The sequence below is a fragment of the Periplaneta americana genome, chromosome 7 (genome assembly GCF_040183065.1).
Source record: "Periplaneta americana isolate PAMFEO1 chromosome 7, P.americana_PAMFEO1_priV1, whole genome shotgun sequence".
Lineage (NCBI taxonomy): Eukaryota > Metazoa > Arthropoda > Insecta > Blattodea > Blattidae > Periplaneta > Periplaneta americana.
This window is the reverse complement of record NC_091123.1, coordinates 57,940,263-58,069,443: the sequence shown is the minus strand read 5'-3', so window position 1 is coordinate 58,069,443 and position 129,181 is coordinate 57,940,263. Positions and strand designations below refer to the sequence as shown.

Sequence of the window (129,181 nt, the reverse complement as noted above, 5' to 3'; positions counted from 1 at the left end):
GGTCTTTATCGCTCCGGCCTTCCAACTAACACTCCATATGCATTTCTGGATTCGCCCATACGTGCTACATGCCCTGCCCATCTCAAACGTCTGAATTTAATGTTTCTAATTATGTCAGGTGAAGAATACAATGTGTGCAGTTCTGCGTTGTGTAACTTTCTCCATTCTCCTGTAACTTCATCCTTTTTAACAAGAGCCAGAACAGGTCACATTGTCACTCAATTGTACCTACACCGATTTCACATTTCTGATAATCCTACTTGCCTATGGTGTAATAATCATGATGAAGATCTGGAATACATTCTTCAATACTGTCCATCCATAAACCACAAAAGAGGTAAATTAAAATCATCAGTACCAGTTGCAGAAGACACAACCCTGCAGTATATATTGACTACACCCCACCTCTGGCTACTAGCAACAGGCATCTTTAATGAACACAGATCAAAATACCCCTCATTTCACATGAAAAACAACAACTGAATAGACAACAGTGGACTATAGTGAACTTTATGTTGTCGGCAAACAGCTGGATACATTAAGTAACTTCAACCCTCTTAGCCCCAAATATTTTCCTCAGCACCTTATTCTCGAACACTCTTAACCTCTGTTCCTCTCTCAAAGTGAGAGTCCAAGTTTGATACCTACAACTGGTAAACTGTTTTATAAATTCTAACTTTGAGCTTTTTTGAGAGGAGACTGGATGACAAAAGCTTCAAATATGAATAAAAAATTGAAAACAAGTTTCAGAAATTAAACACAATAAAATTATATTTTTTATTAATAATAAATTTAATAATTCATCACTCATATGCTTTCCTTAACACAAACTCCTTTACATCCCCTACTTTCTCGAGATAAAATGAAAGAGTTGCATCTAAGATGTTCCGAAAAAGACGCTGCTGCAAAAGTTCTTCTAGTTTGATCTGCTTTCTCGTAAGTCTCAGGTGCTCCAGCTAAGCGGTCTGTGTAGTTACGAATTTAAAGGTTTTTGATCTTACCCGTTTCACGTGTCTTCCTTTTCTGACTGGACGGTTGGTTGGTACTGAGGGTCCTTGATGTGTGTTACTCTGTTTTAAAGATATTTCACTTATCTTAATCCCCCTGCTAATACCATCGGCCCGTTTTGAGTACAGTTTTTTCATCGTGCTCCAGTTCGAGCAAAACTTTTTCCCATTCCCGCAACTCAATTTTCTTGTTTCCAGTCATATTTTTATATGTTTTTTCCTTCAATTTAGTTTTCATATTGTTTAACAATATATTTAATATCTCAATAGTAATTGACTTCCCTGTAGGAATAACATAGGTCTGTTGAAATTCTGAGGCTGCTAATAAAATTTTGGTTTCATAGAATCACCTGCAGTACATAAGCAGCTTTCCACTCTACTTGAAATGTTAAGCTGGGCAGATTATTAATACAGTACATTTCTAAACAGAATAAAAATGTGTTGGTTATATTTAGAAAATCTTATGTGAAGTTAATTTTGTGTACTCAAAGATTCAAAATTGCATTTAGGGCTTATATAATAGGCATAACTGTGAAGTTCTCGCATATTGGTGTACTCAAGGGGAAAAAATTGCGTTACACTAAAAGCGAATAGAATAGGTGAAAAGCTATGATATGGGAATTTGTGAAAAATTGCATACCACACCTATTCAAGTTGATGACAAACTGAATTTTCCTGATCTATTTATAATAACATATAATCAGGGTATGACACAGATTATTCTATTTTCATGACTGGAGCACAATAGACTGTTGCATTAGCATAACTCCCAAACAGATATCATTCTATAATTACTAGGGTACGGATATTTATTTCGTTAAAATGTAATTTTAGGTGCCTAAAATAAGCTAAAAAGCTGTTGTTGTTGTTTTCTAATGCCAGGCGTTTGACAATAAAGTCATTTGACCTCTTGCACTCCAATATTTTTCAAAGATATTATCATGGCCAGCCACTAAAGCACAGATTTTGAGGTGTTCCGAATCCATTTCTTGGTTTGAGTTGCACAATGGGCAGTTAGGGGACTGATATATTCCAATTTTATGCAGGTGTTTGGCCAAACAATCATGGCCTGTTGCCAATCTAAATGCAGCTACAGACGATTTTCGTGGTAAATCGGGAATTAACTGTGGATTTTGATGCAGAGAGTTCCATTTTTTCCCTTGGGATTGAGTTATCAAATTTTGTTTGTTGAAGTCTAAGTATGTAGATTTAATATATCTTTTCACAGAGTAATACGTAGATTTAGTAACAGGTCTGTAAGTAGCAGTGCTGCCCTTCTTTGCTAAAGCATCCGCATTCTCGTTTCCCAGGATTCCACAATGGGATGATATCCATTGGAATACAATTCTTTTATTGAGTGATATTAATTGAGAGAGCATTTTAGTTATTTCTGCTGTTTGAGATGAAAGTGTGTGTTTAGAGACTATTGATAGAATAGCTGCTTTGGAGTCTGACAATATAACTGCATTTTTAAATTTATTGATGTGGCATAGAAGATTCCTGAGACTTTCACTTATTGCAATGATTTCTCCATCAAAACTTGTTGTTCCATACCCAAGAGATCTACAAATTGAGAAGAGACAGCACGTAACACCTGCACCGGCACCTTGTTCTCTGGAGATCAAGGATCCGTCAGTGTATAAATGAACCCAGTTTTGTGGAGGGTACCTAATATTAATTGTCTCTAAAGACAATTGTTTTAGTATTTAAGTGTTTACTTTTGATTTTAGTATTTCTTGTGTTAAATTTAGATTATATTCTATATTTAATAGAGTTAAAAGGTTTTGTTTAATTTGTAGGTTTTCTTTTCAATTCTGGATATTGATTTTCTGTTTTAATTCTTGAACAATGGATATGAAACTTTTTTGAGTTTTCAATCTACAGAGAGGACTGTATGAATGCCAATTGTTTCCTGGTAATCTGATAAGTTTTTCATATTGAATCAGTGCTTTTTCTTCTATTGTCATTTTGATGCTGTTAATATTAGTGAGGAATCTCATAGAATCTATTGGAGTTGTTTTGATTCCACCAGTAATGAGTCTGAGAGCTTGGTTGTAGGAAATAGTCTGTAAAGAATTGAAAATAGGCTCTAACAAAAAATAATGTTTTCTTTAAAAACATGTTCCACATCGTCAGGAATTCACTTAGTCTAGAACTTAATAATTTTAAATTCTTATACATCGTTACCACCACTACTACTAAAAATACATGAAAAAAATTCTATCTAGTTATACATAAAAGTAAACAATTAAATGTGAAAAATAAGTTTTAGATATAAATTCAGTACACAAACAAGTCAAGTGTAATACATTTTTACCAAGCCTTGTCCGGTTAATGTCCGTAATTAGCTTCACAATAAATTAGTAATACTTTTTCTAAATTTTCAACTAAAAAGCAATGCCGTCCGTCACTCAACACAAATTTGTATGCTGAATATGAACGCTCCACATCCACTGAAGTAACAGGAGTGCATTTCAATTTTGACACTAGTTGGACAGGAATGTTACATTGTAAATCCGTGTTCTTCCCTGTTAGGATATCTGAAGCAGTACGCAGGTTCTTCAGTCCTACATTTCTCTGCAGAAGTTGCTCCATTTTATACCGTACTTTATTTCCAAGAGAACCAGGAACACATTTGGAATTTAAAATAAAAATTTTCGAAATAAGAATGTGTGTTTTGACCTATTAGAGATAAACATACTTAATAGGTCAAAATAGGTTTTGTCGTCAAAATAAGCATTTTTAGGTGCTATTAAAATACCAGTTTTAGGCATAGTTTTATATGAAACGTGTACTTGCAAGTTTTTATGAACTTATCTTCTAAGGATTAAAATATGTTTTTACCTAAAATCCGAAGTCTAATAATTACTGTCCAAATTTCACGAGAGGATCCCTGCGAGGGGAGTATGATCCTTGCGGGATAAGAGGAGAGGGTAAGCCAGTAACTCAGCATTCTTGAAGGAGCAGGTGGATGGGAGTGGTGTAATTCGTCGGCTGGGACAAACAAGGCTCAGCCATTGGCCGGCCGGTTCCATGTTGGGGGATAGGTTATAAGAGTGGGGGAAAAACTCGCATTCCTTGCTCGGATCTTCTCGTGAAATGCAAACTCTATAATAGTAAAAAATGTTGACAAGGAAATGGCCTGTAGTTGCAGTGCGGTATCAACTAGACAGGGCACTGACAGTTATTATCGTGAATAATAATATCAATAGACCGTTTGCATGCTACTTAAAACGTGAGACGAAAATAAAGAAGATTAAGATAAAGTTTAATCAATATTTATTTAACAAGTCAAAGCATATTTTAAACGTTATCGGTTTATGCACTGCTATAAGATAAACTGTGAAGAATAAGGTGTGAGCTATAAATAACAGTAAGCCCTAATTAAGAATGAAACGAGTTGGAGTTGTTTAAAAAAATATTTCAGCTGCACTTTCAATTTTCATATGGTGAGAAGTTAGGCTAGCATAAACACGGATGGTTAGTACCAATCGAAGGCCCTCGCTTCTGACGCCGATCCTCGTTGTAATATCCAGGTTTCTTAAATTGGGCATTTTTCTTTTTGTCAAGAAAGGAAAATAGAGAAACTGTTTTATAAAATATAAGAGGTGTGTGTGCGTGCGTGCTCGCGCACATGTCTTGTATATGTAATATTTCAAATTTTTGTAACCAGCTATTTTCGCATCAGAACTTTTGTCTTTCTTTTGCTCTTCATCTGTTTAACTTTTTCCTTTCCTACCGGCTTACTAGTCAATGCTGTGTAAGGTGGGTATAATAGCGCCAGCGGTTTTGGTGTATGTCCTATAGTATAGTGCCCAGTTTGTGAGCATGTTGTTAGTGCAGGTGAGAATGGTACCACTTCCTATACACGTCACATCAGCCATTTGTCAAACACAGTTGTCAGATTGTCTGCGGCAAAGGTAAAACACTCATATTTAACGTTCCTATTACTTATTTCACACGCCAAAAACGGTGACACGGACTAAGATATGGACTGAAATTTAACGGGTCCATTGCGGACGATCTGGCCACCGCTAAGACAACGGACAAACATCCAGTCCCATGGACGGAAAATAAATCTCTTCCATTGCCCACACCGGGAATCAGGCCACGAACCGTTTGGTTAGGGTAGAGATTATTTACAGTTCACGCCATTGACTTGCCCTAATGTTAACACTCAAATCGCCACCGGCGTAGCTCAGTCGGTTGGGATTTTCAGGTAATCTATGGCGAATCCTCGGCCTCATCTCGCCAAACATCATCTCGCTATCACCAATCTCATTGACGCTAAATAACCTTGTAGTTGATACAGCGTCGTTAAATAACCAAGCAAAAAAAAAACACACTGAAATCACTGAATAAATATTACAACTGCTGTACTTCCCAGCAGGTCAGACTTCGCACGTCTGCTTCTCCCGGTAATGCGAGTTACTGTGTAATCTTCTGTAGTAGGCTGCAAAAGGTATTCGAGAAGTTCATCTTGAAAAGTTGTACTGTTGTCAACCCGGAGATAAACTGTGAAAGGAATGTGCTTACTATTGCGTCATCTATTGGAGCGAAGTAGATTGATAATATTATAGTTATAACGTCAGTTTAAAAATCATGCACTCTCCTGCATATGTTATTTCCTGTATGGAGGGATTAAAAGACCAGGAGATTAACAGTGATCTAATTTTGTAACTAGGGTAGTATAAAAATGTGTAGGCCTATATCAGCGTTATGGTTTGTGCTTTGAGAGAGAGCCAATAGAGATACGAGTACCCACGTGTGTGACCTTACGACATCAACATTCATTCACAGCATCACCCCGCTTCGTCTCATTCCCTGGAGACTTTCTCGTAGTTGGAATACAGTAAAGTCTGGTTGATTTTTGTGTCCCATAATTTAATTAGCGGTCCATGGCTTCAGTAAGGAAGAGTGTAATAAGACGCATTTCCATGAAGGGAATAAGTGCATGTGTAAATTCTGTAGTGGTAGAGCAACTTTATGTGATGTATATCACGTGTTAAGCTGTGCACAAATGACAAAAATTGTTCAGATTTCAGTGCAGATGACAATCCAAAGGCTATTATTTGGACAATTGTGCGACTTGCATTATTATTATTATTATTATTATTATTATTATTATTATTATTATTATTATTATTATTATTATTATTATTATTATTATTTTATTCTCATACCATGAAAGATAATAAATTGGACGGCGGAAGGAGTAGACCACGAGAATGTTGATTGGATAGGTTTTTTAATAATAATAATAATAATAATAATAATAATAATAATAATAATTTGTATTTGAAAGATAATAATAGTATACTTTTGGTTGGCACTCCCGATGAAGCAAAAGCTTGTGGCCGGAAGTAGAATATTACACTGAATAATTAAAAAGTAATAGGGCCTATTACAAGTTTAAGCCTACACTATAATAATTATTTAATTGTTTAATTTAAGTAATCAAATGTAACTAAGCAAAAGTAAAGTGAAAAATACCAAAATAATAATACAAGAAATACAATAAAATTATATCAAATACACAGAAGAGTAGGTTAACTAGAAAGTACTAGGGGCGATGGCCCCTTTAAACAATAATGAAGTAAAATGAAAAAGTATAAATAATACAATTGTAAAATAAATACAAAATATAATGCAATAATGTAGTGGAATAATATATTATATACATAAATGATATTTTATTTATTGGATTTTGGACAATTCATAACATTTTTTTTTTTCAAAATTTAATATAAGAGAGAAAAATTTAAAAAAGAAAAAATATATACAAAATAAAATAAAATTAAAATTTACTAGAATACGAATCAGTATTTTTTATATGATGGTAAAGATATCTGGCTAGAGGCCATTTTCCTAAAGATTGCTGTTTTGCAGGTTTCTGTTTTTCTATTTCTTTTTTCCTAAACTAACACAAACATAACACCCATGCCCGAGGCGGTACTCGAACCCACAACCCTTCGAACCAAGCCGTAGAGTCATTGCGTGCCTCTACGGCTTGCGCCACCCAGGTCGGGAACGTATTTAAAATCAGTTGAAGTGCTTGCTTTTTAAATAATTTATTATTGGAAGATGCTAATTTTGAATGTTTTTAATGAAGTTATTATACAGTCTCGGGCCGAAATTTGAGGCATGCCTTAGTCCTGCTTCAGAATTGCATTTGGGTTCAAAGGACATGATATAATGTATCCTCTTGTACTGTAACCATGATCATAATAGTTATTAAGTTTTTGGTTGTATTTCAATAGAGTATAATATTTATATTTCTTTAATATTTAGTAGGCCTACATTAAATGACTTATATATGAGGCGTGAATGATAATCCATTTTTTTCTTAATACATATTTTTATTATTGTCCTCTGTAATAATATTAATGGCATGAGTAAAGACTTCACAGCTTCACCCTATCCTATAATTCTGTATTGTAGGATGGAATGAATTAAACCCAAATATATTTGTCTTAGTAAACTGACTATATGTTATTTTTTGCATAAAATGTTTTAGTAAAACAAATTTATAATTTTTTTACGTAGTTTAAGACACAGATAGTTTATATGATAATCCCATTGTAAATGTTGATTTATAATAATACCTAGATATTTTACTTATTATTATTATTATTATTATTATTATTACTATTATTATTATTGTTATTATTATTAATTATTTATTTTATTATATTTAAAACTTTCCTCTATATGGGTTGTCAAATGGCAAAGAATAGCGAGGATATATAAGGAAAAGTTTTACAACTTTTTAAAAAAAATATATAGCAATGAAGAAACCATACGCCATTGTTGTTGTTGTTGTTGTTGTTGTTGTTGTTGTTCAGTTTACTGTCCGAAGACAGGTCTGAACCTCACAAGTGATACCACCAAGGCATCACCTATGAGGCAGTTAGGCCAGGAGATAATGGGGTAGGGTGGCCAGTTCCTTTCCCTCTCCATTGCATACATCGCCAACTATCTACATATTACACTAGTCAGATTTCAGATGCATACAAACAAATTGTTCTTCCTCTGACACATATCGTCAACTGAGATGTACTGCCTGATAATAGATGTACTGTACATATCAGCCAGAAGAACCTCAATCAGAGGAATATACACCATTATTGACTAAAACAGGTTTTCAAAACTGTGCTACAATTGTGGCAGACATCATAAGCCGGAACACGTAACTCATCCCCTCCTTTCAACTCTCCCATCATTGGATATGGTAGGGGGAGAAGAGATTTTTGTATTCAATGTGCTTACGAAACGAATTAATGCCCGACGTAATAGCACTTAACGAAACACACTTAGGACAACAAGTCAAATTCAAGCAAAGAGGCTACACGATCTTTCGACGGGATCGGAACAGACGTGGAGGGGGCGTGGCACTGATGTGCCGAGACACGCTACCAGCCTCTCATATTAAACATCCCCCGCAATTCAACCATATAGAACACGTCACCATTAAAATACATATCACCAATTTCCCGCTTTATGTCACCTCAATCTATCTTCCGCCCGACAAAGATTTCCCACGTGACTTTTTCACCCACTTAGACGCCTACCATAAGTCAGTCATTATTGGTGACGTAAACGCCCACCATAAAGACCTTGGTGAGGAGCGTAACAATCGAGCAGGCTCACGCCTACTCAACTTCATAAGAAATTCCAACCATCATCACATACTCACACGTCCCACAAGACTACCAGACTAGTGACAGCAATACAACACTACTAAACCCGACAAAGTACTTGTATCCACCCACATCTCACATAAAATTAACGACATCACAACACTAGCGCCACTCGCAAATTCTGATCATTGCTCCATTTTCGTCAATATAGCCACGCGACATTGGACACCCACATCACAACCGCGACCTAGAACAGTATACAAGTACCAACACGCAGACTGGGAACAATACAGAAACTATATTACTGACAACCTACCACAGCCCCTAAACATTAATAATATGGAATCCCTAATTAGGGCAGACGAGCTACTACTGCAGGTGACGAATGAAGCACGACTACGGGCGGTACCACACAGACAAAAGACCGTAACTAATAAACGTGAACTACCGCCAGACATAATAAGACTAATCAGGACCAAACGACGCGCACATAGACTCTATATGCGTACACGAACAGACGATGACCGACGCCTATACAGAGGACTACAAAACGATGTTAGAAACGCTATAACGGACTTCGAAGCAAACAAACGACTAAGGCTAGTCACCAGCCTAGACAATAACCTACGCCACGATCCTGCCAAATTTTGGAAAATATTTAAGAGACTCAGAGGCAACACCATCCCACAATATCCAATCAAAATTAACAACAACTACGTTTTCAACACGACAGACAAACTAGAAGCATTCCATGACAGACTACAAGAAATACATAACCACCAAGACAGACCGGAATTCGACCACGCCCACTACCAACGCATCACTGACACAGTCCAAGCGAGACCTGACCTACTGTATTTTTCTCTCTCGACGCACCAGCTGTGAACGGGGCAGAGAACCCGCTTACAACAGACTTCACGATAGAAGAAGCACGACAGATTATCCTAAAGACAAATAACAAATCACCTGGACCAGACTGCATACCGAACGTCCTGATAAGACAATATCCCGACCAAGCCATTGAGTTTCTGACAGCGATATATAATGCTAGCTTACGCCTCGGGGCATTGCCGCCGAGGTGGAAGCATGCACATATTTTGCTGTTCCCGAAACCCGGTAAGGATCTGACAGACCCGGGTAATTATCGCCCCATAAGTCTCACAGTTGCAATCTGTAAGATTATGGAACGTATGATTAACCGACGACTACTAAACTATCTAACAGAGAATGACATAATACCAGACACCCAAGCCGGGTTCAGACCGGGAGTAGACATCGTCGACCAAATACTTAAAATTATCACACCAATCGAACTCGGCTGGACACGCGGAATGACATCGATAATGTTGGCATTAGACATGCAACGGGCCTTTGACTCTGTCTGGCTTGACGGGCTCCGTTACAAACTCCACAACACAGGAATGCCGCACATGATGATTAGATGGCTATCGGACTTTATCCGCGACCGCACGGCGCAAGTGCAGATCAACGACTCACTCTCTACGCCCATTACAATACATGGGGGCGTCGCCCAAGGCACGGTATTATCTCCGGTGCTATACAACATCTATGTAGCGGACATCCCACAACCGCAACGACAGACTTTTAAACTAGGACAATTCGCAGACGATACCATACTCACTGCAACAGGACAAGGAATACGGACACTCACTATACAACTGAACCACCCCATAGCTCGACTAGCAGCATGGCTCGATCAATGGAGACTTACAATTAACACTGACAAAACACAAGTCATGCTACTGAAGCCACGACGCTACCCATCACTAGCGGGCAGCCCCTGTAGGGGCTAATACAAACTTCGTTCGATACGTCATTGAAGGCCGAGGATTGTGGACGGGGAACAAACTCTTTCCCCATGTTTCCACCCCTCTCTTCCCCAGTTCTGCTTCCCTGGACTGAAATATTTTGTGTTTTCTCTTGTGACTTGACGATAAGGATTTTATTATTTGATCCTGAGCTGTTGATAAAGCGTCGTAAAATAACCTACTAAAAATACAAAAAAAAAAAAAATTATTTGATAACAGTGATTCCTGTAAATACCTTTGGGGAGGCCGAGACGTAGGTGGGAGGATAATATTAAAATGGATTTGAGGGAGGTGGGATATGATGATAGAGACTGGATTAATCTTGCACAGGATAGGGACCGATGGCGGGCTTATGTGAGGGCGGCAAGGAACCTTCGGGTTCCTTAAAAGCCATTTGTAAGTAAGTAAGTAAGTAAGATCCCGTAAATACGAAATAAGCTGTTAATAGCTACTAAAAGAGTTCTTGTAACTTTGAGAGATCAATTGGAAGTGTTTCCAAATGTTAATAATTACATCTCGCGGGATTGTGCCACGTGCTCCAGTCAAGATTCCAAATACTTATATTTCTTGTAGTTTATATTTTTCGAGATGAAATGGATATGGATCATCTGGCAAGCTGCACAGCCCTTCAGATAGCTCAAGTCATCACAGCGAAATACTGGGAAGCAAGGAGGAGAATGACTTCGTTGTTAAATCAAGAGCATTAGATATATAACATAATATAACATAACATAACATAACATAACATAACATAACATAACATAACATAACATATTTTTCGAGATAGTATGATATGGTGGGTTCGTTACTGTTATTATTATAATTATAGGCCTAATAATTATTATTGCTATTTATACTATTACTATTTTATTATTATTATTACTATTATTATTATTATTATTATTATTACTGTTATTACTACTACTACTATTACTATTGCTACTACTATTACTATTACTCGTGGCGTTGCGGTCTAAGACATCGTGTCCGGAATGCGCTCTGATTCGAGTCGTCATGGTGAAGACGTTTTCTCATGATATTTCGGCCAATATGAGGGACCGGTGCTCACCCAACATTTTGATGAATTTGGGAAGTTACACTAGACAACGAAATCCGATTACTAAAGCCATCTATAACGACTGGGGGGGATCATCGTGATAACCACACGATACCTCCGTTCTGGTTGCATGATCGTTTACCTCTACTGAGGCATATGAACATGAGGCTAGCAGTCGGCTTGTAGGCCGTTGTACCTCGTTCTACCTCCTCCCAACTTCAAGATAAGCGTGGAATATCATCTCTGCCATTGGTCGAATAGCAATTACACCGGGGACAAAACAACTAGAGACTTCAGTGACGTCAATGCAGAGGATATAACACTTGATTTTATTACAGTATTCATAAGAGAGAGGGAATGTGCCTCTCCTACTAATCAACTGTAGCAGAAGCTGTTAAGTTCCCCAAAATAATAATTTATTTCGAGATTGAAAGGAAATGTAGTTAATTTTTTAAATCCATTATTTTATTTATATACTTTTTGCCTTTCGTCAATGGGCCGGATAGAAGTATATTGTGGGCCGTAGTTTGTCGATCCCTGCCTTAAGGGGATATGCATAGCGGAATTTTGGTACGGTGCGTCCTTCGAACATACTTTATTCTAATGCTCAAAGAGTGCTTCAATTTTCTCAAGGCTGGCTCTACACATGACGACTTTGCAGGATCCGTTTTATTACCTGCTGCCTGACGGGATGCCCTTCATCGGTCCACACCTTTCCCGCAAAAACGCAATTCCTCGCTTGGGTCATTGTAAATTTAAGATCCAGCCGATGGTCTATTATTGTAGTCTGACAGCTAGTCATTATAATGTTGTCAAAACTGCAACTCTGTGTGTGAAGCTGCTATAGTTCGCTTACCAATAGAAAGAAAATCTTGGGTTCACTCTTTTTGTGTCAATGAAAGGTAACACCGAAACAAGCTGTAAGCCACACACGCTTACATAATTAACACGAGTAAGATCGCCATTTAATCAATTATTTACATTTAAGTGTTAAAAGTAGTGTACGCAAGATTCAACACTATTTGTTATTCGTGATTAACAAATAAATTTTATTTGTAATCATTATTCATTAATCAAATAAATTTTTCCCCAATACTGGTTACAGGAATACTAAGTTTACTACGAGACGTGTTCTTAAAGTAAGTTCCGTTTTCATAGCCGTCGCATCGCTGCAATCGTTATTTTGCGCATGCGTGTTTTCTTCTACAGTCCTCAGGCAAGCTGTGCATGCAGTTTCAGAGCTTCAGTCTAGAGATGGGAAAAGTTGTTATTGTCTCCTAATAGTTCCATGAAAATACTAGGTTCCAAATAACAGTACCATTTATAACAGAGACGCACAGCGGTATTAGACTTGACTAGTATGTGACAGTGGTTATATTTTGGAACATACGTACGTATTAATATAACAGTGGTATTTCAGAGGCTGTGACAACATACTTCCACAGTCTAGTATATACAGTCGCGAAGGTCAATACGTAGTAAATATGCAAACATTAGATAGTTGCTCACCACTAGGATCGCTAATATCGCCTCATTACAGGCAATGCAAAATAGTACCGTCACAGTCTTTTGTTTCTAGCACCCTCAAAACTCAAGCTTCGTGAATGTGTATAGTAGACTGTGATACTTCCCTGCATAGTGTATCCCATGTGATCCAGTATTACGTTGTAGCCTAATCAGCTGAGTCGAGAGTTTGTGGAAATAAATGTTTTGTAATACCAAACAGAATTCGTATATCAAGTTTGTTCGAAGCACGAAATTCAATGTAATTTTAAATCATTTGTTTCAAAATAAATATTACTTTGTGGATACTAGCATAACTGCTCGAATTCGCCAATGTTGAAAGTACGTAGATAGGCTCACTGAAATTACGAGCACCCATAGTTCCAGAAATTGGCCACGAAATCGAAGTGGATACAAATGCTAAATGAAACAACTAATTTTTCCTCTTCTGGCCAACTCAAGTTTGCAGTAGTGTTTAATTTATCCAAAACTTGATACTAAAACATGGACATTTGTAAATATCATTTTTGTACTGCTAAAGTTTACAGTACTGTCATATGAAGAGTTCGCGGGAAAAACGATGAATGTCACAATTTTGTTAAGGTTGATGTCATTATCTACTTCAATTGATCACTACGAAATTTAACGTTATTCTTATAAAAAATGTTAAAAAGGAGAATTGTCACGACGAATACAGTAATACTTTCCTTTATTCTCTATGGAAACAGCACTACATCTTGCAGTTATAGACTCAATTAGATCATTATCTAATCCTTAACAGAAATGTGACATTCATCGTTTTTCCCGCGAACTCTTCATATGTGAAGAGTGCAGTAAAAAATCCTAAAAGCATTGTAATGAAATAGGAAAAAAAAAACATTTATAAATAAATTAAAGCTGTAACAACCTCTGCTGTTTCACTAAGGTTTACAATGCAATCATGTTTGAACACAGTTTAATTTAATTTCAAGAATTGATAATAGGCCTAAAATGTAACTATATTTCATCTACCCTTGCTAAATTTACAATACAATATTCCCTCTACAATGTATTACAGGTTATAGATTTGTGATTAGATACCCACACAAACACAAAATAAGATTTCTAATATGATTTTAAATGTTAACATAAATTCTTCGAAAAAATAGGTAGTAAAACTACCAAAAGATACAATAAATAACAAGATACATAATAAATTTCAGTTTACAAAGACATGTTTAAAAAATTAGAATAAATGACATAGATTAAAATGAAAACAAGATAATGAGATCACATGAACAAAGTTATCATCTGAGGTGAAATCTTAGGAGAGTGATACTGGTAGTCACATGGGAAGAGGCATATTATACTGTACCGTAACACAGATAATATATTAAATAATTTTGTTTGGTAGAATCTATACTCCGTAACATGTTTCAAGATGATGTGCTAATTTTTCAAACAAGTCCTTAGTAGCCTATATTTACTATTTATATGATACTTTAATTTCCAACCGTTCAGTATGAAGTAAAAATATTATTTTGGTATTTTTTCAGAAAAGGTACACTAAAGGAGGCAGAATTTTCTTTTGCTTCAGTGGCTTTTTTAAGATGTAGCCTAATATAGTGACAACCACATGGTTTCAGTTTGCAGCCACAGATAGGTACTTTAAACATAAAAGTTGTTTGATACTTGTATATTTTAATGCAGTGTTGTAGCCCCTCCCTCACTTGTTACTAATTACCAATATAACATGCGAGAGGTCCAGGACGAATTAAGGTAGGGAGCCCAATTATCGTCCCCCGTTTAGTTTTGTCTCACTATTCATAGACCATTAAATTTGAAGACTTGAATCTAATCTAGTTAAGAACTTTCAACATTTAACTTCAAGGCACAGAATTCGAAATTCATAAATTTGGAAGCAAATAGAATATAAAACATGAAGAATGAAATTGTGCAATTTTTGACATTTCAATAAAGCGGTCTAAATTTCGTCCCCTATACTTTTTAACATATTGAATGACAATTATTTGAATAGTACAATGAAATGAAAATATACAACATCAAGGATGTATATTAATAACTAATATTTATAGAAAGTACGTGGGAGAGAATTTAGAAAATTATTTAAATTACATTTTGTTAAAAAAAATTCTTCCTATGATATTTTCTTAAGTTTCTTAGCAGTTTCAAAACAAAATTACATAGTTTAATACTTTAACCTAAGATGCGTCCAATAGAACTAAAACCATTCAATTTGATGTTTCACCCATTCAGAAACAAGTCACAAATACATTTTTTGCGTTCACAAGATGGACACATTTTGTCAGCATTACGTGCATTTTATCAATTCCTGCCCTTGTTTTTCATACACAATTTTTTTCCCACAAAACGGGCATACTACAAGGCGTGTTTTTAAAGTAATTTCGGTTTTTAATTATAGCCGTTGCATCACTGCAATCGTTATTTGGCGCATGCGTGTTTTCTTCTTCAGTCCTCAGACAAGCTGTGCATGCAGTTTCAGAGCTTCAGTCCGTGTGTGTGGTTAATTGTGATCAGTTTAAATGTTTAAAGTGCTCGAGCACCTCGCCGACTGTGAGATGCGGTCTGTTATCCGTTTCTTGAATGCGAGAAACATCAAACCAGCTGACATTCATCGTTACCTTTGTGAAGTGTATGGTGATGATGCCATTAGTGATGGAATAGTCAGGAGATGGGTTAGGAAGTTCAACGAGGGCCGCGTCTCTGTGCATGACGAGCAGCGTATCGGTCGGCCACCTTTGATCAATGACTTTTGGTGCGTGCCGTTGATGAAAAAATTCATAAGGACAGGAGGTTCACAATTTCTTCGATTTCCTTGAGTTTTCCACAAATGTCGCGAAGTGTTCTCTACAAAATTGTGACAGATCGATTACGATATCGAAAATTGTACTCACGATGGGTACCCAAGATGCTCACCGAGGAACACAAAACCAAACGAGCTTCCAGTGCATTGAGCTTTCTCACACGTTACAGTGAGGAAGGCGATGAGTTTCTTGACTATCGTGACAGGTGACGAGACTTGGGTGTCTCACATGACACCTGAATCGAAGCAGCAGTCCATGGAATGGAGGCACACTGCATCGCCAAGGAAAAAGAAATTCAAACAATCAATGTCAACACGCAAGATCATGTGCACTGTTTTTTGGGACACAAAAGGAGTCCTACTTATAGAATTTTTGCCTCGGGGTGAAACCATTAATAGAGAAACCTATTGTCAGACCTTGAAGAAGCTCCGTCGGGCAATTCAGAACAAGAGACGTGGGATGCTGACCGACAGAGTTGTGTTGCTTCATGACAACGCTCGGCCACACACAGCTCGTGACACCCAAAATCTCATCTCGAAATTTGGCTGGGAACAAATTGACCATTCTCCATCTCCGAGTCTTTTAGATTCCTTCCTACTGTACTGTAGCAGTAGGTAAGCAACGTGAAACAGTTACTGAGAATATGCACTGCACTCCACTAGGTAGCTGAGTGGTCGTTTCCCTCTCCTCTACCTATAGCAAGTCTATGTCATTCTGACGTATCTTCGTCTCCGATTCGGCGAGCGGTAAACACAGCTCTCCCGCTCCGAAGGAGCGCGCGCGCTCGTTGAGCGCTGTTTGTGCAGGTATGGTATAGGCTATCCATGATAATCGCATAGGTCATCCCTGACCAACGTATAGTCTATCCATGATAATCGAATAGGTCATCCATGACAAACGTATAGGCTATCCATGATAATCGTATAGGTCAACCATGACAAACGTATAGTCTATCCATGATAATCGCATAGGTCATCCATGACAAACGTATAGTCTATCCGTGATAATCGTATAGGTTATCCATGACAAACGTATAGACTATCCATGATAATCGTATAGATCATCCAGGATAATCGCATAGGCCATCCATGACAAACGTATAGGTCATCCAGGATAATCGCATAGGCATCCATGAAAAACGTATAGGCTATTCATGATAATCGTATAAGTCATCCAGGATAATCGCACAGGTCATCCTTGACAAACGTATAGTCTATCCATGATAATCGTATAGGTCATCCATGACAAATGTATAGGCTATCCATGATAATCGCATAGGCCATCCATGACAAACGTATAGTCTCTCCATGATAATCGTATAGGTCATCCATGACAAACGTATAGGCTATCCATGATAATCGCATAGGTCATCCATGACAAACGTATAGGCTCTCCAAGATAATCGTATAGGTCATCCATGACAAACGTATAGGCTATCCATGATAATCGTATAGGTCATCCATGACAAACGTATAGGCTATCCATGATAATCGTATAGATCATCCATGACAAACGTATAGGCTATAAATGATAATCGCATAGGTCATCCATGGCAAACGTATAGTCTATCCATGATAATCGTATATGTCATCCATGACAAACGTATAGTCTATCCATGATAATCGTATAGGTCATCCATGACAAACGTATAGGCTATCCATGATAATCGCATAGGTCATCCATGACAAACGTATAGGCTATCCATGATAATCGCATAGGTCATCCATGACAAACGTATAGTCTATCCATGATAATCGTATAGGTCATCCATGACAAACGTATAGGCTATCCATGATAATCGTATAGGTCATCCATGACAAACGTATAGGCTATCCATGATAATCGTATAGGTCATCCATGACAAACGTATAGGCTATCCATGATAATCGCATAGGTCATCCATGACAAACGTATAGGCTATCCATGATACATAGTCTATGAGAATCGTATAGGTCTTCCAGGATAATCGCATAGGCCATCCATGACAAACGTATAGGCTATCCATGATAATCGTATAGGTCATCCAGGATAATCGCGTAGGTCATCCAAGACAAACGTATAGGCTATCCATGATAATCGTATAGGTCATCCAGGATAATCGCATAGGCCATCCATGACAAACGTATAGGCTATCAATGATAATCGTATAGGTCATCCAGGATAATCGCATAGGTCATCCATGACAAACGTATAGGCTATCAATGATAATCGTATAGGTCATCCAGGATAATCGCATAGGCCATCCATGACAAACGTATAGGCTATCAATGATAATCGTATAGGTCATCCAGGATAATCGCATAGGCATCCATGACAAACGTATAGGCTATCAATGATAATCGTATAGGTCATCCAGGATAATCGCATAGGCCATCCATGACAAACGTGTAGGTCATCCAGGATAATCGCATAGGCATCCATGAAAAACGTATAGGCTATCCATGATAATCGTATAGGTCATCCAGGATAATCGCATAGGCCATCCATGACAAACGTGTAGGTCATCCAGGATAATCGCATAGGCATCCATGACAAACGTATAGTCTATCCATGATAATCGTATAGGTCATCCAGGATAATCGCATAGGCCATCCATGACAAACGTGTAGGTCATCCAGGATAATCGCATAGGCATCCATGAAAAACGTATAGGCTATCCATGATAATCGTATAAGCCATCCAGGATAATCGCATAGGCCATCCATGACAAACGTATAGGCTATCAATGATAATCGTATAGGTCATCCAGGATAATCGCATAGGCATCCATGACAAACGTATAGGCTATCCATGATAATCGTATAGGTCATCCAGGATAATCGCATAGGCCATCCATGACAAACGTGTAGGTCATCCAGGATAATCGCATAGGCATCCATGAAAAACGTATAGGCTATCCATGATAATCGTATAAGCCATCCAGGATAATCGCATAGGTCATCCATGACAAACGTATAGTCTATCCATGATAATCGCATAGGTCATCCATGACAAACGTATAGGCTATCCATGATACATAGTCTATGATAATCGTATAGGTCATCCAGGATAATCGCATAGGCTATCCATGATAATCGTATAGGTCACCCAGGATAATCGCATAGGCATCCATGACAAACGTATAGGCTATCCATGATAATTGTATAGGTCATCCAGGATAATCGTATAGGTCATCCATGACAAACGCATAGGCTATCCATGATAATCGTATAGGTCATCAAGGATAATCGCATAGGTCATCCATGACAAACTTATAGGGTATCCATGATAATCGTATAGGACATCCAGGATAATCGCATATGTCGTCCATGACAAACGTATAGGCAATCTATGATAATCGTATAGGTCATCCAGGATAATCGTATAGGTCATCCATGACAAACGCATAGGCTATCCATGATAATCGTATAGGTCATCAAGGATAATCGCATAGGTCATCCATGACAAACTTATAGGGTATCCATGATAATCGTATAGGACATCCAGGATAATCGCATATGTCGTCCATGACAAACGTATAGGCTATCTATGATAATCGTATAGGTCATCCAGGATAATCGTATAGGTCAACCATGACAAACATATAGGCTATCCATGATAATCGTATAGGTCATCCAGGATAATCGCATAGGTCATCCATGACAAACGTATAGGCTGTCCATGATAATCGTATAGGCTATCCATGATAATCTTTTGGTCATCCAAGTTAATCGCATAGATCATCCATAACAAACGTATTGACTGTCCATGATAACCCATTTTCAAATTTCCAATGTTCACTGTCTTCTGGAATTCAGGGTCCTTGTGGCCACCTACATTTTGTAGGCTGATGTTTATTGTTTTGAATAAATAATATATACGTTTTAGAACATTGTTATATGATACTTATTGAAAATGTTGCATCTTGTGTTGTTCCAATAAGTGTTCATAATTAAGTACAAACTCAGTAAGGAAATAAAATAATTACACAAGACAGATTACTAAAATTGCTCTTTTTATGAATTCCATATCGGTCAAGTACTGGTACCGGTTCTTTTCTGACCTTCCAGTTTCGGATAACATCTGGTAAACACGGAAAAACATACAGCTAGAAGGAACTTTTCGATTGGGAAAACGTCGTCTGTATTCCTCAATAGCACCCAATGCATTGCCATCACAAAATCCATAAACAAAAAGCATGTTTGCATACTCATTATGCGAATACATGAATTAAATATCTAGTGAACGTGTATTCAATTGTATGTGTTCCGCTGACATTGCGGTATTCGGATGCTGCCACGTGCAAAAGATTTGGCATAATGCCACAGTTTAGTATAGGGGAGAGTGGTCCACCTTGAGACAGGAAAATTTGTTATTTTTTTTTTTTACATTAATGTTTGCAGCGGATATTGAACAATGTTCGATCATTATTACATTTTATAATTTATCTTAAAAATTGTCCACACGTGTGGAGTAACGATCAGCGCGTCTGGCTGCGAAACCAGGTGGCCCGGGTTCGAATCCCGGTCGGGGCAAGTTACCTGGTTGAGGTTTTTTCCGTGGTTTTCCCTCAACCCAATACGAGCAAATGCTGGGTAACTTTCGGTGTTGGGCCCCGGACTCATTTCACCGGCATTATCACCTTCATATCATTCAGACGCTAAATAACCTAGATGTTGATACAGCGTCGTAAAATTACTCAATAAAAAAAATCTTAAAAATTTGTGCTAATGATAATGATTTTCAGATTACAAGCTGATTTGTACAAAGTGGCAAAATGTCTCGTAGTGGACCATGGTGTTTCACCTTGAGACAGTGACAGTACCACAATGAGACACTATTTTTTTATGGATTAATATAATGATGATATCAAAGAAGTGACTAATATATGACTTCTACAAACATGAGATGAGTATATATATATATATATATATATATATATATATATATAGGCTACATAGTCAGTTTATGTGTGAGGGAGTAATTGAATGTTACCAGCAGACTCGATGCTGCCTTTTTGTCTGACCACGAGTTGGTGGCTTTGGCAAAATCATTGTAATTTCAGTTTTATTAACCAATGCTTCATCTGACACTTCTCAAAAAATGAAACTGTTTCCTATTTTAGCACTTCTCCTTGGAAATGAAACATTGTAATTCTTAGTGCTACGAGAGAGCACTTTTGCAACATAAAATAATTTTTTCTCATTAACTTGAAATTTTACAAGAACAAAGTCATTCACATCTGCTTCTTGGGTTGTTGGTCCATTGGTGATAGAGAATGTTCAACTTCGAAGTCATTTCCAGAAGATGAATGGTCAGAATTTGCTACATTTATCTCTTCAGAGGGATCAGACATCTTCTGTGTAACTTTTTTCTTCTTCATTACATTCTTCTTTTTCTCTTTTAATTCTTTCTCTGTCTTCTTTCCAGCTATTGTTTTTTTGGGAGTTTTCTTGAGATAGCATGCCTGTGTCTGGAATGACAATGACATATAACTGATGCCCTATAAACGCTCATGTTTTTTTCTAGTACAAGTTTTACAGCATATTTCACACTTTCGACTGTCAAGGACCATTTATGTATTTTAATTTTACGATTTTTAGCCGTTTCTGAAACATCAAATACGTAATTATACATAGTTTTACCGTATTAACGTGGTCCACAATGATACAGCAATTTAGTAGTGTCTCACTCTGCCCCACATTACTTCTTACAATGTAACAGGTCGTAGTAAACTTCCTAAGACAGTTAGGTGCTTCTAATTACGGTAATTTATAATAAATGAATATGTACTTGACCTGAAATAAATCACATTTTTCTTATCTGACTGAACCCACAACTAGACACTTCAATTGATTAGGTAAAAAATTTACATACACACTGGGAAATGGCGAAATGTTTACTAAGACGAGTATGTCGAAGGTGATCGATTCGATATCTTGAAAACTACTGCCTAGTAGTTCATGTAGGCTGCCACAAGTATGAGACACTTGTCGGCTAAACCATTCATATTTTATAGGGAATGTGTCATTGTGGAACATGTCTCATTGTGGACCCTATACAGTCACGAAGCTCAATATACAGGGAATATGCATCCATTGTCCCTAGTAACCTCAACAACTCAAGCTTCGAGGCTGTGTATACTAGACTGTGATAATACGTCAAGTACAAGGTGGGCCGCGGGAAATAGTACATTTTTATATTGGTAATCATGCAGTTAATAATGGATTCATCCGTCAATTGTTTTGCCCAAACAAAACAACTATTATTGCTATTTTGTTAACCATAAACCGTTGATCGCAGGAGATCCGTGTCAGGGCAATGGAAGCATAAATTCGTGGAAATAGTCTTATTTTCGCGCAGCGGGAGTTACGACGTGGAGAGAACTGTCATCACCGTATTCCGAAAAGAAAGACAATATCCAGGCGAGCGAATCAGTGGAGAACAATTGATTCAGTCGTGAATACGATACATGAGGGGCCGCAGGAAACAGTTCGTACGCCTGAAAATATCCAACGCTGCAATGAAGTCCGCAGCGATCGCCATACAAGGACATTGTCTCACACTATCCTGAGTAGGATTGTGAAGTCTAACTTGAAGTTCCATCCTTACAAATTACTGTACAGGTGTGTCAAGTACTGCGGCCGGAAGATAAACAGAATAGGCTACAATTCTGCATAACATTTCCTGAAAGATTGCAGCAAGATGAGACTATTTTGTCTGCTCTGGCAATGTCTGACGAAGCGAACTTTCACCTTAGCGGGTTCGTGAATAAGCAAAATCTTCGTTACTATGCAGACAGGAACCCACAACTTCTTCACGAGAAACCTCTACACAGCCAAACAGTCGTAGTCTGGTGCGCTATTGGAGTTTCCATTGGCATTGCCGAACCTTATTTTTTTGAAGACGATGAAGAAAGTCCACTCACAGTCAACGCCGAGCGGTATAAGACCATGACAGTAAACTTTTTTGTTCCAGAACTGTTAACAATGAATAATCTCAACACAACGTTTCTTCAACAAGATGGGGCTACAGCCCACACAGCCCGGAACACGATGGTTACACTGCGCCAGTTGTTTTCAAATCGACTAATCTCGCAATTTGGAGATATCGCGCGGCCTGCGAGGTCTCCAGATCTGACAGCCCCAGACTATTTTCTTTGGGGTTACCTCAAAGAGAGAATTCTCTCCCGGCGGCTACACACTATTCGGGATTTTAAAATGCAATCCGTGAAGAGATTCATGCCATTCCCAATGAAATGATTCAACTTGTCATGAGAAACTTGCGAGACCGCTTGCAGCAGTGCATCAATGCCGATGGAGGCCATTTGCGGGATGTTATATTCAAGCCTTAAGATGGTAATTCATGTACATCTGACTGCTATAAATAAAATTTTTATAGTTATGCATGTGTTCTGATATACTTACTTACAAATGGCTTTTAAGGAACTCGCAGGTTCATTGCCGCCCTCACATAAGCTCGCTATCGGTCCCTATGCTGTGCAAGATTAATCCAGTCTCTATAATCATATCCCACTTTCCTCAAATCCATTTTATTATTGTCCTCCCATCTAAGTCTCGGCCTCCCCAAATGTCATTTTCCCTCCGGCCTCCCAACTAACAATCTATAGATGCATTTCTGGATTCGCCCATACGTGCTGCATACCCTGCTCATCGTTTTTTTTTTATTTTGAATTATTTCCCAAGGTCCACCTTGTATAACACACAGAAACGCAAGGTGTTCCAGTATTTATCCCCAACCGTTAGACTTCGGACATAGATATGTCGTGTTAAATCGATGTAGTTCAACCCAAACTACATTATCCTGAAGTATTTTACATTTCTCCTGAGACACCCTATATATACAAAACCCCTAGCATAAGATTTAATAATAATGCATTATATGTGTAACAGAACCGTGGTTCATTTTTTTTTTTCTTTTGAGGAGGGCGCATGTTATGTTTGTGTCTGGGGGCGTAAAAATATTTTGTGCGAGATCGTGCGTATTTCCTTGGTTCCGCACAAAACCAAACCGAGGAAAGTGTGAAATTCCACATTCAGTATTCCCAACCTAACACACATAACAATTTCGCTCTTCTTACCGCTTAAGTGACATATTGATTTTACTGCTTTAGGCTTTTAACATATTATTTTTAGAGACGTTCAATATAGTAATAATTATAAATTGGAAACTTACCACTGCAATTTCACCTAAATTGCACTGTTAATTATTGTTTTTAAATATTTGCAAAAATTAAGTAAACTCTACAACTACACTAAAGTTACTGCATTCGTGATGCAAGTAACATTAAGGAAGCCGTGAAAAAATCAACAAGATTCCAAATGCCGATGTTATTACTGCAATATGTTATATAAAAAATATTGTTAAAATATTAAAAGGAAAATTAAAAAATTATTACATAACCTTACCGTTTGTTTTAAGTTCGCATTTATAGACGGGGGGAAAAAAAGACAGACGTATATCACGGCCTGCTGGAGTATAGTAAACACAGAACAATTTAAAGCAACAATGTTGAAGATAGATATTTTTGTTTTGCAAATTTGCCGTCTTTGAACAGAAACCAAGATGGAGATTTCATTGCAACTAATTAGAAATACCTCTTTCAGGTATGTAATAAACGATCTTCGCACAAAATAATGTACGATACACGAGCGGTATGTTTTCTTTCAATTCTCGGAAATTAAAAAAGCTCCACTACTTTTCGCTTTTTCAAACTTTTCCTCGAACATGAAAACTTCAACATACCGCTCTTGTATCGCATATTACTAAAATGCGCCACTGACTGCTGAGCATATGCTTTTAAAGAACAACACCACACATATTTCTGGGCATTTGCTTAGCATGATATAAAGCCACTACTAAAAAAAACAGCGAAAAAACAAGACAAGGTACATTAATCTTTTTTAATGGATTTAAATACCATTATAGTCACAATCATGCCATGGTATGAAAGAAAAATTTCACAACCTCGAGCGGGAATCGAACCTGCGACTTCCTGTTCTTTCATACCATGGCATGATTGTGACTATAATAGTATTTAAATTCATTAATATGTCACATCGACGGACGTGTATACGTTACCAAACATCGTAAGATGAAGATTATAATCTTTTTTAGTTCCACTGCCCTGTCAGAAATTGAACACTGGTCCCATGGATTTATCGGAATCTCTCCAATCTCAGTAGTTTGGAATCGTCGAATCGCAGACAGGTCTGCTAGATTTGTTGCCACAGACGCTGCCTCCTAACATAAGAAGTAAAGATTTAAGGTCATTACTGATGAAGCGCTGACGAATCAGAAATCTGCTAACACTCATGCGTGTCTTTTTTTTTTTTTTTGTAGTTGGTTATTTAACGACGCTGTATCAACTACTAGGTTATTTAACGTCGATGAGATTGGTGACAGCGAGATAGTATTTGGCGAGATGAGGTCGAGGATTCGCCATAGATTACCTGGTATTCACCTTTCGGTTGGGGAGAACCTCGGAAAAAACCCAACCAGCTAATCAGCCCAAGCGGGGATCGAACCCGCTCCCGAACGCAACTTCAGAACGGCAAGCAAGCGCCTTAACCGACTGAGCCCCGCTAGTGGCTTTCATGCGTGTCGTAGTACGCATAGCAAAACAAGCGTTCGGTTTGGCCAGTCGCAGCTGTACCTTCCAGTGGTTGGACCAGTGGACTGCAGTAAATATTACGGAGGATCGGAAGGAATATTGCAGATAGTTTGCGACTAACGCTGTGGCTCGCTAGCAACGTGTGGCCGACAATGGCAGAACGTGACAAGAGAGATATTCAGTGTCAAGATCGTCTGGACATCGAATTTGACAACCTTTGTTATTATCCGTCAGGAAAGAAAGGTGAACAACATATTTTTTTTCCATGTGCTATATTGCTATAATAATCCTATAGACCAGCGTTTCTCAAACTTTTTTAAGGTATGTATTAACGTTTTGGAGGAAAATCTACATTTTTTAACCAACCTTTTTAAGATATTTATCAGACAACATATGAAAGTAGACTAACATAACCATATATCAGAAACTTCAATTTAACTTTTTGATTCCTTAAAAAAATAATTAATTAAAAATTATTCTATTTCTTCAAAATGCCATATATTTTCTAAGAATTACTCAATTTTGAAATTTCTTTCACTGAGTTATTGCTGTTTATGCGTACAATGCTCTGTACTAGGATTTTACAGCTAACCTTAGTACAAAGAAAATTTTAGTCAAAAAACGCCATTTCAAACGTTAATACATACCTTAAGTCGGACCACTTTGTTAAGTCGGAACAGTTCCGCGGAACACCTTACTCTTGTTCCCTTCGAAAGTAAATTTATCATTTTTGTAGCATATTTTAATACCAGTATACTTATATTTTAAAATAGAATTAATTAATTAAAATTAATTTATTTCAATTAATTTTATATTAGTATTAACTAAATAAGTTAATGTTAATAGAAGAAAATTCATTTTCTTTTTTTTTTTTTTAATAATTCACGTCTATTCGAGCCTTATTCATAGACATTTTTAGCGCGGGCTTTCGGTGGATTATCAGCGTTTTTCGTATTCATAAACCAGTGTTAGCGATAGGATATGATTTGAATTCTGTACTAGTAACCAGTGGATAGCCGGGGCTAGCTTAGTACGCTCGTAGCGCGTGCTGCGAAATGTCTATGAATAGCACCCTTAGAGTTTGGATAATCTTTAACTTATGAATTAAAAAAATTAATAAATGTTGGTACTCACATTAATACTGTAATTCGACAGGTTTACTTTTTATACGTATGTCTTATCTCTAAGTGTCGTTTCAATTTCACGAGTTTCATACACTCGTTTGAAAGCGCTTCGTAACAAACAACGCACCGAGGTTTTGGTTCACTCTCACTGCCACACCAAGTAAATCCCCTCATTTAATCCATCGATGAATAGTTACATGACATGTGCTATGAAATTACCGTAAATTTTATTATTGAAAATGTATATATTTATGTAATATGACTACCACCCGTCATTTCCGTCGTCTGTGTAAATATGATAAAGAGATAAAAATTTCCGAAGACATATGTCAGAAATTTTTATATTTCTTGATGTGTACTTATATTAACATATTTTTTAAGCACAAACTGAACGCTTCACTTTAAATCCAATCAGACACGCCAATAACAAAATACTTTTATGTAATATTTAAAGAGTCCACTGCAAGAAGGATGGATGTCATTTGGAATACATTTTGCAGGAGAAGCAACATACTTTCAAAATCCGATTGTCAAAAAACTGCTTTCCGTCTCTAGAATATGATCTTTATTCAAGTATTACTTTTGTAGAATATGATTTTTATTTTTCATGTATAAATTTTCTTTCATTATGTTAATCATTAATGTGGTCCAAATTAGCTTACTTGACACAACACAACACAACACAACACAATTTGTAATACATGTATGTAAACACATCTACATTTTGCTCTTAGTATTATTACGATAATAATAATAATAATAATAATAATAATAATAATAATAATAATAATAATAATAATTATTATTATTATTATTAGGCCTATTACTATTATTATTATTATTATTATTATTATTATTATTATTATTATTTAATTTGTTTTTGTATTGCTGTTATTTATAATATTTGCTTTATATTTTTATTCTGGTTGAGTGGAAGAGAAGGCCTTAAGGTCTTAACTATGCCGGTAAAAATAAATAAATCAAATAAATAATTTGAATTTTGTAGTGTCGTTCTTTATCATTAGACTGCATTGTGAATAGCCTCCGGGGTCTAGTTTAGAATCACGAATAGAGCGTCAACTGAACACAAACGAGATGCAAATGTTACCTAACAGTAGGCCTACCTGTGTCGCGCACGAAACATGACGTCACGTAATTATAGTAAGAACTAGTAACCTTATCTCCGTAGGCTCTGGGACATATTACGGTTCCTAATTATGACATTTTAAAAGCAATAATAATTTCTTGACACTCGGGAACAATAGTAAAATGGGTTATAAACAGAGACCGGAACTTCGGCAGAATGCCTTTTTAAATGTGTTAAATCTATCTTCATTTTGAAAGTAAATCTGTTGGAATTATACCTTTGTGATTGAAACGTCACAGATTTACGATGCCCTTTTCTGCCTTTTTAATATTAATGCCTAATTTACAAAATAAATGCTTTTTTTGCCTTTATTTGATTATTTATCTACTATTTATTAATTTGTTATTAAAATTGCCTACAGGTACATTTTAATTTATTTCTATAACCGCTACAATGAAAGTGACTTCACCGAATGTATATTATTGTCTTTCAGTCAGTTCATATTCTCTTTGCAACAATGAGTGCTGCCGTGCAAAAATGTATAACAATAAGCGTTTTAATTATCGCTTGTGTTTATTTGACAAGGCAACAATGAGTGCGAGTCTAACGTTTTTTTTAACGGCTATTTTTCTTTCAGTTTTCATTGAGACGTTGTTGTAGCTATTTTATAGCAGCAAGATGCGGAAATTCAGTGTTCCTTTACGCAGTAAATTGCAAAGTTACGTTAATACTTTTGGATCAGACGTATTTTGTACTGACGGTAAAGTACTTACGAGTACATGCAAAATATGTGAGCAGTCAGTGAACTACGAAAAGAAATATTTCATATCGCAACATATCAGTACAACCAAACACAAAAATGCACTTTCCAAGGCTACTGGGAAGAAGATTTCTTTGCTTCAAACAGTAATTGCAACATCATGTAGAAAATCTCAATTTGGATTCGACTTATGTAAAACTTTTCTTGCTGCCGAAATCCCTTTGTGGAAATTACAGAATCCTACATTAAGACAGATTTTGGAGAAGTATACGAACGAATCTGTGCCTAGCGAGTCAAGTTTGCGAAAATGTTACTTAAGCGAATGTTACGATGATACAATGAAAATAATTAAAGATGAAATTAAAAATAAAAAGATCTGGATTTCTATCGACGAGTCACCTGATCCTACGGGTCGTTTCATTGCCAATGTCATTGTTGGGCCATTAGATCCTTCAGAAGATGAATCAATGAAACCATTCCTGCTTACAACAGAGTTTCTGGAAAAAGTTAACAGTTCAACTATCGCGCAGTTATTCACCAATTCATTACAGTTACTCTGCCCTGAAGAAATTCAGTACAACCTGTTACTTTTCATCAGTGACGCTGCACCATATATGAAAAAGGCTGGAATAACTTTAAAAGTGCTATTCCAAACATGGTTCACGTGACCTGCGTAGCACACGGCTTTCACAGAATGTCAGAAGAGATACGATGCTTGTTTTCGAATGTCGATCATTTGATTTCCAGTATTAAGAAGGTATTTCTGAAAGCCCCACCAAGAATTCTGACATTTAAATCCATTGCACCAAATATACCTCTGGGGGGAGATGGGGGACATGGGTCTCAGCGGCACTTTACTACACTTCAAATTTCCTGGCTATAACTGAGGTGGTGAACGCTCTGGAGGATGAAGCATCTTCAATATTGTAGCAGCCAATAAACTTCTCAATTCTTCGGAAGTGAAAAATGATTTAACTCTCATTGCGGCCGAGTTTGGTTTCCTGCCACAAATGATCTGCAAACTTCAAGAAAGAGGGCAGCCTTTGACGAAGTCAGTGAAAATTGTGGATGATGCAGTGCAAAGAATGGATAGTGTACCAAGGAAACGGGGTTCATTAGTTAGGGAAAAGTGTAAAAATGTGTTTTCGAAAAATTGTGATCTTGATAAACTTAGAAACATTTCAAAAATTCTACAAGGTGACAATTCTATTACAGTTGAAATGGATCCTACAATGATGCTATGTTTTAGATTTGCTCCAATAACCTCTGTCGAAGTTGAGAGGTCATTTTCTCATATAAAATACAGTATGTGTTATCTGACAGGAGAACTTAAAAAAGCATTTGGTTGTCATGTGCAACGAATAAGGCATTGCAATACATAGGCCTTTTAAAAACATTTTCCTTTTTTGTCAAGTACAACACTAGCATTTTGTTTAAAACTTTAAAGTTCTTAAAATATGACGATCGGGTTATTGAATAGTGTACCTAATCTAGTAAATAAATGAGTCTAGTGTAAGGTTTTTGTAATTGCCTTTTATTGCATATTTTAGCTATTTATAATGCCTTTTTGTCTGCCTATTTTAGCTATTTATGATGCCTTTTTGCCTGCCTATTTTAATGATTCATAATGCCTAAACTTCCGGTCTCTGGTTATAAAAAGTTACTGAGATTTAACATAGCCGAGTGCAGTGTTCGCGGTGCTAACAAATATAGCTTCAAAGCCACGTGACGTACATAATAATCCGTGGCGCTACATCCCGTGAAGGGCCTAGACCGACCAGCCGGCTGCTGGCCTCACGTCCACATGCTGAAGCAGAGGTGGACGGTCATCCAGCTCCTCCCAGCCGTTATAGCTGGCTTTCGCAACCGGATTTCGCTACCTATCGTAGCTCCCCAATTGCATCACGATGCTGGGTGGGCACCGGTCCCATACACTGGCTGAAATTTCATGAGAAAATTTCTTCCCCCATGAGGACTCGAACCAGCGCGCATTCCGTAACGCGAGTCCTAGGCAGGATGCCTTAGACCACAAAGCCACGGCGCTGGACTACGTGACGTACATGGTCTGAATTAACTATATTTTTCCTTGTGATTTTCGGGGAGAGTCATTCACATGGAGGAACAGAAGGTAGGTAGACTTAAATGTACATGCTATACTGTGTAATCGTTTTTGTACAGATACTGCGGAGATAGGGAGATTATGGGCGTTCACTGAGCCCTTCCCAGATTAATTTTCCGTAATTTATGTACTCGTATTCACTTTAGGTAGTTAAATATTAAAAGCAATATACAAATAAGCTGATAACGTTGTCATTTCGCCATGATCCCGCTAGCGAATACTTCGTTTTCCTGGACATAGCCTGTCTCGTCCCAGAATCGACCGACTCGTCCCGACGTAATTTTTGGTGCGTTAATGCAATAGTCCAACTCGTCCCCACCTAATTCTCGGTGCGTTAATGCTATAGCCCAACTCGTCACGGGTGTGTAAGAAGAGATGAAACCATGTAAAGACAAAATATTCTCTCCCACTTTAGCTAGATTTGGGACTGCGCAACCATTTTTCAAGTTGGTGTGGTTAAAAATGTTGTCTTTCATGAGTAAACTAGTGTCCATTTTATAAAAAAAAATGCTTGAAATGAAATTACTTAAAAGTAAATAAAAGTCACATATTGAGTCTTCTGTTGATTTTGACGTGAACTGTCTTCCTACGAAGTGGAATAGATCAATCCACCATTATATAGCTTGTTAGGAAGCATTTAATTTTTCCCCTTAAAAATATCACTTATAAATATATACAGGGACATCATTTTATTTTTACTTCAATTTTTATTGTACCTGAGGTTTTTAATGTACTTCACTCCCACCCCTTCTACTAATGAAGTTCCAACTGTCCTTCACACAGAATCAAGGCTGCATATAGTACTGAGTTAGTGAGTATAGTACCTTCCAGAAATATGTTCGCGTTTTCCAGTGACGAAAGAGCTTTTAATATTGAATCATATTTTCGCACAGGTATTGTCCGTTTGCCTACGTGGCATCCCGATTTCCCCAACCTGCTTCTGCTCGCCCCTCTGTAAAAACTGGGCTGTCTTAGCTCTTTTCTGAAAACATTAATTTCTGTTAGGAATTGGACGTCTACGTAATGTTATACAACTGTTTAAAATAACTTTAATAAAAGGGCCTCGTTAAGTAATTAACTGTCACGTGATTTTCCCCCTTTCTACGATCCTGCGACATAACCACTTGGACGGACAGTAGATAGCATGTCTGAGTAATTTTATCTGTACGGGTCGGGCAGAAGTGAAGATTGAATTTGCAGTACTAAGGTACTCTTTTAAAGAGTAGGTACAGAATTATTTCAACATGAGTCACTAGTACGAAGGACTAAACTGGCAATTGGAATTAAATGCAATAGTTTATAGTACGATAATATGCACAAAAGAACTGAAGCCTGTATCGAAATGAACGGCCACCATTTTAAAAAATGTGTTTAAATATTCATATTATGATTATTTTGCAATTTAACTTCTTTCTCTATATTGTACGCTAATGTGTTGTAGACAGTATAATATAGGTACACTGAATAATGAATACGTTCGCATGGATAACTCAGTTCGTGAGTAAAAACACTTATTGTTAAAACTGTACTGTATTTTGATTAAACAAAAACGAAATGAAAATTATCGAACTCAAAATCGCGATATTTCCTAGTTTACCTAAATGGATGAACTACTTTTCTTCCCTCCTATACCTTGCAAAGTGTTTTTGTTTGTGTGTTACGCCAGTATCATCGAACTTCAGTCGTGGAAGGGGGAGCAATCTGTGTTTCCGGTTCTCTAAAGGTATAGCCAGGTTAATATTAAAAATGTTAGTAAAAATAAAATGATGTCCTTGTATAACTTTAACTTGCTTTTTCTACATTAAAGAAAAGTGGCTTAGACCACTGTTGCGCTTACCTCCTCAATTTGAGATAGGAAACCCAACAAAAAATATCTGAGTTATCAGTTGTTGAAGGTGTTTAATTTGATACTCATAATCCAGTATTAAATGGAAATATGGGTATGGAATGGTAACGGGATGGTTTCTAACCTTATCAGGGATTGGATGAAGCCGAAGTGTTAAGAACCGTGTTTTCAAAATTGAGCTTTTACAGACTCTCTAAATTGCAGGTAAATAATGAGACACTGCGCCACTCCACTGCTTAGTTGTTAGCAGAAGAGGAGATGATACTAAGGATGTTGCATTTTAAAAAATTCGTGTGATTTTGTGCAGTAAACCGTTATTGTTTATATTTTAGACGTACAATAAAAAGTAACCAATATTGCCAATGTTGTTAAATAAAATGGAAATTTACCATAAAGTTCTATAAGTTTGTATTTGCTGTTCTTTTCATGTAAACGATGGTCCGCCCCTGGATTAGAACAGAGCATCTGTTTTGTACCGATATATCTGTATGCGCTTGAGCTATACCAGGCATGTCAAAACCCTGCACATTGTGCACTGGTCTGCGTGCAACGTGCAGTTCCTATTCCCTACCTGGAGGGAGTGAATCGGCTTGTAGGGGAACGCGACAGGGCTGTATAGTACCTATAGTAGCAGATCAGCTTTTGTTTCAGTAACACAGATCAGTACGGGTGCTCATTGAGCTGTGATTGTGATTGCGTTATGGAAAATAAAGTGAGGAGTCCACAGATATAACGAAGAAGAGAAATCACGAATCATATAACGTAACTGTTATGATGTTTTCCTCAGCCAACAGTAATTATTTTAAAATGAAAGGCTTTCATCATACCATGTGGACCTAATAGTGATGTGAGAATTTAAATCATATTAGTAAAGTTCTCAAAATATGATATTCGCCTGCTCTTATTACTCTCACGGCAAGGCAAACATGAAAATGATGTTGTTTTGGAGTCTGTACTAACACAGCCACCAATGGTTAGACGACTTGCAACTTTTATTTGATAAGCTGATAAGTGATGAGCAAAGCCCGGGACTTCAGCAGGTAAACAATGCTTACAGGTTAAGTATGAAAGGAGGTTTAATGAACCCTAACGCTCCTTACACACAGTGAGCATACAATACGTACACGGGTATTCCAGTACAGACTACGACAAAAATAACTTCTCGCCCAAACTGTAGCGTAATAATAAAATGATTACGTTACATTCGACAAAGTGAACTGCAAAATAGTACAGAAATATAATATTAATTGCAAAAACAAATCTTACACATTCATATGTTAGGAATTACAGTAGTTATTCCTCATACTATTTTGTTTACAAACACGAATCATATGATTTGTTGCAATGAACCACAACATAAATTCTTAAATTATCAAATGAAAAGCTTCTTCTATTTTCTGACAAACAATTTTTTAACTGAGAAAAGGTTCTTTCAACATCACATGATGTGGTGGTGGCAAACTTAAACCATGCACCACACACTATCACAATCACTGTCAATACTGTTTAAAGCTTTGTGTATTCGATTTGTTGTTTTATTTCGAATTTCACAAAGTTTGGAAAATCCAACGTTTTTCTTGAGAATGTTTTTAAACTTTTGTTGCACCGACACACTTTTTTCATCTTCATTTTGAGGGATTATCTACTACAAACAATCAAAGTAACATGACATTAAATATTCTTTACGTAAAGTTGTTTCAGACGGGGAAATTCTGCCCGTATACTTCTCTATAAAATTCTTGAAGTGGGGGTTTTCCAACTTGTTAAAAGGAATGTTGGAGCTCACCACCATTTCACACAAATCCCAGAAAAAAAACATTGTGTCTATCAGAATTTGAAACAGAAGGCGCGCTTGCTTCCTTCTCGTTACGTATGAATAATTGTAAATGAGCTTCATGTCTCTGAGTTTTGATATGCTGTTCTATGTATTTGGGGCTCTCGCCCTTTATTACAGTGTGGCACACGTTACATGTAATATTAATGCTATCTGTACAAAAGTACTTACTTCCGTATACTTCCACAAGTTTCTTTAATTTATCCTCTTTTTTTTCAGTGAAACTTCCGGCATAGTAATTGAGCACGTAGATTTTACTCGCCTGTACTCTTGGAATGCTAGCTATCAACTATCAGACAACCGATCACTAGTATGAAGTCGAATGGGCAGTCTTTCGGGACTAGGCGAAGGAAGTTTCTTTACAAACAACCAGCAATATATAGTTTGTGTATCATTAACTTGTTTTTAAACTACTGAAGTCCCTAGGCTTGGCGATGAGAATATAGTGAGTAATACATGTGAGGGTCTTGAGGTTGTAAGGGAAGGAAGAAAGCAACTATTTGTAAGGCGGAAAAAATTTTCTGGAAAAATAATACATAATGGCGAATTTTCCACCTTACGTTACTATATTATCTAATATACTTACGTTAATAAATCTTTAAACCTAACACAAAGAAAATGTCCTCGCTTCACAGCTTCTGAAGTACTCTTTTAACTCAATTCAGTAACGCTCCCAACTTGCTAATACTTGCTCTCAACGTTTTCCAAATAAACTATATATAAATTTAAATTCAAGCTTAATTTATTCTATTTATTAATAATAATGTGAATTTATATTAATATACAGCAAGGAAATGATTCCAGTGTAAAAGCCTCACAATGTCCTATTGCATGTAATTGGGAGTAACATATTTTCTTTCTTAGCATTTGTGCACCAATGGTCCCAATAATGCTTGAGGAACAATGAAAGAATATTACTTTAAAACAATCAGTACCTACTGCGTAAAATGAAATATTGTGTTCGTTTTTTGTTGTTTCGAAATTATTGCAATATTTATATTTTCTTCAAATACTGTATACAAATCATGTAAATGAATTATTCTTTACAAACGACTGCATTGTGAATTGTAACTGAGTAAGTCTATTGTTTCTTGTGTTACAATTATTGTCAAATATAGACACTGACAATAATTGTGTTTTTTCCTTCTGCTAAGTATGTTTATAATGTCCAAATGTCAATTTAATTGAACACTAGAAGCGCAGAATAGATTCTTGTACATCCCTCTGGCTAAGAACTGGTAAGAGCAACACGTGAATGACGCAATCTGCACAGACCGGCGTTCCGCGCACATACACTGCACTTTCAGTGTCTGATTTTTGACATGCCTGAGCTATACCATAAACTTGTAAACTCCCTCCTTCCCATCCAGCAACGTTACCGAACGCCTAATATTGTAAACTTTAGTAATTAGTTAAATATTGCAATTGGAAAAAAATTGTGAGGACATTTTTTCTTCCTTATGACATGAACAATCATCAGTTAAAATAATGACACTTATACCCCTTACACCCTGCATATTGTTCTGAATTCTTGCTGCACTTTACATAACCAGAATGTTAACAAACTGAATAAATTAGTTTTTTTATAATATCCCATACCGAAATTTGCCAAATATTTCATGAATGAGGTGATTTTATCAGAATATTTACATAATAATATATTTTTAAAATAATATATTTCTTAATTCTAATTAAGTTAATTGAGATCGAAAATGAAGCCCCAAAAGAAATCCTGTTAACTTAATTGTCTGAACTGAATAATGATTTAAGCCACCTCATCTAAAAGCAGCAGACACAAATTTCCCGGGATATCTTGTTAACATTTTCATGAACAGCTAAATAATTTCTGGAAAATATGACGGATCTATTCTGCAAGGCCATAACAAAATCATTGCTCATTAATTTAGTTTCAAGTGGTAGTATTTTATTGATTCAGCATCAAGAGAAGCACTAATGCCATTTTTCCTTCTCCAGCAACGTTGCAACAAATAGAGTGCCACGCTGTTTTAGTTCTCTGTTTGAAGCTAAATGAGTGGCAATTGTCACCCGAAGTCATTCATTCATAGTGTTCTGCCCAAGGGTAGGTCTTTCACTGCAAACCCAGCATTATCCAGTCTTTCCTATTTTCTGCCTTCCTCTTTGTCTTCGCATAGGCTATGATCAACATATCTTAATGTCGTGTGTCATCTGATATCTTCTTCTGCCCCGAACTCTTCTCCCGTTTGCCATTCCTTCCAGTACATTCTTCAATACGCAGTTTCTTCTTAACCAGTGACCTAGTCAATTCCTTTTCCTCTTCCTCATCAGTTTCAGCATCATTCTTTCTTCACTCACTCTTTCCAACACAGCTTTGTTTCGTATTATGTCTGTCCATTTCACATGCTCCATCCTTCTCCATATCCACATTTCAAATGCTTCTATTCGCTTCTCTTCACTTCATCGTAATGGCCATGTTCCTGCTGCACTCCACACAAAGCACTTCACTAGACTCTTCCTTAATTTTTTTCCAGAGGTCCGCAGAAGATGCTTCTTTTTCTATTAAAAGCTTTCTTTGCCATTGCTATTCTCCTTTTGACTTCTTGGTAGCAGCTCATGTTAATGTTTATACATATATATCCCAAGTATTTGAAGCTGTTCACTTGCTCTACTGCCTCATTTAGAATTTGCAAGTTTACCGTCTTTACTTTCCTTCCTCTGACCATGCTCCTCGTCTTATTTGCATTTATGTTCATTCCATACTGCTCACAGCTGTCATTTAGCTCCAGTAGCATATTCCTTAGTATCATCTCCTCTTCTGCTAACAACGTCATATCATCAGCAAATCTTATGCGCTTTATTCTTCTTCCTCCTACTATCACTCCTCCCATTAATACATACGGAAACTGAAAAGAAAACTAAGGAAATCCTACAGACAGCGCAAGGAAAGCCTTGCAAAACAAACAAAATTCACACAACTATCGAAAGGACTACTTAATGCGAAGAAGATAGCGCAGGAAAATTACCTAAACAAACTTTTCAAAGGTGAACAAAACGGGTGGGGTGAATTTTATAAATATGTGAAGAGACGACGCAAGGAAAATTATTCGAGCCTCCCCCTAAAAAATGACCGCAATCAATTTATCGTACAGGACAGCGAAAAAGCAGAAAAATTAAATTCCTATTATGCCACTGTTTTTGGGATGAGGACAATAGGTCTTGGGTTCGAGATACTGTGAACTTGAGTGACTGAGCTAGAAGAACTAGCCAAGGCAAACGAACTGTGAACTGAGAACTGACAGTTCTGTTTTGTAAATAGTGCTTTGTGAACATTAGTTAAGATTAGCAGTACATTGTTGTTCGCAATAATCCAAGTGAATTGCCATTGTCATCTGTGGAGTGCAGTAACGAATACTGTGTTGCTGTGTGGAGTGCAAATCCCATTGTTGACAGGAGTGTTTGAATTAAATTTTAGAAAGGAATTATTGTTGTAACAATAAAAGCGACATTCTTGTTTTATATTAAAGTTACAATATCTTAAATAATACTGCGATCGGAGGCCTTTGCAATCGATATATTTGCTATGACATTCTCTATTTCGATCTTGGACCGTATGGAAATCCGTTTAGAATTTTCTGGCAAGAAGTCTGATCAGAATCCGGTCATGCGAATAGAGACGAAATGCCCAAGTGAGCGATGCTCCATTTCTTTTAAAATAATACAAAGAATTAAAAATTCGAACGCGCCGTACGGATCCGTTCCGGTAAGTGAGGGCCTACCTTCATACTACCACAGCCGCATCGTTTTTCATTTATCCAGCACTAAATGCGCCGTTCAGAGCAGAAGTGGTGTAAGTCAAAAATGGGTAATGAGGGTAATAAGTAGCGAAGCTTCATAGTAGGCAGGGTAAGCTGAGCTTTCCCAAACTTTAAAAAAAAAGGGACAAGATCAATTTAGAATTTAGTTAATTAAAAACAGGAGAGTTTCCGCGTTTCGTTTACCTTTTAGCGACGTAAAGCACGGCCTAGATCACCATGCCTTCAGCCCAGCTTGCCAAAAAATTTTGTCACGCTTCGCAACTCAAAGTAAACATTCTGTAAAATACAGGGCAAAGTAGCAATTAATATTCAATTTATTTAAACTATTAGTAGTTAGCGGATAGCAAGAAGGACATATTAATTGCTACTTTGCGCTGTATTTTACAGAATTTTTACTTTAAACCTCATTACCCAATTTTGACTTACATCACTTTTGCTCTGAACGGCTCAAATATCATTCCGTCATCATTGTGATTGGAATCCGGTTCCGCAGTCATCATAACCCAGTGCTCTGCCAATTGAATTTCAAAGATGGCTTTTCAATTAACTTAGTACTTCTTTAATTGTTTTTTTTTCTAGCATCTGAATATATTTTTAGTGGCTATTACATCAATATTTTTACAGTGTTTCTTTTTTCTTCTCTCTAGTGAAGTCAACTACACATACGCCAATACTGAGATATGTTAAAGGGAAATTCAATTTTGGACGTCTCACTGCCATCCTTGGACCATCAGGGGCTGGAAAGACTTCTTTACTGAATGTCTTGACGGGATTTAAGTAAATTGATAAGTTACATCTATATTTTGTGTCTATTTATTCTTCCTTTTTGTTCGTATTCTTAATACAGTAGAGGTCACTAATATATACACCGTTTCCCGCTTAGAGGGTTCGAGAAATAAATGCTCACCACTTAAAACCAGATAAAGATATCGTTGAGATTTACATCTGACAATATAGAGAAACTGTCCGAGTTCACGAAACAAAGTCTGAAAACAGCTACATGCGTAATTTTCGTTTGTTTGTTGCTAAAACAAGCCTGGCGCCATTTCGTAGGAGAACACGCCATGGTCAACATGTGGACACCACAACAGAAAGTTCAATGTGTGCTATGGCTAGCAGAAGAAAAATCTGTTACGTCGTGTTCGTCGTACATGGATAAGTGGATCGGAAGACGAGGACCCATTGCCTGGCCAATCAGGTCACCCGATCTGAACCCCTTGGCCTTTTTTTCCTGAGGCTTTGTGAAGGATGCTGTGCACCAAAGACGCAGAGCTAACACTTTGGAGGAACTGAGACAACGCATCACAAAATGCAGCTGCGCTAGTGACTCTACAAATGCTACAAAACACTTGGCGGGAGGTTGAATACCGTCATTTAGGTGTCTGCAGGGCAACTCAAGGTTCACACATCGAGTTGCATTCAGCATTCTCCGAAACTCGGAGAGTTGTTACATCAAGTTATGTAAAAAGTTATGTTAATAAACCTTTATTTACACTTGAAATTATCACTTATTTCTCGATCCCTCTAAGCGGGACACGGTGTATTTTCTGAATTTTTTTAGATAAGTTAAAAATATTTTATAGCATGCTTAATAATTTTAAACTTATTAGCTTGCGTTTTAAGCTCAAAAGGAATAGCTATTGGAGCAGTAAATCTCTTCATTTAGATTTCACATTCATATATTTAGAGATTGTAGTTTAATGATTATTGAAGGGGCTAGAAAATGTATGCCTTCAAGTAAGTATGACCCTTAAAATGTATTTACTATTATTTATATTTCTGTATAAATTAATAAATATTGCGTGTACGATATTTGTGATATTAATATATTCATCTCATTCTTACTGTTAAGAATCGTTCAGGAAATAGCAGTAACATATTCAGCAGATATTAAAAGTGAATTTGTTTCATATCTCTAAACCTTAGTTTCATTTTTATCTAGGTGTAGTACTTTCTCCAATGACCAGGGACGCAGAATCAATGAATTTGATCAATTAATGGTTATGCATAATTAATTTTGTTTTATTTTAATTACGCTATTCTGAGCTAAAGATCTCTGAAGTAATTATTATCATCTGTTTCAGAATAAATGGTGTATCTGGATCTGTTAAAGTAAATGGAAAGGAGCGTAATGTTTCGAAATTCAGGAAGCTTTCATGTTACATAAAGCAGGAGTTTGCGATGTTGGATTTATTAACCACAAAGGAGACCATGATGTTTGCAGCGGATTTGAAGTTGGATTCTAGCGTGTCAAAGGAACAAAAGAAAATAATTGTAAGTTTAAACTAGTAAATGTTATTATAATGACAGGTTTCTCTTGTTGGTTACTACATTGCTTCCATTGATCATCCCTTCAAGTAGTTTGGCTATTTAAAGAAGTGTAGTTGATATGGATTTACCAAGAGAAAGGATTAAAGCAATGGTTCCCAAACTGGCGGTCGCGATCGTGTAAAGAGCTGAGGCAGGTCGCGAGATGATTTACAAAATAAAACAAGGAAATTATTATTTTATTACACTAACATACACTTACTGTGTATTCTGAAACAAACTACATTTAACATAAAAATAAAAAAGTTTCAGTAGTACACTAAAGTAACAAATAATTTTATTAATACGACAGATGTGCCTATTTTTCCGAAAATAGCTCTCAAATTTGGACTCTGTATTGGATACACACACAGTTATAACACTTTAAAGTTCAATGAAACCTATCTCCCGTTCAATAGCGACTCTTTTTGGCAGGAACTAGCTGCAATATTGAATAGAAGCATTATGCCTCAACGATCTTCGTCTCCTTGGGGAAGAATTTCATTCAAAATTTCAAGACTTGAACGTATGGAGTCAGATTTTAAGATTTTCATTGCATAGTGTTGAAAAAAGTCGTTCTCTTTTCGGAATTTTTCCGAGTGCTCCGGTTCCAAGAAAGTATTTATTTTATTTCATTTATTTTGCTAAGAATTGTAACATAAAATATAATATAAGGTCCCTGAGCCAAATAACGCCATGTATACCTTTAACGCCACCCTATTAAAATTTGTTAACGACACAAGTTTTCGGTAAAGCACTACTGTAGCCTGCATTCGCTTGCAATCTAGTGATGAAATGAGTTACTAGCTGTCCGCTGACATTTACGAGTGACATTATATTCCATCATTTTCCTGTTGTGTGTTAATAGTGAATGGCTGTTCTTATATCAAGGTAAGAGGCAATATTTTATTTTGTGTGTTGAGCAAATAATAACTATATTAAACTGTATATTTTCGTGATCCTTAAACATTCTTCTATGTATAGAAAGTATTTGATATCTATAAAATTTGAAAATGTTAGAGAAACAGGGATGTCATGTTATCAAGTACTCAGTAGCGCTTTAACGCCATGTAGCGTTAATGGTCTACAGACAAAATTTTAGGTTATGTTAGTACTAAGGCTGACAGTACAACATCAGTGTGAAAACATCAGGAAAATCACTAAGCTTTCAACTTACAAACGTTCGGAATGTGCAGTGATGATATTGGTTCAATTGCTTATCGAACTCTTATTTTTTTAAATTTTACATAACTTAATTTTTTTGTTTTACTTATTGGAAAACATTCATATTAAACTAAGATAAATGCTTTTGTGTTTAATAACTTTCTACTCTGTCACATTGTCTTTTTTTTAAGTAAAGAGTCACTGGAAAACATATTTTCCTAATCCATCTGGTGTTTCAGTTTCAGATCAAGAATCTTTCATTAGTATTCAGTGATTTTGTATCTTTTATTAACAGAAACTGAAATTTAGTCACTTGTGTCACAGAAACTGAAATTTAGTCACTTGTGTCACTTTAGTCAATTTGTGTTACGGAGAAAAATTCCCTCCGGCGCCAGGATTTGAACCCGGGTTTTCAGCTCTACGTGCTGACGCTTTATCCACTAAGCTACACCGGATACCACCCCGGCGTCGGACAGAATCGTCTCAGATTAAGCTCCAACTCTTGGGTTCCCTCTAGTGGCCGCCCTCTGCACTAAATCATAGATGTCTATGAACTTAGGACCGAAGTCCACACATGTGCTGAGGTGCACTCGTTATGAGTGACTAGTTGGCCGGGATCCGACGGAATAAGCGCCGTCTTAAATCACGAAGTGATTTACGCATATCATATATATTATTTTAATGTACCGAAGTACATATGATATTTCCATGCAGATATTCTGCGTCATCATACGATGAAAGAGTAATGGAAATATCATATGTACTTCGGTACATTAAAATAATAATAATAATAATAATAATAATAATAATAATAATAATAATAATAATATATGATATGCGTAAATCACTTCGTGATTTAAGACGGCGCTTATTCCGTCGGATCCCGGCCAACTAGTCACTCATAACGAGTGCACCTCAGCACATGTGTGGACTTCGGTCCTACGTTCATAGACATCTATAACATAGTGCAGAGGGCGGCCACTAGAGGGAACCCAAGAGTTGGACCTTAATCTGAGACGATTCTGTCCGACTCCGGGGTGGTATCCGGTGTGGCTTAGTGGATAAAGCATCAGCACGTAGAGCTGAAAACCCGGGTTCAAATCCTGACGGCGGAGATAATTTTTCTCCGTTCCATACTCTTTCATCGTATAATGACGCAGAATATCTGCATGGAAATATCATATGTACTTCGGTACATTAAAATAATATATATCAATTTGTGTTGCTTAGGAAAAATAATTAATTAACAATTATAAGCGTATAGGTTACTAGAAAATAGGTGGCGTTAATTGGACAACCTGTTCCTAATAATGCCAGTTTACAAAGTTTTCCTATTTGAGTTCTAATTCTTGTTCGTTATATAATATATCCATTTTCATTGTGCTATTTTGTAAAGATAGGCTTACAGTTTCTATTTCATAATTTTCGTGTTTGTACATAACTTGTTTCCAGAGCAAAAGTGACTGAAGTGTTAAGGTGGCGTTATTTGGTACGTGTACCTTATACAGAAAACCTTTAGCTCGCCCTTGAAAGAGTAGAACTCGTGCTCAGGGGCGGATTCCTGAATTGTACTAGTTCCAAAGGTCAGTTCCGAAATAATAGCAAGCGTCTGGCAACGTAATAATTACCAAAATTGATTCGGAACTAGTTCCGTTTCCAAAAATCTTACAGACAAACATTCTGATAGGGGCAGATAAAAACGTTAATTTTTTTCTTCTACCATGTTAATAATGTCAAAAAAGTGCTTATACAAATTCTGGCCACTCGACCGCAATTATAAGGCCGTCCAGAAAGTGATTTTTCCCTGCGGCAGTTTACAGAAAAAAAAGCACAATTGCATGGAAAGATTTATTGAAATAGATACAGCAATTGAAGGGTTCAGAGTCATAGTGGGCCAAGCGTTATACATCAGAAACGGAGAAAACAAGGGTTAAAATTAAGTGAATACGATAATTTTGTGAAATATATATTCCGTATGTATCGTGATTCACTTTAACTATTAACAGTAGAACCATGTTTCTTTAAGTATCGTGATTCACTTTTATTATTATCAGTAGAACCACGTTTCTGTAAGTATCGTGATTCACTTTTATTATTAACAGTAGAACCACGTTTTTGTAAGCATAGTGATTCACTTTTATTATTAATAGTAGAACCACGTTTCTGTAAGCATCGTGATTCACTTTTATTATGAACAGTAGAACCACGTTTCTGTAAGTATCGTGATTCACTTTAACTATTAACAGTAGAACCACGTTTCTGTAAGTATCGTGATTCACTTTTATTATTAACAGTAGAACCACGTTTCTGTAAGCATCGTGATTCACTTTTATTATTAACAGTAGAACCACGTTTCTGTAAGCATCGTGATTCACTTTTATTATTAACAGTAGAACCACGTTTCTGTAAGCATCGTGATTCACTTTTATTATTAACAATAGAACCACGTTTCTGTAAGTATCGTGATTCACTTTTATTATTAACAGTAGAACCACGTTTCTGTAAGTATCGTGATTCACTTTTATTATTAACAGTAGAACCACGTTTCTGTAAGCATCGTGATTCACTTTTATTATTAACAGTAGAACCACGTTTCTGTAAGCATCGTGATTCACTTTTATTATTAAGAGTAGAACCCCGTTCCTGTAAGTATCGTGATTCACTTTAACTATTAACAGTAGAACCACGTTTCTGTAAGTATCGTGATTCACTTTAACTATTAACAGTAGAACCACGTTTCTGTAAGTATCGTGATTCACTTTTATCATTAACAGTAGAACCCGTTTCTGTAAGTATCGTGATTCACTTTTATTATTAACAGTAGAACCACGTTTCTGTAAGTATCGTGATTCACTTTTATTATTAACAGTAGAACCACGTTTCTGTAAGTATCGTGATTCACTTTTATTATTAACAGTAGAACCACGTTTCTGTAAGCATCGTGATTCACTTTTATTATTAACAGTAGAACCACGTTTCTGTAAGCATCGTGATTCACTTTTATTATTAACAGTAGAACCACGTTTCTGTAAGTATCGCGATTCCCTTTTATTATTAACAGTAGAACCACGTTTCTGTAAGTATCGTGATTCGCTTTTATCATTAACAGTAGAACCACGTTTCTGTAAGTATCGTGATTCCCTTTAATTATTAACCCATTTCCTACCATTGTCCCTTTTTTGGGACATTTATATTTTATTTTTTCTACACAAGATGAACAACAATGGTCATACTTTTTGTGTTTATATTGGTAGTACTGGATATTGTTAAGGAGAGGGAAACAGGTTTTGCATTGTTGATTGCCCTTATGTAGTGTAGGAATAATTGTTTATCAGATATTTCTCTTAATTTTTCTTGCTTTTATTTGGAGTGAGAAATTGGCATTTAGAAATGCGTTATAATAATTCCAACTGTGTCAGAATCATTAGTTACAATTCTACGAAGTACTACAATACAACAATTCGCTCATTTTAATTCATAGGTAATTATTATACATGTTTTTCTATAATGTCCCATTTTTGGGACATTGGCGTAATACACTTGCAGTTTCAGGTTTCATTATTTATTGTATTACACGAATGATTTAGCGATATTTTATCATTATTTTAATTTTCTGAGACCCATTAACGAGACATAAAGGCGTCAAATTTACTATAGACTTGTATGGTAGGCCTACGTTATATACCCTAACGGACATTATATTTCTTATTTCAGATAAGTAAACAACATTATTATATTTCTTATTTCAGATAAGTAAACGACATTATGTCATGTTATTACACTAAGGGTCTAACAGGCAAATAGATACAGAGTGTTATGGAAGACCTGGAATGAAAGGAACAGGCTGTGGATGATATTGAGATTGTAATTGTACCCCCAGATCCAGATGAAGTAACGGACAAGGAAGATGTGCATGAGAATGACCTCACTGAAAGTGAAATGCAAGATGTAGCTGGAATAATAGAAGTATTTGTAAGAACTGAAGAAGTATTAGTAAATAGTGGAACAGATGAAACTCTTTCATTGGCTTCAGAAATTCCTCATAATAAAAAGAGAAAAACATGTGCTGGTACTGAAAAACCAACATCATCAAAAAAACAAATTGAGCTACAAGTGACAGCGGGGCCCAAATGGATGAAATGTGAAGCCACATACAGTGCAGATAGTACTTACTGTGAAATTAATGACAGTTTAGATTATCTACATGGGAAAAGCGTAGATATTTTTGAGGATTTTTTTTCTGACAAAGTGTTGGGGATGGTTATAAATCAGACTGAAATTTATGCTAATCAGAAGAATCATCCTGGTTTTTCTATAAGTAAAGAGGAACTAAGTCCTGCTCCGTGGCATCGTGGCCTAAGGCATCCTGCCTAGGACTCGCGTTACGGAATGTGCGCTGGTTCGAGTCCTCATGGGGGAAGAAATTTTCTCATGAAATTTCGGTCAGTGTGTGGGACCGGTGCCCACTCAGGATCGTGCTGCTCTTGGGGAGCTACGATAGGTAGCCAAATTCTGTTACATAAACCATCTATAACGGCTAGGTAGCTCATTGTGCTAACCACACGATACCTCCATTCTGGTTGGATGATCGTCCACCTCTGCTTTGGCATGTGGTCATGATGCCAGCAGCCGACTGGTAGGTCTTGGCCCTTTATGGGCTGAAGCGTCACGGATTATTATTATTATTATTATTATTATTATTATTATTATTATTATTATTATTATTATTATTATTATAAAGAGCAACTAAAAGCACTTATAGGCATTTTGTTGCTTTCCGGCTGCCATAAACTACTTCAGGCAGACATGTACTGGGAACAAGCTCCAGATGTAGAAATTGCATTAGTTTATAAATCGATGCCAAAAAATCGTTTCAGAGAAATCAAGAAGTTCCTCCATCTGAATAATAATTTAAAAATTGATAAATCTGATAAAATGTATAAATTGAGGCTATTTTTTGATACTGTTCAAGAAGAATTTTTAAAATTTGAAATTTTTCGTGGTGAACTTTCTTTAGATGAAATGATGGTTTGCTACTATGGTAGACACCAGTCAAAAAAGTTCATGAGGGGCAAGCCAATGAAATTTGGATACAAGATATGGTGCTTATGTACTTAGAATGGTTACCTGTATAATTTTTTACCATATTGTGGAAGAACAGACAATCAAGAAGGACCTTTAGGCCTGAGAGTAATTTCTGAGCTCACTAGTGTAATTCCAGAGGACAAGACACAACAGATCAAGTTGTTTTTCTATAACTTTTTCACTACTGTAGATGCACTGACAGAACTAAAAGCCAGGGACAATGAGGGACAATCGTACTAGCAAGTGTCCAGTCATGTCTACTAAAGACATAAAGAAGAAAGAACAGAGAGGATTTTGCAACTTCAGATTCGATGCAACAAATGAGATACTGATTCTAAAGTGAAAAGATAATAAATTTGTCACTGAGGGTACTAACTTCAGTGCAGTAGAACCATTCACTAATGTTCGTAGATATTCTTAGAAAGAGAAGAAAGAAATATATACCCATCCCAAAAGATATAAAAGAATATAATCTGCATATGGGTGGAGGGGACTTGCTTCATAAACAAATATCATTGAATCGCATTCGCGTCCACTAAAAAAAATGGTGGTGGCCTCTTTCTATTCAGATGATTGATATAATGGTTGTAAATGCTTGGCGAACCTACGAAATTGCCAACAAAGGAGTAAATGTTTCACTTTTGGATGTTCGAAGAAAGTTAGTTCTCTCAACGAAAGATTGAGTCCACACCAAAGCATATAGGCCTAGGTCTTCAAGGTAGTAAATTTTTGGGTGGAAGGGTGAGCACGGACGTAAGTTTTGACCCAGGAAATCATCTCATTCAAGCAATAACCACGCAAAGTTAAAATTACAATAATGTATATGTATATGTTAATTCTGCTAATGCAATGTGCCAATGTCCCATTTCTGGGACGGTCATTTGTAAGAACTCTATGTGCAGAAAATTAATAAAATTTGCTTTTTCGGTATAATATCATCCCACTGAATAGGAATATGTCGATTATTAATAAAAAAATTATTTAGAATAATTTTGGCGGGTAATGGGTTAACAGTAGAGCCACGTTTCAGTAAGTATCGTGATTCACTTTTATTATTAACAGTAGAACCACGTTTCTGTATCACTTTTATTATTAACAGTAGAACCACGTTTCTGTAAGCATCGTGATTCACTTTTATTATTAACAGCAGAACCACGTTTCTGTAAGTATCGTGATTCACTTTTATTATTAACAGTAGAACCACGTTTCTGTAAGTATCGTGATTCACTTTTATTATTAACAGTAGAACCACGTTTCTGTAAGTATCGTGATTCATTTTTATTATTAACAGTAGAACCACGTTTCTGTAAGTATCGTGATTCACTTTCATTATTAACAATAGAACCACGTTTCTGTAAGTATCGTGATTCATTTTTATTATTAACAGTAGAACCACGTTTCTGTTATTTTGCATATATCTGCACTTTTCACAGGAGAGCATTATATTCAAACGAATATTTGTTTATATGAATCAGTTCATAGAATTTATACGAAGTATGGAATTTTATATCCACTGTAGCTCAAAGGAAGCAGTTTAAATACAGTGGAAAGACAACAGATTTTACTTCCGCCATTCTAGAACGTTCTAAAGCCTCTTTAGTTGTTTGAAAAATGGTTACTAGTGGTCGGAACGTGATGCTATTGGCTCATCTTCTATTAATGCCAGGTAATGTAGGAATTCAATCGACTTACGAAGGATATATTATATCGCTTTTAGTACACTCTTCAGTATTTGTTGCGATTCTTCAGTAGAAAGGAAAACGAAGAATTACCAAGGTTTTAAAGTTGATTTTCAATGTGTAACATACAATACAATCTTAATGTAAGAAAGAAATTACGAAATTTTAGTCAGTTTAAGCATTTGTACATCATGTGAAGCGCAAAGTATAAAATTGTGATTCGTATGTAATTTAACGAACATTTAATAATTTGTTTACTGAATTATTTCCTACAATAATACAATTCATAATAAACTAAATATTTAGTTTTTCTTTTTATTTTAGATCAATCAGATACTTGCAATTCTTGGACTGGAGAAAACACTGAATACTCTTGTTGGTAAATTATCTGGGGGAGAGAAGAAGAGACTGTCGATCGGTTTAGAGCTGCTTACAAACCCACCAGTTATGTTCTTTGATGAACCAACGAGGTAAGTTTTGTATGTCTGGTTGGAACTTCATAAGTGACATCAGTAAAACATCACTCATGAGGCAATTCTTCATCGAGTATGAGATGAATTCAGTTACCGTCGAAGTCTAGATGTTATCCGTGCAGCCGGAGGAGGGCACAATGAACATCTATAAACTTGAATGTGTGTATAATCAAATGTAATTTACATAATTCAAATACAACATATAGTTCAGAAAATATAGCCATATGAAATTGAGTCTATCTTTTAGAATCATGCTGTACAGTATTTAAAACAGCATTTTTATCAAATAAGTTATTTGAACGCTACAGACATCTTTCTAGCTTCTTTAGTAAATCATAACTAATAAAGCAATTAAAAGGATTTTATATGTTGTTTTATTTAGCTGTTATCACGATTTTAAGGAAATTCACTAGTTGATGATCTTTCTCAGTTTAGAATCTTCTAATTTTTGTGCGGCCCCCTCCTCCATGGACTTGTGGCCTCATGAGTGTAGCCTAGGATAGCCTAGCAGTAAATTCCTTCTTGATCAATCCAATTTTTATGTTCAGTAGCGGTAAAAGAATTTTAACCTCAACAAGTGATTTTTTTTTACACTTTTTCCCTTTTCTTTCAAAGGTCACTCCCTGATTTCATAATCATAATTCTTATCAGGACTGTCCGATTCACAAAGTAAGAATAACAATAATTGGTAAATACTGGCTGTATTCCTATTAACATATAAATGATTTCCAGATCCAAACATGTTCTGGATAGATCATAAGCTTAAGCAAATTTTTTCATTCTGTTATGTTTATTTAATATGCATGGAGTTCGAGAGATTTGGGTTACCTGAATCTCAAGTTGAGGTAGGTTAAATATCTTCTCGGCTTCAAAGACGACATCTTTTATAGCCTTGCGCAAATTAACATCTTACAAAAACGTGAATACAACCTGTTGTCATTTTTTTTTTTTTTTAGTAAAGAATTATTGGACCTCAGACTCATTCAACCTTCAATTTATTCCACGCCGAAATTTACCCAGCATTTGCTCTTAATGGGTTGAAGGAAGTCCCCAGAAAAGCCTCAACCAGGTAACTTGTCCCAACCATGGTTTGAACCCGGGCCCGCTCTTTCACGATCAGACATGATAACCGTTGTTCCACAGCGGTGGACTCCCGAGTGTTTAACGACTCTAACTTTAATAAAGCTGCTAGAATTAATAGAGGGTTTCCTGCTTGGGAGATAACAACCTCCTAAAAGCTCTGAGAAAATACACTTTCGCTATACTTTTAGTTCAAAATCACGTGATACAAGATCAGTATTTTATTGTCTTATTTTGCTGGTCCGAAAACATAGCAGTCACAGTAATTTAGGCACTAGATATGAACAAAACTAATTGCCGCTCTCGCTCGCTGTGTTCGTTGCATTTGTTTTTCGAGTCTCGTCTCGTCATTCTCGAGCGCTTCGAGTCTGCTCATCATTCTCTAAATAGCATTTGGTAGAAGTAGAAAGATTTCGTAACTTTGAATAACATACATCATTGAAATAAATAACATTATAAATGTTTAAATGAGACAAAAATACAAAAGAGAACAGTATCTTAATTATCAAAATATCCCGATTCTATTCTAGCGTCATTGTTCCTGCAATAAATCCTATGTGACATATTTATCGATTTTCAGATTTTTGCTCTATTAAATAACTTAAATAGTGATACAGCAAATAATGAAATCTCCTATATCTAATTATATTTCTTTTGTTTCGAAAATGTAAGAATTCACAGTCTCCTATGTACGGCTACCGTAGGATGAATAAATGTGTTTTTTCTTCCTACTAAAAAGTTTATATTTTGAACACAGGAGTTATTGCAGGAACAACGACGATATGATATTACCTATGATTATATAAATAGAAAAAAAAAGAATTCTCAAATAAATTTCCATTTCTATAAAACATAACGTTAATATCTTTTTACTTGAGATTGTACACTTGATCTCAAAGATATTAAAAGAAAATTCCTAGCCTTTTAATAAGGGCCTACTAATTAAATAAAGATTGGGGAACGGATTATTATACATTGAATGGTAGAGATGATGTTTCAAATAGGTTACCTGATTGTTTATACATATATAACAGTTGCCAAAGCAGATAAAAGTTCAGTCAGGTATAAACAACTGTGGCGATTCAAGGCTGCTTGACGTTCGGGACTTCGGGAGTGATCAATCTCGGCGTATCGAAACACTCACAAGCAGTCTTTACGTCAGCGACGCGACGTATAGAACAATGTCGTGCGGATTTTCGGCTTTGCAGGCGCTGTTAGTCTTGCTTTCTCGATCGTTGTTCATCTCTATTAGATACGTATGACAGAACTTCAATATCGGACTGCGAATTAAACCCTGCTGTAACTTGGCAGTTAAATACCTAATTTTTCTTAATATACAGTTCGTAACAGGGCTTCACCGAGAAACTTTGAGGAATGATAGGTCATACAGACCAAATAATTTTTTATTAAGGAACATAGTTCGATGATACGTCATTCATGAGTTGCGTCCTTTTTAGAAGCGCATTCCGCATCGCGTATTTTGCGTAAGTGGTCGCCTTGAATCCTTATCATCTCCGTTACACTGCTGTACTGTACTCCAACCACGAGAAAGTCTTTGGGGAATGAGACGAAGCGGAGTAATGCTGTGAATGAATGTTGATGTCATAAGATGTCATAAGGTCACACACGTGGGTACTCGTATCTGTATTGGCTAGCTCTCACACCACAAATAATAACATTGATACACACATATTGATACTACCCTAGTTAAAAAATTAGATCACTGTTAATCTGGTCTTTTAATCTCTCCATACAGGAAATAACATATGCAGAAGAGCGCATGGTTTTTAAACTGACGTTATAACGGTAATATTATCTATCTACTTCGTTCCAATAGATGACGCAATAGTAAGCACATTCCTTTCGCGGTTGATCTCCTGGTTGGAGTACAGTAGTTTTCATTGATCTGTGTGGTGCATCTTCGTTCTTATCCAACAAATCCAGAACAACCCTGTCATGCTTGACAAAGTTGAATGATGAATGCTGCGAAGATTTTTCTTTTAATTTTTAATTGGTTTATTTTAAGATGTTTCATCAACTGCAATGGTTATCTAGCGTCTGTGTTAACTAAAAGTGATAATGCCAACTGAATGAGTCCTGGCTCCAGCACCGAAAGTTACCCAGGATTTGCTGTTAATGGTTTGAGGAAACATTCTGGAAAACACTTCAACAAAGTAGCTTGTCCCAACCAGGGTTTGACCCCCGGCCTGCTCGTTTCACTGTTAGACATGATAACCCTTACTCCACAGCAACTCGTTCTGAAAGGACTTATGATCCCAAAACATAATTTCACGCGCCTATTGAGTCAAATTCGTCGTTTACATTTTCCTTTTTTCAATTCCATACTGTTATGCTGGACAACAGGAATGCAAGAATAGAACAAATATCAAACATCACAGAAAAAAATCCAAACAAAACTACTTATCTACCACACGGTACAAGAACCGAACAAAGAGTGATGCTCATTATAGCCTACGAGATACACTACGTCATTTCCTTAACTATTGTGTATCTGTCAGCTGGCATAAAGCACTCGCTTTCTTACAACATCCTTAATTTAGACTACAGACGAACACAAAAACAGAAGTTCAAAGTATACATGTGTGGTGATCGGGCTTGCATGCAAATGAACTGGCCATTCTTTTTTTTTTTATAGGCAATGAAATAATTTCTTGTTCTAATACAGCATTTCAAAACCCTGCACATTCTGCAGTCACGCACATTGTGCAGTAGTCTCTGTGCGATGTGCACTTTCTATTCCCCTACCTGGAGGGAGTGAATCGCCTTGGAGGGGAACGCGACAGGGCTATACAGACCTGCAACAGCATATCTGCTTTTGTTTCAGCAACTCATTTTCAGTACGGGTACTGATTTGGCTGTCTGTGAATGAGTTATGATAAATAAAGTGAGTTCACAGATAACGAAGAAGGGAAATTATGAATCATATAACATAATTGTTATAATGTTTTCCTCAACCAACAATAATTATTTTAAAATGAAAGGTTTTGATCAGCCCATGTCGAGGTAATAGTGTTGTGACAGTTTAGATCAGATTAGTAAAGTTAATAAGTACTCTCACGGCAAAACGAACTCGACATTGGCGTTGTTTTAGAGTCTGTACTAACACAGCCATAAAAGATTAGACGACTTACGACTTTCATTTCATAAGCTGGTAAGTGATGAGAATATTGTGAGGAATACATTAAGGCTCTTGAGGTTGTAAGCAACTATTTGCAAGGCGGAAAAAGTTTCTGGAAAAATATATAATGGCAAATTTTCCGTCTCACGTCACTCTTGAACTCTTCTGTTCCTTCGTACCTGTCGTCTCGCTTCACTTACCTTTCTTCCCTCCACAATCTGAACACACGCTCTCGCCATGAAACAATACTAACAATACCATCCCATCGCACCTCCTCATACTCATCCTCTTTCACAATAGCCCTGCCAAGACTCTGGAATTCGTTACCTGCTAGCATCAGGGACTGTCGAAATAAAATTCAATTCAAACGCAAACTTACTAGGCACTTGGTCAGTAATTGAGACTCGTTCAGATATGGTTTCTTGTAAATAGTTCTCTTAATCTATCACAAAATATTTCAATATCCGGTAATTTCATCACTATAGAATTTTGTTATTGTAGGTTTAATTTGTAATTCAGTAAATACAAAAATATTCTTTGTTCTTAACTTCTATGATAAAATGTCTAGCTTGCATTAATCAGGTATTCTTGTCGTACTTTAATTTTTATTGTAATTGTAAATTTAATATTAATTGTAATTTTATTGTTCGTGTTATAGTTGTAATCCCCTGGTAGAGGGGCAGAGGAGGCCTGACGGCCTTATCTCTACCAGGTTAAATAAATAAATAAATAAATAAATACTAAATACTATATTATGCTAATATACTTACATTAATAAATCTTTCAATCTGACATAAATAGAATATAGTCGCTTCATAGCTTGTGAACTACACTTTTAATTTCTTTCAGTAACGCTTCCAACTTGTCGATACTTGCTCTCAACGTTTTCTAAATGTGAATTTAAATTCTAAGCTTAATCTATATCATTTATTAAATTAATGTTAATTTATATTGACACACAGCAAGGAAATTATTTCAGTGTAAAAACTTCACAATGTCCTGCAGCATGTAATTAATTTTGAGTATATTTTCTTCAACATTTGTGTACCAATGGCCCCAATAAATAATAATGCTTGACGAACAATGAAAGAATAGGGTCTATTATTTAAAATAATTAGTACCCACTACGTAAAATGAAATACTGTGTTCGTTTTTTGTTATTTCGAAATTACTGCAATTTCTTTTTCTTCAAATAGGCCTACTATATAAAAATCATTTTAATAAATTATGCTTTACAAACCACTACTTTGTCAAGTATAACTGAGTAAGCCTAAAGTTTTTTGTATTACAATTGTCAAGTATAGACACTGATAATAACCGTGTTTTTTTCCTTCTGGTAAGTGTATTTATAATGTCCAAATGCCTATTTAATCCAACCCTAGAAGCGCAGAATAGATTATTGTACACCCCTCCAGCTAAGAACTGGTAAGAGCAACGCTTGAATGATGCAGTCCGCACAGACCGGCAATCCGCGCACATAACTGCACATTCAGAGTCTGATTTCTGACATGCCTATTCTAATACTATACGCAACAGCATCAGCGTACGTAGCACGAAGAACATTCTGTACTGTTTATGTTTCTTTGCGCTGTAATTCAGAAAAAGAACCACAGAGTACTGTAATATTATTTTGACTTCTAGCCTTATTTTCAGCATGAAGTACATAGCTAGAAGCGCACCTCATCCCTGTCGTGAATTTTCGTTTATCTCTAAAATATTGTCATAAAACATTTCTGATTGAACTTTACTAAATTTACAGTGGTCTAGATAGCTTATCAGCTCTACAAATAATCTCACATCTGAAATCTCTGGCTGAAGAAGGTAGGACAGTAGTGTGCACTATCCATCAACCAAGCTCACAGCTTTTCGAGATGTTTGATGATGTGTACGTTTTGTCAGAAGGACAATGTATTTACAACGGACCAAACAAGAGTTTAACAGATAACTTGAAGGAAGAAGGATTTCATTGTCCCACATTTTACAACAGAGCAGATTTCGGTAAGTAGAAGGAACAAATATAATTTGAGAAATATTGTTGGATACCATTAGGCAAAATATTTTGCCTGGTTTTCAGTTTTCGGACATTATTCTTTACTGATAAAATAAACGTTTGTTTGTACACAGTCTATTATGCTTCTAAAAAAATATGCACTATCTTAAAATCATTACCTACTACGAGAGATGAGGTCGTTTAAGTAGCCAAGACTGGAATTATTTAGTATTTATTTATTTATTTAAATTGAACATGGTAGAGATAAGACCATCAGATCTTCTCTTCCCCTCTACCAGTGATTACAACTACAATATTATGAATACAATTAAAACTATAATTTCAATTAATATTAAATTTACAATTGCAATATAAAAATGGAAGTAGGCCTACTAAAAGATTACCTGATTAATAAAGGCTAGACAATTTATTGTAGAATTTAAGAAAAACGAAATATTTTTTTTTTACTGAAGTACAAATTAAATGTAGAATAATTATATAGGGATGAAATTATCGGATATTTAAATATTTTATGCAAGAATAACATAACTATTTATAAGAAGCCATGTCTGAATGAGTCTCAATTACTGACCAAAATCCCTAGTGAATTATTATCCAGCGCTGCCATATACTGCCTTGTAGTTCCAGTGAGAGCTGAAGTTTGACAGGAGCGCTAGTATCGGTACTTCTGTCACTCAACCTTCATCTAGTACTTACTTTCTCAATCTTTCACGTAATACAGAAGAACATGTTAATTAAAGCGTTAATGTCTCTTAATATACCACATCTTTAAACCTGCTTTCAATCATATTTTGGTAACAGAAGGCAAATGACCAAAATTGAAGATCAATTTAGTGAATACAAATATATTGATATAGGTGTATCGTAAGGAACAATTTTGAGAACTATTTTATTTCTAATATATGTCAATGATCTGCTAAATATAAATTTAGAAAAATTTAATGGATCTATATATTCATATGCGGATGATACAGTAGTTATTTTCAGTGGTTTTTCTTGGCAGGAAGCATACAGAAATGCTAATGTAGGTGCTAACATTGTTAAAAAAGGCTTAATTCCAACTTCCTTTCTTTAAATATATCTAAATCAACTTTAGTTCCTTTTTCGTTAACAGCTGCCAGTGTTCAAAATTTAAAATTTAGCGATAAATATAGACTAATAATACACAGTGAAAATTGTTTAGATCTCAAAAGTTGTAAATGTCCACCTTTGAAAGAAGCCACGTATGTCAAATATCTGGGTATCATTATTGATCAGAATTTAAAATGGCCTCATCACAATATTTATCTTTGTAAGAGGCTTCGTAAAACAATTTATAAATTCGTTAATCTTCGATGCTACTTACCCATTAGAGTTCTACGAAATGTTTATTTGGCCATTATTCAGTCTATCATTCAATATGGTATAATTGTTTGGGGTGGAAGTACAAAAATTAATCTTAGCCCGTTAAATTTACTACAGAAACGAATAATTAAAATTTGTTTGAAGAAACGTTTCGATTATCCAACTAAATTAATTTATTCTGAATTTAATGTATTTAATATTGAACAAATTTATAAGTATACTCTGTTAAAATTTTATCATAAAAATCGTAATAAGTTTGTATTACAGACACACAATTATGACACAAGACGAAATATTAATTCAACATTAGTAGAACGTAAATGTCTCACATCTGCTGGTCTAAAGCATAGCATAAATTTTGGCCCTCGGTTTTACATTGCTTTAACTAAATTACACCCAGAACTTCTAACATGTAACCCACTAATATATAACAAGAAAATAAGAAACGTGTTAATATCTTCAATTTGATTAAATAAATTTATAGCCTATGTGTATGAATTAATCAACCTATATTATATTTGTATTCTATAATTTTGAAATATATATTAGTCCTACTTTTCACGTGCGATATTATTCTTCTCCAGTGTTAATATTATATTATATAATTCCATTGCCGCTGTAATTATATTTTAGTTCCTATTTTATTTTACTTATTTATTTATATTATTATTATTTTTTTTATTTTAATATTATATCTGAACTGCGACCGAGCACGAGCGCTGCTCATTCGGTCTCAAATTTTGTTAATAATGCTGTATCTTCTTTTTATATTGCTTGTATTATTTTATTTGTATTTCTCTTTGTTTGTTTTGTAATTATATTTCTTTATTCTGTACATTTGAATTTAAATAAATAAAATAAATAAATAAATAAATAAAATAAATAAATAACTCTTGAACTACACTAATAATTAATTGATTCGAAATACAGAATCTTCTTGTAGATTATAGATAAAAGAGGTCACCATATTAAAAAGAAGAATTAGCGTCCAGTAAACACACAAGAATTAATAACTACCATAAACAGCAACAAATGCGGTAGGCCTATATTATTCAATTTCATTACTGGCACTGGAACTGTTTTGAAATGTTTGGAATATGTCTCATGAGAAAGGAGATGAGCCAGCATGTAAAGACGGAGCATACTGGCTCTATATTCGCCTGGTCTGTGTGAGTTTGCTGTCTTATTATTTTCCCCGAATCCCGCAGCTCACATTGAGGATTGTGGGAAATGATTAGAATGTACTCTGAGTCATGAAACAAATCATGTGAATTCATTATGTAACTTATCAAAACGAACAAAAATACGTACAAGTCAAACTCGATTAAAAAAATTATTACTTACAAAAGCGAATTATGTACAATAGTGGCAAAAAAACGGACCGACCCTTGTAGTTGATTTCAGAGTCACAGATTCAAATTTTGCTAGTCACAAACACATCCATCTTGTATAATTAATTGTAACAATGAAATGTATCGCATTTGTTTGATTCTTACCGTCTTTTGTTTTCTTCAGTGCCTCAAAATTATAGACGAAAAAACTTTGAGAGTTTTATTTTCGTCTGGCATCAATATTACATTTCTACCTCTATTCGGCATAGATAACTGCGTATTTTTACATTAAATAGCAGTACATACCTCTGGCTTCACTATCCATATTGAAATTACCACAGTTTGACACAATACAGAGCACAGGATTATTTTGTATCAGCTACAAGGGTCGGTCCGGTTTTTTTTGCCACTACTGTAAAATTAGGAATTAAATGCTATTTTTCCAGGACCTCTGCATAATTACGTGCAAACCAGAACTACTACAAGGGTCATTTCATAATTCATGGCAATTATACAGCAAATAAAGCAGCAGGAATAGAAATTCACTATATGCGATTGAAGGTCACTGGAATGTGCTTCGCAATGCTAGTACCAAATTGGGCCCGGGTACAGGAGGCAGTGGGTGAGGGAAATTGAAAAATGCGTAAATAGAAATCATTGTTCTATTGTGCACGCACAAAAGGAAACGAAATACATTACTCACAACCAACACCCTTCAAAATAATGCCAATGTTGATGCAGGCGTTGAATACCATCGGCTGTGTGCGACTCGTCTATGTGTCCCACCTCTCGTCGAAACGCTGTTAAGATGTCCTTCCTGTTCGCAGATCGCTTCCCACGAAGCGGCTTCTACAATTGCGGAATGAGATCAAAGTCGCATGGACTGAGATCAGGCGAGTAGGGAAAGTGTTCCAACGCACTATCGCCTAATGTTTCTCGTAGCTCAGAATGATACTGACGAGCATTTCTGCCACGAAGAACTACAATTTTTACGTATGATCGATTTTAACTTTACTTACATTCATCTTGGAGCACAGCTCCTAGCATACTAACTTTTGTGTGTGCTGTCAACAATGTATAACAGGTTTTTGAACATAAATATTGAACTAACCACATTTTTCGTAAGATGTAATGTAGTTACCATGAGTTATGAAATGGCCCTCATATGTATAACTAGGTTACATGTTACCCAAGTTCTAATTTGCACATAACTAAATATGCGCATGTTCATTGCAGTCGAGTGATTACAATGCTCGCTGGTTTCTCTGAAGTTCGTTGATAAAAATTTTTCCCAGTGTGATGGATTTTTAAGGATGATACAAATCATTAGCATGACTCTTTCTGAAGTGAAGCTCGATGAATTCCTCCTCCTAGATGTCCTCACCTCAAATAATCAGTTTGCACTTGTACGTTCAGTATTAGGTTTTAGAAGTATTCTAATTTAATATTATTTTCAGCAATTGAAATTGCAAGTGGACAGAGAGGTGACAAGAGCAAATTGATTGAGAAGTTTAACAACAGTGAAGTCGATACAGAATATCAACAAGATGGCGGCAATGAGGAAGGTAAATATTGTATTATTGAGTACAAGTATAAGTACTTAAACTACGTAAGCATTGGCCATTTTGTGATATACTATTTCTGCTCTTGACTGCGATCTTTATGAATTCTCGGTAAGGTACTGAGTTTCTTTGTGAGTCCTTTCACAAATTTACTATGGATTCCTTGACATATTGTAATTTTTCATAACATCTTTGTTTCCTTTATTCTTGCATTTAGTTATAGTGAATAAGAATACAGAACGACTTCCTTGGAAAAGGGGCACAATTCAAATACTTACATACGTACCTTTTTTGACGGAGGAGGGGCCCGAAAGCTTGCATCACAACCCGAGGCTTATTGTACTTACCAGTCCTGTTCTATGAATGATATGTGCTGCCGAACGCCTGCGCTTTTGTAGAATATAGCACGCTGCACCATGAATTTAACCCAGGTTATAGTAATGATGACAATGATATTTTAAATTTTAATAAGTCTAATGATGGTGAGATTCAACGCCAAAAGTTACCCTGCAATTCTGCTTCAATTAGTTGAGGGAAAACCTCGAAAAAACCCAACCAGGTAACTTGTCCTAACCAAAATTTGCCGAGGCCACTCGTTCTAAGTCAGATATGCTGTTACTCTACAGCGGTGGACAATATATACAGGATGTAACTAAAAGGTATGTCAAAATTTTAGGGATATATTCCTCTCACATAGAGGATGAAAAAATGTTATGTGAACATTGAACCGGAACCGCTTTATTTCCTTGTTACAGCACTTTTCTACAACCCTGTTTACATTGTATGATGAAGTACATTTTGAATTAATAATAGCAAAACCACCTGGAAATCTTACAAGAAAAGCTTCAATTGACCACATTAGCACGGATACGTACACAAACTTGCCGTGGCATTGAATCCCGGATGAGCTGATGTATCCCTGGAGAATGTCGTATTGTTCTCGTAGCCTTACAAAATACGGGCTCGGAGGACTCTCTTCATCTTGCACCGGGGTTTCATACACGAGCTCTCTTAAATGACCTTAAAATAAAAGTCTAATGGTTTAGATCCGGAGAACGCGGAGTCCAAGGAATTGTTCCACCTCTACCTATTCTTCTGTCACTGATACTTTGACTGGTTTGTCCAACAATGTGTCAGCCCTGGGTCAACGTACCTTTTAGTTACATCTTGTATAATGAAAAATTTAACATTAATTATGGTAAGGTTACCAGATTACCAGATGTCCCTGTTTGTCGGAAACAGTCCCCGAATTTTGCTTTTTGTTGCCGAACAAAATTCGTCTCTGGTCTATTCTCGAATTTAATATTTTCTTCTCTCCTCCTCTACCGGCAATGTTTACATCCTCTCAGACATTATGGAACGAAGTATAGTAACGCCAAATATGCTGAAGAACATTTGATAAGAGGTTGACTATCGTCTCGAGGTCTTTAGGACAACTGGGGGTACACATTGAGTTATATTGACTATCATGCAAAACTTGGAGAGTTATGTAAAAAGTTTGTTAACCTCCTGAGTCTTGAGATATTTGTTGTTTTATTTTTAAGTTAAATATAATTCTTCACTTTAAAAAAGGTCACTGACACGAGGGAAAATGCTGAAAAAATTCTGCAGGTTACTTGTTAGGGCAGAAATGCAGGTATATTATATTATACTTCGAGTCTCTGCACATACATCTTATATTTTAATCATGTATGAAGTATGGTACAGTATACTATACTCTCAGGACTCAGAAGGTTAATAAACCATTCATTTACACTTCAAAATTTATCTCTTAGTTCTTGATACCTTTGAGTATTAGGTTGGTTTATAAGTTCATAGCGATTTTTCATAAGTTTATTAAACACATCAGATACGCTACACGGCTATACATAAGAGAGAAGTTAATCATCAACAATATGTTCTCCTTCACTATTTACAACAGTCTTCCAACGCTGGAGTAGTTCTTCGATTCCACACCTGTAGAAATCGGTGGTTTTGAGTTAAAAAAGATGTCAAGCCATGTTCGGAGAGCCTTTTCATCCGGAAAGGAAGTTCCTTAAAGGTTGTTCGATAGAGAACGGAAAAGATGAAAATCTAATGGCGTAACATCAGGTGAATAAGGTGGATGCGTAATGACTTCCCAATCCAACTCTGGACAGTGTTTTATGTCAGGTTAGCAGAGTGCGGACGGGCGTTATCATGGTGATATGAACAGGCTTCTCTTTGATGTTCACTCATCACTTCACGCATTCTTGTTGGTTGTTTTTCTTGGATTGCGTATGCAAGATGTCTCAGTTGGTGGCAATAAATGTCGCATGATGATGAAATGGTCACAGTTCATATCATATGCCATTTCTCGAGTACAGATCACTGTGGATTAATGTGTTTAAACGGTTTTCATCAAACCCCGAAGGTCTTCCTGAACGTGGAGTGTCACTAATGTCAAAACGACTTTCCTTAAAACGAGAAAACCATTTTCTTGCCGTGCTCTCTCCGACAGCATTGTCCCCATACACGGCGCAAATGTTTCTGGCCGCCTCCGCTGCTCTCGCCTCTCTATTGAACTTAAAAAAAAGAATATGTCGGAAATGTTCTACTTTCTCCACTTGACACTCCATTTTTTAGCGTCCACGGGTTCACTCACTATCTACAAAAATGAAAACTTCAATAGCACAACAATTGAACTTCAAATAAAAAATGACAATCGATAAATAAACCCATAGCAACAGGAGTATCAACGCGCGAAGCAAAAACTTTATAAACTTATGCACCAACCCAATAGTATACACTGTATATTCAATGAATGACTGCAAATCAGTCTCATACTTAAAACTTTGATGTGTTGCATCAGTCAATAAATTGGTATTAAATTGTAACAAAACTAACATAATTCAATTTAAATCCTGTCCAAATTCAACGTCGCAAATTTCTAGCGCAATAATTAATAATAGATCCCTATTAGAAACAACAACAACCAAATTTCTTGGCTTAAAAATCGATAGTGTGTTAAATTGGAAAAATCATATTAAAGAAATTACCTCCAAACTAAATTCAGCTTATTTTGCTATTAGATCAATGCAAAAGATAGTAAATATCAATACCTTAAAAACAATATACTTCGCATACTTCCACTCGTTAATGAGTTTTGGAATAATATTCTGGAGAAATTCCACAGATAGTAACAATATATTTCTATTACAAAAAGAGTAATTAGAATAATAGTAGGTGCCAAATCTAAGGAATCGTGCAGGACTATTTAAAAAAAAACACAAATAATGCCCATGGCTTGTCAGTATATCTTTTCATTAATAATCTTCCTCGTATGTAATCGTGAAAACTTTGTAACTAATTCAACAGTTCATAGCATAAATACACGTCAAAAAAATGACTTTCATACTCCATCGGCAAGTCTATCGTGCTATCAAAAAGGAGTTCGTTATATGGCAGTAAAAATTTTAATAGCCTCCCTATCGATATAAAAAATGAAACTCAAAACATAAAATTGTTTAGGGCCAAATTAAAGAAGTACCTGATTTCTCACGCTTTCTATTCTGTAGGTGAATTCATGACATTCAATAACACTTCATAAAATTGATACTAAAACTTTGTGTTGTACTAGTAGACTATATTGTAAACCTCTTCTGTATATATTTCATCTAGACTGTGACTATAAATTAAGATTTTATAATAGTATTAAGTTTTTTGACTTGTTCCATATTCTAGCTGTAAGCAATGTATGAATACCATGGAATGTTAATAAATACAATACAATGCAATACAATACAATACAATACAATACAATACAATTTCGATTTCAGCCACAAGACTGAATCCGGTACAACCATTCCAACCACAGAAGTTAAAGGACACAGCCATCATTATAGAGAGAGATGTTCACGTAGCACCAAGTTACCCTCAGCCTTTGTGGAGTCAATTCCTGATTCTGACTAGAAGGTTACTATTGTGTACGCTTAGGGATAAGGTACGTTAATTGAATAGTAACATACTGTAGTAACAGTAATTGTCAGCATTGGCTATGGTTAGATTATGAAGTTATAGCATAATTTTTTTATTTATAGCAAAAATGTAAAAAAAAAATACGTTTTATAACATTATTTATTTTAATAAATAGAATTTAAGCCTATTAGCGAAAGCGTCTTTTGCAATTTTATGTATTTTAGAAAGGTAAACGAAAATAAGGAAACGCAGAATAAATATGGGAAATGCCTGTTATTATTCGGTTGAGAAACTTTTATCATCCAGTCTGCTGTCGAAAAATCTGAAAGTTAGAATTTATAAAACAGTTATATTACCGGTTGTTCTGTATGGTTGTGAAACTTGGACTCTCACTTTGAGAGAGGAACAGAGACTACGGGTGTTTGAGAATAAGATTCTTAGGAAAATATTTGGGGCTAAGAGGGATGTAGTTACAGGAGAATGGAGAAAGTTACACAACGGAGAGCTTCACGCATTGTATTCTTCACCTGACATAATTAGGAACATTAAATCCAGACGTTTGAGATGGCCAGGGCATGTAGCCCTGCGTATACATCAACATTTATGCATATAGAGTGTTAGTTGGGAGGCCGGAGGGAAAAAGACCTTTAGGGAGACCGAGACGTAGATGGGAAGATAATATTAAAATGGATTTGAGGGAGGTGGGATATGATGGTAGAGAATGGATTAATTTTGCTCAGGATAGGGACCGATGGCGGGCTTATGTGAGAGCGGCAATGAACCTCCGGGTTCCTTAAAAGCCAGTAAGTAAGTAAGTAAGTAAGTAAGTAAGTAAGTAAGTAAATGAAAATAAGGTATTTAATTGGTAATGGACATACCTAATCAATGTTAAAATATTTAGTTAAATAACTGTGGTTTCAATTATGTTGTAAAAAGGACAAAAACGAACAAAAACCATCTTTTTAAAGTGGGATACAGTTTTAATAATATGTTTTTCTAAGTAATCTTTTTTTCTCCACTTAAGTCGAGTATTGCTCCGCGCATTAAAATGCTATTGTCAAATGAAATGTATGTTCTTTCATGTATTTCACCACATGTGCACTGTTATACATTGAGGATGACCATTTTGTTATATTATTATAACAAATCAGAGGCGGCTCGTCCTAATGTGCTATTGTGTTGTAGCACGCTCGTAATTTAGTTAAAATAAATGTTGATGTATACGCGAGTAATATTATTCTGTAAAAGCATTACGAATCGGCTCTTTTTCAGATTGCGTTATGTTGCAAACAATTATACATTGTGCCGAGTCTCTCTGTAGGGAGAGTTGCGCTCGCATTGAATGTTGACGGAGGTTAAAATGACGATTCTCGCAGTGTTAGAACGAGAAACTAGTCAGTAGAGTGCTATTTTCCCAGTAGAACCCCGAACGTGGGGTTGGTTGAAAGCATTATTAAAGTGAGTGAAGTATTCTTGATCTGCTAGCAATTTTATTCTACGAGCTAATGCCGAACTTAACAATTAATTTTAGTAATAAAGGATGTTTAAAAGTTACTACAGTGTACATAATTTGTAGATATACTTTTTTTTCTCTGAGAATTCAAGTTGAATGGCATTATTATCTTACGTCATATTATTACAGCTGACAATGCAATGAATTTATTGTGATTATTAAAGCTAATATATATATATATATATATATATATATATATATATATATATATATATATAATCTTCTTCCTTATCTTCCTGCCTTTTACCACAGTCTAGTATATACAGTCGCGAAGCTCAATACGTAGTAAATATGCAAACATTAGATAATAACAAATATCAAAATCTGGTGAATTATTATTCAGTCAATATGGCTTAAGCATTGCATTACATATGAAAGAAAAACATATGAGAAAAAATATTGATGTGTTACATCCTATGTAATCTTGATACAAACGTTTTCGCCCCTAATGGGGCATCTTCAGGTACAAATATAAATATCATCTAAAATTAATTACAATATAAGCTTACATTTAAAACTGCCTTGACTAGAATAAAGTATGACATAGTGACTATATTATCTATATCAACATTAATTGTCCTGTCAAAATTAAAAACGAAAAAATTCTCTCCAATTGCTCCACGAAATTAGCTATACATGCTTTATGACTCCACATTTGATAATATTAAATTTTAATTTGTATAGTTTTAGTATTTTAATGATTTTATAGACAACACAATACATCTGAGATGCCATACAAGAGATCTTCTTAGCATGGCTAAGCACATTCACATTGTTTTAAAATGAATTCGTTTTTAATTTTGACAGGACAATTAATGTTGATATAGATAATATAGTCACTATGTCATACTTTATTCTAGTCAAGGCAGTTTTAAATGTAAGCTTATATTGTAATTGATTTTAGATGATACTTATATTTGTACCTGAAGATGCCCCATTACGGGCGAAAACCTTTGTATCAAGATTACATAGGATGTAACACATAAATATCTTTTCTCATATGTTTTTCTTTCATATGTAATGCAATGCTTAAGCCATATTGACTGAATAATAATTAATCAGATTTTGATTATTAACACGAGGCTTAGCTGAACATTTTCCAACATGAATTGTAAAAAACATTAGATAGTTGCTCACCAATAGGATCGTTAATATCGCCTCATTACAGGCAATGCAAAATAGTACCGTAACAGTCTATTGTTTCTAGCACCCTCAAAACCCAAGCTTCATGACTGTATATAGTAGACTGTGCTTTTACTGTCACAGAAATGAATTCAATTAATAGTTTGTTAACTAATCCATTCTCTATGAGATATATGGAAGAAAGAATTGACAAAGGGAAATCAAAACCTCCCTAATTCTAATAAACCAAATTTTACAGGAGAAAGAAAAGACTTACCATCTGTCTTACTAACTTTAAATATTATGGGTGCTATTCATAGACATTTCGCTAGCCCGCGCTACGAGCGTGCTAAACTAGCTCCGGCTATAGACTGGTTACTTCAGTAGTGTCAGAGTTGTAAGCTCCAATACCGGTTGTGGAGCTAGATCGGAACTTGAACTTGCTTATGTCTGTGGAAACACTGAAGCACGCAACCAGTCTAGTGGAGCGCTCCGCTCCGTTTAGTCCCTGTCTGACATCGCTGGGTTACTTGTACAGGATTCGTATCATAACATATCTCTAACACTGGTTTATGAATACGAAAAACGTTACTTGCTGATCATCCACCGGAAGCCCGCGCTAAGACTGTCTATGAATACGGCCCTATACCGCTTGGGCTGATTACCTGGTTGGGTTTTTCCGAAGTTTTCCCCATCCGTAATGTGAATGCAAGGTAATCTATGGCGAATCTTCGGCCTCATCTCGCCAAATATCATCTCACTATCACCAATCTCATCGACGCTAAATAACCTAGTAGTTGATACAGCGTCGTTAAATAACCAACTAAAATAAAAATACGGCCCTATATATTTTCCTATTAATATTGTGTAAAATTACATTCTTTACCAATTAAATACTTCAAAACCTAAATTTTTACATTATCTTACGCTACAATTTGAAATAAACACTGCTCGAGTTAGTGGTTTTCTGACTTCCACAATGTATGAATTAAGAAAAGTGAATAAATATGAGCCGTGTAAAGAAAAAAAATATAAGTATCTCATAATTCCCTTATGAAACATTTGAATATACGAGAAAATGAAAGTTTATTATTAAGATTAACATTGCTACATTTTTTTTAAATTTCAAATATATCAGACAGAAAATCACAAATTACCATAAAACACATCAAAATACACAAATAAAACCACAAACAATATTAAAATGTTAACACAGTCTGATTCATGTTACTGATTCTGTTTTTTCTCTCACTCTCATGTTCTTCCTGTGCATATACTGTGGATTAATAGTTTTATTACAGATTTATTATTTATTACTACAGATTTTGGTGATACATCCTACTTTCCACAGAAATAAACTGCATTAAATTTTGCAGGTCCTTTTGCTTCTTCTTTCAATGGTAATGGTGAATTGTACTTCATTTACTGGGGAATGATGCATCTGTATTGCGTTTCTGGAAGTTAAATCGACTCCATATTGTGCCTTTCATAGTTCTACTTACATGGATTTCATGGATTTTGTGAGATTCTGAATACCGTATCACTTTATTCAGCTGGTTGAGCGATAGTATTGCCACCTACCAGGAAATTAATCTTGGAATGCAAAAACTCTCTTATTCCATGGAGTAAGTGGAATTCTGACTTCCACGAGTTTTAAAACAGCTCCCAGAATGCAGATGAATATCGAAATTATAGTCCCGTCGCTCTAATTTCCGGCAGCCAATCGCGTAGCGTGTCCGTCATGTGAGTCGCTGAGGAAGACGTTATCCATTTCTTAAGGCTCGATAAATACTTAATATAATCGCCCGTCATTTCGGCTCTTTCGTTGGCGTTCGCAGAAAGCACAGGGGAAGACGTTATTTGCCGCTCATTATCTGCTGAATTACAGTGCGTTTGATTTATTATCATAGGAGCTACGATATGATAATGTTTAACGGTATGGCAAATAGATTCCTCGTATGGTAGCTCGGCAACGAAAGAACAAAAATGGCGAACGATACCACCTACCTAGACTTTATAGAGCCTTCACTTCCTAAGACGTAAGCAAAGAGGAGGAGTCACGCCGGGAATAACAGCGTCGCGACTATAGTGTATTCTTGCCTTCCACGCATACGGGACAAACTAAAAAGCACCATCCAGCCCATAACTCAATTTTGTCAAAAATTGGAGTTAGTGGATTTTTGATGTCCCTGTCTCAATTGGAGTGAAACGGTTGGAAAGGCCTACACTTGATTTGATTATAAATCAGAAAGGAAAAGGCGGGGAAAAACTGTGCGTACAACAGAAAATTTCACAGAAGAGAGTATGACAGCAGTTGGATATGTGATTGTGAAATGAAGAACGCCCTTTTTCTGTTTCCCTTATCTTCCCTTAGATAGCAGTGATCCTCATTTTTTTCTCTTTTCTTTTATTTTCCGAGTTTTCTTTTCTTTATCTTATTTTCTGTTTTTTTTTCTGATTTTCTGATTTCCTTATACTAGTACGAACACAACACCCATGCCCGAGGCGGGACCCTAACCCACAACCCTTCAGGCCAAGAGATAAAGACCTGCTGTGCCTCTACTACATTCTAGTATATACAGTCGCGAAGCTCAATACGTAGTAAATATGCAAACATTATATAGTTGCTTACCACTAGGATCGCTAATATCGCCTCATTACAGGCAATGCAAAATAGAACCGTCACAGTCTATTGTTTCTAGCACCCTCAAAACTCAGGCTTCGTGACTGTATATAGTAGACTGTGCCTCTACCGCTTAAGCCATCCAGGCTGGCGATTTTTTTCTTTGAATTTGATTTCTGTCTACGAACATTCGTACAGTAGAATGACTGGTTTAGAACACTTTATCAAATTCATAAAATAAGACGATAATATTAGCCTAAGCATGTGCATAACGTGTTGAATCTCAGTTCTATCGGCCGTGTAAGCGTTATGACGAAATACTGAAACACAATCAGCAAGTGGAAGGGTATGTGCTTTCCAAATTTGTCGATTGTGTCAAGTTCTGCATATCTGGAACAACAAGCGGATCCGGATTCAAATCCTGGTAGAGGTTTTTTCGGAGTTTTTTTTCTCAACCCATTAAGAGCGAATTCTATGTAAATTTCAGCATTGGACCCTGGACTCATTTCGCCGGCATTATTACCTTCATCTCTCTCAGACGCTAAATAGCCATGGCTGTTGATAAAGAGTCGTAAAATTAACCAATTTAAAAAAAAACAATTTGCAAGGGTGTTTTTCCTTGCTTTGTCGGCTTTCCCCTCACTTTTCAAGGTTCTCACAACGTTTGTCAGCATTGGAATCAGTGGTGGATAGTAGAATTCCGAGTTGTTCTGCGACTAAGTCAGTAGTTTCAAGAGTTGTAAGCTCCAAAACCGGTTGTGGAGCTAGATCGGAGCGTGAACTTGCTTATGTCTGTGGAAACACCGGAGCACGCAACGAGTCTAGTGGAGCGCTCCTCTCCGTTCAGTCTCTGTCTGACAACGCTGGACTAGGTGGAACTTAAAACAAGACCTGTTAATGTAGCTTCTGAGGACAAGGAGAGTTTAAAAGAATGTTTGCGGGAATTAGAGAAAATGTCACATAACAAAACTTGTTACGAATCTGTTGGTTTACGGCGTTATTTGAAGGATGAAGAATTTCTGTACTGGTTATCTCTTTTCAGCAAAACAATGTCGCGTGTATACTTTTTATAGGTACGTTCAGTTACAAGCAAGATCGATTGATGTAATTTAAGCAAGAAACAATGTGACTTGTTTCATACGGGTTTGTCATGTATTATTGTGATGTAGTGAAGAACGCATGATATTTCCGTGCATTAATTCTGCATTACCATGTGATGAAGGATGGGTGGAGCGGAGAAAAATTCTCTGAGGCACCGGGACTCGAACCCGGATTTTCAGCTATACGTGCTAACGCTTTATCCACTAAGCCACACCGGATGCCAGTTCCGATGCGGGATTGAATATCCTCAGTTTAAGTTCCACCTCTTAATTTCCCTTTAGTGGCCAACCCTCATGCACTGTGTCACAGATGTGTGACAGTGGCACAATGTCCAACACACTATGTGCAGAGGTGCATTCATTACGAGTGACTAAGTGGCCGGGATCCGACGGAATGAGCGCCGTCTTGAATCACAAAGTGATTATTTACGCATATATTATTGTGATGTACCGAAGTACGTATAATATTTTCGTGCAGAAATTCTGCATTACCATGTGATGGAGGATGGGTGGAGCGGAGAAAAATTCTCTGCGGCACCGGGACTCGAACCCGGATTTTCAGCTCTACGTGCTGACGCTTTATCCACTAAGCCAGAGGTGGAACTTGGCCTAAGTGTAGTAAATCTGTAACACCCAATTTTTAACTACTGGGTGTTCAGTTCAAAATGTGTCATGGCTCTCTGTATGCCGTCATGTGGCTAGTCGATGAGCCTAGAGAATTCAATCTTCCTACACTTCCGCAGAGGTGTATTACTTACGTGCCAGAGAAGTTGCGTAGCAAGTACGGCGTTCATTTAGAAGAGTACTTACCGATACGTACGGTAACGCCGGTAGTGGCAGGAATGTGAATTGTTTTGAAACATGTACTGAGGTGAGTTTTTTCCTTACTGTCGGGATATGTGGAGAGGGTTAAGACGATTACTTACGTATTTGTTGAGATTAATTTCGACGGTCAACATGGACACGGAGCATTTGATTTGTGTTGTGGAATGTTGCCGTACGCAACCGATGATAACAAATACCCTGCGTACGACTTGGCCGCGCAAAACACAGTTCGAAAGAGGTTATGGTAGCACACAGACCGCACAGACCGCCATCTGTTGCTACGACGTTCAAGTTATACCGTATACGTTCTCAAGTTCAGATTGAACGCCTTGATTAATAGGCAACTTCTCTGACACAAAAGCTGAAACTCGCTTCAAATCGCTGACTCATCAACAGTGACGTCATGACACACTTTGAAATGAACACTCAGTAGTTATGGTGACCTCGGAATAGAACACACGGGAAACAGAAGAACACATTCTCCATATCTCATCCACACAACCTTTTTTTTATAATAAACATCGAAGTTGAATTTGCCAGATCTGTTAACTTTAACACTTTGTTGTTTTTTATGAATATTTAAATGCCGTGTAATTCAATTATTTAACACGAAGTTAGTTTTAATATGCTCATCTTGAAAGCGGAGATTTTAATAAAGTGATAACTGAATTAATTTCGTCACAACATTACATAACACGATAACATTTTACAGATTTACAGTTTCGACTACAGTTAGAAATATACTGATATAAAAGCATTCTTAAACAAAGTATTTTTAGGAACCGGAAGGAAATTTATTATCTTATTTTTGCTTCCTTCCCTCTAAGAAACTTATTCCGACAAAGCGGGAGGACAGACAAGTGTGCGAGGAGTAAGGAATTGAGATAGTAAATGGAGTTGTACACAGCTACCCAAGCATTTAAAAACGAGAGCGGTAAACTGTGCCTGGCACGTTTCAGATGCTGAAATGGACGGGAGAAGATGAACATTGCGCGCGCATCCCATTATATTTCTAATGGGATGTAGTGCCTGACACAGATCCATGCTGCGAAATGCAAACACTGGTTACAACGTGGTTGGCGGCAACGATAATATTGGCGGTAGAGTTTGCAAGTACAAGTGTAACTTGTTTCTCTCTGGTTTTACGCGGAAAATATGAATTATTCTTTTCTCTCTTGTGTTCTGATAGTGCCATGGCACGATGGCACTGCCTCTAAAGCCGCCCATAATTCTATCTGATGTTGAGCGAAAGGGAAAGAATTCTAATTTTAATTGTGGTTGTCTATGAAGACAGGCAACGATCTCATCGAGAGGCGGCGAATTTATGTAATGATATGCATGTGGATCGCAATTCAATACCACATACAACAGTGAGAAGGATCATAAAGAAATTTATTGAAATTGGAAGTGTAAGGAGTTACTAAGATCAGGTCGTCCGAAAAGTGCAACTGATGAGAATATTTCATTGGATGTTCTTCTCCATGCGCAAGAAAATCCAAAAGTTACTAGGTACTATAAATTTGTCGTTAGAATCCAATATAAGTCATGGTTCCGTGATGAAAATCCCGATAGAAGAATGCAGTTTTGTGAATTAATGATGGAGCATTAACAACAATCCAATTTTTCTTAGACAAATTGTATTCTCAGATGAAGCCACATTCTGCCTGAATGAATTTATCAACAGACGTAACTGTTGATACTGGTCAGACGTAAATCCACAATGGATGGAGTATTCACAAAAGCTTAATGTTTCGGCTGGTATTGTTGGTGATCATATCATTGGTCCTTTCTTCTTTAGAAAAACGCTAAACTCTTTTATATATTCGGATTTGTTTCGAAATCACGTAGTACCGGCTATCGCAAACTGTTTCCACATCCACTCAACCGTGGGCTAACCAGAGATGACATCTGTTTCCAACAAGATGGAGCTCCAGCTCACTATGGCCAGAATGTTCGTCAGCACTTAGAACAGGTTTTTCCAAAACGATTGATTTGTAGGAGAGCTTACATAGAGTGGCCAGTAAGATTCGCAGATTTATCGCCCTTTGGTCTTATTTTTGTGGGGCCATTTGAAGTTAGTAATATGTCGAAAAATAATCAACAATTTAGAGGATCTGGAGTATCGAATAATGGAAACGGTGCAAGATATCTATAAAGCCTGGTTAAGTCATTCCCTAAATGGTTTCTATGATCGATTGGCACATTGTTAAGCAGCTAAGGCTGGGTCTACACATTGCGATTTGGCAGGACCCGTTTTATTACCTCCTGCCTGACGGGATGTCCTTCATCGTTCTACACATTTACCACAAAAACGCAATCTCTCGTTTGGGTAATCATAAATTTGAGGCCCAGCGCAAGGTCCGTTATTGTAGTCTGACAGCTAGTCATTCAGAACTGCAAGCTCTGTCTGTGAAGCTGCTAGTTTGCGTAAAGGAATCAATAGAAAGAAGATCCTGGGTTCATTCCTTTTTGTGTCAATGAAGGGTTTGTTAAATTTTAAAATTACTTCGATAAAACAATATGAAAATAAGTTTTTTTTTTTAATTTTATCTAATATCCAATTTCTTCGACGAACTCTTGATCTGCGTGTTCAGTTCAAAATGTGTCATGGCTCGCTGTATGTCGTCATGTGGCTAGCTGATGAGCCTAGAGAATTCAATCTTCCTACATTTCCGCAGAGGCGTATTACCTACGTGCTAGAGTAGTTGCCTAGCAAGTACGGCGTTCATTCAGAAGAGTACTTACCGATACATACCGTAACTCCGGTAGTGGCAGGAAAGTGAACTGTTTGGAAACACGTACTGAGGTGAGTTTTTCCCTTACTGTCGGGATATGGGGAGAGAGTTAGGACGATTACTTACGTATTTGTTGACATTAACTTCGACGGTCAACATGGACACGGAGCATTTGATTTGTGTTGTGGAATGTTGCCGTACGCAACCAATGATAACAAATTCCTGGGTACGACACACTTCTCTGACATAAAAGCTGAAACTCGCTTCAAATCGCTGACTCACCAACAGTGACGTCATGATACACTTTGAAATGAACACCCATTATGTTTCAGAATATCGTTAAGAGTTCTGGTCATCCTATTTTATCAGCAAAACAATCTCGAAACATATTTTAATTAGGTTCACAGATTTTAAATTCTATAATGTTTGCATATGAACAAGTGATATTTGCCAATTTAAGATGATGAGTTACAGATAGCCGTTCAGTATTTATGCAAGGTTACTGTAGAATATAGTTTAGGAAGCTCAGTTAAAAAGACAAAAGTTATGGCATTTTTAGGAAAGTATCCCATACGATCAAAGATAATAATTATGAACACAATAGTCAGCCATTTCAGTTACTTGGGCTGTAGTATAACATATATAATAAACATTTACATAATAAATTTCAATATAACTATGTTGTTGTTTAGTTAACTTGCCGAAGACAGATTGGAACTTCATAAGTGACGCCAATAAGGCTTTACTCATGAGTAGAGCTCAGTATTTGGTCACATCTTCCACCTGAAGAAAAAATACTGAATCTGCTCTCGTCTGTGAATTTCGCTTTGTTCCAGAACGGATTAGGGGTGTTTTCCATATATATAATTTTCTCCGCGAATTTTAATCTTTCTTCCTAAAGATTTCATTAACAAATATTTTCTTCTGACTATTACGATATTCATTGTTTTTCAAATAATTACGAATTGTGCTGTCACTTACACTTAGTCGTAGTTCAAGATCACAGGCAATTTTCGGTGCACTTAAAAGGGTTTTTTTTTTCTTAAAATTGCTTTTCCATTTGCTTTAGACATTTTTCTTGAGCGGCAAGTTATTTTCATGCTTTCCAATTTTTTTCTTTGGCCACTGGAAACTGAACCCCATTGTGATAAGAAGTTCCCATGATCAGACGCGTAGGAGTCACAGGTCTAATCGTCACTGGAGTTTAAACTGTTCGAATACTTTTTCAATTTACACAATTACACATCTTTCGTCATTTGTTGCCATGGTGGAAACATATTTTCCCCCACAATAATCCAGCTCTTCTCCCTCACATTTTTGTCCATGTAATCTTTACACCCTTTCTCCCATAATAATGGGTGTTCTTGAACACACTGAATAAATGTCTGTGTCGAATATCACGCACAGGACCACAAACAAACAGATAACAACTGAACTATGTGAACGTCACTACCTGAATGCTTGAGTTGAGTTGTATTATAGTTGTAAAACTCCCCGTGCGGGATCCTGCAAAACTGCACTGTGTAAACGCCACCATTTGAATCCATGTGTTGTAGTCGTACATCCCGCCGTGCGGCATCCTGCAAAACTGCAGCATGCTGTAGTCCCATCCCACAAGCTCCGACTCTGCGGCAATGTGTACACCGTTCCATTTAAACCAATGTGTTGTTGTCGTCCTGCAAAATCGGTCCCACAAAATCTGTCCTGCAAAATCGCAATGTTTAAACCCAGCCTAAGGGCTACCAGTTGGAACCCAGAATTTAGACGGTGTGCTAGCTTTGTTTTGGGTTTGTTAAGAAAGGACCATTTTATTATTTTATTACTAGCCGTACCCGTGCGCTCCGCTGCACCTGTTAGAAATAAATATAAAGTAATTACATAATTCAAATAGGACGTTTGATCCAGGAAACATTCGTGTTTGATAGAAGGATAAATCGTTTAGGGGAGAGTCGGGTAGTATCGGACATCGGGTAATATCGGACAGTGACTTTCTTTCATCTACCACACGATGATGGTACCTGATTGACATGGTTACGTTTCTGTGATGTCGCATTGAGAAACGTAACCATGTCATTCAGGTACTACCCTATGGTGGTAGATGAAAAAAACGCACTGTCCGATACTACCCGATGTCCGATACTACCCGACTCTCCCCTAATATGTTACTTAATTTAAATTGTATTTCAATAATTAAAATGCGATCATTTGGTCCAGAGAGCACTCAGAAGTTACTGTAATAACATTATAGCATTATGTCATCTAGAGAAACTACACTTTCCAATGGTGAAATAATAATTAATTATACAAATTGGTTAATTTAGCTTTCGATATTACTTCATACAAACACAGAAACATTCTCTGTAGGCTATTTTCATAGCTTTCGATTGTTGTTGTCCAAGGCCCCTTATATACGTAGTCATTTGTTTTCATTTCATTACACCGCCTTAGATGGCGTTGTATTTTAATTTTAAAACTCATTTATCTCATTAAATATCAATCCTATCAAAATTTTGCAAAGAATAAAACTTATCGGAAATCATTTTTAAAGAAACTTTTGTTATGCAACATATTTCACAAAAATCAATAATAAGCGAGATATTTCAATTTATTTAATTCGGGCCCCCTTATAACCCCCCCTTTAAATAATGTATTTTGAATGTCATATAGCCTAAAATCTAAGTTACAACGAACTTAATTTATATTCCAATTTTCATATAAATCGTTTCAGCCATTATCGCGTGAAAAGGTAACAAACATCCAGACAGACAGACAGACAGACATACAAACAAAAATTTCAAAAAAGCGATTTTCGGTTTCAGGGTGGTTAATTATATATGTTAGGACTAATTATTTTTGGAAAATCGAAAATTACCAGAAAAATTTCGGCTACAGATTTATTATTAGTATAGATTCGATACACTTTTCTGTTTTCTTGACTTCGCAACAACAAATTTGTCAGAAGAATCTAGTGTGGGTAATTTTTTAAAAGCCCTTAATGAGAATTATTCGAAAATATAAAAATATATTCGGTATTCCATTGAAAATAAGATAGTTGGAATTACATCGTTAAACCGGAAGTAGAAAAAAAATCCATAATACCATTATTGAGTTCTTAGTATAGTACGACTATTCCCACACAACTAGTTTCACGACACTGAACCACATGCTTCATGACTCATGGTGAATGACATGAGTGGAATGTTATTCCTTGACAACACTCCATAAATGTATTATTATTATTATTATTATTATTATTATTATTATTATTATTATTATTATTATTATTATTATATCGATTACAACTACAGATTCGGCTAAATTAGAAAATATACAAAGAAAGAGCCCCTTAGAGCCAAAGTGGTGTAAGTCCATTTTTTTTATTTTTGAGTTAAGTCCAGAAATGGATTCTTCATATTAAAATCTATTTTCTGGAATAGTGGAGCAAATCCTAGCTTACTTGTAAGTTCTCATAGAGTGCAGCACAAGTTTAAGCACTCAAGAGAATCATTATTCTGTTCCAAGCCAAAGTGGTGTAACTGGGACTTACACCAGGTTTCCCTTAATCGCTGTCTGGAACGAAATTGAAGGCTCACGAGGTGCTCAAGAAATTGGAGCATGCAGAGCACAGACAGCAGAACATGTGGTCATGTATAGTGACACATGCTCAGGCCAAAATAGAAATATTAAGATGGCCCTAATTTTATTAAGGTTTTTGCAGACAGAAGCCGCTGGCAGGGTCACTGTTATTGACCAAAAATTTATGATGAGTGGGCACTCATACCTGCCAAATGACACCGATTTTGCTAGCATTGAAAATTATAGCAAAGGGAAACATAATATTATTTACGGCCCCAAAGACTGGCAAAAAAATCATTCTTCAATCTAGGAAGAAAAATCTTTTCCATTTATCATTAATGACAACAGAAGACTTCTTGTCAACAGAAAACCTGGAAAAACAAATCACTAGAAGAAAAACTAATGAAGAAAAAAATCCTGTGAACTGGCTTAAGATTCAATGGTTAAGATACACAAAAGCTGATCCTTTCACCATTTTCTACAAAGAAACTCTGATGGATGACATGCCTTTTTCTAAGTTGGACATAACACCAACAGCGAGACGTGGCCGTAGAGTAGTGAACCTGTCTAATATCGTTCTTGATCGCCTTTACGCTGGACCCCGGCAAGCGACACCGGCAAAGAAAAAAGATATGCTTGATCTACTCCCCTTCATCCCTCCTGTAAGCCATGGATTTTTTCAAAGTCTTCAAACGTCATCCAACGTCAGAGATATTGGCCCGCTGGAAGATGGCGAAATGGATCCGATAACCCCTGATGTCAACCTTTAGGACTGTTTATTGTGGACATTTGTTGATCAAAGATTAGCCATTCTTAGACATTAGTAAACTATTGCTATAATTCTTGTAAAAAATAAAAATTGACTTTTCTGTATTAAAAGTTTTCTTTCTATTCGTTCTTTGCTAAAACATACTACCCTTAAACCATTTCAGGAAAGGTGGTGTAAGTGACATGGCTGTGAAAAAAAAAATTACTTTACTACCTGAAAATGTTATTTTTTTCCTTGGAACTAAATAGAAATTTAAGTTAGCCCTTTTTCAACAAGTTTATTTAAGAATAAAAAAATTCTTGTACAAAATGAATTGATTACAGCTGTTAAACTTTAAGCCCTCATATCTCAAAACTATGTAAGTGTGACTTACACCACTTTGGATCTAAGGGGCTCATTTATGTTCATTCAGATTCCCGCCTATTAATTCCAGCTATATTTATGAGAGAAAATGTGAATATTTTAATTGTCAAAACCTATATGCTAGACGCCATGAGCTAGATTATCTGTTCTTTTGTAAGGTCCTCAAAGGTGATATATCCTAGGACTCCTTCTTAAACAATATTACCTTACGTATTCCAGCGAAAGATATGAGAGCTCACAAACTTTTCTATATCGTAATAGAAATTCGAAATTTCTTTCACCAGTCTCCAGATGCATTAAAAATGCCAACATGCATGGTTGCGAATTTAATCCCTTCAATGTGTAGACTTAGTTTGCTCTTGGCAATGATTTATAATTTATTGTATTCTTTCAGACATTATACTTAATTATCACTGTATCACCACTATTATTCTCATAGTATTATTAGTTTTGTATTTTAAAGTCATCTATTATTCTGTCCATTCATCGTCATTATTGTCATTAATTGTAATTGCCTTTATGTGTAATAATTATTTTTGTGCACTTTTTATTATTTTGTCATTATCAATCTTGTCATATTGTAATTATGCTTTGTGCTGAACTGTTATTGCCCTCTGGCTGTTGTACAGCACAATAAATATATGAATAAGAAATTGTTATTATTATTATTATTATTATTATTATTATTATTATTATTATTATTTGTTTCCGTTGTTTTTGTTATATTTAAATCGTTTTTGGAAGCTTTCTGCTTATTACTTAAGGTTTCCTGTTCCTCCCTGCGCAAAAAATTTCCAGGAATCTCTGACGTAGGCTTATATCAGTATTGATTTAATTTTGTCTGCGATGCTAGTATAATGCTTTTTATAATAATAATAATAATAATAATAGTAATAATAATAATAATAATAATAATAATAGTGTGTACTCTATTTTTCAGTTTTGTGTTTGGTTGCGAGTCCTTACCCACCTAGCAATTGGTTTATTACTTGGGTCTCTGTATTACGGAATTGGAAATGATGCTTCAAAAGTATTCAGTAATGTGTCGTGCCTTTTTGTCTTCGTATTGTTACTGTTTACTTGCAATTCAATGCCGGCTGTAATCCAAAGTAAGTTCATTACATGTGGAATCAGAATACGTCTGTATTTTTTCTCAAAATGTACTCAGTGCAATTAACTGTAAATTTAATTAAGACGTAAGTTGTGGCCTACCATATACATGGTTCATAGGGATAAAAAAAAACAGGTTATTATAGTCTACACCAGTGATGTCAAAGCAAGCGCATTTTTCTGACCTTGACGTCGTGCACGGGCAGCAAGCGCTAAGTATGGAAAGAGGAAGGGTTGTGTATATGAATAAGCAACCTGTTGGATTAAGAAAACAGTGGTGCACAAACTTCAAACGGAACGTGAAATTTTATGTCGTTATTTTTATATGGCTTCTTTCTGTTTAATATTATCTATATTGACTGTAAAACAAAAGTACTAACACTGATTTCTTAATATTGCACTTGTGTTTTAAATCTTAATAACATAATAGAGAGTTAAGAAGGAATATTCACTTAAATTCCATAGTAGTATAATATTATACTGTATCAAGAGGATGAAACACGTCATTCATAAAGAAAGTGATATTCCAAAGAAAGATATTGAATATGACATGATAAGTTGGAATTTATATTGATGGTACCGTTAGCCTTATAAAAGTAATCAATAAACTAATCAAAACAATATTACAGTACAAAGCAAAGTTACCTAGGTACTGTATCTGTTTTAAGTTTAACTAATATTACATAACAAAACTCTTATCGCATTACGCTTTTAAGGTGATATTTGTGAGCAGCTTCCTATCATCAGAATATTAAATTATTTTCTCGAAATCTGCTGAAGCTATAGTGCTGACATTTTTACAACACATGGACACGTATCTTTTACTCATATTGTAACAGTAGTTGCTTTGTTAATTCATTTCCTTACAAACAATTTCTATGCGAATATTTTCAAAATTTTCAATACACTATCTTCAGTAATAGGTATATACGGTATATTAGATTTACGAAAACATTCTGTAAGGCTACTAAATAAATAAGCCTATACCTGAAAATTTCACTTTTCTATACGAAAAGTTGAGAAAATATTTCTTTTGAATAAAAAAAATCAAACTTGTGAAAAATGAGCATTAAAATTAAAACTTTAATTCTTATAATGCACTTATACTTCTCAGGCAAATCTAAAAATTAACATGGATACAGTTTTAATAAGTTCTCTTCCCTTTATCTATTGAATCAGTGCTGGCCATCTCTGAATATAACTCGACCAAGCGGCATATACTACCTCTTTCGTCTGTCTCTTTCTTTCCGCTGTAAAGCGCTCAGGCTCCTCTGGGCTCTAAAGCGCGCGCTTGCTCCTGTGGGCATCAATTGACATGCCTGGTCTACACTATTATATATAGAGGGTGAACCGTAAGTAATATAATTAATTTAAGGAGGTTATTCTTTTTGATATTTCAAATAAAAAAGTATAATATAATTTTGCTCGTTTTTGCTTCCTTTTCGAGATAAAAATTGTTTTATATGAAACATCTCATAGCGTGTATTGGGAAAGCCGTTGATTTAATTACCAATATGCTAAGTCAATTTAAAAGAGCAGTGTATTATGATAATAAATTATTGAAAGAATTTTTTATTGTTGTCCTTTAAATGTACAGATATACTTTTTGTTCTGAAAATTAATTTTAAATTGGATTCTTTCTTAGAGATAAAACAGCAAGGCCATACTTTATTGGTGAGATTTTGAAAGCACGGTGTAGCGTTGCCTCTTTGATTTCACTGAGGACTATAACTTATGTGCAAGATTATATATGGGCCTATATATATAATATTAGGGTTATGATTTTTTACTTTTTGAAAAATAATGGATTTACTGTATCATAAATGGTTACCAGGCATAAAGTACAGGATTATAACGTCCATACGTCAAAATGTCCATGGAATAATGTCCACGTTGAAAATGTCCATGTTAAATCGTCCAGAGTCAAAATGTCCATAATATAATGAAAATATTTTGAGTTCAATCCATAAGATTTATCTATTTGCAAATGTTAATATTTATGCATATTGTAGCAAATAAACATTTGCAAATAGATAAATCTTATGGATTGAACTCAAAATATTTTCATTATATTATATTAGATTTATCTGAACACAAAATGAATTGCAAAAAAAAAAAAAAAAATGTCCATAGTTCATAATGTCCTCTTCACTCTGATGTCCAGAGTCAAAATGTCCATAGTAGTATAATGTCCACTTCACTCTGATGTCCAGAGTCCTAATGTCCATAGCAGCTCTATAATGTACACTATATCCATTGTTCATGGTAGTTACAGTAACCTATGTAAAAATTTTCAAATGCAGAACTAATCAGAACTGAATTTTATAAAGACGGAATGAAATTTTCAATTAGTGGCATCACAGAAGGGTAACCCACTTCTTTCTCTTCGTGGATACCTGTACCAACATCATGACTTTAATAGAGATAGGACAAAAATATATTGGCGATACAGGAGAATGAACCTCCCAAGCCTGAAAGGCATGCAGCACACAAACAACGCGGTAGAAGACTGGCACAATCTCCTTCAACGCGTGTGGCTGTACATCCATCCACTTGGCGATTTATACAGTTAATATTTAAGGAGAAAAATTTGCTCCGGCGCCGGGGATCGGACTCGGGTCCTTGGTTCTACGTACCAAGCGCTCTAACCACTGAGCTACGCCGAATTCTACCCACAGCACCGGACCGAACCCCTCTCCTTCGTTGTTTCCCTTTTGGCCGAACTCCAACTTAGGCATACATGTTGACGCATATGTCCAATGTCAACTGTCATTATATTAGGAGCACACTCAGTTGAATGACTTGTTTGGCCGGGATTCCGCAGTTACGTGCACAGTAATCTGTACAAATATATGCACTGCAGCTATGAGAAGATTATCGATTTATTAATTTGTCCTACAGAATAATATCTGTGATATTGACAATTAATATTTAAGTAGAAAAATTCGCTCCGGCGCCGGGGATCGAACCCGGGTCCTTGGTTCTACGTACCAAGCGCTCTAATCACTGAGCTACGCCGAATTCTATCCACAGCACCGGACCGAACTCCTCTCCTTCGTTGTTTCCCTTTTGGCCTGACTCCAAGTTAGGCATACATGTTGACGCATATATCCAATGTCAACTGCCATTATACAGGGACACCATTTTATTTTTACTAACATGTTTAATATTAACCTGTCTATACCTTTAGAGAACCGGAAACACCGCTTGCTCCCCCCTCCAAGACTGGAGTTCGATGATACTGGCGTAAAACACAAATCACTCTACTAGGTATAGGATGGAAGAAAAGTAGTTCATCTATTTACGTAAACTAGGAAATATCGCGATTTTGAGTTTGATAATTTTCATTAGGTTTTCTTTAATCAAAGTACAGTACTGTATTAAGAATAAGTGTTTTTACTCACGAAGTGAGTTATTCATGCGAACGTATTCATTATGCAGTGTATATTATACTGTCTACAGCACATTAGCGTACAATATAGAGAAAGAAGTTAAATTGAAAAATAATCATAATATGAATATTTAAACACAATTTTGAAAATGGTGGCCGTTCATTTCGATACAGGCTTCAGTTCTTTTGTGCATATTATCGCACTATAGACTATTGCATCTAATTCCAATTGCCAGTTTCGTCCTTCGTACTAGTAACTCATGTTGAAATAATTCTGTACCTACTCTACGTACTGTGAATTCAATCTTCACTTCTGCCCGACTCGAAAATATAAAATTACTCAGACATGCTATCTACTGTCCGTCCAAGTGGTTATGCCGCAGGATTGTAGAAAGGGAGGAAATCACGTGACAGTTAATTACTTAACGAGGCCCTTTTATTTAAGTTAAATTAAACAGCTGTATAATATTAGGTAAACGCCCAATTCCAAACAGAAATTAATGTTGAATAATTTCGAGGGAAAAATTGTTCCGGAGCCTGGTATCGAACACGGGACCTTTGGTTTAACGTACCAAACGTACGTTAAACCAAAGGTCCCGGGTTCGATACCCGGCTCCGGAACAATTTTTCCCTCGAAATTATTCAATCAACTTTACAGGGAGTTATACCTGAAATCTTGATTTGCAGAAATTAATGTTTTCAGAAAAGAGCTAAGACAGCCCAGCTTTTACAGAGGGGCGAGCAGAAGCAGGTGGGGGAAACCGGGATGCGACGTAGGCAAACGGACAGTACCTGTGCGAAAATATGATTCAATATTGAAAGCTCTTTCGTCACTGGAAAACGCGAACATATTTCTGGAACGTACTATACTCAGTAACTCAGTACTGCTTACTATCTGCGGTCTTGGTTCTGTGTGGAGTTGGAACTTCCTTAGTAGAAGGGGTGGGAGTGAAGTACATTAAAAAACTCAGGTACAATAAAAATTGAAGTAAAAATAAAATGATGTCCCTATATTAGGAGCGCACTGAGCTGAGTGACTTGTTTGGCCGGGATTCCGCAGTTACGTGCACAGTAGTCTGTACAAATATATGCACTGCAGCTATAAGGAGATTATCGATGTATTAATTTCGGTCCGGTGCTGTGGATAGAATTCGGCGTAGCTCAGTGGTTAGAGTGCTTGGTACGTAGAACCAAGGACCCGAGTTCGATCCCCGACGCCGGAGCGAATTTTTGTCCTTAAATATTAATTGTCAATATCACAGATATTATTCTGTAGGACAAATTAATAAATCGATAATCTTATTTATACAGTGCCTAAAGCGCGAAGAAAATGGAATTTGGACACAAATATTGCAAGCAAGAGTGAGGCATACACAAATTAAAGAGCCGGGAATGAAACGTATTTGACGAATCAAATACAAATTCTCCAGATTGTGAGAAACTACAACAGGTACAAAGAAAAAGGAGAAATTCTCTTAAATCTTAAAAACATTAGTTATCATTTTAAAAGTGTGGCTCCGGTTCCCGATAATTAATAACTTATTTGTACGAGTTATGGAATAAAATTTATTGTGTTCTATTCCAGCAAAATTTTCCTTTGAACTTGGACATTATGGACGATTGGCACTATGGACATTTTGACCTAACGAACGTTTTATCTTATGGCCTTTCTGTCGTATGGATATTTAGTACATGGACATGTTCACCATATGGACATTTTTACCTTATGGACGTTTTATCATATGGACCTTCCGCAGTATGGACTATATACGGTGGAAGCTCATAAATCGATGAAGTTTTGCTAAAAATAATGAAAAAGGTTTTAATTTTGTTTACTTATTAAATAAAGTCACCCCCAACACGAATTTTCTAAAATCGTGTATAGGTAAGTACTATAAGCAAGTAGTAGCACTATGATATTATTAAAGAAGAACTGAAGAAAACACTACATTTATAAAACTGGGCATTACATATTGATGGTAAACTTATTGAAGGCCAAGAATATCAAGTTCTAGTGTTGAAGGATGAACAAAGACACGTTAAGTTAAATGCATTAGATTTACCAAACGGAAAAGCGGATACTATTGTCAAAGGAATAACAGCTGTTCTCGAGTAATAATACAATTTATGGAAGAGTATAAAGATGATTGTTATGGACACTACAAATGTGAACACAGGAAAAAAGGGGATTGTCGTTCAGTTAGGAAGACTGTTTACTGAAAGAACCACAATTCATAGGTTGTCTTGATCGAGTGGTTCGCATGATAATGGATGATGAATTTGGAGGAAACAACAAATCGCCTAATATCGAATATCCATTAATTTATCCCAGAATTTTTAGCGAACTACGAACATCTCAAGATGAATTTCAAAAATGGTAAAGAAGAGATTACTGAAAAAGCAGGATGGCGTGATGATATGAAATTTCTATTTCAATGAACTCGAGTTTTCCGCTTTTTTGAAGGAATTGGAAGTCTTACGCAAGTGAAGTTTCAGAAAATACCTCATTTAAGTAATGCAAGATGAAATTCCAGAGCAATACTAGATCTTTTGGCATTTATTATTATACCAGAGAGAAGAGACTTACTACTGAAATTTGTAGATTCATCTCTTACAGACGGGCGGACCATTGGTTTGCTTAGTGTGCAGAACGGGCAATCAAGTGCCTTCAAGATTTTTATGACGACTGTAAAAGAAGGAGAAACTTCAGTTTAGATTTATTTTGTCTAACAAAATATGGGCCTAATAGTTGTATATTATGCTGTAATTATGGTAAATACTGCACAATGTTTTTTTTTTTGTTATATAGTTATTCGTATTTGTAGAATTCATATGTGAGTTTGTGATTTTGTATGTTTTTTTAATTCCTTATGTGCTACCAGCTGTGGCGAAAATGTGATCGTGCGCCGAGCAACTGTGTAACCTGCAACGTGCATAGCACCTATGGAGGGAGACGGACACCCTAAGGGGAAGTGAAGCAACTGTCTGACTTATTAACGGATTTTCATTTTCCTTACGTCAAGCACTTAAATATAATTTTATACAGTACAAGGCTACAAACTAATGTTTAGTAGTACTTGTAACGAAGAAAGAAATGAACAAGAAAACATAGGACACATTCTCACAACCTAAAATTAACTGCCTTCAGAATGTCTCTGTGACAGAGTTTCAAAATCAGGAATTATGTCACATACTGCCAGTCGTAGTTGATCACGAAAGTATTTGTCTGTCAGTCGTGATCTAAATTTTGTTTTTACTATTTTCATTGTTGAAAATAATTTTTCACAAACGTAAGTTGTAACGAACATGGCTTCAAAGGAGCAAGCGAAAGAACGAAGCTTCGGATATTTATTTATTTATTTTTTTTTGGCAAAGATTTCAAAAGTTCAACATTTGTCAAGTCCTTACATCTTGCTTTCATTTAACATCACATTGTAAATCTGTGAGTTTAAATTGAAGATCTAACCTCATTATTCGTACATCTGCTGAAAAAGGATCGACGTACAGACATAATGATGATGATGATAATAATAATAATAATAATAATAATAATAATAATAATAATAATAATAATAATAATAATAATAATAATAATAATAACCTTTTAATGTTTCATGAGTAACATGCAGTATAATGCCGTTTTATGTTATACAATCGTTTTTCTCCTAATACTTGTGAATAAATCATACATTTAATATTCTCATCATATTGGCAGCAAAAAAATGCGTCCTCCCATCCTACTTGAAACTTTCGTTTTTATAGAAGTACATGGTTTCGAGAGAGACATTGCGACGATACTCCACTCGCAGGTCAGAGACAAACACAAATGGAACGGAGTTTGACTCCAGTGAGTGAGATTGTGGGGGTTGGAGGAGGTAGGAAGCAAGAGAAATGCATAGCTATTAATGCGAGCCACAATGTGCTCGTGATTCAAATTTCGCCACGGATGTGCTACACTATAGCAATAAACTATACTATCTATAAACAGTGCTTCAAAACTGAATACATACTATGCAATTACATCATTAGAATTGAAAAATAACGTTTTTAAAATACTTTGATTTTCTTACCCTATAAATTGAATTTTCGGTTTGTGGGTGACTTTTTTCATAAACGCCGGGAAACTCAACCAAATTAACACCTTTTTCATTACTTATGAGCAAAAGTTCATCGATTTATGATACAGGAACATGGGGTTACAAAAAGGTCATAAACCTTATATATATATATATATATATATATATATATATATATATATATATATATATACAGGGTGTTTCAAAAATACGGGGGATAATTTCAGGTATGTATTTCCCATATGTAGACAATCAAAATAGTTCATTACAACATGTGTCCGGAAATGCTTTATTTCCGAGTTATGGCCTTCACAACATTGAAATTCACCGGAACGTTTTTCTTTCCGCAGGTCGTTGTCGTCAAAGGAGACATTAAGAGGGCACACTGACAGTTCATTCCGAGGCGAAGGTTACATTCAGTGTTGTGTAGGCGTTAGACTGTGCGACATGTATTCAAATCAAGAGCTAGCAGAGATACACTTCATGTACGGTAAGGCGGACGGCAATGCTGCGCTGACACGTCGTTTGTACCAGGAGAGGTACCCACAGCGACAATGTCCAGATCGGAAGACATTTGTACGTCTCCATTACCGTCTGTGCGAGTATATTGAATCATATTGATTTATTGATATAGTTCACAAGTACAAAACTTAATAATATAACAAAAGATCTATAAACAAATGTAATTCTACATACTAAATATACAATTTCCTAGACTCATTATTTTATCGCAAATCTCAATAATTTATTGGTTCAAACTTGCACTTACGTCTGGTTTTAGTGCATGTTTAAACCAATCGTGATAACCATTAAGCCATTAAACCTTATTTTATCTGCTCCTTTTCACAATTTAATTGTAATTATTTAGGTCTTACTTTAATAATAACTTATTATTCCAATTTGATGATCAGATGTCGACATACTGTAAGTCATGAACCTGAATTAGCTGACTCGATACATTCTATATGTAGGTTGTCTTTATTTCTTACAATATTTCCTTGTCAGCAGAAACGTTTGCGTAACTTGAATGAAGACTACCGCATACCTGCTTAAAAACAAACTTGACAAGTTGCTTACATAATCAATCTCAATTTAGTTTCATTATTGTGTCGCATGTACTCATTATCAATTCATTACTATTATAATGCCTACTGAATTTATTATAAATGCATTATTATTGAAATTAAGACATATTAGTAAAGCAATTTATAAACTCAAAATTATCTTCTGAACCTTTACTAAATAATATAGCTATCTGAATACATTAATAACTACCTTAATTCTCTATTTTCAGTTTTTATTATTTTAAAACCTTGACGTAATTCTATCTTCTTTTCAAAACCTGTCTGCTTATCTAATTTAATTAATAATAAGTGTTTCTAATTTTAGGAAAATTTAGTCTTTGCTGATGCCTATCTCTTAGTAGGTAATTTCGTTCAGTATCTATAGTTTTGATTGAATCTACTTTATTTCTGATAGAGTTTCTATTTATCAATTTACCTCTTAATAACTGTTCGTCACCTTCTCCTACGCCATCGGTCGGTATCGCACAGCTCCTCCATATTGTAGCACTTCCTCTCGCGCACCCCGGACTACCAACGGCATGTGGCATTCTTATAAATTGATCTTCACTTGCGCTGACTTTGCCGGTTGATCCACAATCGCTTCTCCTTGTTGAGTTTTCACTTGCGCGCCTCAGCCTACCCTCACTGGTCGTTCTCTCAGTCTGTGCCTCAGCTCCCCTAATAGCATCTTCACTGGTTCCAGCATCTTCTTCCATACTAGGTTTTCCTTCTTCACTCTTCTTTCTTCTAAGGGGATCTGTGAAAACAGTGTTCTCTAGTTTACTTAGGTATGCTCTAATATCATTCACTGCCGTAAGCTCATCAATTCTTCTATTTGTTATTTCTGATTTCTTCTGCCCGCTTGATGAGTTACTATTCTTATCAGTCCTCTCTACGCTTCTAGACTTCCTGTTTCGTGATGCACTTCTTCTGTTTACGTGTGGTGTAGATGATGCTCTATTTCCACAAGTCTCTATTTCCTTATTTCTGTTCTTGTTACCGCAACTGAATAAATCCTCAATGTTTTGATTATTTAAGGACTCTACGTTAACTATGTTACCGTTTATCTTCATTTTATCTTTTACTAAAGTTGCCCTAAATCCTTTACCTCGAGCTTCTTTTAATATTGGAATTAACTTCTTTCGTTTCTCTCTAATTTCTTTTGCAAAGTCATTTTGTATGAATATATTTGTGCCTTTGAGTTGATGCGTATTGGCAATGATGTGTTCTTTGATAAAGTAACTGTTCAATTTCACAATAATTGGTCTTTTATTTCCCTTACCTACTCTATACGCGTTATTTATCGCACTTATGTCCAAGTTTAGACTGAAATACTTAGTTAATAATTCTAACACCACGTAACCAGTATCAATTCCTTTTTCATGATTGCACTCTTCAACACCATAAATTACAATGTTATTAATTCTACTATCATCTTCCCATTTTTTAACTATCGATTTTAACACCACCTGCTCTTGGATAACCTCCTTTAACTTCTTTTCCACTTCAGTGTACCTGTTTACTAATGTATCTATATCACTTGCTACTTTGTTTAGTAGAACACTTGCCTTTAGTCTGTCTTCTCTCGTTTCTTTCATATAGTTTATCCATTCTCTTCGAAACACTTCATCACTGAAGACTCTTCCTTCTGTATCTCCAGGACCAGGGTTTAACTCCACATTTCCAATAATCAGTAGAACTGATAAAACAGCCGCGGCCACAAATATGTTGATTCTATCCGACACTATAGCATTTTCACCTTTTGAACATCTGCAACACTGCCCTGCATTGAAGCACCCGATTCGCGACCTGTAAGAATTTAGGTCGTCGCCCATACCTTCTTCACACGCTAACCTACTTGCATATGCTGCTTACTACACAACCGTTCTCTATGACTGCACTTTGTGAATTGTGTGTGCGAGTATAGAAAATTTAACTCTCCTGGTTTGGGAAGGGGACGACTAAGATCTACAACTCCAGAAGTACAAGAGGAGATTCTGGAGGCTGTGAACATGACTCCTCTCTATCAGCACACGAAGGGTAGCGTTGCAAGTCAATGTTCCTCATACGACTGTCTGGAGACTGTTAAAAGAGTATCAATTGTATCCTTAACATTTGCAACGTGTACAGGCCCTGTCACCAGCAGATTACCCTGCACGAGTTAGGTTCTGCCAGTGGTTCTTGCAGCAGTGTGGTGTAAATCCGAACTTTCCTGTCTTAGTATTATTTACAGATGAAGCACAGTTCACACGAGATGGCATAACAAATTTCCACAATTAGCATGTATGGGCGTATGAAAACCCACGTGCAACTGTTCCATCTCATCACCAGGTGCGGTTCTCCCTCAACATGTGGGCCGGTATCATTGGTGATCGATTAGTTGACCCCATGTACTTGTAAACAGACTTACGGGGCAGGCGTACACAAACTTCCTGGAAAACACCATACCGGTACCTCATGTTTTAGAAGACACTCCACTGATCAATCGTCAACACATTCACTTCTTGCATGATGGCGCTCCTGCACACTTCAGTCGTACGGCTCGCCGGTACTTGGATCGAAGGTTTCCTGATCGATGGATAGGTAGAGGTGGCCCAATTGCTTGGCCTCCACGCTCACCTGATCTGAATCCTCTCGATTTCTACTTGTGGGGCCATTTAAAATCATTGGTTTATTCGTCTCCGGTGCCTGATTTGGAATCCCTTCGGAATCGAATTGTGGCATGTTCTGAGGACATACGCAATACTCCTGGAGTTTGGGATCGTGTTCGCAGGTCAATGAGACATCGATGTGAGGTCTGTATTCAAGCAGGAGGTGGACATTTTGAACATCTTCTGTAATGACAACGACCTGCGGAAAGAAAAACGTTCCGGTGAATTTCAATGTTGTGAAGGCCATAACTCGGAAATGAAGCATTTCCGGACACATGTTGTAATGAACTATTTTGATTGTCCACATGTGGGAAATACATACCTAAAATTATGCCCCGTATTTTTTTAACACCCTGTATATATACTGGGTGTTCATTTTAAAGTGTGTCATGACGTCACTGTTGTTGGGTCACCGATTTGAAGCGAGTTTCAGCTTATATGTTAGAGAAGTTACCTATTATTTAAGGCGTTCTTCAATCTGAACTTGAGAACGTGTACGGTATAATTGAACGTCGTAGCAACAGATGGCGGTCTGTACGATCTGTGTGCTACCATAACCTCTTTCGAACTGTGTTTTGCGCCGGCAAGTCGTACGCAGGGTATTTGTTATCATCGGTTGCGTACGGTAACATTCCACAACACAAATCAAATGCTCCGTGTCCATGTTGACCGTCGAAGTTAATGTCAACAAATACGTAAGTAATCGTCTTAACCCTCTCCACATATCCCGACAGTACGTATTTCCAAACAGTTCACATTCCTGCCACTACCGGCGTTACCGTACGTATCGGTAGGTACTCTTCAGAATGAACGCCGTACTTGCTAGGCAACTTCTCTACCTCATAGGTTATACACCTCTTCGGAAGTGTAGGAAGATTGAATTCTCTAGGCTCATCGGCTAGCCACATGACGGCATACAGCGAGCCATAACACACTTTGAACTGAACACCCAGTATATATATATATATATATATATATATATATATATATATATATATATATATACTGGGTACTTCACTTTTCGTCAATCACCCATATGAAGCCATTTATATAGACCAATTTACCGACAGAGTCGTTGCTCAGGGTGCGCTTTAGGAGTCTGGTGCCACAGGGAACCGGAGCTCCCAGAGAAAACCCCTGTGTTACCTGGACCACGGGCTTGCTCAACACAGGTTATAAATCGGGGGTACGCTGGGTCCACATGATTGTAAGTCCAGCGCTATAGCCACTAGACCACCGTGGCGGCAAGATATATTTATCTTTCTATGTTAAAACATTTTCCTCAAATTCATACTATCGTGCAAAATAATTGAAGATTTTGTTTTGTTTTTTTCTTTTTCCAGTTCCTTTCGAGACACCAGTAGTTTTACATGAACATCTGAACAACTGGTATTCATTGAAAGCGTATTTTATCTCAAAACTCATTTCAGATATTCCTATACAGGTACGTAAAATGGAATGTCAGTTTACTTCCCGGAATTAAAATGGTTTTAATCATACTTAAAGAATACCGTTTGTCTCTTAATTTTTATCAGATGATCTGCCCCACTCTATTAGTAATCACAGGGTATTTCATAACTGGCCAACCAACAGACGGTTTGAGATGGCTGCAATTCTGGACTGTGTGTCTCCTCATAAGTGTCGTTGGTCACCATTTAGGACTGACAATTGGTGCTTTAATTTCCACTCTTGAGGTAAGTGTTTGCAATATACTAAGGTGTTAGTGGGAAATTCGGTATATGGTATTTTGTGTACTTAAAATAAATAAATACATAAATTTGAATAAAGATAAGTGTTACTGTTGTGCAAAATAGCCATGGCTAATGAAAAGTCGGAATGCGGGTTTTTATGATTTACTAATTGTATGTAAAAGTTTGGCAAAATTGTTATTTTATTTTTTTTATAAATTTGCCCTCCACTTTGATGCACTGTTTATTAATGATTATTTTTTACGGGCAGCATCTCATGTTATTGCTTATAGTACCCCGAAGTATTTGAAACTGTCCACTTTTTCCGCTGCCTCATTTAGAATTCGCACGTTTAAGTTCTTTAGTTTCCTTCCGATAACCATGGTCTTCGTCTTGTTTGCATTTATCTTCATACAACACCATAATCTGAACATACTGTATTTGTTACATGTTAAATGTATATACGGTACCATTTTTCTAACGCTGGTATTAGGTAACACAGGACTAAGATACATTTTTATCTCATTACATAGGCCTATCATTTGTCTCGGCTAGCGACTAATCATAATGACGTTTGTATGGTGTGAAATCTCATCACCGCATAATATAATAATAATAATAATAATAATAATAATAATAATAATAATGATGATAATGATAATGATAATGATAATGATAATAATAATAAAGTAAAAATATATAGTAATATAAATGTCCGCAAGAAATTTATTTATTTATTTATTTATTATTTTGCTAATAATTATAACATAACATATATTATATATAGAAAAAGCTTTAGCTCGCCCCTGAAAGAGGAGAACTCGTGCTCAGGGGCGGATTCCTGAATTGAAATTAATAAGTATACAATACAATTTGTCTTATGTCTACTACGCAATTATAGTATATAAATTTAAATTTACAATTTTTCAATTTTTATAAAATCCATACATAACTTTTTAAATTTAATACTAGAACTATTAGAATTGACAAGATTAGGATATTTAAATATAAATTTGTTATATATTCTTGGGCCTAAATTACTACTATGATTAAATACTGTAACAGTGTTGAATTTTGGTTCAAACAATTTTAAAGAATTCATACCTTTTGTTTCATAACTATAAGAATACAATTCAAAATTATTTCGATTTTTATGTATGAATTTTATTAATACACTATAATAAATTTGTTTTGCGTTAAATACATTAAAGTCTAAAAACAAATTTTGAGATGGAAAATCAATAGGTTTATAAAGACATATTTTAATTATTTTCTTCTGTAATAAATAAAGTGGATTAAAACTGGATTTCAATGAGCTACCCCATCCTATAATTCCATACATAATTACCGATTGAAATAAAGTTAAATATATTGTACGTAATAAACTTATTGACAAGTAATTCCTCGATAAAACAAAATAATATACTATTTTACGTAATTTATTACAAAGGTAATTAATGTGTTGGCTCCATTTTAAATGATTATCGAAAATTATGCCTAAATACTTAACTTCAGAGGACTCTTTGCCAATGTCTGCCAAATCGAGGGTTTACTGTTATAAAAGTATGTGAAAGTAGACAATATGTTACCGGTACTGCTAAGAATGACAATATGTTAAGAAAACTCTGAAATTATCTCAACCCAAAACAGTTTGGAAGACCTCTTAAAAATAATAAGTACTTTTATACGTAGAATTTATTTAACTATATAACTTATGACTGGTAAAATGTTATTAACACTTAAGAAAATGTTATTAACACTTAATACATTTTATTTGTTGTTTCTTTTTTCAGGTGGGAATTTTTTTGATTTGCGTATCTTCTGTTATACTGATGTTATCCTCCGGCTTCTTTGCAGTTCTAAGAGATGTACCTGTGTTCTTGAAGTGGTTAACTTACGTCAGCTGTTTTAGATACGCATTTGAAGGTGTAATGCAATGTGTTTATGGTTATAATAGACTCGACATGCATTGTCCAGATATTTATTGTTATTTCAAATCTCCACTAAAGTTTCTGGATCAGTTTGATATGGTAGATGCAGTTTATGAATATGATATATTAGCACTGATTGTATGGATTTTACTACTACAAGTTTCATTGTATTTAGCTTTAAAATGGAGAGTTCATACTTTGCAATAATCATTTTCTGCTTTCAAGATCTGAACCATTTGCCACTTTCTGTTCTCATTTGAGAAATTCACTGCTGAAAGAACTTATTGCAGCATATTGAATTGTTCTTTTTTGTTCATTATACGAAGCAAAAGGAGAATATTGTGGTGTTACAAGAGGTTTACTTCGAGATTTTATTTCACTATGTTCTCTTTGGTAGTCTGATAGTTACCATTCTCGTCTCTGGAACCAATTATTGTGGAAAAACAAAAAAATACGAGTACGGTAAAGGTTGGTAATATTGTGATATGATAATAATATGAAAGACATTCTTTCAGCTTTCCCAATAACGGGACTACCTCATTGGACAAAGCACAACAAATACACAGAGTGAAAACAAAACAGACCACAAAAGAGAAATGCAGGGAACGAACAAAAAGGGAAATTAAGGACAGGAAAGATAATAGGATACATATAATAGCTCATTGAATGAGAATCCGATGTATCCAATATTTTCTATGTTTAACAGGTCTTTTTCTAGGACGAAGAAGAAATAATAAAAGTAGTTCTTCCTCGACGTGTATTATTATAATGCGAGTGAATAATGACACACCTTTTGCAGTTCGACTGCCGCCGGAACCGACGACACATAACGCTCGTATCGACAGCAGAGTCGCTCATGTCGACTGCTTCTGCCGTCGAAGAACCGCTCATGTCGGCGGCAGACAGACTGCTTTTTGCAGTCGACCTTGGCGGCTAAAAGTCGCTCGTGTGTAAGGGCCCTAAGTGATTATCATGAATAATAATATCAATAGACCGTTTGCATGGTACTTAAAACGTGAGACAAAAATAAACAAGATTAAGATAAAGTTTAATCAATATTTATTTAACAAGTCAAAACCTATTGTAAACGTTACCAGTTTATGCACTGCGATAAGATAAACTGGGAAGAATAAGATGTGAGCTAAAGATAACAGAAGCCCTAATTAAGAATGAAACGAATTGGAGTTATTTAAAAAATATTTCAGCTGCACATTCAATTTTCATATGGTGAGAAGTTGGGCAAGGATAAACTTGAATGGTTAGTACCAATGGAAGGCCCTCACTTCTGACGCCGATCTTCGTTGTAATATCCAGGTTTCTTAAATTGGACATTTTTTTTGTCAAGAAAGGAAAATGGAGAAACTGTTTTATAAAATATAAGAGGTGAGTGTGCGTGCGTGTGTGCGTGCGTGAGTGTGCGCGCGCACACACATCTCTTATATAATATGTAATATTTCAAATTTTTGTAACCATCTAATTTCGCATCAGAACTTTTGTCTTTCTTTTGCTCTTCATCTGTTTAACTTTTTCCTTTCCTACCGGCTTACTAGTCAATGCTGTGTAAGGTGGGTATAGTAGCGCCAGCGTTTTTGGTGTATGTCCTATAGTATAGTGCCCAGTTTGTGAGCATGTTGTTAGTGCAGGTGAGAATGGCACCATTTCCTATACACGTCACATTCGCCATTTGTCAAACACAGTTGTCAGATTGGCTGCGGCAAAGGTAAAACACTCGTATTTAACGTTCCTATTACTTATTTCACACGCCAAAAACGGTGACACGGACAAAGATATGGACCGAAATTTAACGGGCCCATTGCGGACCTCCCCGATCTGGCCACCGCTAAGACAACGGACAAACATCCAGTCCCGTAGACGGAAAATAAATCTCTTCCATTGCCCACACCGGGAATCGGGCCACGAACCGTTTGCTTGGGAAGAGAACACCCAATCCACATAGCCACAACGGTGGAGGAGGTGGATTGCTTAGGGTAGAGATTATTTACAGTTCCGTGAAGAGTAGCTACGTCACTCCATTGACTTGCTCTAGTGTTAACACTGAAATCGCCACTGGCGTAGCTCAGTCGGTTGGGATTTTCCCCAACCGTAAGGCAAATATCAGGTAATCTATGGCGAATTCTCGGCCTCATCCCGCCAAATATCATCTCGCTATCACCAATCTCATTGACGCTAAATAACCTCGTAGTTGATATAGCGTCGTTAAATAACCAAGCAAAAAAAAACACACTGAAATCACTGAATAAAAATTACAACTGCTGAATTTCCCAACAGGTCAGACCTCGCACGTCTGCTTCTTCCGGGTAATGCGAGTTACAGTACTGTGTAATCTTCTGTAGTAGGCTACAAAAGGTATATTTGATAAGTTCATCTTGAAAAGTTGTAAAGTCTGGTTGATTTTTGTGTCCAATAATTTAATTAGCGGTCCATGGCTTCAATAAGGAAGAGTGTAATAAGACGCATTTCTATGAAGGGAATAAGTGCATGTGTAAATTCTGTAGTGGTAGAGCAACTTTATGTGATGTATATCACGTGTTAAGCTGTACACAAATGACAAAAATTGTTACAGATTTCAGTGCAGAGGACAACCATTACTATTACTATTATTATTTTATTCTCATACCGTGAAAGATAATGAATTGGACGGCAGAAGGGGTAGACCATGAGAATGTTGGTTAGATGGGTTTTTAATAATAATAATAATAATAATAATAATAATAATAATAATAATAATAATCTGTATTTGAAAGATAATAATAGTATACTTCTTTTGGTTGGCACTCCCGATGAAGCAAAGGCTTGTGGCTGGGAGTGGAGTATTACATTGTATAATTAAAAAGTAATAGGGCCTATTACAAGCTTAAGCCTACACTAAAATAATTATTTAATTGTTTAATTTAAGAAATAATCAAATGTCAGTAAGCAAAAGTAAAGTTAAAAATACCAAAATAATAATACAAGCAATACAATAAAATTATATCAAATACACAGAAGAGTAGGTTAACCAGAAAGTACAAGGGGCGATGGCCCCCTTGAACAATAATAAAGCAAAATGAAAAAGTATTAAATAATACAATTGTAAAATAAATACAAAATATAATGCAATAATATAATGGAGTAATATATTATATACATAAATTATATTTTATTTCTATTATATTTATTGAATTTTGGAAGATTCATATCATATATATATATATATATATATATATATATATATATATATATATATATAATTTAATGTAAGAGAGAAATATAAAAAATGTATAATATCAAAAATGAAAATATGAAGAAAAGAAGAAATACATATACAAAATAAAATTGAATTAAAATTTATTATAGTACTAATCAGTATTTAAAATCAGTTGAAGTGCTTGCTTTTTTAATAATTTATTATTGGAAGATGCTAATTTTGAATGTTTTTAATGAAGTTATTATACAGTCTCGGGCCGAAATTTGAGGCATGCCTTAGTCCTGCTTCAGAATTGCATTTGGGTTCAAACAAAGGACATGATATACTGTGTCCTCTTGTACTGTAACCATAATCATTATAGTTATTATTTTTATAGTAGTATTTTAATAGGATATATATGTATATATGTTTAATATTCAGTACATTAAATTCCTTGTATATGAGGCGTGTATGATAACCCACTTTTTTCTTAATACATATTTTTATTATTCTCCTCTGTAATAATAGACTCAAATATATTTGTCTTAATGTTATTTTTTGGATAAAATGTTTTAGTGAAACAAATTTATAAATTATTTTACGTAGTTTAAGTCACAGATAGTTTATATGGTAATCCCATCGCAAATTTTGATCTATAATAATACCTAGGTATTTTACTTGGTTTGATATTTTTATTTTTGGACATCTACGAATTGCTAACTGAGAATTATTGCTGTCATGAATAACTAAATTTTGACTCAGATTCATCGAAGACAAACCTGATTTCTTTGTAGTAAACGGTATTAATGTAGTTTTACCAGTATTGAGCGACAGGAGGTTTGTATCTATCAGTTTGACAGAGTATGCAGAGAAAAGGACTAACAAGGAGAGGACACGCTCTGTATATCACCGAATTAAATCAGATTTTGTGACATGAAAGTACAAGACACACTGTTTAAATTCATACCTGGTATGGGTGGCCAATGACTCCTCGTTTTGGAAATATTGGCTATTGTTTATGACATACTTCCGTTAGGTGCCTAATAGGGAAGCATTAGACTGTGTAAGGTCGTAGCTCATGTGGTTGGATGCTGAGTTGTCATCCAGGCAACCCGAGTTCGAATCCTATTGCCGTCTCATTTTTTAAAACTTGATATTATTATTATTATTATTATTATTATTATTATTATTATTATTATTATTATTATTATTATTATTATTATTATTATTTTAATTCACTTTCAGTTGTCAGTTCCTATATTCAAAGCCATGTTGAAATATACGTGGTATGCATCAAAATTGATAAACGAAAGAGAAGTGTCTGTGAATGTGAAGGATATCTGTTTCGCAGCAGAAGTGCGGAAAAATGTGTGTGACTGTGGACAACCTTCTTTCATTTGCTGTGCATGGTGCAGGAAATATGTATGTTTTGTGTGTTTTTATGACATCATAATGAATCGGGTACAAAATGAAATGGAATTGCTGCTACAGAAATAGAACAGACGCCAGTGACACATCTTACTTTACTGCGTGAGCAGTATTTCATTGTTTATCCTTTACAATACAATGTTAATTAATTAGTAATTTGTTCAAAACATGATGAAGCATTCAATACATTGAGAAATATGATATAGGTATGTAAATAGATAACTGTGATCACAATATTAATCATTATTAAAAGAAAAACATATAGAACCAGTTAAGATTCGAACTCAGGTTGCCTCGATTACAACTCATATGGGCTACGCAGTTACGCAGGCTAATGCTTCCCTATTGAGCACCTAACGGAAGTATGTCACAAACAATAGCCAATATTTCCAAAACGAGGGGTCATTGGCCACCAATATCAGGTATGACTTTAAACAGTACGTCTTGTACTTTCATCTCACACAATCTTATTCCATTCGGTGATATACAGAGCATGTCCTCTCCTTGTAAGTGATGATTAGGGCTCGGAAGTTGATAACCTAAAAATCACAGAAAAATGACCTATAAAATTACCTTAAATTTCTGAAAAAATGATTGTGATCTTTATAGTAAAATCTATCAAAATAATAGTATAATTTTATCTGTAGAAAATGCATTCTCACCAAACTCAGTCGCTGACTGTCGCAAAAGAACTTTCTCTGCTTTGTTTTTCTTTCCGCACTTTTACGTCTTCACTTGTGTGATACAATATGCTGGCTGTGGGCACTGCGGCTGCAGTATTTGTTCTGTTGCGTTGAATGGGGGGAAGCACGTAACACACGTGATCAGGAGTCAAGACTGATGCAAAGGAAAATAATTCTTGTACGACGAAATGGAATTGCTAAAGCAATCTGCAGTAGGTTCTCGAATATAGGCTACGAGTACACTATAAAAATGTGCGTTCGTAAGCTGAAAAGAGCAAAAATGCAACAAAAAGAAGAACATTTCCTAAGATATGACCAAAAGACAATTAAAAACCGAAAAAAAAAAATGCAAAATAAAAGTAGGCTATAGTACGTGTTGAAGTGAAACGAGTTTGTATTGCGCCATGTATTGTCTGTGATGTCTCAGAAAAAAAATGATATTTCATTATCTTCCGAGTCCTAGTGATGATGAATGATGCTATGGACAGGCCATTTGGCGACAGCAGATTGGTTTGTGTTGAAGAAGAACCATTGTATAATGATTAATGGGATATCCCTGTCAACAATTATTATTATTATTATTATTATTATTATTATTATTATTATTATTATTATTATTATTATTATTATTATTATTATTATTTCGCGATAAAATCAGTCCGGCTTTGTTTCTCCTGAGAATGACGAGTAAGTAAAATCTCCTCAGAATGGGTTACCAACCCATCGCTGAGAAAGTTCAGTGGTGGGAATGCTACCTTAAGGCCTCTGAACCTGCATGTTTTCTGTTTGGTTATGCTCCCATAGCCAGGGGGATCCAGTTTGTGAGAGAAGCGATGGAGAGACCAGCTTTTCACCTGAGACGGAACAGGCCAAATGGCCTAAACCCTGATAGTTATTGATGATGATGATGATGATGATTATTATTATTATTATTATTATTATTATTATTATTATTAATATTTATTTTATTTAAAACTTTCCATCTATATTGGTTTCCAAATGGCAAAGAATAGCGAGGATATACAAGGAAAATTTTAAAAATAAATAGGAATGAAGAAACCATATGCAATTGTTGTTATTGTTGTTCAGTTAACTGTCCGAAGACAGGTCTGAACCTTACAAGTGATACCACCAAGGCATCACCTATGAGGCAATTAGGCCAGGAGATAATGGGGTAGGGTGGCCAGTTCCTTTCCCCTTCCATTGCATACATCGCCAACTAGCTACATATTACACTATTCAGACTTCAGATGCACATAAACAAATTTTTATTCCTCTGACACATATCGTCAAGTGAGATGTACTGCCCGATAACAGATATACTGTACATATCAGCCAGAACCTCAGTCATAGGAATACACACCATTATTGACTAAAACAGGTTTGCAAAACTGTGCTACAATTGTGGCAGACAGCATTAGCCGGAACAAGTAACTCATCCCTTCCTTTCAACTCTCCTGTCATTGGATATGGTAAGGGGAGAAGAGATTTACGAAACGTCACAGATACGTCATTGAAGGCCGAGGATTGTGGACGGGGCAACAAACTCTTTCTCCATGCTTCCACCCCTCTCTTTCCCAGTTCTGCTTCCCTGGACTGAAATATTTATGTTTTCACTTGTGACTCGACGATAAAGATTTTTATTATTTGATAACAGTGATTCCTGTAAATACGAAATAAGCTGTTAATAGCTACTAAAAGAGTTCTTTTAACTTTGAGAGGTCAATTAGAAGTGTTTCCAAATGTTAATAATTACATCTCGTGGGATTGTGCCACGTGCTCCAGACAAGATTCCAAATACTTCATATTTCTTGTAGTTTATACTTTTTGAGATGAAATGGATATGGATCATCTGGCAAGCTGCACAGCCCTTCAGATAGTTCAAGACATCACAGCGAAATATTGGGAAGCAAGGAGGAGAATGACTTCATTGTTAAGTCAAGAGCATTAGAAACATAACATATTTTTCCAGATAGTGTGGAAGAATATTGTTTTTTAAGACTGAGTGTACCGCGACATGATAAGAAGGAAGTGTTAAGTGTTATGGCTTCGCGGCCTGACCTGTGTGACCCAGCCCTCCAGTAGTGATGAGTAACTCGCTTTTAGTCTGTCTATTTACTTTTTGAAGAGGTCAAAATCCCTGAATCAAGCTGTACTAATTAAAATTGCCATGATTTATTCACATGATGGCGATAGTGGCGTCCCTTTTGTGATTTTTACAGTAGGCCTACATTGTACTGTAATGTTATGTTTGTCGGCCATAAAATAGCGAAATAAAACATAGTTTGAAATAAATAACGTTTCGAGTTTGTTGTTATTAGTAATGGATGGAAGTCAATTGGGTCGCGAGCGAGCCCTGGTGATCCCGAGGTCGTCAACCTTTTGGTAAGAGTGGGTCACAATGATAAGAAGTGAAGGAGATCTGGGCCAGAAATGATTTACAGTTAAATGATGTAATCATGTTTTGTGTAACGACGATCGCAACTGCCGACGTTATATCAGCGTTGCCGGTGTGCCGGAATTTTGTCCCGTAGGAGTTCTTTTACATGCCAGTAAATCTACTGACATGAGTCTGTCGCATTTAAGGACACTTAAATGCCATTGACTTGGGGCTGGATAGAACCCGTTACATCGAGCACAGGTCAGCACTATACCGATTGTGCCACCCAGGCCGACGACAGTTAAATTAATGATAAATCATTCAAATATATGAGGGGTTCACAACCAGAGTAGACCAAGTCCGTCTGGAGTAGTTCTGAGATAATGAATCTTAAAGTTCCTGACTCACGCTTAGCAACCTTCACCTTCCATAGGAAATGCTGCCCTCTGTGGAGTAACAAATGAGTTATGGACTTTATTTGTTGTGGAAATGAATAAAGCTAAGTTTTCTTCATCCGAAATTGTATTAATCCACGAACTGACCACTGGTGGACTTGGTCCACTCTGGTTGTGAGCCCCTCATATATGTACAGAATTACTCTCTTCATTAATAAATTATTTATTACATATTAATAAATTGAAAAAATAATACGAGACGCATCCAGAAAGTAAGTTTCCCGATTTTTCCCCCTTGAAAGTGAACGTAATTAGCCGTGTCAATTGCGCATGCGTAACAGATCTATGACGTATCAATCATAATATGCCAGCCGGGCAGGTCCCGCCTGGTGCCAGTAGCGTGGCAGCAGTGGTCCGAAATGGAAGCTCTTATTCCTTCTCCCGCCGCCTGCGAGGTTCGGTCGGTGATAAAGTTCTTTAATGCACAAAGCATTGCCCCAATTGAAATTCATCGGCAGCTCTGTCAGGTCTATGGGCCGAACATCATGAGTAAGCAGATGGTGCGTCGCTGGTGTAGGCAGTTTTCCGAAGGTCGTCAAAGTGTCCAAGATGAAGAGCGCAGTGGGCGACCGTCCTTCATCAATGATGATCGTGTTGAGCTGGTGCGGCAGTGCATCATGGAGAACCGTCGCTTCACGATTACGGAGCTGAGCAGGCATTTTCCGCAGATATCGCGATCCTTGTTGCATCAGATTGTCACTAAGCACCTGCTGTTCAAAAAAGTGTGCCAGGTGGGTGCCGAAAAACCTGACACCCGAACACAAAATGCAACGTTTAGGAGCAGCACTGACATTTCTGCAACGGTATCACGATGACGGCGACGAGTTCCTCGACAGGATCGTCACGGGCGATGAGACTTGGATTTCGCACTTCACCCCGGAAACCAAGCAGCAGTCAATGCATTGGCGGCATAGTGGATCTCCGGTCAGGACGAAATTCAAACACACGCTATCGGTACGGAAAGTGATGTGCACGGTGTTCTGGGACAGGAAGGGCATTCTGCTCATTAACTTCCTTCCAAGAGGTGAAACAGTGAACGCTGACCGTTACTGTGAAACGCTGCGAAAATTGCGACGTGCCATTCAAAACAAGAGGCGTGGAATGCTTACTGCAGGTGTTGTGCTCCTCCATGACAATGCTCGTCCACATACGGCTCGGCGCACAGCAGCTGTTTTGACGGAATTTGGCTGGGAGTTGTTTGATCACCCACCCTACAGTCCTGATCTTGCTCCCAGCGATTTTCACGTTTTCTTGCACCTCAAGAAATTCCTGTCCTCCGTTGAGCGTTTTGGCAACGACGAAGAGCTGAAGACGTCTGTCACACGCTGGTTCCATTCACAGGCGGCAGAGTTCTACGACAGAAGGAAACAAAAGTTGATCCCACGATACGACAATTGTCTCAATTCTGATGGTGGCTATGTTGAAAAATATCTGAAACATTGCTCTACCTATTGCCAATAAATGTTTTCCTGAAAGTGTGTATTCTTTCTTTTTTAAAATAGGGAAACTTACTTTCTGGATGCGCCTCGTATAACTAAACAAAATAGGAACTAAATTATGTTAATTAGCCTTTGTAACTTTTGTAGACTCATAAATTCAAAGTCTCAAAACAATATGTGCTTCAATTGTACAAATGAAAATCTGACATTACAATTTACACCTTATCTTTAATAAGAAGATTGCGGCTGAGTTTTAGATGCAAGAAAATTTGGGCTATATCTGTTTCGAAGTTGGTGACTGATTTACGTAAATAGTGATGCAAATGGTAATCAGTTATTCTTGGGGTAAATTTTGATTTTACATATTTCATCCTTGAAAACGTCTACTCACATAAATGCTTCCGAAAATTGTCAACATTTGAGCTACAATTTTTTTTTAATGTTAGGAAACAGTGTAACTATTGAGACATTTGTAAAATTGCACCCTGATACTTGAATGAAATATTTCTTTCAGTTCGTCATTAGCCGGCATGTCAGTGAGCTCAAGTTGGTACATTTCAGATACTGTCTCAATATCAATGGCGAAAGGGTTCTGAAATAAGCGAATATCCTTGGAATATGTATCAAAATCCTAAAATCGTGCATGAAATTCCTTCTGCAACAATTCTAACATTTCACAAAATATTCTGTGCAAAACTGTGATACATTCCTTGCTTGGGCGGGTGAGTTCATTATGCATGAGGGAATAGTGAAGGAGGTAATTTAATTTTATTAGAGGATATAAGACTTGATTTTATTACAGTATTCATAAGACAGAGGGTGTGCCTCTCCTACTAATCAACTGTAGCAGAAACTGTTAAGTTCCCCAAACTAATAATTTATTTCGAGGTTGAAAAGAAATGTGGTTAGTTTTTTAAAATCTATTATTTTATTTATATACTTTTTGCCTTTCGTCAATGGGCCGGATAGATGTACTGTACATTGTGGGCCGTATGCAGTCCGCGGGCCGTAGATTGCCGATCCCTGCCTTAAGGGGATATGCATAGCCACGGTTGACTCTAGTACAGTGGTCGTCAGCACTCGCTGAAATGTGCAAAGGGTACGCGGTGCTGTCCCGTGTGCACTGTCGTGCAACAGGGAGAGATAGAGAGCATAGCCGCTAGCAGCTACGGAGTGCACCCTAGTGCACTGCGTTTTCCGCGGGCAAGAGAGACTAGCCCAGCGTGCTCTGTGCTGACGACACCTGCTCTAGTAGAAGGTCGGAAAGCTCAACTTGGCAACACTGTGTCGTCTGTTGTTGTCAGTCATACTGCTGTCATACTTCACTAACAGAACCAAAGAGTTTTAATGTTAATATCAGAAGAAAACCGTTAAAAAGTTAACCCTACGTCGTACAACGAGTGAGTATAATACATTACGGATTATAAATAGATATAATTGTAGCAACATTTGCAACAAAGTAAAGTAATCCTCTTACATATTTTTATGTTCGACCATGCCGAAATGTAGTAATTATATACCTGGTAGTAGCCCTTTAATGCACCTCATTAAAGTACACCTATTCATTAAAGTTCAGGTGTTCAGCCAATGACAAATCACCTTTGTACCATTATAAAACCGCAAGTATCGATTATTCTCGGATATGCAATCGAAAGACAATTAGCGAAAAGTCACGGAGGCTGGAAATCCAATACTGTCGCAGAAGGTTATGTTCTATTACTATAATAATTAGCGTTAATTGTAAATAATATTCAAATAAATTCAATTTGTCATCTCGTTTTTCAATTCTGAATCAATTTCCAGGTTATATCAAGAGTAATGTTCATCTTATTCTCGGTCCACACCTGTGGAGTAACGGTTAGCGCGTCTAGCCGCGAAACCAGGTGGCCCGGGTTCGATTCCCGGTCGGGGCAAGTTACCTGGTTGAGGTTTTTTCCGGGGTTTTCCCTCAACCCAACATGAGCAAATGCTGGGTAACTTTCGGTGTTGGACCCCGGACTCATTTCACCGGCATTATCACCTCCATCTCATTCAGACGCTAAATAACCTAAGCTGTTGATAAAGCGTCGTAAAATAACCTACTAAACAATCTTATTCTCTACGTTATATCAAGGTCAATGACATTCAGCCTGGGAAAAAATTAATACTTTCGCGTCTGCGCACATCTCACAATTCAGGATTAGTTCGTTACTCACATAACCATAACATGACCTACTTTTGAATAATTTCAAGTTAGAAATATGGTCGAGCATAAAAAGTCGTATGAAACTTGCCTATAATGGTAATTAAGACGCTCGTATGAAAATTATGAAAATGTCATCTCTTATAAAATTGCTGTAATTTAATACAAGGCTCCGTAAGTGGTATGTCGTGTCTTCATTATTTTTCTCGTTATTTCCCACATGCTATAGTTTATATTATTTATAAAAATATTCCATTACATTATGTACAAAACTCAAACACGTACGATTCATAGGCGTGAATATTAAACACATTTTGATACATTGTAATTTATTTAGGTCATTGGCCTACATTGGTTTTCAGCCAGAATTAATGGATCTATCCAGTTAGGCTAGGCCATTTTTTTCACACTTCAATAATATTCATTTATAAAAAGGTACTATAGATATCTTAAAAGGAATCATATCTTTATTATTAGATATTTTTATCTTATTTCCAATATCTATACGGCAATTATATATTGTTTATGCAAACATTATTCCATTACATTACATGCAATACTCAATACATACTATACAAGTCCTAGGCATAAATGTCTAGGCCAGGCCTGCAGAACTGTAGCTCTTGAGAGCAACTGCTTTACTCCCCTCTTTTACCCCACCCACCTTTTCTACCTGCGCGGTCACGGCGTTCTACTGGGTGTTCATTTCAAAGTGTGTCATGACGTCACTGTTGTGAGTCAGCGATTTGAAGTGAGTTTCAGCTTTTATGTCAGAGAAGGTCAAGCTGAACTTGAGAACGTGTATGGTATAACTTGAACGTCGTAGCAACAGATGGTGGTCTGTACGATCTGTGTGCTACAATAACCTCTTTCGAACTATGTTTTGCGCGAGCAAGTCGTATGCAGAGTATTTGTTATCATCGGTTGCGTACGGCAACATTCCACAATACAAATCAAATGCTCCGTGTCCATGTTGACCGTCGAAGTTAATGTCAACAAAAACTGTACGTAAGTAATCGTCTTAACCCTCTCCCCATATCCCGACAGTAAGAAAAAAACTCACCCCAGTACGTGTTTCCAAACAGTTCACATTCCTGCCACTCCTGGAGTTAGCATACGTATCGGTAAGTACTCTTCGGAATTAACGCTGTACTTGCTAGGCAACTTTTCTGGCACATAGGTAATACGCCTCTGCGGAAGTGTAGGAAGATTGAATTCTCTAGGCTCATCGAATAGCCACATGACGTCATACAGCGAGTCATGACACACTTTGAACTGAACATCCAGTAGTTGCGCTCGGCTGCATCAGCATTCATTCTCGGGGCGGTAGTCGATCATCCTCAATAGACGTGGAGTGAGGCTGACGTCATAGTTCCCCTAATTTGCGAGTTCTGCAGGCCTGGTCTAGGCCTAGGCCGTACACTATATTAAATACGTTTTATCTTATTTAGGCCTATATTTTTCAACTCTTTTTCTAAAAACGTCTGCAATTTTCTCTTACCATACACAGCTTTACTGGCAACTATAATATCATTCCTTGCCTTTGAATATTATTATTTAACCATGTTCATAATGCCTGAAAGTATTTTATCAGCAAGTTTAACTTATTTCATTGCACGCGTGCATACATGTTTACAATGCCAACATCACTACACAAGACTGTTTTTGAGAGTAACTTCAACAACTTCTTTTGATTTCCACATTTTGCATAGTTTTCTTCATTAACACTGTTCGAAATCAATGTATTTACAATGCAGTAGGCAACTGTGCAATGTAAAGTAAAAAATCTGAAGGAAGATTAAAGTCCTCCTCGATTCAAAGTGTCAAAATAAATATCTTGATCTTTGGTTTCTTTCCCTACCAAGTAATCAATAAGAAGCGAGCATGATATCTTTCAGTTATGTAAATGTTTTTGGATTTTTTCCCCTACATGGCATCGTGACTTTACCCTCTTTTTGGTGATATTTGGTATTTGTTGTTAGCAACACTGAAGAGGTGGCCAAATTATCCTTTCAGGAACTACTCCTACGTAATATTCACTACACATCAACTCTAACTACGATTCTGGTCTTTATAGCAGACGATGGAATTCGTTCCCTCGGAGATTACAGTGATATGTTTTTGTAGCTAGCTAGAAGTAATATAAACGGCGAAATTAAATTAAGTAACAACGTTACATTAAAATATCCTTAAATCATTGTGAAAAATTTTAGTCGAATCTCTTTATTGCAGTAATATTGCCATTCTTTGCCCCAGTCTAAACTCAGAAAACGAGACAAAAATAGAGAACAGCTCAAGGATAAATTGCTGAAACTACAATACGTAATAAATTGCAGCCTATAATGTATGTTATTATTCGTGAAGGAAAAAGTGGCTTGTTACACGAACTATGTTGCTAAATAATTTACGTGCATGTCCAGTCTGCTTCTATACGTATCTTCAAACACGTGTTCTACTACTGAGATTAACTCGGTTGATCTTGCGGTTTTCGGCAGTTTGTAGAGTGAGTAATATATAATGAGTATTAATTTAGCTGAGTTGTAAGTACGGGCTATTCCATCTCAAATGGACCTAAATATAGAGAAAATTGACCTTGCAATTTTTAAATACAATTAAACTTTTTCTGTCCGTACACAAATATGATACAATGCTTTGTGTAAAGTTTGAGGCATCAGAACTTCATAGTGTTTAAATTAAAAATATTTTAATTTATCGTATTTTCATAAAATTACCGACTTTAAACTGTTGTGGCTCCGAAACCCTTTCACCCAATGATCAAAATCATGGTTTATTTTGATGCTGAAAAGTTAAAGTTTATATTGACATGTAAACAGTTTTTCTTACTTTTTATGGAAATGGAGAAATTTAGATTTTTCTTAATTAAGACACCTTTGCCCACGAAAAAATATTTTAAAAATATATGGTTAGATTCCGCATTGAAAGTACAAATAAACACGTATTTTTTACTGGTGCAACGTTAATAAGAAAGTATTGAAAAATCAAATAAAGAGAATAAATAGTACGCGCGTGAACTAACCAGCTGACTGTGAGACGGGAGGTAGTCGAGACAAGCAAGGCCAGGAGACATAAACACGTGATGTTTCGTCTAGTAGCGCATAGCTGGGCTAGCTTTATCAAAGGCTTTCATAAACCCAGGAGTAAAATGACGCCCAGCGCTCGCTTATCTTCATCTCTCGGCCAGTCCGTGCTGTGTTGAGCCTTTCAAGTCTAGGCGTGTGAAAATAATTTATTTAATACCCCCGAAACTTATTGCCGTGACACTAAGCAAACAATGCCGAATCCCTCTTAATAATGCAAGCTTTTTTCTCAATATTTTTTTACATTTTTACAAATGGGCAAAAAGCCTAAAAGTAAGTAAATTCAGATTATCTGTCTCTCTGTATACAATAAAAATAAGGATTACTTCTTATCATAACCTACCAAATGTCAGCTTCAAAATGAGCTCTCGTTCAATGTTCTGCAGTAAATGGTTCCAGAGTTCTGAGCGCTGAAAGAGGCTTGTTTTTCTAAAATACGCTAAATTTGTCGCTCAACAATACGAAAACCGTTTCACTTTCGATAGTATATTTTTGCAAATGCACTCTCCTCAGCACCTTGTATAAATAGGGAAAAAATTAGAGTATAAAAAATGCGAGGTTTTTTACTGATCGATTTCATACGGAATAGCCCGTACGTAGTGCAAGAATGTAGACGTCATCATTCGTCGCGCTACGAACATCATCAGCGAGCAACATCATTTTCGCAAGTATTTGTTAAACCTATTATTTAAAACTTGTAACGTTAGTGTTGAAAATGAAATGTATAAGATTTGCACAATTGTAAACTAATCATTAATCTATTTTAATTGACATTATAAGTTACATGAAATTTGTGTTTGAGACTCCGTCAATAACTTTTCGTTTATTGCAATTATTTTAATAAACAAGACGAACGTTTTCGCCCATAAAGAGCATCTTCAGGTTCTTACATGAGATTATATTAGAACACTAATAATACAAAATTTTATGATCTCATGTAAGGACCTGAAGATCCTCTTTATGAGGGAAAACGTTCGTGATTAGTGTTCAAATATAATCACATGTAAGGATCTGAAGAAGATCTTTATGAGCGGAAACGTTCATGATTAGTGTTCACATATAATCTCATGTAAGGATCTGAAGATGCTCTTTATGAGCGAAAACGTTCATGATTAGTGTTCACATATTATAATCTCATGTAAGGACCTGAAGATTCTCTATATGAGGGAAAGGGAAAAGTCCATGATTAGTGTTCAAATATAATCTCATGTAAGGATATGAAGATGCTGTTTATGAGCGGAAACATTCATGATTAGAGTTGAAATATAATCTCATGTAAGGACCTGAAGAAGGTCTTTATGAGCGAAAACGGCCATGATTAGTGTTACATATAATCTCATGTAAGGACCTGAAGATTATCTGTATGAGGGAAAGGGAAAACATCCATGATTAGTGTTCAAATACAATCTCATGTAAAGATCTGAAGATGCTGTTTATGAGCGAAAACGTTCATGATTAATGTTCAAATAAATATAATCTCATGTAAGGACCTGAAGAAGGTCTTTATGAGCGAAAACGGCCATGATTAGTGTTACATATAATCTCATGTAAGGACCTGAAGATTATCTGTATGAGGGAAAGGGAAAACATCCATGATTAGTGTTCAAATACAATCTCATGTAAAGATCTGAAGATGCTGTTTATGAGCGAAAACGTTCATGATTAATGTTCAAATAAATATAATCTCATGTAAGGACCTGAAGATACTATTTTTCAGCGAAAACGTTCGTCTTATTAATTAATGTAATAATTGTAATAAATGAGTTACTGATTGAACCTCAAACACAAATTCATAAGTAATCATTAATCAATAAAAGTAACAATATAGGTACTCGTAGTACTGAAAAGAAAACAGTGTGAAGTCAGATCGTTGGGAAACCTGTATTAGGTGTAAAACGTATAATGAAGCCATATTAGTTTAGATACGAAGTAGGTCTATAAATTGTCGTTTTACGATCACATACTAACAAAAAGCAGTAAAGTTGTGCGTTTTCATATCCAGTCTGTAATATTCTTAACGTAACAATCATGTTTGAGATTAATTTAATTTGTTGTAAACAAATGTTATGTAATTAGACATCGGATTTTTAGGCACTAAAAATTGCAGTTTTAGGCGCCTAAAATAAGCTCAAAATTTGTAAAATTAGGCTCTATTTTAATGAAAATAGGCATTTTAGGCACATCAAGGTATCATACTTATTTCTTTCACTGAAAGTTTTAGTTATACACTAAAATACGCACAAAAAGTATGTTTAAGCATTCAAAAAAGAATACTATATTATATTTATAAACAGAGCTGCACAAATTTAATATATTGAAACTAATGAAATAATGATTATTGATATCAAGATTACTCATTTTAAGTTATTGAAATTCAGTTCCATGCTCAGACTTTATTATAATTATCTGCACAGTACACCACCAGAATTTTTTCTAAATTCTCCACAGTTAACCTTTGCCTTTTGTCACTGACAATCATTTTGAAAGCAGAAAAACTTCTTTCAACCGAAACTGATGTGAGAGGCGCAAATTTTAAATTAGGTGCAATAGAAACATCAATACTTACTGGAACATTTACACTTTCCCCCGATATCACTTTTGATGCTTTTTCCAACAATGAAAATCCTACATTCTTATTTAATACGTTGTCCCACTTATTTTTAACTTTTTTCCCAGTTTCGCCCAAAGCAGAATGTATGTTCACTTGAGCTTCCTTTACTATTGCTATTTGGCTACAAAGAGATTGTTTTTCACGTTCTAATTGTTCAATGCTTGCAGGTATGAAAGAAAAGTTTGATGTTATGTAGGCAATATCGTTTTTCACTCGTGAGTCATTCAGACAATCTTTCACTGCTTTCACACACGCTGCACTATCAGTTTCAGGTAATTTATCAATAACTGTGACCACTTCTTTAAAATACTTAGAATAATACACCACTGACTGAATCCAGGTTCCCCATCGTGTAACAACCGGCTGAGGTGGGAGTGGGATATCTGGAAAGTTCTCTCTGAATATTGAAATCCTGGATGGGGCTTTACAAAAACATTTTTTTGTGTTAGAAATAAACGAATTGACAAGAGGAAATTCATTCCGGATTGTTTCAGACACCCTGTGAAGGCCATGTGCTAGACAGGTTACATGCGTGATGTTAGGATAAAATGTTTTAAGAAGTGGAGCTGCAGCAACCATGTATGAGGCAGCATCAGTACAAAACAACAGAACTTTAGAATCGTCTATATTACCTGAGTATAAAGACTGTAGGCCTTTATTTACAAAATAAGCAATGGCTTGCCTATTCACTTTCGAAAGTTCCTTAACACATACGAGGTGTGGAATCGAAGGTCCATCAGGACTAAGTTTTCCTACTACCATATTTGCTATATACCTATTCATAGGATCTGAGGTTTCATCCACAGAGACCCATATGTAAGAATCACCTATATCCTCCCGAATGGAAGCTAAAGTTTCATTGTATATTCTGTCTAAGTAATTTTTTCTTAGGGTCGACTCAGATGGGATATTTTGTTTGCAGTATTTTTGTAAAAACTGTCTTAAAACCGGATTTTCAATTGCATTCCAGGGAATGTTAGCAGCAACAAACACTCTGGTTAAATCAGCATAGAAATTGCTGCTGAGATTGGATGAAGTAGGCTGTGTTAGTAAAGTTTGTTGCAGTTGATTTTTCTGCTGAGCTTTAGCCTTATGAGCCGCTCCTTGCACATGCTGCTTTAGGTGGCACTTCTTTTCTTGCGAAATTTAAAAATGTAAAGTAAACTGAATTAAAATAAAATCCTAATTGTTGTATTGTCGTATTTCTATCACAAAGTTAGTGGGTTCGAACAATCAAAATTTTAATGACCTGCAAATACTTCAACTATCGGAATTTAAAAGGTTAAAGTGTAGTGGTCTTAAAAAGAATTATACCTCAGGATAGCTCAGTCAATGTATAAATATTATAGGCCTACTCATTAAAATTAATAGAATTTATATATTTCAACTATTGTTACATACCTGTTTGCTACAAATCTTGCAGAATATTATTTTTCCATCATAAGTGAATTATGAATATTCTGTTAGCCATTGCCGGATCAATGTAGATTTTGCACTTATATTTTTCGGCATTATCGCGTTAAACTTCACAGGAAAACGTCCTACCGCTCAAAACTTCTCAACACAAATAAGGTGAGGGAAAGAGCAACTGTTACCGAGCATTCAAATGAACCGTTGTTATTGAGATTCAATTGGAAAAAATACAAAGTTCCACTTATTGTTGCATTTCCTGGTAGTGTTAACACTAGGAGGGCCATTCTTTTAAATATTTTGTAACGGTTTACCCTACTAATTCGCAGTTTTACGACTTTTCATAAATATTTCAAAAACACTCTTCCTCCAAAAATTGTGATTTTATGACACTCTGAAGGGCAGTACAGCTAATCGGTTTCAGACCGAAAACAGTCATTTTTATAGTATAGTATATCTCTGAATCGGTAGCAGCACATGTTGTGATTGTTGCCTGCTTCAAAACTAAGGTTGGTTCTTTGTCGGCATTTATGCCTCCAAACATGTTAAATTCGGTGAAATCTATTGCGAGTGTCGTGAGATTCAAAACATTTTGTTTCCTTTATCAATGGTTTCATGGCCGGTGTGAAGCAAACTTTCCACTTTTTAAATGCCTTAAATTTCGCAGTGAATGCATGTATAAATTATAAAAAGTAAGAGTAAAATGCGAAACTTTACAGTGAGTTAGGCATTTTTAGGCGAATATTAACAAATTAGGCTCTAATAACCGTTTTAGGGCATTTTAGGGCACTATAAAACTCTTTGAATACGTTTCAATTTCCATGAAACACAAATATTAATAATTATTTTTACTTTTCTCCTAAAGAAACAAAATAGGCATTTGCCCTAGAATCCGATGTCTGGTAATTACGCTTCAACACTACAGGTGGGCCCTATATATTATCAGGAATATAATATGTTGTAAAAAGTAGGCAAAGGTATCTTCTTTACATACCATAAAGGCACTTGGAGATCACAGAAGTAGAGTACAGTGTTGTCATGGCTTCGGCACTAGAATGAGGCAGTGTGGTTGCCACAAACCTCCGATCGTCCTTTATCCCCGGGAAAGACTCGATACTCACTTTGACTGGGGGTTGAGTGGATTCCCAGACCGTTCTGGAATAAATATCCCGTCACCATTCTTGAATTTAATGATTTTTGATACCAATGACTTGAGATCATCCAAACTCTTGAAGTCCTCTCTTTCCATTTTTGTTACAATAAAGCTAACTTCACAACATCAACCCATTCATCTGGCGTGTAGACTATTGAACGCCTGTTTCTTGCATATTTTTCTATGCGGCCAAAATTACGATCGCATGGAAGTCAAGTCTGACCCACCACAGGATAGGAATGCTGAACTATTTCAAATCTTTTGGTAGGCACAAGAGATCCTTCAAAAGCAAATAGAGCCCAATTCTTTGTCTCTGATTCCATTTCCATTTTGGCCGTCAAATACGTGCTTTGGACAATGAAGTCTCCCATGTCCCAGAAAGAATGAAAAATATTATTTTTATCTCCAAGTAGCTTAGTATAGCATTTATTGGAACAAGTGCAAGGAGATCCTAAAGAATTTGCATAAACTGTCGTTTTTGTTTTACTATACGAGTACACATACTGTCGACCAACATTACGTTTTCGTTTAGCCTTCACTTTTTTCCATTTGTCACTGTTGCATTTACATAATAATTATATCTCCCGGACCCCTTCAATTATAAGTAGGTAATAACACATTAATTTTGTTACTGTATATATTACAGCCAATTTAAAAAATAATAAAAAAAACCCAGAGCCAAATTCTAGCTATGCAACTATAATAATAATAATAATAATAATAATAATAATAATAATAATAATAATAATAATAATAACAATAATAATAACAATAATATTTTATTGGGTTATTTTACGACGCTTATCAACATCTAGGTTATTTAGCGTCTGAATGAAATGAAGGTGATAATGCCGGTGAAATGAGTCCGGGGTCCAACACCGAAAGTTACCCAGCATTTGCTCATATTGGGTTGAGGGAAAACCCCGGTTTCGCGGCCAGACGCGCTGACCGTTACTTCACAGGTGTGGACAATAATAATAATAATAATAATAATAATAATAATAATAATAATAATAATAATAATATACCTAAAGTTATTTATCCGGAACTACAGTCTGATCCGTTTGGGTATGGATAATAATAATAATAATAATAATAATAATAATAATTTATTATTATAAAGTTATTATGATAGTAGGAAAAATTTCTTGCTGATTATATTATGATTAAAAGATGAAAGTTTCCATATATGACAATCAACAATGCATTATCTGAAAGGACAAATGAAAATCGTAGATGATGAAAATGTCTACTACAAATCAACAGCGGGCACAATGTGTTCTTGGTATGCTAAATTTGAGAGCGTTAAAAGAGCTCAATGGGAATTTCGACGTGAGTATGGTGTACGTAATGTACCTAAATACGATTTCATAATGTTGTGGTAGCGAACATTTTCAGACACAGGCTCTGGTTAAAAACATGCAGGAGGTCGCAGGTGAAACCCAGTACGAGAAGCAGCTATCCCTTGGCTTGTCCCCAAACTCCCCAGATCTAACCCCTCCTGACTTCTTCGTGTAGGGTTTTGTTAAAGACAATTGTCTATTCACAGAAATCCATGAACATGGATGATCTGAGAGTAAAAATTACTCAAGCTTTTCAACAACGGACAACGGACATGGGCTGAATTACATCACCTTTATGAGTTGTGCAGGGTGCGCAATGGGGGTCATGTTAAGCTCTGAGGAATCTCTCATCTTTCAGTGTTGTATGCACAAAGTTTCAACAAATAAAGTTCAGTAGTAAATATTTTACGGTGTTTTTATTTTATCCTTACCCAAACGGATCACCCTGTATAATAGATTCTACATTGGTTGGACTCAGCACTGCTTACAATACAACACAAATAGACAAAGTTTTCTTTATTTCACTAGGAGTAGTTCCTGAGTTAAACTTTGTAGCATGAACTCCGTCTTATTATTTAAATCCTGGCCGTTTGAAGGCAACTTTAATTTAACATACAGTCTTTGGTTGTAGTTTCTGACTGCAGGATTATTAAAGAGAGTACATATAGTATATTTTAAGCAAGGCAAAAAAAAAAAAAAATCAAACAGTTTATAACAACGATAGTCACGTAAGCTACATAGTGAAAACGCTACTAACTGTTTTTGCTTTCTCCAATAGGCCATCATCTTTCAAAATGTTGGAGCTTTGTTTTGTAAGTACGTAAGTGTATATGTATGTAGTATAGGGTGACCAGATTTCCAAAATAAAAAAACAGACACTTATTAAAGTTGACATGAAGCAACATTTTATCTAAACATTCTTTGTGTTTATATAATGTCAGTGAGCAATAAGGTCCAGTTTTATTTATTAAAGTAATAAGTACTACACTGTTTACAATAACTAGACTATAATAATTATACAAGTACATAATAGAGTAGCATGGATGCTTGGCTTAAGTCATTGTTGACAGTTTTTTATATTGTAACCAGTCTGGATTAATTAGGTTAACTTATCTGTTTAAAATACTTCAGGTTAATTTAGTAGTATTTATTTATTTAACCTGGTAGAGATAAGGCCGTCAGGCCTTCTCTGTCCCTCTACTAGGGGATTACAACTATAGTATGAACAATAAAATTACAATTAATATTAAATTTACAATTACAATTACAATAAAAATTAAAGTACGACAAGATTACCTGATTAATGAAAGCTAAACATTTTATCATATAAGTTCAGAACAAAGAATATTTTTGTATTTACTGAATTACAAATTAAACCTACAATAAAAAAATTCTATAGTGATGAAATTACCGGATATTGAAATATTTTGTGATAGGTTAAGAGAACTATTTACAAGAAACCATGTCTGAACGAGTCTCAATTACTGACCAAGTGCCTAGTAAGTTTGCGTTTGAATTCAAGTTTATTTCGACAGTCCCTGATGTTAGCAAGTAACGAATTCCAGAGTCTTGGCAGGGCTATTGTGAAAGAGGATGAGTATGAGGAGGTGCGATGGGATGGTATTGTTAGTATTGTTTCATGGCGAGAGTGTGTGTTCAGATTGTGGTGGGAAGAAAGGTAAGTGAAGCGAGACGACAGGTACGAAGGAATAGAAGAGTTAATTGGATCTTACAATATTCATGTCACTGTATTCTGAACTTGTTTCATAACAAAATGTATTGCCTCATATTATCTTTTAACTACTTTAACATTCTCCAAGGAGATCAACTCTAGGACTACGATCTGCATCATATTTCTTTGATGAGTGAATTTGCTCTAGATGTGTTGGCCTTTCCATCAGGAAACTATAGAAGTCCATGCAAGACATATTTTTGAAATTACATTTTATGATTATTATCTTGGCCTTTATGGTTTTAACTGAAAATTGATTCCTTTCGTCACACCAAATTGAATTCATCAATGAAAACACTCCATCTGATGATGCATTGGTGCCAGGTATTCCTAACACAAAACTTACAATCTGGAGTATGTTTGTAAAATTAATGTGTTTATCTTTCATAATAAAATAAATTAAAAAGAAATATTTTAAAAATAATTTAGGGAAACGGAACGCCATTAAAAAAAAGGGACATTTGGCGTCCCCTGCGTACTTTTCTTGGGAGAGGAGACAAGAGGTTGAAAAAAGGGACAATCCCATTAACAGTGGGATGTCTGGTCACCCTAATGTAATAGTTAAAACATTTGCAGTGACCAGTGGTCATCATCAATAACAGTCTTGGATTAGGCCAGGCCTGCAGAACTCGCGAAGTAGGGGAACTATGACGTCAGCCTCACTCCACTTCTATTGGGGATGATCGACTTCCGCCCCGAGAACAGCCGGCCCGGATGGCTCAAGCGGTAGGGGCACGGCATGTCCCTATCGCTTGGTCCGAAGGGTTGTGGGTTCGAGTCCCACCTCGGGCATGGGTGTTGTGTTTGTATTAGTGTAAGCAAAACAAAGGAAACAAATGAAAACGAAAACAGAAAAACAAAATAGGTAACTTTGGTAAACGGCCTCTGGCCGATTTAAATTTAAAAAATTAAAAACGAATGAATGTTGATGCAGCCGAGCGTAACTAGAACACCGTGACCGCACAGGTAGAAAAGATGGGTGGGGTAAAAGAGGGGAGGAAAGCAGTAGCTCTCAAGAGCTACAGTTCTGCAGGCCTGGATTAGGCCTCCTGGCTTGTTCCGCTTCCAGAAGAAAGTTGGTCTTTCCATCTCTTCCTTGGTCTTCCGATGTCTCGTTTTCCATGAAATGTATGGTCCGATAGTCTCTTGGATAATCTATTGTTGGGCATTCTTAATACATGTTTCATACCCGTTGTTGCGGTAAGATTCTATAGTATCCGTAATGGGGGTGATATTCTGTTCGGATGTCAGCGTTCCTTTTATGGTCGTAAAGAGTATATCCTGCAAGAGGTCTTAGCAATCGCATTTCAGCAGCTTCTATTCTTCGAAGTTGCCCTTTCGTTAATGAACATGTCTCTGATCCATATAATAATGCCGGGACTGCCATAACTTATAGAATTTCAAAATTGTTTCTGGTCGAATAGAGTTGATATGATTGTTCTTAACAGTTGCTGAAATTTGGCTAGTTTAATAGCTACGTCCCTGGAGTTTATATAACAAAGATTGCAGCCAAGGGAGTCGAATGTATTGACTTGTTCTACATAATTATTATTGATTGCAATTTTGGATCTTATATGGTTCTTTCCTTGAAAGGCCATGATTCTGGTTTTATTTATAGAGATTTCCAAATTATAATTTTTTGCTATCTTGTATAGTGTGTGTATTGCTCTTTGTAAATTGTCTTCAGAATTTGCTAAAATTATCTGATCATTTGCGTAAAGTAATGTGTTAAGTGGGAAGTTGTCAATCATAAAATTTGTGAGCAATTCGTCTTTCCAATTTTTGGTAATGTTATTTATATAAATATTAAATAAGATGGGTGACATTGGGCAGCCTTGCTTTACTCCTTGATTTATTGTTCTAGCTTCTTTGCTTAAAGCGTTATTTACTTTTAATTTGATTTTTATGTTTTTGTACGTATTTTTGATTGTGTAAATTAAATGTTGGGGTATTCTCATTTCAACTAAAACATTCCAAAGTTTTGTTCTGTCAACTGTATCGAAAGCCTTATGGTAATCAATGAATGCCAAGTGCGTTGTTATATTAAATTCTCTATGTTTCTCAATAATTTGTGTTAGTGTGAAAAGGATTTAGGTATAGTGCAGCGATAAAATTTGCCGCCCCCAACTCTCACAAACCTGTTTATGAGCAGCTATTATACAGGTCATGTTTAGTTTAAATTAGTTTTAAATGAAATATTACAGTTCAGGAATTAATAAATTACTGGGATCAAAATACATGCATCTTACTTGTGAATTATAAAGATTTCCTTCGCACTTTCTTCACAGAGAAAGCACTGATGATGTAATCAAAGTCGATCTGACGAAGCACATCGGACTCGATGCAAAGAAATATATTCATTGTTGAAACAAAATTGATTTGTGAAAGGCAGGCTGTGGTTTATTTTTAAGCATTGGTTTTATTTGTGGCATAATTATTACGACTATTATTTCTTACTTCGATAGGAAGTATAAAGTGAATTGAAAAATAAACTCCAACTCTTTGTGGAATAAACTTTTCATATCGAATTATGTTGGAAAGCGATTAAATAGTATTGTTGACGATATATTATATTGGAAATGTAAGTGATAATTCAGGTTACTAATCATAGCGATAATATAATACACACCACATCCAATTACATTTTCAACAATGCATTCTTGTTATACCAAGCAGTTAAAATTAAGTACAGTAGTTTCATAGTATAATAATCACAAGTTATAAATCCCTGTTCTTATGAACTAAATGGCCATTTAGCAGCACAAACATATTATTACAGTACTAGCTGAAAGCACCCGGCGTTGCCCGGGTTGTCCTTTTCGCTTATTTTTTTAAATTAAACTGGTTGTTAGACTTTTCTGAAATCTCAGAAACTCAACTATAGACAATCAAAACGAATTCTCTTCAATAAGCTTTCCTCGTCCATAAAGATCAATCTTTACACAGCGTCACTAACATGAATTAATGAACTTCTTAGCCAAATGCCTCGAAGGATTAACTCAATTTAAAACAACTACAGATCAGGCAACGAAAGGAAACATTTCATCACTGGCCTTACTTTCAAATGTGTTTTAATCTGTATGTATATATACTGTATAAGTATATATATGTGTGTGTGTGTTTATTTATTCTGGCGTAATTAAGGTCATCAGGCCTTCTCTCCACATCACCAGAAATACAAATAAAATAATAAAGAAACCAAACTATCATCATCATCATCCTTCACGAATTAGGCCTCTGTAGACCTGTTTCGGCCCCATCTAGCAGTCTTCTTAACGGTCTTCCTGGTCGACGATGTCCTCTAGGTTTATATTGCATCATAATTTTTGGGATTCTTGAATTTTCCATTCTTCTTACATGATCTAGCCAATTGAATTTGTATCTGGTGATTTTTTCTTCTACTGACTCTACTTCTAATTGTTCTAAAATTTCTTCATTCCTTTTTCGGTCTAAAAGAGTATATCCTGCTGTTCTCCTGAAAAATTTCATTTCCGTTGCTTTGATTCTATTCATGTCTTTTTTCTTTAATGTCCAAATCTCGCTTCCGTATAGAAGGGTGGGTAATGCTAGTGTATTATATATTTTTATTCTTGTAGATTTTTGTACTAATTTAGCTTTTAATGTATTGTTTATTATTCCTAGAATTTGTGTAAATTTGGTAATTTTCTTGTTCACATCTTTTTCATTTTGATAAGATATTTCACAACCCAGATAATTGAAATTTTGCACTTGTTCGAGGCATTGGTTATTGTGTATTATCTTACTTCTCACTGGGTCTTGTCCTAAAAATGCCATTACTTTTGATTTTTGTGCTGAAATTTCCATCCCAAAATCTTTTAATATTTCATTTAATGTATACAATCCTCTTTGTAAATTATCCTCTGAATTGGAAATTATGACTTGATCATCGGCATAGAGTAAGGTATTTAATGTTAGAGCACTGGTTATTTTGATTCCTGATGTGTAGATTTGGTTCCATTTTAAAATAATTTCATTTATATAAATATTAAATAAAGTTGGTGATAGTGGACAACCTTGTCGAACTCCATTATTAACTAATTTTCTTTCGGATATACAGTTATTTATTTTGACACTTATTTTGCTGTCCGTGTAGATTTCTATTATATTTTGGAATAGCAAATTTGGAATATTTTTTTCTTGTAATATGTCGAATAAAAGGTCTCTTCGGACTTTATCAAAAGCTTTCACAAAATCAATAAAAGCTATATGGGTTTCTAAATTAAATTCTCTTCTTTTTTCCAACAATAGTTTGATACTAAATAATGGATCTACACATGATCTTCCTTTTCTAAAGCCATTTTGACACTCCAGAAGGAAAGTTTCAGCATGTTTTTTTAATTTTTCATTTAAAATCCTACTAAATATCTTATAACATGTGTTGAGGATACTAATCCCTCTATAGTTTTCAACATTCTGTTTATCTCCTGTTTTATATATGGGAATAATTACACTATTTTTCCATTCTTCCGGTAAAGTGGCAGTCAGATATATTCTGTTTAGAAATCTTAGTAATCTTTCTTGAAATAGATCTCCTGCATATTTATACAATTCTGAATTTAGGTTATCTTCTCCAGGTGATTTACTATTTTTCGTCTTCTTTAATGCTTCTTGTAGTTCTTCTTTTGTAATGCATTGTTCATCTGGGTTTTTTGTGTCCCAGAATTTTGAATCAAAAGTAGGATTGTTCCATAAGTTTTTGTAAAAGTCTAGGAATGTTTCTATTTTGGGGCAAGGGTTTATCCTGGCGGATTCCTTTATGTCTCTGTTCATGTATTTTAAAATTTTATATGTATTGGGTTTCATTTTATAAATGTCAGTTTCTAAAAAAGATATAAACTCTTTCCATGATTGCCTGTGTCGTTTTCTAATTTCTCTGTTAGCTATCGCCCTTTTATGTTTATAATCTATTTCATCATTAACGGATTTTGTTTGAAGGTATTTTCTATAAGCTATATTTTTATTTTTTATGATCTCCTTAATTTCATCATCCCAAGATCTTAATTTTTTCTTTTGTGTGAAAGCCTTATATTTTCCGATGCTCTCCGTGGCTGCCTGTGATATTTGAGTTTTAATATTTTCCCATTCTTTGTGAATGTCTTCATCTTCAGGTATTTCTAACATTTTTTAAACCAAACTATAAATAAAGTAAAACCAAACGAACATATAATATACAGGCTACAGTCACACAAACTTTAAATGCATTAGCATTGTCTTGAAGTTCAGCAAAACGAAGATACTCTCCTCGGTCACTATAGGCCCACTTAGCATTGTATCAATGTTCTACAGATCTTACATTTTATCTCTGACGGTCAGTGACTGTTAAATTTCAATTGGCTTATCTTAGTCATGGGAGTATTAAAAAGCATCACAATCTTTCTGCCGTTTCCTTTCCTCCCCCGCAAATGTGACGTTGCACAGAGGCAGAGGTAAAATAATTATAAGATCTGTACATTGATCTGAAGCTGTACATTTCACGTAATTTCATGCCTGTGTGTGCTTTCACTTGCATTTCAGAGACAGCTGACAATAAACAGAGAATTCCCTTGTTCCCAGTCTGAACCTGTTGGGGTGTCATCGAGAGCCAAAATTTCTCTCTCTATCGATCATACCAAAGAATCAATATATACGTATATAATTTAATTTATATTAAAAGATTTTTTACCCTTAACCGCTGTACGCCTATTTTTTTAATATGATTAGAAAAACTATAATATCTCACAAATTCGGAACATATAATATTAATTCTTATTTTATACACAGAATACAGATACAATATAAATTCGCAAATAGTCATCTTTTAACATAAAGACTAATATTCTCAGGGACGTATATACCGGTTTTTATTTTTTAGAAATTAAGAGATTGTTATTTCCACAACGCAAAACATACTACATTCGGAACGTAATTATGTAGTTAGAATTTCGTAGTAACACATTTTCTGACATGAACAACAATATTTTGAGAGACGTATATTTTAGAATTAGTACAGTGTTATTTTCAGTCGCCTTACGTACATTCACATACTACATTAGCAATATGACAAAAGTATCATTGGATTGCTTTTTGATGTGTGTAAAATCTTTTTTTTTTCCCCTACTTCTTTGTATAAAATATAGTTAAGAATGTGAAAAACACGCCTGCTACTTTGAGCCACTGTCCTTGATCATAATTTTAATATGGCCATTACAAATTCTAGTCGCACTGAAATTGCAATTACTTAAAATCGAAAGGGATGTTAGTGGGTATCATAGGAATATGTGAGATAAAAACATAATCTCGTTTCGTTTTTCCAGTTAATATTGTTTCGAATGAGTTTTTTCACACCAATTCTTGTTCCATTGCATGATTTTGGTGGATCAATATTTCGCAATAGTACTATTGGTGAGTCAATATCAAGTATTAAAACATTTATATGGTAGCAATCCTTGTAGTCTCAAAGAATTCAAGAATTTAGTTGACTAAAACACAGCCTGCTCACTATCTACAACTGCATCAAGAAATTCATAATATGGTCCTGGACTGCGTAAAGATATTTATTGCGTGAATTGCCTAGATTTTAGCCTTCATGCTGTATCAATAATATGTTATTTAATTTCGTGTTATAAATTCCATGGCCTCGTGAAAGTCGATGTTGAATACAACAGACAATAATAAAAAACAATTGACTATAGAAGACTGCAATTTAGTATTAAACATGAATGTTTGATCGTACTTATTTTTATTTTCTATAATTTTAATTATTTTAACGTCCATTTGCACAATTTTAATGTAGCCTGTGTTTTTCTCCTGGTTATGAAGGTTAAATGTGCAAACTTTGGCACATATCGGTCAAAGCATGTAGATTTGTACTGAGAACATACATACATACCCACATTGACTTTTATATAGGCCTATTAGATAATAACGCGATACCGGCATTACAATATAACTACGCAGCTGGACACTTTTCTTTTACTCTCGCCACGACCACGACAATGCGATATCCGACTTCCACAAGGTGTTCAAGAACAAACTTCTGAAAAGATTTACCAACAAGTATTTTAAAAACAAATTTCACTGTAAATGAAAAAGAAAAAAAGAAAAAATGAAGAGAAAGAGAGAGAGAGAAAATGCCGCCCCCTCTAGGCAACTGCCTAGGCCTAAATTCGGCACTGTCTTCGTCGTCTTCACTTTCATCATCATCATCATAATCATCATCATCAACATCATCATTTCTGCAGGAATATTTATTGAATGTCAGATGGATTCGAATCTAGATATAGAGGCTGTTGGGTCTCCGGAGTATACCTCATTATGAAATTGTTTAAATATGAATAAAATAGGGCTTTTTGAAAATTCAAAATTAGACGACTATATGAAAATCACAAAAATGCCCTGGCACCGCCTGGTCTCGAAAAATAATACCCTCGCTCCGCCAGGCCTGAAATAATAATAATAATAATAATAATAATAATAATAATAATAATAATAATAATAATAATAATAATTTATTTAACCTGGCAGAGTTAAGGCCATACGGCCTTCTCTAACACTCAAATACACTCCTGGCAGTGACTGACTATTAATGAGAGTCATTGTTTAATATATTCGTTTTTGAGGTTTGCAACAAAATAAAATATGTAAGTTAATTTATACTTGTGCTATCTGTTAGTCAAAACTTTCCCTCACTGCGAGTCTGCTGAATCAGCACGTGAAAGACAAGCAGACGTAACACAAGGAAGTAAGGCAGAGAGCCCACTAATATGATAGTGATACGACAAAAACACTGATCCAACACGAACTATGATAACAACATGACAGCAAAGTGACCTGGTACTCACTGGACTGACTCATTCATACAACATGTCGTCGGAGGATGAGGACGTTCTCAATCTAGTTAATTTAGCTAATATCAAATTACAGTGACAGAAAACATAGGAGACGATTCTGGGTGCATCCTTTTTGGCAGACGTCTCCAAAAGCGTACTCGCGAGTAAGACCCTGAACGGAACCGAAGCCAGTACGTAATGAGCGCGCTCCGCCCCTCCCATCTCCACCTGTACTGTACTCAATGTTTATGCGCAAACGAAGAGCAGTGACGGACTGCCATTATCATTGTGTTGGTCGGAGTGTTCCACGTTTCATAATGTCTTGTAATCGTGGACGCAGTACAGTCAAGGATGAAAGGGAAGAGAAATTTTTTGTGTTAGTGGGGAGAATGTGAAATGCTTAATTTGTTCGAACATTCTTAAGCGTGTGTTAAAATTCAACATGCGACGACAATACTCGACTCTTCAAAAAGAATATCATACAATTACAGGCATGTTGGACATGTGAAAATAATTTATTTTGGGGCTAATCTCTATAACTGTTGGTTATACATATTAATCAGTACAGTATATTACAATACGTTTACACACAGTTCCGCATGACAAACATATGTTTTTCGTTTCATTTTGGATGATATTCATAGGCCCACAAATATTTTGATTAATATAAAACAAGAAAATGCAAACACAAATCACACACGTGTTCTCAGTCTTAAACAGAAAAAGCTCCTTGCTAGCTATGTACTAGCTTGGAATATTGGAACTCAATGAAGCCCTTTACAGAAACATCATTTGTAAAATAGTGCATACAGGACGTTACTAAAATACTGTGTCCAGAACAAAGTCAAAGTTTAAGAAAATTAAATTGTTTCCAATTACAGTTCAGAGAAGGAATTTCAAGATTGTAAATGTAATTGAATCTGAAGTCGAAACCACAATTAACCAGTTTGTAGCTTACTCACATGCATTGGACGAAATCACAGATAGAAATGACAAAGCTCACCTAGCAATTTTTATCCGAGGAGTTAATGAACATTTATGCTCGACCATGCCGAAATGTACTAATTATACATCTGGTAGCAGTCCTTTAATGCATGTCATTAAAGTACACCTACTCATTAAAGTACAGGTCTTCAGCCAATGATAACTCAGCTTACATGTGTTCAGCCAATGACAAGTCAGCTTTGTACCGTTATAAAACCGCAAGTATCGATTATTCTCGGATATGCAATCGAAAGAGAATTAGCGAAAAGTCACGGAGGCTGGAAATCCAATACTGTCGCAGAAGGTTATGTTCTGTTATTATAATAATTAGCGTTAATTGTAAATAATATTCAAATAAATTCAATTTGTCATCTCGTTTTTCAATGTCGAATTCAATAATCAAGGTTATAATATTATAATATTATCAAGTTTAACGGGACTACGTCAAGGTCAATGACATTATTGTTCCTCGGAAAAAATCAATACTTTCGCGTCTGCGCACATCTCACAAGTCACGACCTAGAACAAGGTCACTTCCGATCTTGTCAGTTACAAATAAAATGTATACATCTGAATACCGGTAATTTCAAGTTAGAAATATGGTCGAGCATAAAAAGTCGTATGAAACTCGCCTATAATGGTAATTAAGAAGCTCGTATGAAAATTATGAAACTCGCTTGCGCTCGTTTCATAAATATCCATACTCGATTCTTAATTACTATCATTATAGGCTCGTTGCATAATGTACTATTTACTGCGTCTGAATGTCTTCTAGTTGTAATTACAAAATACAACTGGAGAACATTTTTTCCAGGCACTTAAAGGCACCATAGTACAGAAGAGATTGAATTTGCAATGGCTTATGTCAATAGGAACAGACGCGGTTCCAGCTTCGTAGTATTTCAAAATAATTTACAAACGTATGATATTTCTTATTCTTTTGATGTTATTATTTGTAAACATAAGCAGACCGTTGCCGCGATCCCCCACTGATCGCTCCCATCTGTTGAGGTACGACTCTCTTCCCCTTCTCTAGCCTTACAGCACACTGTGTTCGGCAGGCAGCATCGAGAGCACGAATGACGATACGCTTTTTGGAGACCTCTGCTTTTTGGCATGCTAATTTAGAACAACGCGGTGCTTTTAATCTGTTCAAAGAATTAAATATATACCCAGAAATATTTAAAATATTCTACAGAATGAGTAGAGAAACATTTAATCTGTTGGTACAGAAAGTTGGATCTGCAATTTCAGTCAATGCTGAAGAACGCCTTCTGATAACTATCAAGTAAATAGGCCTATATGTTTATACATCAGTTAAATAATAATTGTTCGTTTCTCGTCCACATCAAAGTAAACATGTGTTTACAATATGTTTATAGGGCAGAGGGGCCAATTACCGGACAGGTCCTATTTACGGACACTCCTAACATTTTGTCATTTTGTGCTTATACAGAATCCTTTATATATTCGTTTAGCTAGTCAATGGAAAGCAGTAATATTCTAGAGCTGATTGCGACACATGTGAGTGAGATAGTGTGTGAAATCCGAGCTCCAGATAGCGGAAAGTGAGCAAAGGTTATAAGAATATCTTTATATTTCGCCCTGTTATAATATTGAGCGGTAAATTATTCTGTGTAAATAAGATAAAATGATTTTGCAATAGGTTAATTATGTCTTCAATCCGAAAAATAGATGTAGTATCAAAAGACATGGCAAATCTTTAATAAGTTCAATAAAGGCTATATTGAAATTAGGATCGTCTCTCATCTTAGCCCTTGTATTACCAACTCACAACTGATACAACAAAAAGTGGAGCATGCAGCACTGTGAGCGACACAACACAACACAGATAGTGTCGAGTTGTCTGATCAGATGAGTGGGCTTCCGCTCATTTCATATTATGGGTTATATAAGAACATACACGTTAGCAACAAGCAAAGCATCAAATCCTTGCCGTGTTGCTGTCGCTTGTAGTTCCAGTGGGCGCTCTGCCTAAGAAAGACTGGTAAGTAGCTCGTGACATTGAACTCTTACTCCCACCACTCTTACTCCCTCCACGGTTGGACCTTCCGTAATATTTATCATGTTGCTCTCAATGACGTCGTAGCTAGTTATTTTTTTGTACTTACTGTTGCGCTAGCAGTCTAGCTCGTTGTGCTCACTGCTCATCCTTCTTGTTTTGCTCTTTGTTACCGTTAGGTAGCAGCACTTTCCCTTGTTTCTGTTTAGTCAGGTCTGTTTGCTATGGTACTAAGCTCACACGCTTGCGTCACTACGTGATAAGGAAAGTGACTGCACAGCAATTCAGGTTGAGATTATGGAAATGATAGTCCAGTGGTGGATCTAAGGTTATAATATCGACATGCGTTTGTACATACCGGTAGCTACGCAACTGACCAAATTCTTACCTGTATTTTATTCATTTTAATTTAATTTGTATAATATTCCATTAAATAAAATATCAATATAGTTACAAAACTTATAGGCTATTGTGAAAATCATCATCATCACTTCATGGTTTAGGCTTAGTGTCTGTTCCGTCTTCACATTTTATCTGATTAATGTGAAGATTACGAGTAATTTGAATTCCCCAAGTAGCGCTACCAACATTACGTTGAGTATTCTGGTGGAGGCTATTGTGAAAATAAATATTATAATTAAAGGTAGGAAGTTCGTACCAAAACATAGATTTCAAGTTGTGTGCAGCCACGCATAAAGGCCTAGATAATTTCTGCTCTACTGCACTAATTGTCTTCCATGTATATTACAGTCTGTTCACATAAACAATTCGCAGTATATCCTTGAGTGTGGATAAGTGATTTTCGTAAACACATTACAGCAATATGCACAGTAGAGAAGCAGCTTTAATACGTGCTAACATTTGCAATGTGCAATTTAGTGAGCGGTTTTTAACATGATAGAATTTAAATCTGTCCGCCGAGTTAGCTCTATGATAGCGTGTCTGCCTCCAGACTAGCCGGTCCGGGTTCGATTCCCGGCGGAAAAATTTCTACCTCGGAGATGGCGGTGCACAACTTATAATCACTAGATTGTGCACCAATATGTCTGGGTTAAATCCCTAATCTCTCCGCAGTGCATATGAAGAGAAGGCATATGTCACTGTTGATAGTGATTCGTCTGTCGGATGGGGACGTTAAGCCTGGAGGCCCCTTTTGGTGCTATTCGATAGGAGTAGGCTACGTGCCGGCACCGGGTTTCCCCTTCTCCCTTTCTCATTTTCATCATCATCACTCATTCCAGACACTACACTTACACGAACACTTACACATGCACTCACCCTGGTACACGACGTAACTCTCCACAGATACACATCGTGTACAGTGTGACCCGTCGAAGTGATGTAGAACTAGAAAATGGGTCACAATTCTGCCATTTATCCGCAGTATGCGGAACCCGAATCACGCAAGTGAAGTGGGTGGGTATTGGATACACACACACACACACACACACCTACACTTTAAATCTTCCAATACACGAAGTTGAATGAAATATTTCAAGATTTACTGGTAATCATGCAAGCCTATCAGCAAATAGAGAAACATATTACCTAGATATTA

The 129,181-nt window shown here is 35.9% G+C and overlaps 1 protein-coding gene across 2 annotated transcripts; it reads left to right on the top strand.

Annotated features, from left to right (window-relative positions):
* The first annotated feature begins 25,392 nt into the window (after positions 1-25,392).
* On the top strand, positions 25,393-96,868 carry LOC138703128 (ATP-binding cassette sub-family G member 4-like). 2 transcript variants are annotated; one of them, XM_069830741.1, is made up of 11 exons: positions 25,393-25,717; positions 38,686-38,815; positions 40,123-40,312; positions 48,598-48,743; positions 54,725-54,963; positions 59,109-59,216; positions 63,011-63,174; positions 78,716-78,884; positions 91,411-91,511; positions 91,603-91,761; positions 93,549-96,868. In XM_069830741.1, the coding sequence occupies exons 1-11, from the start codon at positions 25,627-25,629 to the stop codon at positions 93,891-93,893; spliced, it is 1,842 nt and encodes a 613-aa protein (XP_069686842.1). In that variant the 5' UTR covers positions 25,393-25,626; the 3' UTR covers positions 93,894-96,868. The 2 variants fall into 2 exon arrangements, with proteins under 2 accessions (XP_069686842.1, XP_069686843.1); XM_069830742.1 differs by lacking the exon at positions 38,686-38,815 and having other exon boundaries at positions 25,587-25,717.
* Positions 96,869-129,181: the final 32,313 nt, after the last annotated feature.

What these genes read in the sequence shown, in the direction of transcription:
- LOC138703128 (XM_069830741.1), top strand. Translation starts at nt 25,627, where the DNA reads ATGGCAGAACGTGACAAGAGAGATATTCAGTGTCAAGATCGTCTGGAC. An exon ending in TTACAACAGAGCAGATTTCG is followed by an intron (nt 54,964 to 59,108) that starts GTAAGTAGAAGG and finishes TATTATTTTCAG; the next exon opens with CAATTGAAATTGCAAGTGGA. An exon ending in AATGCCGGCTGTAATCCAAA is followed by an intron (nt 78,885 to 91,410) that starts GTAAGTTCATTA and finishes TTCTTTTTCCAG; the next exon opens with TTCCTTTCGAGACACCAGTA.